We start from the raw sequence: 140,512 nt of genomic DNA on the forward strand, positions 1-140,512 counted from the left end.
CACAGGGCTCTGTGGTTAAAGAAACTCAAAGCTGTTTCCTGTGTCATCTACCACTATTCTGCAACTGCAGCCCTTCATTCATTTATTCATTCGTGGGCAGTATGAGGTAGCAGACAGAATATGAACCTGGAGCAAAGAGAAACCTGGGTTTGAATCCTTCCATAGATTTTTTTTTTGTCATTCAACTAAGATTTATTAAACACTATCTTTCAGGAACTTTATGCAACCACTGGAAATGATTGTAATGGAAATTACTGTGGAAATGCAAACCACTAAAAATAAAATAGTCCCTGACCTCAAAAAGTTTATACTCCAGGGGCAGCTAGGTGGCACAGTGGATAAAGCACCAGCCCTGGATTCAGGAGTACCTAAGTTCAAATTCAGCTTCAGACACTTGACACTTACTAGCTGTGTGACCCTGGGCAAGTCACTTAACCCTCATTGCCCCTGCCAAAAAAACCAAAAGTTTATACTGCACCAGAGGAAAAACAATACAATACAGACATAAAAAAATTAAAATGCATGCAAAAGTCATAAAATTAAAATGTGCAAGAGAACTATTAACAAAGTCCTTTAAACATTCCTTCATTCCCCTGTCACCAAAGACCCACATTTGATTGATACTATGGAGGAGAGAGGAAATGCAGCTCAAATCAAGGACCCTTCCCCACTAAATGCTGCTAGTGGATAGTCACCTATTTTGTACTCTATCACCAAGTGCTCCCTGACTTTATTATCAGTAGAGAACCTTGCCTACTCTTTTCCTAAGAAAACAGAGGCCATCTGTCATTAGTTCCCCTTATCTCAAAAAATCTTTTACATCATGCCTCATTCCCTCCTCCTTTGTTCCAGGCTATGATGAAAAGGTGGCCTTTTTTTTTTGCCAAGCCCAACCCCTCAACTTGTGCCCTTCTCCCATCTCCTCAAGGATCTTGCCCTTTTAGTCATATCCTCTCCCACTCCTTCATCAGGTTCCTCTCCATCTGTCTACAAACATACTGTAAAGATGGTCCCTTCTGGGGCAGCTAGGTGGTGCAGTGGATAGAGCACCCGCCCTGGAGTCAGGAGTACCTGAGTTCAAATCCAGCCTCAGACACTTAACACTTACTAGCTGTGTGACCCTGGGCAAGTCATGTGACCCCAATTGCCTCACTAATTAAAAAAAAAAATAAAATAAAAAGATGGTCCCTTCCATCCTTGAAAAGGTTTCATTTTACCATCTCCTCAAGCTACCATCCTATACTTTTTCTCCCATTTATGGCCAAACTTAAACAAAAGGTTGTCTATACTCCTTGTTTGCATTTGTAAAGGTTGGAATGACGCCACCTCTTGGAGACTTACTGTAGGAAAGCTCCAACGTGAGGAGAGGGCCTCTGAGGGCAAGACCATGAGTCTTTTCTTTTGGCATCAGGAAGTGACGGTTGCTTGTGGGAGGAAGAAGGGGGAGGCTGGCACTCTGACTCGGGCTCTTTCATGTGGACTCTGGAGGAGAGCGGAGCTAGGAATGCTCTCTCCCTTTAATAGATAGATGAATCTAAGCCTTTCTCTCTCTCTTTTCCGAATTCTTATTCTCCTTAATAAATGCTTAAAAGTCTAACTCTTGCTAAAGCTTATAATTTATTGGCGACCACTCATTAGATATTTTAGGTAGCATAGTTAGAATTTTAGTCCCTTACACATTTCATCAAATTCTTCTCACTTCTTAACCCAATGCATTATGGCTTCTAATTAGGCTCAAACTGTTCTTTCCAAAGTTAGTTATTGGGGATCTCTTTGTAGCTCAAAGGGTCATTTGTATGGGATTACCTTCTTTAGTGGAGACTGATTGCTCGATCAGATAGTTAAGGTTGTTGGCTCCTCTTATCAACAGCCAGCACCAGAAAGTTTCCCAGAATCTTTCTCTCCCTTCAGAAACCCAAAGAGAATTTGAACCATGTATCTTCTCTCTTGAAGATGAAAGCCAGAAGACCAGAATCTCTCTTCTCCTAAACTCTCACCAACTCCACGCCTCATGCCCTTCAAGCATGATGAGCTTCAAGAAATCAGGCTCGACTATTGGGAATAGTATCTTTGAACCAAGGCTTATATTATAATTGCTAAATCCCATGGTCGCATCTCAGTTTCCATCCTTCTTGATCTCTCAGCAGCTTTTGACCCTATTTACCATCCCTATTCTTGGATACTCTCTCCTCCTTTGATTTGTCTGTCTTCTGGTTATCTACATGCCCTCAAGGAAGCATGGAGTAGCTCCAATGCAGGTAATTTATCATGGATAGTCCCAGCCACTGAGAAGTAAACAGGGATTGTCTTTTGTCCTCTTTATAGTATGCCTAGGATCATTTCCATATCCCCACATTGCTATTGCTGTTGTTCAATGCATGTGAAATGGATGTGTGAGTTAGAGTTGCACAAAGTCATCAGCCTTACTCTTCCTTCCAGAGTCCAGTGGCAAAACAAAAGTCAAGACAATTGGCTATGTCCCAGGATAGAATGGGTAACCTTGGCTCTAAGCTCTTCGCCTGCTTCAGCCACTTTCATGGCCATTGGAACAATTTGTCCTCATCCATCCATTCCAATCTTCACATTCTTGGGGTGGACATCCCTTAACTCACCAAAAGGTTTGAGACCTGTCAGTCACCTTTAACCTAGTTTAGCCTGTTTGCCAGACAGTTTATTAGGGTGTGGCTGCTGTGCATTCTGTAGCTTCTTGGAGCCACAGGTGAGAGTTGAGTGAAAGCTAGCCACCAAAGTCGGATGAGAAGCCCTGCAAAGGGCTCAGCTAGCCGCCCCTTAAACAAAGGTTCTAAGTAAAATCCCATTGGCAAATCCACCACATTGATCAGAAACTTGGGACCTATAGAGGCAAAGAGACTTTATAGCATCATAAAACTAGAGCTGGAAGGGACCTCAGAGTTCATCTACTCAAACTCACTTTTTTTTTTGTTTGGTTTTTTTTGGGGGGAGGGGGGTTGGGGTTTTTTTGGTGAGGCAATTGGGGTTAAGTGACTTGCCCAGGGTCACACAGCTAGTAAGTGTTAAGTGTCTGAGGCCAGATTTGAACTCGGGTCCTTCTGAATCCAGGGCAGGTGCACCACCTAGCTGCCCCCAAACTCACTTTTTTTTTTTTTGGCAGGGCAATGAGGGTTAAGTGACTTGCCCAGGGTCACACAGCTAGTTAAGTGTCAAGTGTTTGAGGCCCGATTTGAACTCAGGGAGTCCTGAATCCAGGGCTGGTGCTTTATCCACTGCGCCACCTAGCTGCCCCACAAACTCACTTTTTTTTAAATGAGGGAATAGAGGCTTAGAGAGAAGTGAAGTGATTTTTCCAGATCAGCTAAGATGTAGTCTTAGTTCCAAGTAGGTACTTGGAAGTCTATGAGCACCTACTTCTGGGAGATAGAAGAACTGGTACCTTGGTGGACATTTTGCATTAACCTACACCACATGGTTGGGGCAGACTTGACCTTCAGAGTGGGGCCAGAGCAACAAACCCATGTTACATTAAGGTTCCTGAGAGGGTGACGTCTTGCCAAAAGAAGCATCCCTCTGGGCTGTTCTATAAGAGAGAAAAGACAGTTCTCAGCATTTTTGTTTTTAACTTTTCCCCTTTCAACTTATTTCCCGAGTGCAGGGAGAGGGAGAGGGGGAGAGGGAGCCTTCCCTTCCCCGCAAGGAGCCATTAATGGCTGCCTTGGAGCAGAAGCACATGGGAGTTGCATGCGTTTGTCCACAGTTTTATGAGTGGACTTTCTCAGATTTCTCATTGATTGAGGCAGAAGTGGAGTGTCCAGGGTTCCTACTGAAGCAAATGGTGGAGGCAAACATACACTTGTCCATGTGGTGCGAGACTGGAGCCCATGTAAAATGTTTCTAGACCTCCAACTTTCTGTGTAGAGGAAGAGGGATGGTCTTGTTCTTCCCCTGCCCCAAAATAATTTTCCTCCAGGATAAAGTCCAACCCTAGCAGAAGTGGGATCTCAACGTGTTTTGAAAGATCAGTAGGGTTTGGGCAGTATGGGGAGGAGGAAAGCATGGAGATTTTTTCCAAAAGCCAGTTATTGGATAGGGGCTAATATTGGTTTATTGGGGTTTTTTTGTTTATTTGTTTGTTTTAAATCATGAATGTATTTTATTATATTCCAATTACATGTAAAGATAGTTTTCAACATTTGTTTTTATAAGATTTCTAGTTCCAAATTTTTCTTCCTCCCCCCTCCCCAAGACAGCAAACAATCTGATATAGGTTATATATGTACAATCACATTAAACATTTCTGCATTAGTCATGTTGTGAAAGAAGAATCTGAACAAAAGGGAAAATCCTCAAAACGAACAAAGTAGAAACAGTATGGTTCAATCTGCCTCCAGATTCCACAGTTCTTTTTTCTGGATGTGGAGAGGATTTTCCATCATGAGTCCTTTGGAATTATCTTGGATCATTGTATTGCTACGAAGAGTTAAGACTATCACACTTGATCATCACACAATGTTGTTGATACTGTGTACAATGTTCTTCTGGTTCTGCTCATTTTACTCAGCATCAATCTGCCTGCTCATCATTTCTTACAGCACAATAATATTCCATTACATTCCTATACCACCACTTATTTAGCCATTCCCCAATCGATGCTCCATTTCCAATTCTTTGTGGGGGCTACTATTGTAATCCTGATGTTAGGTGAGGACCCAGGACTTGGAAAATGGATACAGGAATGCATACAGAGATATTGCCGAGAAAGTCTGACAGAACCCGGTGACAGACTGGATGTGTTCAGTGAAGGAGAAGGAAGGATCAAAGAAGAATCCCAGGCTTTCACCTTGAGGACTGGGAAAAGAAAGGTGCCATTAGCAGCAATGTGGAAATGGGGAAGATGACTTGGCAAGGCCTTGCTTCCCAGAATCTCCAAGCCAGGGGTAGGTCTAAAGGTCACTCTCAAATAGCAGGCCCTCAGAATGGATCCTCTTTCTCTGAATGGATAAGAGAGGCCACAGGATGGCTGACCTACAGCTGGAAGGGATCTAAGAGTCCATCGGGTCCAACCCCTTCATTTTACAGATGGGGAAACAGAGGCCAAGAGAAGCTAAATGACTTCATAGAATCATCAATCTAGAGCTGGAAGAAACCTCATCTACCCAAACCTACTTACTTGTCAGACGAAGAAACTGAAGTTTAAAGAACTGAAGTAATTTACCCAAAGTCAAACAAGTAGTAAATAGCAGAGCCAAGGATTTGAACCCAGGTTCTCTGACTCTCCGTGCAACACTCTTTAGATAGTATGGCATGGTGGAGAGAGAGCTCTACTTGGCATGCGGAGGACTGGGTTCTAAACCCACCTCAGAAACTTAGGAGCAACATGATGAAGGGGAAACCACTTAACCTTCTTCAGCCTCAGTTTTCTAATCTGTAAAATGAGCCAATCAGTCAACAAGCATTTATCAGGGAGTTATTATGTGCTAGGCGCCGGGGACACAAAGGAAGGCAAAACCAAGTCTTCTGCTTTCAAGGAAATACATTTTAATGGAGGAGTGAATATCTGCACAAACAAGATACATACTGTGTAAATGGAAGGTATAAAGAGGCTTATAAAAGCAGAGATGGCCCAGGCTTCCCAGATGTGCATCTCGGGGCCATCTGCTTACTTGGGTGCTTTTACCCAGGTGTTTATGTTTGAATTCTCTGCTCTGGTTCTCCATCACTCTTTCCTTCCAAAATGCTCAACTCAGTCACTGTAGAGAGCTGAGCCTAATGCCAGCAGCCCCCAAAGCCTGGGCTCTCCTACGTCTGCTTCTGTAAATCTTCGGGCAACTTGGCAAGGAGGGGAGAGGTTGGTTTCCTCTTTAGGCCTATGAACAAGAACTGCTTGCTGCCTTTCTGATCCGACAGTTTGGATGCCCTGCTTTGCTGATCATGCTGATTGCGAGAGATGAAAGTCTCCCAGAGGTCATCTCCCTGAAAGCCTTTATTCATTCATTCATTCGCCATATGCTTTATTAAACACCTGCTATATTTTAGGCCCCAGAGCTGGGGTGGGGGTGGGGCTGGGGGGAGGACAAAGAAGACTTAAGACATGCCTCTGTCCCCAAGGAAATCAAAAACTACTCGGGAAGATTAGAGAAGCACACAGATAAATATAATAAAAATGAAAATTTGATAAGTACAGAGCAGGAGTACAAAGTGCTAAGAGATTAGATGAGGGATCAGATGGAGACTCTTTTGATAGAAAATCGGGCACCTTTTCATGCAAGAGTCGGCACACAGAACCCTTTGAAGAGGTTGGAAAAAAAGAGGGGAGAGGAAATCCCCAACCTGGCTCGGGGAGGAGGAGCCCTGGCCAGTCAACAGGAGAACCACACCATTCCCCGATATTCTCTGGATAACCTTGTTTTTAATGTGGTTTCACAACTTGGCTTCCCTACTAGGAAAAGCTATTTCCTCACTATAAATGATTAAACAGCCTTTCTGACTCCCTTTGTGGGAGCTGGGGCCTTGTAAGCCAAAGCCTGATTATTCCTCTCCCATTTCCCTAGCTAAAATGACCACAAACAATCCAGACTTTCCAGGTCGGGGGAGACAAAGGCAGGAGTGGGCAATTTAACCCTGCAGTTACCTAAAAGTCATTCCAAATTATCAGCCAACTCTTACCACAATTATGTGTCATGGAACGAACAAATCCCATCATTTCAGTGTTCACTTGACAAATATTTATTAACTGCCTACTATGGGCCAGGCACTGTACTGGTTGCTGGGAATATAAGAACAAAAAACCCGAAGTCCTCAGGGAGGCTACATTCTCTTGAGAAGAGACAACATGTAGACAGATAAATACCAAATATATACAAAGGAAATACTAAGAAATAAGGAGGAAGCACTGACAACAGGAGGATCTAGAGAGGCCATGTGTAGGAGGAGGTGACTGTAAACAGAGCTTTATGGAAAACTGGGGCTTCTAAGAAGCAGAGGTGAGGAAGGAATGCATTTCAAGCATGGAAAAAATAGGAAATGGAATGTTCTGGACAGAAACCAACCAGAAGTCGAGTGAATGAAGGAGGGTGATATGCCCTAACCTTGGGCATGGTCAACTGGAGTCAGACCGTAAAAAGCTTCATATTTCAAAGAGAGGAGGGGGGTTTGTTTTTCATTCTACAGGCCATAGGGAGCCATTGGAGAGTTTTGAGAATGGCAGTGGCATGAAAACACCTATGCTTTAGGAATTTCAGTTTATCAGCTAAACAGAGAATGGTTTGGAAAGTTTATCCCTGTGCTGCCCAGTCACTGCAATTGCTTAATATGGGGATAATATGCATATGAATGACTCACTGCTTTGCAGTAGGGTAGTATCCCTGATAATAACAGCTAACATTTATATAGTGATTACTATGTTCCAGGCACTGCGACTAATCGCTTTACAGTTATTATTTCATTTGATCTTCACAACAACCCTGGGAGGCAGGTACTGTCTTTATCACCATTTTACAGATGATGAAACTGAGGCAAACAGAGGTTAATTGGCTTGCCCAGGGGCACACAACTCGTAAATGTCTAATACTGGATTTGAACTTGGATCTTCCTTACTCCAGGCCCAGTACCCGGTGGCACCATTAGCTGCTAAAAAGAAAGAGGCAGCCACGGATTCTATCCTGAATAAATTAATAGAAATGGGAAAATACAGAGATGTCAATATGTGATACTTCAGATTAATGAGGTTGGAGACTCCATCATCCAGGTTTTAGATGACAAGGAGGAAGTCTGGAAGCTTCTGAACTAGAATGGCCAGGAGAGTATCCCAGAAAAACCTAGAAAGACTTATATGAACTGATGTATAGTGAAGTGAGCAGAGCTGGGAGGACATTGTGCATAGTGAGAGCAGTATTGTTCAATGAGCAATTGTGAATGACTTAACTACTCTCAACCGTGCAATGATCCAAGACAATCCAAGACTAATGACGAAGCTTACTATCCACCCCCGGCAGAAAGAACTGATAAAAAGAACACTTGTGGATTGTACATATATAACCTGGTTGCTGTCTTGTAGAGGGAAGAGGAAAGGGAGGGAGGGAGAAAAATTTGGAACTCTAAATCTTATGAAAATGAATGTTGAAAACTACCCTTATGTGTAACTGGATATAATAAAATAAATGTTTGTTGCTAAAAAATAAAAAAGAGGAAAGAAAAGCCTTGAATGAGGGGCATTCTGAGTTCATGGCAAACAGTTTTAGGGGAGTTTTCATTTAAAAAAAAAATGGCTTTTTGAGCTTTTGGCTGTAGGAGCGTCCCACTTCCTGTCAAAATGGGCAAGTTCATTAAACCCAGGAAGGTGGTGCTGGTCCTGGCCGGGCAGTACTCCAGGTGCAAAGCCTTCATCTTCAAAAACATTGATGATGGGACATCCAACAGGCCCTACAGCCATGCCTTGGTGGCAGGCATTGACTGCTACCCTCGAAAGGTGACCATGGCAATGGGCAAAAAGAAGATTGCCAAGAGATCAAAAATCAAGTCCTTCGTGAAAGTTTATAACTACATCTACCTCATGCCCACCAGATACTCTGTGGATATCCCATTGGACAAAACAGTTGTCAACAAGGATGTGTTCCTGACCCTACACTAAAATGGAAGACGAGAAGGGAGGCCAAGGTCAAGTTTGAGGAGAGATACAAGACAGGCAAAAACAAGTGGTTCTTCCAGAAGCTACGGTTTTAGAACTACTCTGTTGGTCAGTAAATAAAATGTTTATTAAAAATGAAAAAAAATTTTTTGAATAGTTTTCATTTTCATTCTGAAAAGAGAGGAACCAACTAGATACCATATTTTAAACAGATCAGAAGCAGAGGGACCAATGAAGTGACACCAAGGATAGAACACCAGGATTGGAATCAAGAAGTGTTGAGTTCAAATCTGTCCTCAGACACTTGCCTGCTAAATGACCTTGGACAAGTTACTTCACTGCTATCTGCTTCAGTTTCCTTCTCTATAAAACAAGCATAATAATATCACCTTCCTCCCAGGGTTGTTATGAGGATCAAATGAGATAATATTTGTAAAGCACTTAGCACAGTGCCTGGGTACATAGTAAGTGCTATATAAATAGTAGTAGTAGTAGTAGTAGTAGTAGTAGTAGTGGTAGTAGTAGTGGTAGTAGTAGTGGTAGTAGTGGTAGTAGTAGTAGTGGTAGTGGTAGTGGTAGTGGTAGTGGTAGTGGTAGTGGTAGTGGTGTTGCTGCCTGGACACATTCATGCTGGAAGACATGTTTGCCTCAGATCAGGAGGGAAGAATCTGCCCAGAGAGACAGGCACTTCAACTGCTGGATGGGTGGAGATACACACAATGGGCAGTTACCCTTCCCCAAACCCAACTCTTAGGCCAACTCCAAGAAGTCCTGACTTGATTGTAGCAGCCACTCTTTGTGTGTAGGTATGTATACTCACTTCTGGCTCAGTAATTCCTGAGTCATTCATAGGCAATGAGAAGACTCACAGTATAAGGCAGCCATACTAAATTTACCTGCATGGAGACGAGGGGCTGGTCTGGATAAACTCGACCCTCCTTCTAGGTAGAAGATCTAGGTGTCTATGCAGCTTGCTTCCAGGATGTTTTGTATGATTTTGGCTGTTCATTTTGTCCTTTTTAACACGCTCATCTTCCTCCTCATGGATTGCCAAAGACAATTCCAAGTTTCTCCCATAGGCAGAACATCAGATGTCAAGAGGCAATTGGGCAGATCATAAAGATTCCTACCTCCTACTTTGTGTGACTCTTGCTACTACCTCTGGTTGGAATCTGCTATAAAATGTAGAGAGCGGGGCGGCTAGGTAGCACAGTGGATAAAGCACCGGCCCTGGATTCAGGAGTACCTGAGTTCAAATCTGGCCTCAGACACTTGACACTTACTAGCTGTGTGACCCTGGGCAAGTCACTTAATCCCCATTGCCCTGCAAAAAAAAAAAAATGTAGAGAGGGAGCTTGTCCAGATGCAGGCACTAGTTACTCAGTCAACAAGGTTGAGAGTCCAGGGATCTGAGTTCAAGCCTCAACCCTATCCCTTACTTTCTTTGAGAGCCTGAGAAAGGCACTTAACACGACCTGGGCCTCAGTTTCCTCAATGGTAAAATGAAGCGAGGCAGTGAGCTCTCGAACACATGATATGATCACTCCAAAAAACCTCCAAATAATGCCACAGGACAATTCCTAGAGCAGCAAAACCCACAGAAGAACGTGCTGAGATCATTTTCAAATGATCAAAGACGGCTTAGAAGGTCAGAAGGAGGGGGCTGTTGTGTTGAGACAGGAGTGGAGTCCAACCCCACAGTCATCCTGACACAGATCCAGTCCCAGGAAGGCCTCACCAGAGAAGGAGACCCCCAGAGCCTCTGAATCAGCTGCAGTGCCAATGTCATCTGGAACTAAGCTCATGGTCTGGTGAGAGAGCTGAGCCCTTGGCAGGGGGGGAGATTACAGGGGTCTCTGCTGGTACTGAGGTGGAACCTGGGTGTTTCACCCCTGCTGGGAACCAAGAAGTAGGCTTGAGTGGCGGTGGCCCAGGTGGGGGAAGGGTACAGGTTCCTCAGAGCTGACAACCACAATACACAAAGTTTTGCTGTCTGGTTGATTAGCAAGTCGGCCTGGGGTTATCTATGGACCAGGGAACAGGACAGGCGAATAAAGAACCTAATCCTCCTTAAATCATACCACCTGGGACCCCCTGAAGCTTGGGACAGTGCAGCCTGGAAACAGCGCCCCACTTTAAGGAGCTAAAAGTCAAGTAAAAGACAGGCAAGATGAGCAGAGAAAGATGCAGACCATAGAAAGTTTCTTTAGTGACAAGGAAAATTGAGGTGCACCCTCAGAGGAGGGCTCCTACATGCAAAGCTTCCAAGAAAAATATGAATTGGTCTCAGGCCATAGAGGTGCTCAAAAAAGACTTTGAAGATAAAGTCAGAGAGGTAGAGGGAAAAAATGGAAAGAGAAATAAGGGTGATTCAGGAAAGACATGAGAAAAAAAAAGCCAAATAGTAAAATGAAGCACTAGACTACATCAGGGTTCCAGGCTACCCCTTTAAAAAAATCTTATTTTGAGTTGAGGTCCATGCTATCCTCGACTCCCCCAGACTGCCAAAGGGGTCCATGACACTCTGATCTCCAAGGGCTTGCTTTGGTTCTCTAAGGCCCTTTCACCTCTGATATGCTATATTATCAAGTCTCTGATGTTTTATCTTTTTTTTTTTTTTTTAGTGAGGTAATCTGAGTTAAGTGACTTCCCCAGGGTCACACAGCTAGTAAGTGTTAAGTGTTTGAGGCCGGATTTGAACTCAGGTACTCCTGACTCCAGGGCGGGTGCTCTATCCACTGCGCCACCTAGCTGCCCCTGTTTTATCTTTTGTTTTGTTTTGTTTTATATTTGGCAGGGCAACGAGGGTTAAGTGACTTGCCCAGGGTCACACAGCTAATAAGTGTCAAGTGTCTGAGGCTGGATTTGAACTCAGGTCCTCCTGAATCCAAGACCAGTGCTCTATCTACTGCGCCACTTAGCTGCCCCCTGTTTTATCTTTTAATGTCTCTTCTGGCCCTGATATTCCATGTTTTAAATCTCATGCCTTCCCAGAGCTTATTCTAAGATAGACACCTTAATAAAGTCATAATAATAACTAGGATTTATATAGCACTTTATTTTGCAAAACACTTTAGAAATAATATTGCATTTAATCTTCACACCAACTCTGTAAGATAGAAGCTATTATTCCCATTTCACAAATGAAGAAATTGAAGCTAAGAGGTTGTTACTTGCCCAGGACCGTGCAGATAGAATGGGTCTGAGGCAGGATTTGAACCCAGGTCTTCCTGGTTCAATACTCTATAAGCAAAGTGCTTCATTGCTGCCCTATGAACAGAGCAGAACAGGAACAGGACACTGCATAATGGAACTGGCTCCAAGACAAGCTGGTGGTTGATTGAATGACCCAGGACAGAGAATATGGAGCACTTTTTTTTTCAGTGAGGCAATTGGGGTTAAGTGACTTGCCCAGGGTCACACAGATAGTAGTGTTAAGTGTCTAAGGCCAGATTTGAACTGTACTCCTGACTCCAGGGCCAGTGCTCTATCCACTACGCCACCTAGCTGCCCCACACTTACATTTTTTCTCTCTTTTTTTTGGGGGGGGGCAGGGCAATGAGGGTTAAGTGACTTGCCCAGGGTTACACAGCTAGTAAGTACCAAGTGTCTGAGGCTGGATTTGAACTCAGGTCCTCCTGAATCCAGGGCCAGTGTTCTATCCACTGCCTTACCTACCTGCCCCCCGCACTTACATTTTTTTAAAAAAGGTCCTCCCTCTGGCTGTGAGTGATTCTTTTTGAAGAGACAGAGGGCCGTGTTGGGCTGGGCTGCTCACTGCCCTCCCAACAAGCTAAAAGAGATGTATAGGCGACCCCTGTCAAGACAGAGCTTTTCCATTTTGAGAGGGAATATGACTAATGGATGGAGAGCTGCCTAGAGTTACATGGCTAATAACAAGAACTCAATGCCTAACTTCAGACAACAGGAGAACCCATTATCTGGGAGTCTCCTCTAGAATTTCCTGATGCCCCAGCTTCAGGCTATGGTAAGAAATGAGGCAATTCGGGGAATCATGCCAGTACCATTGGGGCCTCAGAACACAGAATTTCTGGTCTAGGAGGTCTCTTCAAACAGGGAATGTCAGAGCTAGGAGGGTCCTTAGAACCCAGAATGGCAGACCTGGGAGGAACTTTAGAACATACAATTTTAGAGTCAAAAGGGATCTTAGAACACAGAATGTCAGAGCTGGGAGGGCCCTTGAAACAGCACCTTTAGAACAGAAACTGTCAGACTTGGAAAGACCTTAGAAATCATATAGTTTAACCTCTTCATTTTATGTAGGTAGAAATGGAGACTTGATGAGCCAGGTGGCCTATTATTATCCCCATTTTTTTAATAAGGAAACTGAGGCGCAGGGGTCAAGATAAGCACCCTCTAGTTTCGCAGATCCTGTGTACCCAGAAGCCAGCAGCTCAGGAACCTCCAGTGCAGGGCCCCAAGGTTAAACAAACAGCAGCTGATAAGGTGACTTCCAGGTTGTGCGGTCCAAGGTTGGTCTGGCTGTGGGGCTGTTTTCTTCTCTGGGCGGCCCCTGGTGCAGACAAGGGCTGTGTGTGTGTGCATGCTGACACCTGCCATGTCCCCGATGCTGACTGTACACCTGGGGCCTTGGTGCCCTGGTACCGGCTGGGTTAATGGCCCTGTTTATCATGCCTGAGTCATCCCGATAAAACAGACTGCCCGGTGACCCCAGCTGGCCCTTTCATTGACTAAAAGCCCTATCAGGGCCACGTGGAGCCCTTGCCCGCCCTCCCCCTCCCCGCCTGCCACTTCCCCAGCCAACCGTGCCAGGGTCATCTTGTTTTTCAATGAATAGGACTTCCCTGGTGAAGTCAAGGTTGTGGGGGCTGGTTCCCCTCCCGCCCGAGGGATTATAAATAGAATCACAAGCTCAGGCCTGGGATGCTGTGTCGAGCCGACGGTAGCTGTGCAGGGCCCCAGAGAGAGTGAAAACGGTCTTAGGCTGGCAACAGCCGGAGTCATCTTTCCCTGCCCAACCTTCCAGCCCTTGATCGCTGCCTAACCATGAGCCTGGGGGGGCCAGCTACCCGCTCCGGAGCATGCGAATGCCAAGGTGGAGACAGCCAACATGCCATTCTGTATTCCTTGCTGAGCCGGTCCCGGGGCCCATCACCTCATGCCCACTGCCTTTGCACCCGGCACCGCTCGGTCCGCCTCCAGGCTCCTCAGCACACCTGCCTGGCGGCAGCAGGGGTACTAGCTAAAACTGTCGCTTTCCTGCAGAACCTGCCCTCCTTCAGCTTGCTGCCCCCAGGGGACCAAAGGCTGCTGCTGGCCAACTGCTGGGGCCCCCTCTTCCTCCTGGGGCTGGCCCAGGATGCGGTGACTGTCGAGGTGACAGAGATGCCAGCCCCCAGCATGCTCAAGAAGATTCTGCTGGAGGAGAGGAGCCCGGAGCCCCAGAGCCTCCAGCCCACACTGGCAGGGGTGCATCGGCTCCAGTGCTGCCTCCATGCCTTCTGGAGCCTGGACCTGAGCCCCGCCGAGTATGCCTACCTCAAGGGTGCTATCCTCTTTAATCCTGGTGAGTGTAAGCTCCCCATACCACCCGTCTCACCCCCACCTCCCTTCCCTAATCACCTCAGTACCTTACCCAGGGCCCCTCTGTCCCCTTCTCGCCTCACCTTCACCTAGCCAAAGCTCTTGTAGGGTGCCCAGGGGAAAGTGACCTGCAAGTCTAGGGAGACAAGAACTCCCAAACTGCCGGGCTCCCCCTCTCTCCTCCACACCCCTCCCTTAGGAAAGGAAGCAACACTGGGAAGAAGGAAGAAGGCAGAAGTTGTCCACATGATGATGAAGACATCTGGAGCCACTGGCAAAGGGTTAGACCAGATGATCAGCTCCCCAGCCTGAGAGCCCCGTCTTGGAAAAGCCCTGGGCTGGCTGTAAGAGTGAAAGACTTAATATAGTGTAGTGAGGAGAGAACTGGATCTGGAATCAGAGCACTTGGGTTCAAATGCTACCTCTATGACTTACTACTTTTATGGCATTGGGGATATCACTTGGACTCCCCAGGCCTCCTCATCTATAGAAGGCAAAGGTTTGACTTGTTCTTCAGCCTCATCTGATTTTTCCTGACCCTGTTTGGGGTTTTCTTGGCAAAGATGCTGGAGTGGTTTACCCTTTCCTTTACCAGCTCATTTTACAGATGAGGAAACTGAGGCAAACAGGGTGATGTGACTTGCCCAGGGTCACACAGCTAGAAAGTGTCTGAGGCCAGATTTGAACTCAGGTCCTCCTGACCAGAGCTCTGTTCAGTGCTCCATCCACTGTGCCATCTAGCCCTCAGGTTTGACTAGCTGTCCTCTAAGTTCCCTCCCAGAACTAAATCCTATGTCCCATGTGGGAGCCATAATGCAAACATTCATGGAGCCTTGGTCTTAATCATAGGAAGAGAGAAGGCAGATACACAGAAAAGTGTAAAACAACAGGCAAGTTCCAGTTATGATCATGAGACTTTGTACACAAAGTGCTGGGCAGAGCAGAATATGTTGATTACCCAGAAGTCTTCCTGGAAAGGGATCTCTAGAGCAATTTTAAGACAGTGAAGAGCCCTTAGAACCCAAAATGTCAGGGCTGGCAGGGGTCTTAGAGGGAGGTGAGGAGAGAAAACAGACATTTATTTGAAAAAAAAAATTACCTACCCTCCCAAATCCCCCCATCATACACAGAATTTCAGAGCTAGAGAGAAGACCTTGGAACAGAGAATGTCAGAGCTGGGGGAGCCTTTAGAACACAGAACATCACAACTGGGGGAATCCTTGGAACAAAGAATGTCAGAGCTGGGAGGGCCCTTAGAACACAGAACATCAGAGCTGAAAAGGCCCTTAGAACATAGAATGTCAGAGCTAGGGGGGACCTTGGAACCCAAAACATCAGAGCTGGGAGAGTCCTTAGAACACAGAACGTCAGAGCTGGGAGGGGCATAGGAGCTTGTCATTGAGTACAAGTCTCTTATTTCCCAGATGGAAAAGCAGAATCTCAGAGACTAGATAGAACTGACTTTGCCAAGGTCACCAGGATAGCAGACCTCCAAGACCCCTGATGCAGTGTTTCCCCCATCCCGCCTTGCTGTCTATCAGAAGGAAGTAGTGGTTTCACTGGCTCTCCTCTGTCCTCTTTCACTGCAGACACACCTGGCCTCCAGACTGCTTCCTACGTTGAGAGTTTGCATCGGGAAGCAGAGCAGGTCCTTCAGGAGGCTTTGGCGCTCCATCACCCTGTGGACCAGGGCTGCTTTGCCCGCATCCTCCTTGTGGTCTCCACCCTTAAGTCCATCCCTCCGGCCCTGCTCAGCTCCCTCTTTTTCCATCCAATGTTTGGGGATGCTGACATCACCAGCCTCATTGTGGACATGCTGTTCTTGACTTAACTTAGGAGATGGTTACCCTTCCCACTTCCAAATGCCTTCAAGACCCAGACGCATCTCATCCAGGTTCGGGACAATGTAGTGACTCCATTAGAGCTTGCTCTAAGTGCTGTGCCTCTCTGGATGGGATCTGGACTGCCTCAGGACAAGGACTCACCCATCATGCCCAGCTCTGAGCATTCTTCAGATCTAGGTCCTGGACCCCTCCTTGATAGGTGCCAAAGCCAATTGAGCTGCGGTGGGGTGGGGACGCTTACTAACTCAACTCTGATGCTGGGTTCTCACAGACTCACAGCTGAAAAGGGTCTCTGAGGACATCCAGTCTAGGATAGGAATAGGAATTCCCTCTGCATCATACTTGACTCATGATCTTAAAAACTTCTAGAGATGAAGGAATTCATAGCTTCCAGTCTACTGGTTTTGAGGGCTTGGAAGTCAGTCAATAGGAAAACAAGGGGGAAGGAGAGGTCTAGATTTTATTAAATGCAACAAACAAGTACCACTGTGTGCCAGCTACCACATTAGGTGCTGAAGATAGAAAGACAAGAAGGAAACACATCCTTTATCCACCATGTGGAATGCTCATATGCTGGGAAAATTCCACACCTCAGAAATTCCACTCTCCTTTTCTCTCTACGTCTTCTTCCTACACTCTATAATCTAGGGGATTTTAACCTTTTTGTGTGTCATGGACTATCTCAGCAACATAATGTAGCCAATGGACCCTTTCTCAGAATAAGGGCTTTTAAAAAAATTCACAATAAGAGGAAATGCTAAATTTCAGTTAGAGGTTAGTGAACATAAAGATGCATTTTTTTTTTCTCATCCAAGATCATGGGTCTCTTGAAGTCTATTCCCCTCACAAGGGATCCACGAACTTCAAGTTAAAGATCCCTGCTCTAAATCTCTCCTGGGATTGGCCAGTCATGGCCAGGTCTATGCAACACTCTCCCAAAATGGACAAAATTAGACCAAAATTTCCAGAAATGGACAACAATTCAGAACAAATCCCTTTTACCAAGAGTCCTCCCATCCCAAACGAGGAAATGTTGCTAGGCCAACATTGATGCTCAGACTTTTTGGGGTCCCTGACTCTCCACTGTCTGGAAGGAGGGAGTTTCAGTTTCTTTGAGCCATCCCCCCAGCTTCTTGCTATAGACAGCAAAGGGATAGGGAGTATCCTTCCATTCTGAGCCTGGAGAGTGTTCTCCCTTCCCAGCATGACTGTGAACCTGGGCTATTCATAAGCCAAGGCATCCTGAAACTTGTACAGAACTCATATAAGTTATTGTTTTTTTGTAATAAAAGATTTCATATCTTTGGAACTCAACTCTGGTGTCTCTATGGGGGGAGAGGAGAGATTATGCATTGTCCCTTGACCCTGCCCTGCCACCATTAGAGAAAATCTGAGAGGAGACCCCCAAAATTCCCAGGCATTGACCAACAAGGAGCTCGTGTTATTTGGTTTAGGAACTTGGAATCATATTAAGACAGGCCTACAGTATGGTTGGTATATGACTAGCCTCAGAGTTAGGAAGTCCTGGATTTAAATCCCACCTCTGACACAAACTGTCTGCAGTGACTATGGGCAAATCACTTAATCTCTTGGTGGCTCGGGCAATTCCCTAAATAATCCCCATCACTGGTATGAATTTAGGCAGGGAATTGCTGTATTGATTAAATTAATAGAGGCATCTAGGCGTCGCAGCAGATAAAACAGTGGCCCTAGATTCAGGAGGACCTGAGTTCAAATCTGGCTTCAGACATTTGACACTTACTAGCTGTGTGACCTTGGGCAAGTCACTTAATCCTCATTGCCCCACAAAAAAAATAATGAATTATGAAATAATGAATAATGAAAATTAATTAAATCAATACAAAAAAGTCATGGTCAGAATTTTAGTACAAAAGCTGTTAGAACACCAAATGTCTGCTCAAGAAGGGATTTTACCTCAAACACACAATGTCCAAGATGAGCAGGACGTTGGAACACAGATTATGGGAGTTGGGAGGGTCCTTAGAGATGATCTAACTTAGCCCTCTTATTAACAGAGAAGGAAAATGAGGCCCACTGAGGTCCTGTCTCATTCTCTTGACCCTCTGTCACCCTTTGGTATGATTAAACTTGGTATTTTGGGGAGTGGGCAGCAAGGAGAGTACACTGACCATAGCTGAAAGTCCATCCCATGAGTCTTCTAAATGAAGATGAGAAACATGTCTATGTCTGTTTCTTTGCACATGTGTTGTATTTATCTGTGTTTTGTGTGCTTGTATTGTACCTCCGTGTCTGGGTTATGTGTTTCCCTCAGTAATGTATGTATCTGTCTGTGCCTGGGAAACCAAGGATCCTTCGGGGAAGACTCTGCCAACTCAGCTGATAGGGTCACTTCATGGCCCAGGTTAAGATATGGAGCCTATGGTGGCCCCCAGGGGTGGGGGAAGGACAGTTTCCCAAGGGAAACAGCCCAGGGATTATGTGAATGACCTGTGCCAAGAGAATGATTAACAAAGCTCTGATTGAGAAGGCCCTAACTCTTCCTGGCAGTGTATGGGCCAGAGCATTGCCCTGCCCTGGGTATATGCGTGAAAGGAGAAAAGAGATGCCTAAGGAAGAAGAAGCAGACATCCCTGGAGAAGATCATGTGGCAGGTCATGTAGCAGCTAAGGGAGGATGACACTCACATACACAATCAGGAGAGAGAATGTTCGGAGGTCTAGGACTGGACAGCTCCTCCATCTCCCCTCTGAACCCCCTTCCTGGGAAAGGAATAACAGAGCAGATTATTCCTCAGGTCATCTGCCTGGTTTTTGTTTTTGTTTTTGTTTTTTGTTTTTTTTGCGGGGCAATGGGGGTTAAGTGACTTGCCCAGGGTCACACAGCTAGTAAGTGTCAAGTGCATGAGGCCGGATTTGAACTCAGGTACTCCTGAATCCAGGGCCGGTGCTTTATCCACTGCGCCACCTAGCCGCCCCCTCATCTGCCTGGTTTTTGATCCATTGTCCATTCTCCAAGACCAATGATGGGGGAGGGGGAACAGATAATGGAAAACTGTGGATAATTTTTAAATTGTTTGGACAATTTTTAAGATGTAGATAATCCCCAAACTACACCCCACATCTGCTTAGTTTACAAACCATGATGTGTATCTGTGTAGATATATATGGGAGGAGAGGAGCGGTGGCAAGGAAGGAGGGATAACTGATTCATCTTCCTGACTCTGCTGAAAGACCATGAATATGAATAAATTCCCAAAGCAGCTGCTTGGCAGGGAACAGGGATAGTAATAGGCAGGGTTGGAGTACTGTAACGATTGCAATAACGCCACCTGCTGGAGACTTACTGTAGAAGAGTTCTGCCCATGAAGCGAAGGTCTTTGAGGGCAAGACCAGGAGTCTTTTCTTTGGCGTCAGGAAGTGACGGTTGCTTGTGGGAGGAAGAAGGAAGAGACTGGCGCTTGCTCTTACTCTTTTTTCCTCTGGACTCTGGTGGAGAGTGGAGCTAGAAATGTGTTCTCCCTTTAATAGATAGGAATCTAGGCCTTTCTCTCCCTTTACCAAATTCTTATTCTCCTTAATAAATGCTTAAAAGTCTAACTCTTGCTAAAGCTTATAATTTATTGGCGACCACTCATTAGATATTTTAGACAGTTTAGCTAGAATTTTAGCCCTTAACAGTACAGAGGCTGGGGCTACATTACTTAGAGGTCCATAATGGCTATAAGAATTCCTCCCCCCTGCCCTCTCTCCCCTCCTAAGGAAAGTGGCCTGTGCAATGACAACAGTATCAACTGGAACTCCTCTCTGGAGCCAGGCCCAGGAGGGCTGTGGCGAGAGCCCACTCCAGCTGACTTCTCCTTCTCCTGGACTGTCCTGGACTTCACCTCCCACCCCCAGAGCCTTTTATCTGGGCCCAAACTTCTCATTCCCAATATGGGAATGGGTTAATAGAAGTGAATGATGAAATTCAGTGGAAAGATCAGGGCTGTGTATGAGGATCTAGGTGTCTTTTACAAAGAAATAATAGTTCAATCCATGGCAGCTGATGGTTACCAATCTTGGGCTACATTGAGAGAGGCATAAGGAAGGAGGAGGAAGAAGACAGCAAGCACCTATTAAGTGCCCACTATGTGAGAGGCCCTGTGCTAAGCACTTTACAAATATTATCTCACTTCATCTTCACAATAACTCTGTGAGGTAGTTTTTACAGTTTAGGAACCTGCATCAGATAGAGATCAGATGATTTGCCCAGGGTCAAAAAAGGACTAACAGGGAGTTGATACTTAAGACCCAAGATAAGTAAGGAGACAAGAAGAACACACTTAGCTGTACTTCAATTAGTAGTAGAATTCTAGAATGGATCATTCAAGATATTGTTGCTAAATGTTGAGAAAGGGAAATGGCTTCAAAGAGCCAGGGTTGCTTCACTGACAACAGGTCATAGCAAACTAACACCATTTCCTTTTTGACAGGATTATGGAGAAGTCGATGAAGGTATTATTGTGCATATGCTTTATTTATATTTTAGCAAAGCTTTTAATAAAGGATCTCATACTATCCTTGTGGAGAAGATGAAGAATTATGGATTAAATGATAATACAGTCGGAGGGATGGTTGGACTCAAAGAGTAGCTGTTAATGGTTCAATGTCAGCATCCCAAAGGTGAAATAGCTCAGGAATCTACTTAGCTTTCTAGGCCATTTAATTTTTTTTTTTATCAATGCAGATATGATGTGCTCATCAAATTTGCAGATGACACAAAATTAGCAGAGCTAACTAATCCAGAAGATGGATTCTGACAGGTTAGAATACTGGGACACATCTAATAAGATCCAAGTCAATAGAGAAAAATGTAAAGTCTTCACTTGGATATGGAACAGGACTTCAAACCAAACCCAGGGTGTTTTGTGTGTTACTGTTTGTGGAGGGAGATGTGACTCCTAATTACTAATGAGAATGTGGTGGCAACACTACATACCTGTTTAAGGGGTAGAGTTTGTGACCATGCTTCTTGTGGAGAGAGACAACATGTGGTTCCAGAAGCACTTTGAGAAAGCATTCTGGAGAAAGGCAGACTGTGAAACTGAGATATGGAGGGGAAGCTGGCTCCTCAATACATCCCTGATTTCCAGTTTGCCTCTCTAGAGACTTTGGAGACTTTGGGTTGAGTGAGATCTGGCCCTCACTCTTGGTTTGAGCTAAGATCTCACCTCTCTTTCACCTAAAGAGCTCATTCGCAAAAATAAATAAATCTAGAAAATAATTAAACAAAAGAGATCATTCGTGATTGTGTATTCTTTGACAAAATCTCATCTGTTTGACATCTCTGATTTGTTCACTGTTTGCTTGAATAAATTGGCTTATACACTATTTGTTATCTGTAATGTTTCTTCATGTAATCACCCTTTGTTGAGAAGGAGCCAAGCTGGTAGAGAGCTACTCCCCTACATGAGAGTGACCAAGAAAACCAGAAAGGGATATCGTTCTAATCTGACATCACTCTCCAAGACTGGAAAAAAGAGAATGCCCAGCTTCAGAATGCTCCTGGGGCCTGCTAGCCCCTCTCCACCCAACTAGATTGTTGACAATACAGGCACAACCTGTCCTGGGGCAAATTCCAGAAATATCCATCCATGCTGCCTGAGCTATGTCTGTACTACATTTAGACAACCCATGTGGTACATATCTCACAGGTACCAAAAAAGTCAACTTCTCAAGTATAAGATATGTGGGGCAATGGTAAGACAGAAGCTGATCTGAAAAAAAATCTTGAGAGGTTGAGTGGATTGTAAGCTCAGTAGAGTGTGGGAGGAAAAAAAGCCAGTGTAATCTTGGGCTAAATTAAGAAGGCAATAGCTTCCAGGAATAGGGAATTGGTCCAGTAGTCCCACCGCACCTGACTCTTCTCAAAACTCATCTGGAGCACTGTGTTCAGTTCTGAGAACCATAGTTTAAGAAGGACATTGACAGTGTCACTCTTCTGGAGAGTCCAGAGGAAGCAACCAGGATGGTGAAAGGATTGCGTCCATTTAGCTTGGATAAGAGAAGACTTAGCGGGAACATAAGAGCTATCTTCAGGTATTAGATATTAGAAAAGTCAAGGACTCTCACATGGAAGTGGGACTAGATTTCTTTTGGTTAGTCCCAAAGGACATAAGTAGGAACAATAGGCAGAAGTGGAAAGTGGCAAATTTAGGCTTGATGCTATTTTACTGAAAGTTTTGTCCCAATTAACTTTTTTGTTGATTCTGCGGTATTCTTTAAATAAACTAGATCATCTAGAAAGAGATAGTTTTGTCTCCTCTTGGCCTTTTCTTATTCCCAGAATTTCCTTTTTGCTTATCGCTATAGCTAGAATTTCAAACACTATGTCCAATAATAGTGAACATGTTAGGCAACCTTGTTTTACCCCTGATCTTATTGAGAAAGCTTACAGTGTTTCTCTATTACAAATAATTCTGGAGTTTTATATGGTTCTTTCAATGACAATAAGAAGAGATTTTTTTATTCCTGTACTTTTAAACTTTATTATATAAATGAATGTTGTATTTTAACAAATATTTCTGCATATATTAATATAACCAAGCAATTTTTAACTATTTTTGTTATTAATGTTATTATTTCATTACTCTGGGCCCCGATCTCCAGCCTCCCTCAGGAAGAGGAGAAATGCCATCCCATCAAGTGTTTAGCCTGGTCTCTTACCTTGGGAAAAGGAGAGTAACACTCCCAATATCCCAACACTCATTTCTTCACCTAAACCGGTTAAGGCCTTGAAAGAACTCCATCCCAAGGCCAGACTCCTATGGATAATGAAAACCTACCTCAACTTATTCCTCAATGAGGAACAAACTCTACCCTGGTCATTTGCCACCCCCAATCCTAGTGATTCTGAACCCTTAGCTGTCATTCAAACTCTATACTCTGTCCGACACTACCCATTGCCCTCCTCCTATGTCCCACTATACAACTACCCACTCCTTCCACAGTGGTCTTTGAAATGCCTACTCCTTAATCAACAAACATATTTTCATCTTAATTTTTTTTCCTTTCCCTTCCACCTTTTTTCCTTTCTACTCTTTCCATCTTCTGGCTCTCAATGAGACTTGGCTTCCTACTAATAACCCAGACTCCCTGACCTCCCTATCTAGTCCTCTCTGCACTTTTACTCATTCCCCACAACTCACTGGTCAAGATGGAGTTAGGATACTCCTTGCTCCCTATTGCCACTTCCGGATTTTCCCTCTACCACCACACTACTCTCTTTCTTTGAAGTTCACTCAGTACATATCTTCCACCCAATCAAAATTCCAGTAGTTGTTGTCTATTGCCTTCCATAGAACTCTCTTTTTCCCCCAGTGAGTCTGGTGGCAAGTTCATCATCTTTCTCTCCTCTTCAATTCCTGCCCTCCTATGAGGAGACTGCAACATACATGCTGATACTTCCTCAAACATCCTAACTTCATAGTTCTTCAGCTTAATCATTTCATATGACTTACTCTTCCTCACAAAGATAGTCATCCCCTTGAAGTTACCATCAACCACAAGTACACCACTTCCAAGTTCACAAACTCTGAAATTCCTTTATCACAGTCTATTGCCACTCCACTTTTCCCTCTGCCTTGTAACTCCAAACCCTGTTCTCCCATATTGTGCCCTTCAATCCCTCAACCCTTTAGTTCTTCCCCAGGCCATTACTCCTGCTCTAGCTCTTTTTCCCATTTCCTCCTCCTCTCCCCATCTTGACTGACCTTTTGGTGAACCAGTTCAACTCTCCGATGTTCTCTTCTAAGTTCCTTGACCTCTTATCATATCACCAATTTTGTCCTGTCAAGGCCTCAGCTTTGGATCACTCCCACCATCTATTGCCTGTGTTCCTACATTGGTTGGTTGTTGTCCTTTGTGCACAAAGAAGACCAAAATGACATCACTATGTTGGGGTCAAGGTACAGTGTGTCAGACTGTGGCTGATAACATAAGAGTTTGGAAGACTCTATCATAGGTCAGGCACAAATAGGCCATAAGAACATTTGGAGTGGAAATGTCTCTAAAGTTGTGCATTTCAAGTTTCTTTTGATCACTGGGGCAGCTAGGTGACGCAGTGGATAAAGCACTGGCCCTGGATTCAGGAGAACCTGAGTTCAAATCTGACCTCAAGACACTTGACACTTACTAGCTGTGTGACCCTGGGCAAGTCACTTAACCCTCATTGCCCTGCCAAAAAAAAGAAAGAAAGAAAGGAAGAAAGAAAGAAAGAAAGAAAGTTTCTTTCCATCTGCTGCAATTCCGCTTTGCTCAAAGAGCCCAGTGCCTTCTTTGATGCTGGCACATCATGCTGGACAGTCCTGTGCCAGTGTCTCCTATGTCTCACAATCAGTTCTGAAGTTCTTTAGGGAGACCTTGAGAGTGTCCTTGTACTGCTTCTGAGCACTTGCCTTGTGTCAGGTCTCCATAAAATAGTCTTTTAGCAAATATATGTATGGCATCAGAACAGCCCATTGAAGTTGAGTTTGAATGCTTGGCAGTTCAGCTCCAGAAAGAACACCAGTGTCTGGTACTTTATCTTGGCAAGTGATCTTTAGAACCTTCCTAAGACAATTCAAATGGAAGCAATTCAGTTTCCTGGCACGGTACTGGTTGTACTGTCCAGGTTTCATGGGCATGCAACAATGAGGTCAGCACAATGGCTCTGTAAACCTTCAGTTTGGTAGGGAACCTAATACCTCTTCTTTCCCACACTTTCCTTTGGAGCCTCCCAAATGCTGAGTTAGCTCTGGCTAACCTCATCATCTATGTTACATCCCTGGAAAGTATACTGCCAAAGGAAGTGGACTTATCTACAGCATTCAAAAGTTCTCCATTTTCTGTAACCAATGGTTCCACATATGGATGGTGTGGTGCTGGCTGGTTGAAAACCTCTGTTTTATAGGTGTTGATTATCAGGCCAAAATTAGCACAAGCAGCAGAGTTGATCCATGATCTGTTGTGTCTCAGTCTCAGAGGCTGCAGTGTGTGCATAATGATGTGCAAACAAAAAGTTGTACACCAGCTCTTCCTTCGCTTCAGTCTTGGCTTGTAGCGTTTTCAAGTAAAATAATTTACCATCAGTGTGGTAGTTGATCTTGATGCTATTTTCATCCTCACTGAGGGCATCTGACAATATCACTGAAAACATCCTGCTGAAAAGTATGGGAGCAAGCACAGAGTGATCCCATATGTGTGCTGCTGAATGAAGGTAGAGAAAATCATGAAACTGCAGACTGGGTCAGCTACAAATGTATGTTACATAACCTCAACTGGGCTCTCACTGCTGTAAAGCAATCCTTTTCTACCTACCTATTAACTATCCCATTCACCATAGCAGCTCTTCCAAACTTTTTTGTCTCTCCTCAAATTTCCCGAGGCCCCCCTTGCTCCAATACTTTCAGCTGAAAACCCTTCCTCATAGTTTACTGAAAAAAATCGATGCCATTCACCAGGAACTCCCTCTTTTCTCCTCATCTCCATTTCACATCACCCAGGAGCCTTCTGCCATTATTTCTGCCTTCACCCCATGTCATATAATGAAATGGTTTCTCCTTGCCAAGGCAAACCCCTTTACATGCACAAGTAATCCCATGATATCCCATCTCCTCCAGCAGACTGCCTCCTCTATCACCTCACTCTCTTATTTTCAATCTCTTCCTCTCTAATGGCTGCTTCCCTACTGCCCAAATATCCCCATATGCAAGAGAACCTCACTTGCTCTATTCATCCCCACTGCCCCTCCCTTGAGAAGAATGTCTACAAGAGTTGACTTTCCTAACTTTTCCCTCAGTTCTTAACTCTCTTGCGGTCTGGCTTCTGACTTCATCATTCAACTAAAACTGCTCTCTCCAAAGTTACCAATGATCTCTTAATTTCCAAATCTAATGGCTTCTTCTCAATCCCGACCCTTCTTGACTTCTCTGCAGCCTTTGATAATGTCAATAACCCTCTTCTCCTTAATAGTCCTTTGTCTATAGGTTTTCATGGTACTTTCCTGGCTTTCTTCCTACCTATCCTTTAGCTTCTTTGTCTCCTTCACTATATCTCCACGTGGGTCAAGCCTGCTAGCCTTGAGTGTCCCACAAGACACTGTCCTGGGCCTTCTTCTCTTCTCTGCTCCCAAGACAGTGTTTCTCTTAGTGATCTCAGCTCCCATGGATTCAATTATCATCTCTATGCTGATGATTCCCAACTTTACTTATTCAACTCTAACCTTTTTTGCTCTTCACTGGTTTCTCACCACCAACTGCCTATTGGACAGAACTGGATGTCACATAGACATCTTAAACTCAACATGTGTCCAGAACCAAACTCGTTATCTTTTCCCCAAAACCCTCTCCTCTTCCTACATTCCCTATTACTCTTGACTAATTATTGACTATTATTCCAGTGACCCAAGTTCTTAACCTAGCTATCATCCTCAACTTCTCTCTATCTCTCACCCCACCCCACCCCCATATCCAATCTGTTGCCAAAGCCTATTCATTTTTACCTTCATCTTACATAGGCCCCCTTCTGTCCTTCAACATTGCCACCACTAAGAATCTCATCATCTCCAGCCTAGAACTTTGCAATAACCTGATGGCTGGTCCCCCTGCCAAAAGTCTTCTTTCACTCCTGTCTATCCTTTCATCAGCCATCAAAATGATTTTCCTAAAGCACTGGTCTGACCATGTCACCCTCACCCCGACTCAATAAACTGCAGTGTTTCCTCATCACCTCCAAGACCAAATACAAATCCTCTATTTGGGTTTTAAAGCCCTTCATAACCTGGCCCCAGGGGCAGCTAGGTGGCACAGTAGATAGAGCACCAGCCCTGGATTCAGGAGGACCTGAGTTCAAATCCGGCCTCAGATGCTTAACACTTACTAGCTGTGTGACCCTGGGCAAGTGACTTAACCCCAATTGCCTCACCAAAATAAATAAATAACCTGGCCCTACCTGCACCTTACTCATGTTCTTACTCACCAGTACTCTATGCTCCAGTGACACTGGTCTCCTTGCTGGTCCTTGAATAAGACACTCTGCTTCCTACTTCCACAAATTTTTGGTAGCTGTCTTCCGTGCCTAAAATGCTCTCCCTCATATTCACCTCCTGGCTTCCCTAGCTTCCTCCAAGTCCCAGATAAAATCTCACCATTTATCACAAGCCTTTCCACATCCCCCTTAATTCTAATGCATTTACTCTGTTGATTATTTCCAATTTATCCTTTATATAACTTTATATAATTATATAATAATTGTGTGCAATTATTTGCCTATTAGCTCCTTGAGAGCAAGGACTATCTTTTGCCTTTCTTTGAATTCCTGGAACTCAGTACAGTCCTTGGCATATTTGTTGTTGTTCAGTCATGTCCAACTCATAGTGATACTATGGACCATATCACACCAATACCATCTATGAAGTCTTCTTGGCAAAAACACTGGAGTGATTTGCTATTTCCTTTCCCACTGGATTAAGGCAAACAGAGGCTGGGTTTGAACTTAGGTTTTCCTGACTCCAGGCTCAGATATCTTTCTTTTCTTTCTTTCTTTTTCAGGGCAATGAGGGTTAAGTGACTTGCCCAGGATCACACAGCTAGTAAGTGTTGTGTCTGAGGCCAGATTTGAACTCAGGTCCTCCTGAATCCAGGGCCGGTGCTCTATCCACTGCGCCACCTAGTTACCCCTCAGATATCTTTCCACTAAGCCACCTAGCTGCTTGGCATATAGTTGGGGCTTATTAAGTGTTTGTTGAAAGACTAATGAGCTATTGTTTCAATCTTGACATAAATATCACCCAGTAACTGAATAATTAAAAAAAATACATTACCGCAGCATATTTGCTAATATTTTGTTTAATATTTTAGTATCAATATTCATTAGATATAATGGTCTATAATTTCCATTCTCTGCTTTATCTCTTCCTGGTTTAGGTATCAAGTAAGGAGTTTGGTAGAGTGATTTTTCTAGTCTTATACTGCTGGAGTTCTCTTCTAGTTTATTCTCTCCACTGTACTGCCATCTTCTGGTCTGAGCTGAGTTATTCTGTCAGTTATCCACTGAAATTCAACTTTCCTCTTTTAGATGATAATGCCTGAACTGATCCAACCATTCTGGAGAGCAATTTGGAATTATGCCCAAAGGGCTATAAAGCTATACATACCCTTTGACCCAGCAATACCACTCTTGGGCCTTTTTCCCAAAGAGATCATAAAAAAGGGAAAAGGACCCACATGTACAAAAATATTTATAGCTGTTCTTTTTGTGATGGCAAGGAATTGGAAATTGAGGGGATGTCCATCAATTGGGGAATGGCTGAACAAGTTGTGGTATATGAATGTAATGGAATTCTATTGCGCTATAAGAAATGATGAGCAGGTGGAGTTCAGAGAAACCTGAAAGGACTTGCATGAACTGATGATGAGTGAGATGAGCCGAACCAGAAGAACATTATACATAGTATCATCAATATTATGTGTTGATCAACTGTGATAGACTAGATTCTTCTCACCAATCCAGCAGAACAAGAAAGTTCCAAAGGACTCATGATGGAAAAGCTCTCCAAATCCAGAAAAAAAAAAGAAACTGTGGAATATGGATGCTGATTTGGACCATACTATTTCTTTTGTTTTTGGTGCTGTTGGTTTTCTGATTTGAGGTTTTTCCTTTGTGCTCTGATTCTTCTTGTATAACATGACTAATGCAGAAATATGTTTAATGTTATTATGTATATATCACCTATATCAGATTGCCTGCTGTCTAGGGGAAGGGGGAGGGAGAAAAATTTGAAATTGGAAATCTTATATAAACAAATATTGAAAACGATTTCTACATGTAACTGGAAAATAATAAAATACTTTTATTTTTAAAAAATAATAAAAAAAGATGACAATGCCTGCATCTTTCTTATCTCTTATTATGATTGAGACACACAATAATGGCCATCCTCTCAAACAGAGAAGCCTTCAGAAACTGCCTTTCTTCTAAACTGCCTTTCTTCTCTGTCAGGTGCTACCCTCTGAATTCAATCTATTTTCTGAATTAGTGAAAGAAAATTCCTTTCAGTTCCCCTCAGGACCTCAGCTAATCCAAGAAAATCATCCATGGGGAATTTGCTCAGCAAGAATAGGAGAGAGAAGCTTGCAATTTTCGTCCTGCCCATCTGTAAGCCCCAAACTTGCTGCTCTTCCTAAAAATTGAATGATTCCCACTCAATTACAGACCATTTCTCTATACTGTCCTTCTTCCTTTCCAAACTCTACTTAACCTTGGGGAGTGGGGAGGGAGGGAGAAAAATTTGGAATTAAAAATCTTATGAGGGGGTAGTTAGGTGGTGCAGCAGATAAAGCACTGGCCCTAGACTCAGGAGGACCTGAGTTCAAATTTGACCTCAGACACTTGACACTTACTAGCTGTGTGACCCTGGGCAAGTCACTTAACCCTCATCACCCCCATAAAAAAATCTTATGAAAGCAAATGTTGAAAACTATCTTTACATGTAACTGGAAAATAATAGAATACTTTTATGATAAAAAAAGCAAACTCTACTTAGCACAACTTCTGTTCTTTAGGAGTCTTCCCTGACTAATCCCACAAAGTTTTCTTTGCTCTATTTCCCCCCTTCCCAACTCATATTCCATTACCCCAACATTGATGAATTTAGCTCTATTCAGCTAGAGAGTACACAATTGTGTTTACTTCCTGATTGTTTCACGTTGTTCCCCTCCCCTTCTAAACTAAGGTTGGGCTTTTGCCTCGTGTTGAATCCCCAAGGGTCCCAGGGCTTTTCCTACTAAGGATGCTGTGGATAAAAAGGTAATGTACCACCCATTTAGCTATATGGCTTCTAAGAATAAGCCAGAGATTGTGTCATTTTACATCAATCTCTTCTAGACTTATGGGAGGGAAAACAGACTTGAGTCATAGCCAGGGTCAATGATCTAGAGTCAGCTCATCTAGTGTTTATAGCCTGACTCTACTTCCTCAGTAGCTTCATTGCCCTCACCTTCAAGGCATCAGACTGACTCACCAGCAACTCCAGGCAGGGGAGGAGAAAGATTTAAGTTATTGCAGCTGAGTCAGGTTTGTCTAGGGTTTCTTGGGAAACAAACGTCCTCATCTTTCTATTCATCATCATCCTCCTCTTCATCACCACCATTAAAAGCATTCTGTAAAGCACAGAATATCACATGTAGAGGCTTGGTGAGACCCTAGAAGATAGACTGTCAGAAGTGGAAAGTTGGAGTAATGAAAAGTTAGAGTTAATTAGAGTTAATCTGGTCCACCACCACCCCTCACCAATTTGGCAGATGATGAAAATGAGGTCCAAACAGGGGCAGTAGCTCATCCATTTTCATATCAATTTCAGTCATACCTGGTTTGGGTTTTTTAGTAAGAACCAGACTGTCGTTGGGACACAAGTGTCACTGATTTTCCCATTCAGCCCCTTAGGGTCCTATTAGAGAAAAAGGCCAAGAGAAAATGGGTTAGAAAATATCAGTTTTTGAGGCTGAAGGAGGAGGCACAAGGGAGGAAGCCCTGACTGGGACAGAAGGGTCTACAAGATGGTATATATGTACACTATTGTAATGGGGGAAATGGGGTATGGGTTGGGTTAGGGGTTGGGGTTCTTAGGAATTCCTCTTTAAAGAATTACACCGCCGGGGCAGCTAGGTGGTGCAGTAGATAGAGCACCAGCCCTGAAGTCAGGAGTACCTGAGTTCAAATCCAGCCTCAGACACTTAACACTTACTAGCTGTGTGACCCTGGGCAAGTCACTTAACCCCAATTGCCTCACTAAAAATTTAAAAGTAATAATAAATTAAAAAAAAAAGAATTACACCCTCTTGCACATAAAAGCAGTTAGAATAAAATGGTAGTTTATTTAGGAGCAAGGGAAGGGAAGGGGGGAGGGAAGGGAAACCATGACAGAAATCCTTTTCTCATGGGGAGACAGGCACAAAGCACGTGGCTCAGAGGTACCAATATCCTCGAGCAGGAGACTGGCAGGTACTTTTATAGAGGACTGATGGGGGTGGACCATCTGCCTGTGGAAAATTTCTTTAGTGAGAGAGGACCATCCCCCACTGGCAGTGACTGGAGGAATTGGGTGAGGGGGTGATCTCTCTTCAGGACACAAAGGCTGCTGCCACACCCAAATTTATCTCCCCAGGGGTAAGGGAGACCAGAATGAAGGGTGGAGATCGGAAGCTAGCTCAGTCCAATTTGGTTCTGCTTATCTCTCTAGGCATATTTGTCCTCTGGTTTAGCCTCTCAAGAACAAGATTCCTTGGTGTGCCCCAGAGAACTTCTGGGGTGCTCTGCACCCCATGACACTGATGTAAAGAGTAAAATGGCTTTGGGTCCTGGGACTAGCTTCACCAACAGCACCTCTCTTCAGCCTCCATCCCTAGTTGATTTGCATGGCGATCACTGTCAGTATGAGGTTTGAAAAGAATTTCAGCCTTGATCTCCTCTGCTGACTCTTAAGTCCCTGGAATGATCTGAAAAGCACCCAATCTAGTGACCCAAGGGTTTGATAGGAGTTAAAAGAAATTAGAGTCCATAAGTGATATGAGTTAGGACTGAGAGCCCCTAGCTAGAAAAAAAAATTAAACTTTAGACTAAAATTTTAGACTAAAGTACCTAGTGATTGCTCTAACTCAATGGCTGGGTGCTGCCTACTGGGGTATGTGTCATAATATAAAGCTAAAGATGTAGCCTGATGCTATAGGAAAAAAATTTTTTTTCTCCTGTTATTTCAGATTTTAAGCTAATTAGCTTCAGATGAACTTTTGTCCTAGTTTAGTGTTTCCTATCCCTGTGCTCCTCCTTGATCATCAGCATCAATGATATATATAAAGTGCTTTTAGATTCTCAAAAGCATTTTATATACATTTTCTGATTTGATCTTCACAGCAACCTTGTGAAATAAGGGCTGCAAGTATTATCACCCTCATTTACCCAATGAGAAAACTGAGGGTGAAATCAATTTAGTGAGGATTATGATCACAGAACTACCTTTTGGGACAGGATTTGAATCTAGGTTTCTCTGACTCCAAGTCCATTAGCATATCTACTCCACTACCTATCTGGTTTCTTTGGTCTATTTGCTTCCCTGCTGATGGGGGGTGGTAAAAACTGGGAAAGTATAACTCCTGTACCCTAACCTAGAGAAGTCTCTAGAGAACCCTTCTTGTCACTTGTTCGGGCTCTGTGGTCGATTAATTATCTTTTGCTTAGAACTAATGTCTTCACTGGACAGCCTACCCAAAACAAACACACTGGTTGGGGCTCGATGAATTAGTTCAAGGTGTGCGTGGCTGCTGACCAACAAAGTGCTTCAAAACTGTTCCAGCTCCCGGGGAACCCATGTGTCAGGTGTTCCCCTGGTGCGGAAGTAACAATGACAGTAATAACAAAGTCAATGTACCCTGCCCCTGCCCGGCGACCCCAAGCGCCTGTCTAGTAGGTTACGGGTGGGCGCGTAAGTGTAAGGGTGGTTTGCGTAAGATCGTGAGCCCATTTGACAGAGGAGGAAACTTCCAGGAGTCTGTGGAGCCGCTTCCTCCGACAAGGTTTCGTGGCCTCCAGGCGGCGCTCCAACCAAGTCCTTGACCGCTTCCGCGACTACTAGATTATTGATGTCCGGATTCCGGGGTTAAGGAACTGACGTAACCACATCTCTAAACCGTCATCCTCTCACCTCCCATCACCTCCTCTCGCGAGAGCCCGAGCCAGCACGTCATGTGACCAACCAAGATGGCGGTGCCCACTTCGGCCGAGACGGCAGCCGAAACCTCGGCTCCCGTGTACCTGGTGGTTAGTGGGATCCCTGCGGGCCTGCGCTCGGCTCAGCTGAGGAACTACTTTAGTCAATTCCGAGAGCAGCGCGGTGGCCGTGATGCCGGCTTCCTCTGCTTCCACTATCGGCACCGACCTGAACGGGCCCTGGCCCCAGAACCGGCCCCGGCCGCCGCAGCCCTGTCCTCTGATCCAGCTGCGGTTCCCGCTCAGTCTCCGGCCCCAGCCCCTCCTTCCACCTGCTGCTGCGTGATCTCGGTGCGGGGGCCGGCCCAGGCCGAGCGGCTTCTCCGCATGTACTCGGGCCGCCCTTGGCTTGATTCGCAGGGGAACTGGCTTCCCGGACGCTGCCTCATCCGCAGGCTCCGGCTTCCTGTTCAGGAGGCAGGTAAGGACTGCCCCAAAAGTTGGGACTTCGGTACCCCAATCTATCAATCAATAAACACTTGTTAAGCGCCTACTAAGTGCCACGCCCTGTGCTAGGTTCCAGGGGTCCAAAAAGAGGCTAAAGACCTCCTGCCCTCCAGGAGCTTACAGTCTAATAAGGGAGGCAACATGTAAACAAATACAAGCAGGTAGATGGCTAGATGAATAGAGCTCTGGGCCTGTAGTCAGGAAGACCTGGGTTCCAATTCGCCCTTAGACATTTACCAACTGTGTGACCCTGGCCAAATCACTTAACCACTGTTTGCCTCAATACACTGGAAAAGGAAATAACAAATCACTCCAGTACCTTTGCCAAGAAAACCCCATGGACAGTATGGTCCACAGGTTTGAGAAGAGTTGGACACGACTCAACAACAACGAAGCTATACACAAAATGAATCAGGAATAACAGAGAGAAGACACTGGAATTGAGGGTTTGGGGAAGGTTTTCTGTAAAAGATGGAATTTTAGTCGGGACTTAAAGCCAGGGAGGTCGGTAGTCAGAGCAGAGGAAGGAAAGCTTTCTGGTCATGTGGGACAGCCTGGAGCAGGGCTTTTAGGGGAAGGGGAGAGAAAAATGAGGTTATAGCATCACGGTACTAGGAACTAGCAGGAGAAATTCTAGCTATCATCTAATCCAACCACTCACAAATGATAAGGGCACAGTGACTCGAAAAATAGGTGCTTAATAAATTCTTGTTGACTAGCTTATAACTAAGTGGTCAAGATGAGATTTAAACTTTGGTCCTCTAACTCCAAATCCAATTCAGTGTTCCCACTACCAAATACTCCCAAGAACTTTATGGGAAAGTGGTAGAGTGCCTCCAAAGAGCTGTCCAAATGCTGACCTTAAGGCGAGACTGAGATGTTCTATTTTCTTAAATAATTCAACCCTGTGCTCCTGGTGACTTGATATCTTGGAACACAAACAGGCAGGACTCCTTGCACATCAGGTTAGTATTCTAGGTCTAGACAGAAGAACTAAAGATAAGGAGACAAGCTAGACACTAACCAACACTGCAATATATCACTACCAAAATTTAAAGAACTTTTGGGTCAGGGTGAGCCTCCATTTTCCCAGGGGTCTTCTCCTGGGCTCTTTCCTCCTCTCCTCTCCCACTGATAAACACTAATCCAGTGTGTATCACTTCCCTAATAATTTCCATAACTAGGGGAAGTGGCAGAAAGAAATGGGGGCTTTATTCTCACCCCCTCCCCACATAGGAAAACAGAATTCTGAAGGACCATTGCAAAATGGACCTGGAATTCATGATGTGATCTCTTTTTTTTATTATAAAAGAATTTTATTATTTTTCAGTTACATGTAAAGATAGTTTTAAACGTTTGTTTTTATAAGATTTTAAGTTTCAAATTTTTCTCTCTCCCTCCTTTCCCTCTCCCCTCCCCAAGACAGAAAGCGATCTGATATAGGTTATATATGTACAATCACATTAAACATATTTCTACATTAGTCATGTTGTGAAAGAAGAATCAGAACAAAAGGAAAACTTTAAAAAAAAAGTAGAAACAGTATGGTTCAATCTGCATTCAGATTTCACAGTTCTTTTTTTTGGATATGGAAAGCATTTTCCGTCATGAGTCCTTTGGAATTGTCTTGGATCATTGCACTGCTGAGAAGAGCTAACTCTATCACAGTTGATCATCACACAATGTTGCTGTTACTGTGTACAATGTTCTCCTGATTAGCCGCTTACTCTCTCTTTTGGGGGGGGGGGGTGTGCAATGAGAGTTAAGTGACTTGCCCAGGGTCATGCAGCTAGAGGCCACTTACTCTCTAGCGCAGTTTCATCTTCAGTAAAATGAGGGGTTTAGACCAAATGATCTCATATAGTCAGAGGCCTCTTCCTGATTCTCCCTCCTTGTTCACATAATTTTATTCAACCAATGGGACTGTGCTAGGCACTGTCCTAGAGAGAAAACAGCAGTAGGACATAGGCTTTCTTGAAGAAATTACAATCTAGTGCGAAAGACATCATAACTGATACAGGACAGAGTGGGTAAGTGTAAAGGAGAGGTCCAGGGAAAATGGAATGAGAAATTTGCTGGGGAAGTCTTGGGAAGAGGTGGCATCTCATTTGGGCTTTGAAAGAACATCCAGTAGGCCACATAGTTAGAGCTGGCAGGGGCCTTATAGCTCATCTTATCCAACCTCTTCATTTTTCAGATGAAGAAACCAAGACCTGTCGAGGTTAAGTAGCTTGCCCTAAGTCTCACAGGTCATATGGTTGGTAGATCCAAGATGTAAATCCAGACACTCTTCCCACTGCAGGATGCTGGCTGGTAGGAATGCAGAGAATCAATTCCAGGCATGGGGAAAAGCTTAATCCAGTTTTGTTCCTGGCCATTACTTTATTTTGTGCCTCTCTGATATATTTATGTACTATTTGTATCATAGTTACCTGTATATGTATATTTCATATCCCCTTTAAAATGTGATCATATCTGTAAATTTCTTAGCACAGTGCCTAGCAGATTTTTTGTTGTTCAGTTTTGTTGTTGTTCAATCAGTTTTTGGTTGTGTCTCTTTGTGACCCCATTTGGGGTTTTCTTGGCAGAGATACTGGAGTGGTTTGCCAGTTCCTTCTCCGGCTCATTTGACAGATGAGGAGACTAAGGCAAACAGAGTGAAGCGCCTTGCCCAGGTCACACACCTAGGAAGTGTCTGAGGCTAGATCTGAACTCAGGAAGATAAGTCTTCCTTGCTCCAGGCCCAGTGCTCTATCCACTGCACCACCTAACACATAGTAAGCGGTTAATAAATGCTTGTTTCCTTTACCCCTTTTCCCCTTAATTAGGTCAAAACCCTTCATGAGAACAGGGACCACCTTATCTACCATGAGACTGTATAATACTCTGGGGTTTTTTTTTGGTTTATTTTTTGGTGAGGGAATTGGGGTTAAGTGACTTGCCCAGGGTCACACAGCTAATAAGTGAGTGTCAAGTGTCTGAGGCCGGATTTGAACTCAGGTCCTCCTGAATCCAGGGCCGGTAATACTCTGTTAATAAATATTTGTTGAATTGTACACACTAGTTCTGACAATTTGTGATTCTAGCTCAATTCTCCTTCATTTGATAGAGGATGAAACTGAGATCCATGGGAGGAAATGAAGCGCCAAAGACCACACAGTGAATTAGTGTCAGAATTGAGACTAGAACCCACATCTGCAAACTCCGTGTTCATATTTGCTACTTATGATGGTTGGTTGGTTGGTTGTTGTCCTTGTGCACAAAAAGGACCAAAATGACATCACTGTGTCAGGGTCAAGATACAGAGTGTCTGTGGTAGATCAGACCGATACAAGCTTGGAAGGCTCTCCCACAGGTCAGGCACAAATAGTCCACAGGAACATTTGGAGTGGAGATGGTGCTAAGTTTGTGCATCTCACGTTTCTTTTTTTAATTTATTTATTTATTTTTTGGTGAGGCAATTGGGGTTAAGTGACATGCCCAATGTCACACAGCTAGTAATTGTTAAGTGTCTGAGGTGGGATTTGAACCCAGGTCCTCCTGAATCCAGGGCCAGTGCTCTATCCACTGCTCCACCTAGCTGCCCCCCTCACGTTTCTTTTGATCCTGTAATTCTGCTTTGTTCATAGAACACAGTGTCATCTCTAATGAGGGTATGCCATTCTGGATGGTCCTTTGCCAGCATCTTTCATCTCTCACAATCGATTCCAGAGTTCTTCAGAGAGACCTTGAGAGTGTCTTACTATCACTTCTTCTCACCTCCCTATGAGCACTTTCCTTGTGTGAGTTCTCTTAAAATAGTATTTTAGGCAAGCATACATCTGGAATTTGAACATTGTGGCCAGCCCATTGGTGTTACGATCTCTGCAGTGGAGTTTGCATGCTTGGCAGTTCAGCTTGAGAGAGAACCTCAGTGTCCGGTACCTTTTCTTGCCAGGTGACTATCAGAATCTTCCTTAGACAATTCAAACATAAGTGATTACGTTTCTTGGCATGGTGCTGATACACTGTCCAAGTTTCACAGGCATACAGTGACCAACCAACCAACCAACTTGCCAGAGGTAGAGATAATTGGGCAGAGGTGTTTAAAAGCACCTGTGAGCTCAGAGCTCAGAGGTGGGGGCTATTTCTGTCCTCATGTCTACACATGATTACGGGCACACCTTCTGTTTCAAGGGTTTTTCTTATCTTTTTCTAAGGTGTCGATCCCTTTCCCTTCAAGACCCGGAAGGAGCTGCATAGGAGGAGGGCCGGGAGTGAAGCCTTCACCCTGACTGACCTCAGGCAGCTGCCAGAACTGAACCCTCCGGCCCTGATGCCCAATGGGAATGTGGGGACCCCAATGCGTATCTTCTTAGAGCTGATCCGGGCCTGTCGTCTGCCCCCCCGAATCATTACCCAGCTGCAGTTACACTTCCCCAAGACGGGCTCCTCCCGGCGATATGGCAACGTACCCTTTGAGTATGAAGACTCAGAGACTGTTGAGCAGGAAGAGCTTGTGTACACCGACCAGGGGGAGGAGATCCCAGAAACCCCTCAAGGAGCCTGTCCCACACCCATCACAGCCGGTTCCCATGGAGGGCCAAAAGAAGACAAAGAAGAAGAGGAAGAGTCTCATTCGGATGATGTGAGTTCAGTGACATGGTCATGTCCTGGCCCACCACACAAAGAGGCCCAGTCATTTATTGTTAGTTACTGCTGTTAACAGGAGTATTTTGATGTGTGTAGCACTTTATACTTTGCCAAGTGCTTTAATGTGTTCTCTGATTTGATCCTTACAGCTGTCCTAGAGTTCAGCAGTACAAGCATAAATATTCTCACTTTATAGTGGTGAAACCAGGCCTCTTAATTCTGAGGAGCTCTTTCCAATTGTACAATTTGTCATGGTTATGGATTTCTAGTAATGATAATAGCAATAATCATAGTCAAGTGCACATAGCACTTTTTTTTTTTAGTGGGGCAACAGGGGTTAAGTGACTTGCCCAGGGTCACACAGCTAGTAAGTGCCTAGTGTCTGAGGCTGGATTTGAACTCAGGTACTCCTGAATCCAGGGCTGGTGCTTTATCCACTGCGCCATCTAGCTGCCCCCACATAGCACTTTTAAGATTTGAGTCTTCCAAGAAATCCTCTGAAGCAGATAGTACAATATTATTGTTCAGTCGTGTCTGACTCCTTGTGACCCCATTTGGGGTTTTCTTGGCAAAGATACTTCACTGGTTTGTCATTTCTTTCTCCAGCTCATTTTACAGAAGATGAAACAGAGGCAAATAGGGTGAAGTGACTTGCTCAGGCTCACATAGCTAGGAAGTGTCTGGGGGCAGATTTGAATTCAGGAAGATGAGTCTTTCCTGACTCTAGGTCTAGTGCTCTATGTATTATGGTGCCCCCTAGTCCTATATTAATAATGAACAAACTTAGGCCCTAAGAGGTTGTAACTCTCTTCTGTCACCCAGTTTCTAATCATTAGAGGCAGTTAGAGATTTGAAACCAGTTCTCACTCCCAAGTCCACGATCAAGATTCCCATCTTCACCACCATACTTTGCTTTTCCATAAAGAAGGTAAAGGACACCAATCTTAATTGGGTGACTCAGGAAAAAAATAAAGAACCATTAACTTCTGGTCTGCCCGATGAGACAGAACCAGTACATGAGAAGCTAAGAGCAATTACTGTATTTTGTCTGAAAAAATAATGCCCATTATAGGCTGCCACCCACTTGTACAGAGATTATTCATATTCACATCATAGAGTTGGAAGGAAGGGAGCTGAGAGGTCACCAATATAATGGGTACTCAAATCAGTTACATTGGAATATTCCCAGTGAGGAGTCATCACCTTCTGCTGGAAGAATCCAGTGGTTGAGGGGCAGCTAGGTGGTGTAGTATATAAAGCACCAGCCCTGGATTCAGAAGGACCTGAGTTCAAATCCGACCTCAGACACTTAACACTAGCTGTGTGACCCTGGGCAAGTCACTTAACCCTCATTGCCCCACGCCAAACAAAACAAAAAAAAGTGTAGGGGCAGCTAGGTGGTGAAGTGGATAGAGCACCAGCCCTGGATTCAGAAGGACCTGAGTTCAAATCCGGCCTCAAACACTGAACACTTACTAGCTGTGTGACCTTGGGCAAGTCACTTAACCCCAATTGCCTCACCCAAAAAAAGAATCCAGTGGTTGGGCCGTTCATCACCCTTTGTGACAAGCTCTGATTGTTGGGAAGCTTTCCCTGACATCAAACCTAAATCTACCTCTTACAGCCTCCACCCATTGCTCCTAGATCTGAACCCACCCACCCCACCCCACCCCACCCTACCCTCCCCCACCCCCGTCAAGCAGCACAAGGCCAATTGATCTCTTTAAGTCCTTGAAGACAGCACTCACATATCCCCCAAGCCTATGACCTATGCTTGCACCAATATTAGTACCATTGGGGTAGGGAGTTTGTACAAGGAAATCAGGGAGAGTTGAGTATAGGCTGGGGTGATCGGTGAAGGAAGACTTGAGCTCTGAGAAGGTGGGGTTGGTGGTGTCTTAAAAAGGCTTCAAAGGAAAGAATGTGTAGGAAGCATATTGCAAACTTTAAGGTACTAAATAAATGTCAGATATGATAATGATCAAAAAGGATCAGGAAGAATTAGATAAGGGGAGAGAGAAAGGCAATAATAAATAGCCTGAGCAAAGACCTGGAGGTGAGAATGAGACTGGTATGCACATGGAACAGCACACAGCCAGCTGGCTGAAATGGGAGTTTATATTTCAAGGCAGTGGGAGATAAAGAAGAATCAATAATAATAACATTTCATCTGTCAATAGCACTATAAGGTTTACAATCACCCTGTAAGGTAGGTAGTGTAAATACTATCATCCCCATTTGACAGAGAAAGAAACTGACACTGAGTAGTTAAATGTCTTATCTAGGTTAACATAAAGGCAGCTAGGTAGTGCACTGGATAGAGCAATGGGCCTGGAGTCAGGAAGACCTGAGTTCCAATCCAGCTTCAGACACTTACCAGCTGTGTGACCCTGGGCAAGTCACTTCACTCAGTTTTTTCATCTGTAAAATAAGCTGGAGAAGGAAATGGCAAGATGCTCTTATTATCTTTGCCAGGAAAACCACAAATGGGGTCATAAAGAGTCGGACACAATAAACAACAACAAAGTAGCATTAATGTCAGGGTCAGAGTTTGGATTCTGAGGCCATCATTCCTTCTCCCTCAAGTAGCATGGCATCAGGAGGGATGTGAAGGCCAGGCAGTCCCTCGGAGAGAAGCCTGAGTGTGGAACCAACCTCTTGTGGCCTCAGCCCATTTTCCCTGTCCCCTTCATCTCTACTGCTGGGGGTGCCCTGTGGCCAGAAGAGTAGCTCTGTCCTCCCCCTTCCTCCCTTGCAGGACAATGACACGTGTGAGGAGTGGGAGCGGCACGAGGCTTTGCATGAAGATGTGACAAACCAGGAGCGCACAGCAGAAAGGCTCTTTGAGCAAGAGATTGAGCTCAAATGGGAGAAGGGTGGCTCCGGGCTTGTGTTTTACACAGATGCTCAATACTGGCAGGAAGAGGAAGGAGGTAATGAGACTCATATTTCTTCAGCACTTCATAGTTTGCACAGGGTCCCTATGTCCATTATCTCATCTGTCCCTCACACCACTACTCTTGTAGGAAAAGATAGTCCCTGTCACACAGGTGGGACATTGGGAGCCTGGAGAAGAGCAATCACTCTGCCCTCAGTCACACAGCTATTAAGTACACAGTTGGGTCTGAAACACACGTTTTCTGGCCACAAGGGCAGTATTCTCTCTGAGCTGTAGGATGTAATTACATCTGGGCCCTGGGCAGCAGGGGAATGGGTCTATCTCTAGGATACCCATGAACATCAGCTTTACTGCCTAAGTGCTCCCTGGGGATTCTGTTTGACACATTTACATCACACTTACAACCACCATGTAAGATTAATTATTTGCATTTTACTTTTTAAATAAATGTTATTTGGATGTAGGAGGCCAGCCTAAAAAAAAAAAGACACAAACATGCACCACTGTATAGTCTTAAATACCACTAAGCAAGAGCGTAAAATTCCTTTTTGGTCTAGACCTGTGATTTAATTTACTTCCTCCATCAGTGCAGATCAGGATCTCTTTAGTAACACATCCCTTTTCTCTTTCTTCTTTTAAGATTATCAAAATATGACCAGACCATTCCCAACTGTTTCTTTTCTTATGTAATTTCCTCTATCATCCCTGATAACATTAGAGTTCTGAGGAGACACTTGTATCATCTTTCCCACTAGAATGCAAATACTTGATCTATTTAGGTTCCTCTTGGTTCTCATGTTTTTATTTCAAAGTTTTGATGCAACTTTGGTCTTTTCAGGAATGCTTGGGAGTTTTCTATTTCATTAAGGGTCTACTTTTTCCCCTGTAGGATTATACCCAGTTTTGGTGGGTATGTTATTCTTGGTTGTAAGCCTTTTGGGGGGCAGCTAGGTGGTGCAGTGGATAAAGCACTGGCCCTGGATTCAGGAGGACCTGAGTTCAAATTTGGCCTTAGACACTTGACACTTACTAGCTGTGTGACCCTGGGCAAGTCACTTAACCTTCATTGCTCTGCCAAAAAAAAAAAAAAGATCAAATCAAGTTCTTGGGGCAGCTAGGTGGCACAGTGGATAGAGCACCAACTCTGGAGTCAGGAGGACCTAAGTTCAAATATGGCCTCAGACACTCAACACTAGCTGTGTGACTTGGGCAAGTTACTTGACCCCAATTGCCTCACCAAAAAGAAAAAAAAGAAAGAAAACTAAGCCTTTTGGAATAGTCTCTTGCAAGATATCTACTCCTTTAAAGAGGTAGCTGCTGAATCTTGTATGATCCTGATTGTAGGTCCTTGGTACTTGAAGCTGCTAGCAGTATTTTAGTTTGGTCTGGAAGCTCTGGATTTCGGCTATGGTGTTCCTGGGAGTTTTCACTATGAAGGGTTTCTTTCAGGAGATAATTGTTTTCATTTTGCTCTTTGGTTCTAATAGATTTGGGCAGTTTTCTTTCATAATTTCTTTATATCCAGGATGGTTTGGGGGTGGCATGGTTTTGTGGTAGTCCAGTGATTGCTAAACTATCTCTTGATCTGTTTTCCAAGTAGGTTATTATTCACATGAAATTCCTTACATTTTCTTCTATTTTTTTTTCAGTCTTTTGACTTTAATATTTCTTGTGTGTCTCAGGGAATGATTAACTTCTGTTTGGTTCATTCTAATTTTCAAGGAGTCTTTTACTTGGGTAAGATTTTGAACCTCTTGGACTAAGCAGTTAATTCTCCTTCCAAGTGTTTCTTCCAAAATCTCATTTCTTTTCTAGATCTTTCCTCTAGAACTCTCATTTCATTTATAAAAACTTCATTTCATCCAGGAATTCTAATTTATCCTGTGCCTAGACTTTTTTATTTGAGACTTTGCTTGTAGATGTTTTGAAGTCATTGTCTTCTTCTGGGTTTGTGTTTTCTGACTCCTAAGAGCTCTTTAATGTGGGAGTCTTTTTGTTTGTTTGTTTTACTCTTTGTTCCAGCATTATTTACTAAATTGAGGATTTTGTGTCAGGGCTTGGTTCTGTGTACTCCTGGAGGGAATGTCTGGGCAGAGTTTGGTCTAGTCTAGTATTCTTGGGTCCTACTGCTGCTTTCTCTGAATACTGAATGCTGTGTTTCTCAAGGATCTGAGGGGCAGCTCAGTACAAGGACTTCTGCATCCACTACACCACTGCAACCTTTTAACTTCATAATTTTTTGTTTGTCCTCTGGCATTAACAACTTAGTATCAACATTGTTCAGAGTTTTGTTGCTATTTAATGATGTTTTTAAATGTGCATAGTCAGGGGGCGGCTAGGTGGTGCAGTGGATAGAACACTGGCCTTGGGTTCAGGAGGACCTGAGTTCAAATCCAGCCTCAGACACTTGACACTTACTAGCTATGTGACCCTGGGCAAGTCACTTGACCCTCATTGCCCCTAAAAAAAAATGTGCATAGTTGAAGTAAGCATATATGTTCTTTTGGTCCCTGCTTTTGTTATACTGTATCACTTTATATAGGTCATTCTATTTGTCCTTGAATTTGTATTTGTCATTCCATATCATGCAGTAATTTCATAACATTCATATACTGCGATTTTTTTCAGCTATTCTCAAATTGTTGGGCATGTGATTTGTTTTCAAATGTTTGCAAAAAGAAAACAATGCAAACTTGTAACAACCATATTTAAAAATGCTTCAAGTCAGTAACAATATGAGGAATACAAATTAAAACAATTCTGTGGTTTTGACTTGTACCTATAAGATGGGCAACAGTGACAGAAAACAAAACTATAAAATGTTGGAGGGGCTATAGGAAGCCAGTACGTTGTTGGTGGAATTGGAAATTGTTTCAGTTGTTCCAGTCATTCTAGAAAACAATTGAGAGTTACCCCACAAAAGGGAAAGACAGAGGAAAAGGACCTATAGGTACCAAAATATTCATAGCAGTTCTTTTATGGTTACAAAGAAGTAGAAATAAAGTGCATGCCCTTCAGTTGGAGAACGTCCGAACAAATCATGGTGTATAACTATATAATACATTCCTATTGCCCTGTAAGAAACCAAAAGTGGAATAGATACAAAATGAAGCAAGCAGAACCAGAAGAACAATCTGCATAGTGACCACATGAGTGTGTAACTCACATCAGTGCAACCATCAGTCTTGACTCCAGAGGACCAAAGGTGAAACATGCCTCATTCCTCTTGGTAGTGAGCTATGGTGCTGTAGGTGTGGAATGAGGCATGTTAAGGGCTAAAATTCTAGCTAAACTGTCTAAAATATCTAATGAGTGGTCGCCAATAAATTATAAGCTTTAGCAAGAGTTAGACTTTTAAGCATTTATTAAGGAGAATAAGAATTTGGTAAAGAGAGAGAAAAAGGCCTAGATTCCTATCTATTAAAGGGAGAGCACATTTCTAGCTCCCTTCTCCGCCAGAGTCCAGAGGAAAAGAGAGCGAGACTGAGCGCCAGTCTCTTCCTTCCTCCTCCCACTAGCCCGCGTCACTTCCTGACTCCTGGTCTTGCCCTCAAAGACCTTCCCTTCATGGGCAGAACTCCTCTACAGTAAGTATCCAGCAGGTGGCGTTATTCCAATCGTTACAGTCCCCCCTGTTGTTCCTCAAGAAACAAAATGTTTCCTTGACGGAACAGTAAAAAGAATATAATAACTATTGCTAACTAATAATATGTGAACAACAATATAGAAAAGGAAGAGAGGAAAGTTTTGTCCAGAGGGGTGATTTTTTGTCCTCATGAACCGACGCTTTGACATTGGTCTTGCAAAGGGAGGGCCTCTGCAGAGAATACATATTACAGATGGTGTATATTATAACAGAAAAAGAAAAGAGAAAAACCAAACCAAAACAAAACAAAACTGTTCATTTAAAGTCTCTGAAACTCTTTTCTCAGATGTCCTCTAGGTGTAGTCGTGGAATGGAAGTCTTTTCAGGGGTTGATGTGTGGATACTGGTAATCAGCCAGGAAATTTCCTACAAAATTGAGCTTAATACAACTTTAAAATAGCTTTGTCAATAATCAAATCAAACAATGAAAGTTCTCAAAAACATGTCTAAGGGAATTCAGAATCTTAGTTGTTACACATGTGAAACATACAATAAAACAAAAATTGAACCATTCTTTAAAATTACATTATTATTATAGTCCCCCCTTATGGAGAGTAATTGAGAAGACAATTGCTGCGATATTAATTTTTAAAATAATTTTTATCTTTGTTTCATCATTTTTTGCATCATCTGCCTAATTATCCTCATGCCATTATGAGAAATTTAAAAATCTAATATAATTGGTAACAGGTGTCAAGGCCAAATTCAACACTGTATTTATCATGACACCTGAGATAATTATGGGGGTTACCATAAAAGAACAGAGAAATGATGGGATATGAGCATTCCCACACTTGAGCAATATGTACTGCCCATACAGTATGCCAGGCTTAAAATAGGTGGATGGAATATATGTCCATGCCACCGAACATATTGGAAGAAACTGAGTCAGACTTAATCAGATGCATGGGATTGAGATGTCCATGGCATCAGGCATATAGGAGGGAGCATAGAAGCCAGATGTAGGAGTGAGATGGGTGGGATCAATACTTCCAGCCATCCGTACAATATTGTGGGGAAAAATAAAATAAAATATTAAACCAAGAGAATCCAACCTCAACATTTGTCAAAAGCCGTTCCCTCGGCCATACCTTGACTTCATGCATGTCTCCCCTCATGTGACAGTTCAGTGTCTGCTCTTACATGTATTCCTCATTTTGTGATTGGATGGCATCTTGGCCAACTGGCATCTGATAACTCAGAATAAAGGCAATTAATGTCTTAAATGATAAGTTCCCATAATCCAAGTCTCATATGGATTTAAAAATTGAGGATAATAAATGATTGCAAAAAATGTGAATACATCTTGACTCAGAACACAATATATAATTATGCAACAATTTCAAATAATACCCCTTTTTTAAAACTTAGTATACAATTACTTTTTGAAAAATCTGAACATATTTAAATACAAGTTAAAGCACAACACAATCCTAAAGAAAACTTTTTTTGAAAAAAGAAAACTTTTACAAACATTCCCCTCTTTTTTTTTAAAAATATGCTTATCAAAAATAATACTTCTAGAATCAATTTACACTTGCCATGGCAACCAATTTGCCAAGGAAATGCTTTAAAGAGTTTGATCAAATAATCAGTTGAGAAAAAATAACAAACACAAACAACTCAGAATATGGGAGCACAATACTCCTAGAATTAACATTGTATTATGAAATCAAAACCATCTTGCAATGTTTCAAAATTAGAGATGAATAAATAGAAAAAAAATACACATGGAACAATAAAAGACAATGAAATTCAAACTAGGGAAATCTAAATGAATATGAACTTAATATTAATAAGAGTATTATAAAATATAAACTTGATCATATGACTATAAAAAGCTTTTACAAATATTCTCCTTGTTTTAAAAACTAAGTATAAGACACAATCTCAAAAGCATGAAAATCTCTATGAAAATAAACCCATACCATTAATTTCAAAATGTATATGTAATAGCATAGAAATCCTATGTAACCTCTGAACTGATATTAATACTCTGAGTGAATTCAGAACACTTTTGATTCCGATATCTAAAATCCCCAACACTCATATCAATACCTTGCTGCTTACTTCTACATTTCTCTAAAATATATATCCTTCCATGGCAAAAGAAGCAGAGTCTTGAACTATGTTGATGGTTGTCATTCTTATTCAGCTTAAGTTTTTCTTCTTTAACCCCTTTATATTGTCTGTCAGTCTTTTCACCATACAAATGCTTTATAAGATTACTAATTAAAGACAAAAGCAGGTTAGCAAAATTATGAACAAAACGAGCATATCTGGAATTTAAAGGGCTTTCTAAGGTTGTCTCAGAAGCACAGCCAGGCTGGGGAAGGGCTGAGCCTGAAGCTGCAAATGTAGTTAGAGAAAGTTGCGCATGAGCATTAGATCTCTGGACTTCCCAGGCCCGGGAAGCAATGGGCTTGGCCATGGGAGGAGTAGAGGGTGGGGTCTGGAGAGGAGGGGAGGGACCAGAGCAATTTGAATCAGACTTGATTTTGAACTCAGGCCTGGATTCCTCTTCCCCCACTTTGCCTCCAGGTGCTAGGGGATTAAAAGCTTCTAGAGGGTGGGTCATTGCCTCCAGGCATGCAAAATTAGAGCAACAATTACTGTTAGAACTGGGAAAAGCTGCAGGAATCTCTTCAGGTTTCTCTGAAAAAGCATGGTTGGGAGAGGGAGAGATATTTCCTTGTGTGAGTAAGTTGCTGGCTCTTTTAACAAAAAGAAAAAGAAAAATAGAAAATCCACAAAAACAAAGCATTAACATGATCTTATCTCCCATTTGTCTGGTTAAACAGACTAAAATAAAAAATAGGGTAATTAGGGAGTTTAAAAGGTCCATTCGAAAAAATTTAAAGGAAAACACAGCCAGTACGCCAGTACTTAGCAGTTAAAGGGAGAGGGAGGGGAAATTTCTTACCCAACCAGAAGATCAGAAGTGAGGTTCAGCTTTCCTCTTCGTGGTCAGCCATCTGTTAAGGGCTAAAATTCTAGCTAAACTGTCTAAAATATCTAATGAGTGGTCGCCAATAAATTATAAGCTTTAGCAAGAGTTAGACTTTTAAGCATTTATTAAGGAGAATAAGAATTTGGTAAAGAGAGAGAAAAAGGCCTAGATTCCTATCTATTAAAGGGAGAGCACATTTCTAGCTCCCTTCTCCGCCAGAGTCCAGAGGAAAAGAGAGCGAGACTGAGCGCCAGTCTCTTCCTTCCTCCTCCCACTAGCCCGCGTCACTTCCTGACTCCTGGTCTTGCCCTCAAAGACCTTCCCTTCATGGGCAGAACTCCTCTACAGTAAGTATCCAGCAGGTGGCGTTATTCCAATCGTTACAGGCATATGTTCCCAGACACAGTCAATGCATCTGTTTGTTTTGCTTAGCTTAATTCCAAGGGAGGCTTCTATTTGGGGCTGGGGGTGATTACTGGGAAGTCATAGCAGTTTTTGTTTCAAAGCATCAGTAAACTTTTTCTTAAATAGCAGACATATACCCAAAAAAACCCCAAACCCAAGCCATGTCAAGCATTCTGAGAGGCAGAGGGCATTCATTCCAGGTATAAAGAGCAACCTATGGAAAGTCATGGAAATTGAAAATGTATTAATCTGTGTCTTGTCCCTACAGATTTTGATGAGCAAACAGCTGATGACTGGGATGTGGATATGAGTATATACTATGATCAAGGTAATTGGCCGGACAGGGCTCTGGGGTGACGATGGGCTGTTCTTGGGTCACCTTAAGTCCTCCTTGCCCTCCCCTCCCTCCCCCAATCCCTGCCTTATGTAGTGTGGGTTGGGATCAGGGAGGGAGCAAGGGGATGAATCTGGAGCTGGATGTTCTCCCTTTCTCCTCATGGTTTGGTGAATAACCCCACTAGGGTTCCCTTTTTATGATTATCTTGGTTTTTAATCCTTCTATTTCAAAAGTAAATGCCTTTTGAGGACTGAGGAAGTAGAGTCAGGAGGGGAGAGAAACAATTCCCAACTTCAGTCAATAAGGTCGCAACAGTCCCATCCTTGGGAATCATCCCCAGTCTGAAGAATAGACACAGTCCTTCCCCTGAAAAGCCCTTAGTTTGAGAGAACTGTTCTGGGAGTTTTCTGTCTGCCAACAGACACCACTATTCCCTTGAGGGAGCCCGAGTCTAATAGGAAAATACAGTTTCAACTCTCAGGATGCCTGGATAGGCCAAGGAGGATACCCAGTCCCTGCTCTTTAGTATAGCCTGCAACCACTCTAGTCTGAATAGCCTGGTCTGAAGGGGAAAGAAGTGAGACACTCCCTGCACTCAGGAACCCTGTGGTCTGATCAGGAAAACAGGTCACAGACACATGCAACAGAAACCCAAATGAGAAATCTAGCCCCAGCTGGTTGCCATGGCATCCCTCAGTCCCCTGCTTCTCCTGTACCAAATGTACCCTTGGCTAAGACTTTAGCCTCTCTCTAAACTGGGCTCTGGCTTTTCAGATGGTGGAGACAAGGATGCTCGTGACTCAGTCCAGATGCGCCTGGAACAGAGACTACGAGATGGACTGGAGGATGGCTCTGTGGTCGGCCAAGTTGGCACCTTTGAGCGTCATACAAAGGTGAACCAAATGTTTAACCCACAACTCAGTCCCTCTTTTCCCCTTTCCACTTCCCCCCATCTATGGCTGGGAAGCCCTTACTTAACTCCTATTCTTCCCTCTCTAGGGTATTGGAAGAAAAGTGATGGAGCGACAAGGCTGGGCCGAGGGCCAGGGCCTAGGCAGTAGTTGCTCGGGAGTGGCTGAGGCCCTGGACAACGATGGGCAGAATCCCAAGTGTAAACGTGGATTAGGGTAAGTGTGATTAAGGATCGTTCTTTGCAGCAAAGCCAGCTTGTCCGGCTCCCAGCCTTTCTAACTGTTGCAAATTCCCCACCTCCCTCCATCAGCTTGGGTTGGAAATCATGGCCCTGGTTTGGGCTTAGGAAGCTAGATAGCTAGTGGGCTTCCTTGTCTTGGAGGGTTCCTGTGGGTAGAGTTTCTGGACAGATTTGAAAAGATAAGTGGTTTTTAAGAGTGAATGAAGGGGGGGCAGCTAGATGGTGCAGTGGATAGAGCACTGGCCCTGAAGTCAGGAGGACCTGAGTTCAAATCCAGCCTCAGACACTTAACACTTACTAGCAGTGTGACCCTGGGCAAGTCACTTAACCCCAATTGCCTCACTAAAAAAAAAAGTGAATGAAAACAGACTCTTGACACTTACTAGCTGTGTGACCCTGGGCAAGTCACTTAACCCTCATTGCCCTGGAAAAAAAAAAGTGAATGAAAAAAAAAGAATGGACCGATGTTCTGTTGGCTATAGGTCTGGCACAAAAGGTGGCCCTGCTGCCTCCATCCTGGCCCAGTCAGATGCCCTGGGCTTAAGAGACTTTAGGGAAGAAAGGGCCAGAGGAGGATGGATATACACACAGCCCTTCAGTCCCTCACTAACAAGCTGCTCATGGTGGCAGCAGGTCCTCATTTAATAGGGGGATGGGAGGCAGTATAGTGAGAACAAACACAGTGTGAACAGCACCAAACTTGGAGTCACGTGATCTGAAGTTGAATGCTGGCATTGACAGTTACCTGGTTCTGTGACCTCCTGGAAGTCAGCTTCTCAAGGTCCATTTTCTCATCTGTAAAATGATGCCTGCTCCACCTGCCTCACAGGACTATTGTGTACTGTTCTTTTTATTATTCATTCATCTCATCTTTTTCAAGGCACTTCAGATTGGGCAGAAACAGTCCTGGGAATAGTTATGTTGCTGCTTTTCTCTTATATTTCATGGGCTACTAGTGCACATGGGGATAAAAGCAGTATTGCCTTTTGTAATGGAATACAAATGTTGGGATGTCAGCTGTTCTTGTGTGGCCTCATTGACAGCATCTTAGGGACGGCTCCAGGAGCACAGATGTCAGGGATTCATCCACAGGATTCTGATTTATTCTGTTATGCCTTTGGCTTGAGACAAATGGGGTTTCTTCCCATGTCCCTCTACATAGGACTGGGGAGCAGGAGATTCCCTAGCTTCATTATAACATTAACTGAGGGTCTCCCTCTCTCAGGTACCATGGAGAGAAACTGCAGTCTTTTGGACAGCCAAAGAGGCCACGTGGGACCAACCTGGGGCTCATCTCCACCATCTATGATGAACCCCTTGCTCAGGACCAGGGTGACCTGCTGCTTCGACGCCAGCCACCTACCAGCCTCAAGTTCCGGGCAGATATGGCCTTTGTGAGAGGCTCAGGCACAGACAGCTTTTTTCACAACTCATCAGAGCCCAAGTGACTGGGACAGGAGCTCCACACATGGTGGTGAGAATCACAGCATCTCTCTGACCTTTCTGTTCTTGGAGCCAAAGTGGGTGGCTGCTAGAGAAGAGAGTGGCATAGAGAGACCTGAGGCCAGCCAGCTTTCTCACTTCTCTTCCTTTCCACATGCTACCTCGGGGCCAGCGACTTTTCTTTTACAAAGCACTATTTCTGTTACACTATTTGGGCCTGGTGGTCTCTCCTTATGGACTTTATCTCAAGACCACACCATTTTGGCCTCCGCTCTAGAGTCCCTAGGACACCAGTGTCCAGTTTGGCATCGTCTCCTCCTCAGCCCCCTGAAGCCAAGCCTCATTACTAAGACCAGGCCATCTCTTCCCTTGAGATTTCCTGTACCACAATAATTGTGCTGACCAGAGGGGAGAGGGCCTTGCAGCCTGGATCCACTCCACTTGTTCCCTTCTGTGAAGGGCAGCCAGACCCAGAGCAGAATAAAGTTTATTTGTATAACCAAGTTGTTTTCCATTCTTGAGGAGGGAACCTACCTGCCGTTCCCCATAGTTTCTAATTAACAAGTCTTCACCCTATTTTACCCCTTCTTGGGTCTTAAACTGATGGGATCAATGAGATTCCAGGGTTGCAGAAAGAAAAATTCATTGAGGGTATGGGTAAACGCAAATTAATTTCTTGAAAAGATTATCTTGAGAGAGTAACATTCCCAAATAAGGTGTCAAATTTTTGTCTCACATTAAGTCACACAAAGTTAATTCTGTGCTTACATTCTAGTTGAGCCATACTGGTATGATGACTAGCAGTGGTCAGGCACCAAATAGATGTTAGGTGCTACTGGTTCTTGTGTGTGTCTTTATTAGAATGATGGGCCAAATCTAAAGTGAAATTTAATAGGGATAGATGTTGACTCCCACACTTAGGTTCAATCAACTACACAAATACAGGGTGGTGGAAGCATAGGAAGAGAGCAGCTCATGTGAAAAAGATCTGAGGGGCTGAGTAAATTCAGTGTTACGAATGGGCTTCATTAGAAGGATCCTGTCTGGGGCAGCTAGGTGGCGCAGTGGATAGAGCACCGGCCCTGGAGTCAGGAGGACCTGAGTTCAAATCCGGCCTCAGACACTTAACACTTACTAGCTGTGTGACCCTGGGCAAGTCACTTAACCCCAATTGCCTCACTAAAAAAAAAAAAAAAAAAAAAGAAGGATCCTGCCAGGACAAGCAAGGTCCATGGTGCCCTTACACTTTTCCTGGGGTACTGTGTTCCATCCTGGACAACAAGGGGGACTGGACGCCACTCTGTATGAGGACTGGCTGGAGGAACAGGGAAGGGTTAGGCTGGAAAAAGCAGGGAGGGTGGTACATGGGAACTGTTTTCATGCATCTTCACATCTGTCCTGCTCCGGCCCAGATGCGCCACTATGAGCACTGGGTAGAAGTGACAAAGTAGAATTCAGGCTTCATGTAGGAAAAGCTTCCAGACCATTAGCCTTGTCCAGAAATGGCATAGGCTGTTTCTCCCTGAAAGTCTTCAAGCATAAGATGTATGACCACCGGTCAGGGATATTTTGGGGGAGAACAGGCAATTATGGTAGGGGTAGGCGTCGACTGATTCTGTAACCAGCAAAATGAATTTCAAGCAGGCTGCATTTGGCCTACAGTATGGCTACTTGAATGCTTAGAATGTGCCCTCTTTATTTTTATTGATAATTCATGTTGACAATCTCCTTCCAAGAAACAGGCTCCTCCACAATAGCTTTTGACATTAAAAAATGTTTAAACAAAACCATCTACCATTGTTTAGGACTAACCATTCCTATTTGTTATATTGAAAACATGCCAATCCCTCTCCCTTTGGTCCCCGCTCTCGAGTCTCACTTAGGAAAACCTCCCAAAACAATCTCCAAGTGGGTCCTCTAAGGTGTTTGGCTCTGCCTTAATCAAGTATCCTTATCTGTATAACTCTTTACTTAATTGCTTACTAAACGTTTTGTTAAAGCTTGGCAGAAATACATAACTGGCCAAGTAAGAGAGGTCAGACATTTCTAGAAATGAGTGATGGAAGAACAAAAGGGGCAGGGATAGGGGACCGGCCCTAGGTTTTCAAAGGAGCCTAGAAAGGAACTTCCTCTTACCAATCAGGCAATCAAGCTCGCTGCAAGACTGAGGTGTCTGGAGCACTGAGAGGTTAAGCACCCAGGATCACACAATCACTGCGTCAAAAGTTGGACTTGAACACAGATATTCCTGGCTTTAAGACCAGCTCTCCAATGGCCTCTGCAGGCCATCTACAATAGGTGCCCTTTACAATCTGGCTTCCAACCTTATCATTTCCACCAAAACTGTTCTCTCCAGTTACCAATGATCTCTCATTTACTAAACTGAATGGCCTTTTCTCAATCCTCATTCTCCTTGACCTCGGTAGCCTTTGAAATTATTGATCACTATCTCCTTGATACTCTTCCCTTTAGGTTTTCAGGACACCACTCTCTCCTGGTTCTTTCCATCTGACTAATCTTTCTTGGTCTCCTTTGCTGGATCCTCAACCAGACTGTAGCCTCTAATGGTAGGTAAACCACAGGGATGGTCTCCGGGCTCTTCCACAAACTACACGCTCCATCTCTGGGTTCTGGGCATTTTCTCTAGCTGTCCTCCATGCCTGGAATGCTCTCTCCTCATTTCTACTTACTGGCTTCAAGTCCAATTTAAAATTCCAACTTCCACAGGAAGCCCTTCCCAATCCCTCTGAATTCTAATGCCTCCCCCCCTTTTAATTTTATTACCTATTTATCCTGTATTTAGCTAGGTTTTTTTTACATATTTGTTTGCTCATTGTTTCCATTAGACTGTGAGCTCCTTGAGGGAAGAAACTATCTTTTGCCTCTTTGTATTCTCAGTGCTTAACACACAGGGCCAGGCACATAGCAGCAGCTTAATAAATGTTCACTCTGATATCAAGACTTACTATTTTTAAAGAGGGCCAAAAATGCTGCCACTAAGACCAGAGATTTTCATGTAAAATAGTGGGAGTAGGAACCCCACAGCTTACCCTTATCTTAAGGGAAGTGTCTGATACCATTCCACTCCTACGAGTCCTGGGAAACATCCAGGATTCTTGAAGACAGCTACTGGTAACTCCCAGCTCACCATGGCAGAGTATGGGCCCAATGCTAGACTGTTCTCCCCAAGACTTAGGCAGTCTAGCTACATGTAAGGAGACACTCATATGTCAGATTGTTGGGGAGCCACAGCAATTTAGGATAACATGAAGGCAATTAGGTTGTGACACATGAATGGAAGGAAAACTCAAATAAATGAGCTGCATGTGGAGGAGGCAGCCAGGTGGTGAAGTGGCTGGAGTGACTGCAGAGCCTCATCATCCGGAATTCAAATCTGGCCTCAGATACTTCCTAGCTGGGTGACCCTGACGGGTCCTTTAACCTTGTCTGCCCATTTCCTCATCAGTAAAATAAGCTGGAGAAGGAAACAGCTAATCCCTCCAGGATCTTTGCCCAGAGTCGGACACGACAGAAAAAAAGGACTTAATACAGAGGATAAGACACCAAAAGCCAGTCCCTGCCCTCGAGTAACTTCACCATCATAGTCCCTGGAGTTAGTAAACAAACTCATGATTCTTAAGGAAGCTGCCCTAAGTACCTTAGCATGGAGTAACCCTAAGGAGCACTGGGTTTATGAGTGCTGGATGGGAATGCCCCACCCCCACCCCTAAGCTACCACCCGTGCACCCTCAGAGCCGGTCACTTGACCTCTGGGTCTCAGGTAGTTTCCTACACGTCCTACCTCGGGGCTGATGTGAAGAAGACGCTTTAAAAAGTACTATTCACGGGGCAGCTAGGTGGCAGAGTGGATAAAGCACTGGCCCTGGATTCAGGAAGACCTGAGTTCAAATCTGGCCGAAGACACTTGACACTTACTAGCTGTGTGACCCTGGGCGAGTCACTTAACCCTCATTGCCCCGCCAAAAAACAAAAACAAAAGAACAAAACCCAAAAAGCAAAAATACTATTCACCCCCAAAAACCTAGCTCTGGAAACACGCAACGTTCCCCCACCCCAACCCAAGGCAGGCGACTCGATAAGACTCCCCCAAAGTTCAGGGGTCTCCGAGGTGAGATTAGACCCGGCCTTCCGGGGTCCAGACCGAGGAAAACCCGTAGCTGGTCTGAGCTGTCACGAAGGCTCGGCCGAAGCTTTATTGAGGAACGGAAGTCAAAGAACTCAGGCCGTCTCCCCGCCCCCTTCTCCAACTGCGGCGGCCGCCCGCGCATGCTTTTTTTTTTTTTTTTTTTTTTGCAGGGCAATAGGGGTTAAGTGACTTGCCCAGGGTCACACAGCTAGTAAGTGTCAAGTGTCTGAGGCCACATTTGAACTCATGAACTCCTGAATCCAGGGCCGGTGCTTTATCCACTGCGCCACCTAGCTGCCCCCCTGCACGCTTCTTTTAAAATGTGACGTGCACGAGCGCGCCGCAAAAACGGCTTCCGCGGAGAAGGCGGGACTTCCGGGAGGCGAAGGACTCATGTGGCCTGCGCGCGACCAGTTTGGATCAGACGTCGCGGCCTCACGGGGGAGATCTCGAGCTATTCTGAGGGGACCGGAACCTTAATCGCGGCTATGGCCACGGCTACGGCCCCGGCCGTCCCCACGACTTTTGGACAAGCGGTGATCGGGCCTCCCGGCTCAGGGAAGACCACGTACTGCCTGGGCATGAGCGCTTTCCTAGCCGGGCTGGGCCGGCGAGTAGCAGTGGTCAACCTAGACCCGGCCAACGAGGGTACGCCGTACGCATGCGCCGTGGACATCGGCGAGCTGGTGACGCTCCCCGACGTGATGGAGGCGCTCAAGCTGGGGCCCAACGGCGGCCTCGTGTACTGCATGGAGTACCTGGAGGCCAACCTGGACTGGCTGCACGACCGCCTGGCGCCCTTCCGCGACCACTACCTGCTCTTCGACTGCCCGGGTCAGGTGGAGCTGTGTACGCACCACGGCGCCCTGCGCAGCGTCTTCGCGCAGCTGGCCCAGTGGGACTTCCGGGTGAGCCGAGCCCCGCCCCGGAAGTGTGGCTCTGTTTCCCCCCCTCCCCCAGGAGCACGTGCTTCGTGGTGCGGGGTGGGAGCTGCGGGGTGGGAGCTGCGGGGTGGGAGCTGCGGGGTGGGAGCTGCGGGGTGGGAGCTGCGGGGTGGGAGCTGCGGGGTGGGAGCTGCGGGGTGCACCCTGGGGGGCCGGTCCCCGCCCTGACGCGGGTGAGCCGCCTAGTCCCCCCCGTGAACCTGCCCTAGCGGCAGGTTCAGCCGAATCCGTAAAATGAATTGTTTGGACCGTATGACCTCCTAAGAGCCCTAATGGACTTTTCATCTTTATTAGTGTTGTTGTTATCATCATCATCGTTATTATCATGATTATTTTCGCACAGGGCCTTCCTGGCTCCTGAGGTCAGCATTTTGAGGCATCTTAAGACGCTTAAGGACCAAGGTTTCTTTTGGTTCTAATAAGCAACAAGTTTATGAAATCAGATTCAGGAGGCTGAGTATTCTCTTTGGAAACTGCATCACTGAGCCTTCCTTGGCCCTACCCCTCAAATCCTATGTATGCCACCCTGGACACAAGGATTTCATTCCCCTAGATAGAATATAAACTTCTTGTGAATGCAGGAACTATTTCATGTTGTCTTGTATCCCTAGTGCCTAGTTCAGTGCGGGGCAAAATATAATTTAATAAGTCCTTACTTGTTAGTTAAGATTACTGTGGAGGGGAAGAGGAGGCCTAAATTGGAGTAAGATTAGGGGGAAGGAGATTCAGCAGATTCAATTCATACTTGAACAGGCAACTACCTCAGAGATCATATAGGTAAAGTAGTTTGTTTTACTAAGGTAGTGACAAAGATTAACAGAAAGTGACTTCTCATGATTTTGTGGTTAGGTATGAAGTGAGGACTCAAATCCTCATCTCTTTAAGACAGCAAGGTGACACAGTAAATAGGGTGCTGTATCTTGAGTCGGCTAGAACTGAATTCAAATCTGCCCTACACTTATTAGCTATGTGACCCTTGGCAGTCCTTAAACCTCTGTTTGCCTGTTTCCTTATCTGTAAAATGGGGATGAGAATAGTACCTACCTCCCAAGGTGGTTGTGAGGATCTAAGGAGTTATTTGTAAAGTCCTTTGCAAACCTTAAAGTGCTATGGAGGGGCAGCTAGGTGGCGCAGTGGATAAAACACCAGCCCTGGATTCAGGAGGACCTGAATTCAAATCCAGTCTCAGACACTTGACACCTACTAGTTGTGTGACCCTGGGCAAGTCACTTAACCCTCATTGCCCCTCCCCAAAAAACCAAAACAGTGCTATGGAAATGCTAGTTTATTATTACTATAAAATTCAGAGCATTTTTTAATTTGGCCCAGCCCCCACTCTAGGCAGCCTCGATCTGATGGATGTGACAAAATCCTAGCCTTTAGGACTCCCCCATTCAATCATTGAGACAAGCCTCAGGGCTTTTCTGCTTAATCTGAGAAGGGTAAAGTCACAAAGCATTTTAAAATCTTGGTAATTCTTATTTCTGAAAATCAATAGGAGATCCAATCTGATAATAAATGACCTTGGCACAGGAGAGGCCCTGAATTGTGATCTTTCTGCCTTCCCTTGTTCTCTCAGCTGACTGCTGCCCACCTAGTGGATTCTCACTACTGTACAGATCCGGCCAAATTCATCTCTGTGCTGTGTACCTCCTTGTCCACCATGCTGCATGTAGAGCTGCCCCATGTCAACATCCTCTCCAAGATGGACCTCATTGAGCAGTTTGGGAAGCTAGGTAAGGGTTCATGGAGGTTTAAGTATGAGAAACAGGAATAGAGCTTAGTGCTCAGAAAATGATAGCCAGCTCCAGCTAGTTTTCAGGTAGACTTGGGGAATAGGGAACCAAATGGATGATGAATCAAGGGGGATGTCATGAGGAGGTTCCTGGAGAGCCCAAGAAACAATTAGATTAAGCTGGAAGGGATCTCAGAGGTCATTTAGTCCAACCTCCTCATTTTACAGGGAAGGAAACAGGCCCAGAGAGACAGAGGGCCCTGGCCAAAGTCTCACCAGCAGAAAGTAGAACCAGGATTCACTCTGACTCCAAATACAGTGCTCTTTCTAGTGTACTATTCCATCCCATCCCAGAGGGCTTGTTAGACAGTATTTCTGACTATGATAGCAAATTCCTGAATTGCCAGGGCCCTGGATGTAGTCCTAATTGTTTAAAGGAAAGATGGTTTAGGGGTAAAGAGCACAGAGCCAATCTAGGTTCTAGTTGGCACTGCCATCAACACACTGTGACCTTGGACAAGTCACTTCCATTCTCTGGCCTTAAGTTTCCTCACTCTAAAATGAAACTACTAGTCTAGATTCTCTCTAAGGTCTCTCCCCTTTCTCAATTCTAGAGCTCCTTGGGCTTGGAAATGCTTGGATATTGGTGCTACCTTGGCCACAACCTATAAGATAAGGCTATTCTAAAGAACCTGGTGCAGATGTGACTCCTGCTTTTAAGTCTCACTTGTACCAAACCTGGAATTGTCAATACTTTGAATCCTGCTCTCAGCACTTTGAATCTGTCCCTCAAGATATAAACAAATTTGAGAAGGTCCAGAAAAAGGCAGGTTAAGTGATCAAAAGGAAGGGGGGGAGGCACTGGAGAATTGGCCGCTGTGTGAGGACAGGCTCAAAAACTCAGAGAAATTGTACTCAGAACAACTGAAAGCCGATAGAAGATGATTGAAATGTCTGAAAGCAATAGAGAGGCTGACTCAGGGCTTAGTCCCCAAATCCCGACACCCTTGAACCAGAGACCTTTTGAAGCTTAGGGGGTGCACTTGGAAGAGTAGGATGGAATTAGTAACTGTGTTACCTCCTGCTTAGATTATTTTTTTATTTTTTTTGCAGGGCAGTGAGGGTTAAGTGACTTGCCCAGGGTCACACAGCTAGTAAGTGTCAAGTGTCTGAGGCCAGATTTGAACTCAGGTCCTCCTGAATCCAGGGCCAGTGCTTTATCCACTGTTCCTCCTGCTAGATTAGAGAGAAGTCTCTAATCATAGCATGGAATAGGAATGCGCCATCTGGGAGGGACCACAGAACACAGTGTCAGAGCTGGCAGTGACCTTAGAGGTCATTTAGTGCAAGCCCTTATTTTTCAGAAGAGGAAACTGGCGCACAGTGGGAGAATTTGCCCAAGTTCTCACAGGGACACTGATATTAAGGCACGACCTGCGTACCAGTAAAATTGTCACAGATTATCATAAGGATAATGATGAACAATCAGAATTCTGAAGGATCTTCTGCCAAAACAAGAAAGTAAGAGCTAATAGGTGTAAGAAGAGTCATGGGTGTCTTTTCAGTTTTCCGTGGTATACCTGCTTCTTCAGTTAAAATGTAAGCTTGAGGGCAGGGACTGGGTCAGCATTTTCTTCATCTCTCCAGTGCTTGGCCCCCTGATCAATCAGTACTTGTTGGGCTTCCTGTTTTCCACACAGGACTCTGGTCTCCAGAACTTTTACCTGGGGCTCTCCGTCCTGCTGCTTCTAAGCCTTGTCTTTTCTCCCCAGCCTTCAACCTGGACTACTACACCGAAGTCCTGGACCTCTCTTACCTGCTTGACCACCTGGCCTCAGACCCCTTCTTCCGTCATTACCGGCAGCTCAATGAGAAGCTGGTGCAGCTGATCGAAGACTACAGCCTGGTCTCTTTCATCCCTCTCAATATCCAGGTACCAGGGTTCTTCCGTAGCCTCTCACCCCAGAGCCCCTGGTGGTTCGGAGGAGTCCCTGTCACACTGTGGAGTAGGAAAGCAGCATGAGCAATGAAAGCTTCTGTCCCAGCCAGGCTGGTCCCCGTGTCCATCCTCTAGCAGGAGATCTCTCTGGGCCATCAGAATCTAGGCACGGGTTGAGTGGAGGCGAGGACTAGAGCCAGCCCAGGATCCTCCCCTGTTAGAGCTGGAAGAGACCGTCCAGAAATGATCAAGTCCGGCCCTCTCATTTTGCAGAAGAGGAAACTGAGGCACAGAGAGAGGAAATGTTTTGCCCAGGGTCATACAGCCAAGAAGTGGTGGGGCTGGGGCTCAGACCTAGGTCCTCCTAACGAGGCCAGGGAGAAAACAAGTGTCAGACACAGGAAGAGGAACAGGAGGAAAATGGTTTAGATTCTCTCCTGAGCTGCTTCTAGGCTGTCTGAGCAGAGGAGACGAGGAAAGAAAAGGAGGTGCTTGGGAGTGGGTGAGCAAGAATGGCATGAGAGGAGATGAGACAGAGTGGGGAGAAGAGGCAACTCCAGCAGAGTTTCTTCTGTCAAGGGGAGGTCATGTCATGACACCCACCTCTCTTCTATCTCCTTCCCCGACTCCAGGACAAAGAGAGTGTCCAGCGGGTGCTACAGGCAGTAGACAAAGCCAATGGCTACTGCTTTGGGGTGGCCGAGCAGCGGAGTCTGGAGGCCATGATGTCCGCCGCAGTGGGAGCTGACTTCCATTTCACCTCGTATCCTTGCTTATCCCTGCCCAGGCTCTGGGTGGGACTCAGAGAGAGCATCGAACTGAATGCCTCTGTGGTGAGGGGAGAATGTTTCCTGGTGATTACCTTTCTGGCCTCAGAGGTAGAAGGCTTCATGAGGCGTGTAGAATGGGTCTTGTGGGTGGGGATGAACGGGGAGGAGGTTGGTGGGCACAGCCCTGGTGGCTGAACGAGGAGGCCAGGACCTCCAGGGGATTGGCACAGCAGTCTCTGGCTTTCGGTGCTGTTCACCAGAACACAACAATATGCATTTGTTCTGCTGTGCAGAGCTCTGGGCCAAATCCTAGGGGACCTATAGTGCAGCTAAGGAATGGCTCTGATCCTCACAGAGCTCAGGCCCAAGGAGGGGACCCAAGCACCCACCAAGGCATGTCGGAAACTGGGTTCAAGAAACCTTGAACCCAGGCTTTCCTGGCATTGAGGCCAATTCTTCATGGCTCCACACTGTCTCTTGCCAACATAGAAATCACACGAATAAATAAGCTATATCAGAGTAGATCAGAGAGGTACCAGGCAAAGGGCCATGTGAGTTTTAAGGGGACGGTTGTTCCAGTGCTGTGTGTTACACAGGTAGCTAGCCCAGGAAGATGTGGGGTGAGTGCAGAGGAGTGGGAGCAACATGAAGCCCAAGGGGGGAAGGAGGCAGCCATTGGAAGGGATGCCTTCAGCGGCTTCAGGAAACAGGTGGTGTTTGAACTGGGGGGCAGGGACTGAAGTAGGGAAGGCTGGGAGGGGAGAGTCCAAGGGGGCCTGTCAGGGTGCAAGAGGCAGAGGGGCTCGAGGTGGGGAGGATGGCCCCAGATCATAGGGAAAATGAAATCTCCCCCAGGCCAGCATGTGTGATTAGCAGTGATTATTATCCCTTGGGGGAGCATTAGGAGCCAAGCGGCAGCTGTCCAGGAAAGACTGATGCCCCCGTGTCTCTGTACAGGCTGAAACTTGGCCTTGGAGGCTGTTGGGAATGACGGGATAGTGGAAGCAGTACCCAGGCAATGCCATTACTTGAAAGCCTTATTCCACTGGTGCAAGTTGTTTGGCATATCGTTTGTCCATTGTGTCTCATGCCCCCTAAAGTTCCAAGCCCCTGTGTCCCAGACCCAGCAGGCCCTCCTCATCGTCCTCCTCCTCCAAGAAGAGGTTGCTCAGCTGGGTAATGAGCATTGCCGATGGCCCACTCAGAAGCGCATGTTTTCTGAAGGAGTCTAATTCTGCAGCCCCAGAAGGGATTAGAACAGCAAAGGTGATGGCAGGGTTTCTCTGCTCATGGGGGGTTTGTGTGTAAGTGACAGGAGCCACATCCTGCAGGTTCCTACTTGGTGGGGTCTGGAGGGAGAGAGGGGGAAACTCCATTAGGTTTGTTTCCCACTCCTTTGCCTGGCTTGCTTCCCTTGACCCTGGCCTCTTAGCACGCTGGGGATCCAGGAGAAGTACCTTCCATCCCCAGAAGAAGAGGCAGTGCAGCAAGAGGACATGCACTTGTAGGGGTAAGACCAAGTGGCACCCTGGACCCAGAAAATGATGGCTCGTGTCAGGCAGGCAGGCCGGCCCTGGAGCAGGGCCAGAACAAGACATCTGAGATCTCAAGCCCAGAGGTGCTGCAGCCCGAGGAAGCCTTGGGAGCCCAAGAAGGGGTGCTCCGAGGTACACTGTAGGGCATAACCAAGAGGGCAGAGGTGGACATCTGGACTTCTGCAGGGGACTGCTCTGGCGGCACTCCCTTAGGATTCCGTGCACTGTGGGGAGCAGAGAGCCCTGGCCCTGCCTGTGGGGTGGGCTCACTTACCATGAAAGTTCCTTCAATACACACGATTTGGTAACCTTCTGTCTCCCAAGCTGCTTTGGCCCAGTTCTAGTCATAGTAGTTCCCTAGAATCACACAGTGATTCCTTCAAAGTATGCCTCGGAGGACAGTAAGGCAAGTCTTTTATTTTATGTTTAAATCAGACTTGTTTTCCTCCCAGGGAAAGAATCCCTCTACCCGAGCAGAACTGAGCCCGCTCTGCCAGGTATGGTCTGGGACACCCAGAGGTCCTCCACCACAGATGGAACCTGAGCCCAGATTGTCCTGCCTCTGAGACCACCTCTCTAACAATTCCGCATTCCCCTTCTACATTTGGGGGAGTTGAACCTCAGAGAGGAGAAGTGGTAGCTCTTGTCACTCAGGAGCAAGGGGGGATGTGTATGACCTTGGGCAAGTCACTTTCCTTCTGGACTTCACTGTCCTCTTCTAACCCTGTCACTCCTCTGAAGACTTAATACTCTGTGAGTCAGTCAGTCTCTGTCTCTGTTCAGGATCTCTAGTGGGAGGTCACATGATTGAGGTTCATAGTCAGAGGACCTGTCTTAGAACACAGACTTTTTGCCATTGACTCTGCGCAAGTCACTTCCCTGTTTTGTCATCTGTAAAATTAAGCAGTTGGGGGGCGGCTAGGTGGCGCAGTGGATAAAGCACCGGCCCTGGATTCAGGAGTACCTGAGTTCAAATCCGGCCTCAGACACTTAACACTTACTAGCTGTGTGGCCCTGGGCAAGTCACTTAACCCCAATTGCCTCACTTAAAAAAAAAAATTTAAGCAGTTGGACTGAATGACCTCCAAGGGCCCTTCCAGATGGAACCCAGTTACTCTCAGTCAGTTCCATCCCTGAATGCTTCAATCAGAGCTGAGAAAGCCCCTTTGGGCTTCCCCCTCTTATTCACTTCCAAGGTCATTGGGTGGCTCGGCCAGGGCCATCTGGACAAGGAAAGAGATGCTGTTTGTGGTAGTGGCCAGTAGGGGGCAGCCCATAACCACCTGATGGACAACAGCCGGTGACTTGGGATGACAGAGGGAGGAGAGAATCCTTGAGTGCTAGGGAAGGGGTTGAGTTGAGTAATGGGAGTCAGAAAAGCTGCATGCAAGCTCCGGCTCAGGCGTTGTCTTGCCATGCGAAGCTCAGTCCCCTTCTGCGACCTCTTCATTTGTAAAATGTGTGAGTTCCTTGAAGGCCGGAGCTGCCCTTTGCCTTTCTCTGTATCCTCAGAACCTGACACGGTAACTGGCACACAGTAGGTGCTTCATAAATGCTCATTGACTGACCTAAGCCTTTATTTCACTTGCTGAAGTCTCTGAACTCTCTCCTAACATTGAAGGAACTTGGGGTCTTCTGGTGGGGAAGCTAGAGAGTAATATCTGAACTGTTAAAAGTGGGAGGGGGGGACAGCTAGGTGGTGCAGTGGATAAAGTACCAGCCCTGAATTCAGGAGGACCTGAGTTCAAATCCAGCCTCAGACACTTGACACTTACTAGCTGTGTGACCCTGGGCCAGTCACTTAACTCTCATTGCCCTGCCCCCCCCCCAAAAAAAGTGGGGGGGACGGGTCCTCTTGGTGTTCTCTGAAAGGCACCCTTGAAGAGGAAGTAGCCCCCAGGGGGATCTTTCAAGAGGATTTGTAGTAGATGGGAGTGGAAGTGGGAGGTTCTTCCAGGGGTCTGGGACGGCCAGGGCAGAAGAAGATGCTTGGGGGTTGGGATTTCAGGGGCCAAGAGGTGACCACTGGAGTTGGAGTGACCTGCGTTCCCCCAGAGCATCCCCACACCCCTACTCTGCGGGGGATAATAACTGGGTACCTCCTTCCCTGCCTCCTTTCATCTGGGGAGTTCAAAGTATCTCACCTCTATTAACTTGTTAGCACAATAGATGGTGAGTATCATTTCTGCAGCCCAAGAACCCAAGGCCTAGGGGCCACGGCCTGAGTTGCAGGCTGTGAGTCACCCTCGGGCCTGGATATTCAGGCTCTCTGACGCCTCAGATGTTGGCCAATCCCGTTCTCAGCCCTGGTCCAAGTGATGGGAAGGTAGGGCTGTGAGAAAGGGTAATGTTGGCTCAGCCCCTAGGAGTTAACTCCCACCACATGACGCCTCTTCCAGGGTGGTAGGAGCTACTCAGCTTAGGGAGATCTCTCTCTCCTGCTTCTCTGTATTTACAGAGGGGAATACAGGCATCAATAATTCAAGTCCCATATCTCAGGCCTTTGAGATTCATAGATTGGTAGATTTAGAGCTGCAAAGAACCTTGAAGGTCAACTCATCTAAAATCCTTCATGTTACAGATGAGGAAACCAAGGCTCAGGTTAAATGATTTGCCTGGGGTCACTCAGCGGGTGTCAGGTGGGATTTGAACTCAGTCCTTACTGACTCTTAAACTCGGTTGTCTATCCAATATGCCATAATTATAGAATCACTGTATGCTAAGAGTTGGAAAGAGCCTTCCATAGGGAGGCAGGAAGACCAATCAAAAGGGAAGTGTAATAGACCAGGTGAAAAGTAATGAGGGCCTGAGCTAGGATGATAGATACTTGAGTGGAGAAAAGGGAATAAATGGGAGAGATTTTGTGGACATAGAAATGACGAGATTTGGCAACTGATAGAATATGTCATATGAGTGAGTCAAGAAGGACAATGAGATGGTGCACCCAGGAGACTGGGAGGATAGTAGTAGCCTCAGCGGAAGCAGGGAGGTTGTCACATGTATAATCAATGTCATCGTGCTTGCCCTCTTAAGGGATGGGGGAGTGGCAGGAGGAAGAAAATGTGTAGCTTTAAATATTTTAAAATGAATGTTTAAAAAAATTACATGGAATTGGGAAATATTTATTTGGAGGGGGCGGGACAGTGAGGGAGCTGCCCCCCAGAAATATTTCACAAAAGAAAAACATTTTTAAAAAGAAACAGAAGGGCGGCTAGGTTGCACAGTGGATAGAGCACCAACCATGGAGTCAGGAGGACCTGAGTTCAAATCCAGCCTCAGATACTTACTAGCTGTGTGATCCTGGGCAAGTGACTTATCCCTGATTGCCTTAAAAAAAAAAAAAAAGGAAAGAAAAGTTACAAAGAGAGATGCATTATGGGAGGGGAGAAAAGATAAATTTTGTTTTGGACATGTTGAATTTGTGAAGCCTAGCATATATCCAGTTCAAAATGTCTAGTAGCCAGTTGGTGATACAAGGAGTCTTCCAAATAGAGAAAAAAGAATAGAGGGTCTAGTGTAGGGCCTAGAGTTATACTCACCATTAGTGGACTTGATGTGAATGAAGCTCCAGTCAAAAAGCCTGAGGAGAGGTCAGACAGGAGAAGGTCTGAGGGAGAGCAGTGTCATGAAAACCTAGAGAAGAGAAAGTAGGAGAGGGTTTCAACCATGTCCAAGACTGAACAGAGGCCAGGAAGGCCAAGGATTGAGAACAGGCCCCATTGAATGGACTTGGCAATGAAGAGATCATTGATAACTTGGCAGAAAGGAGTTTCAGGTGAATCAAGGCCCATTGCAGAGGTTTGAGAAGAGAAAGTGGAGACACCAAGTACAGACTTTTCCAAGGAGGTTTAGCTAAAGGGAGAAAAATGATGTGAAAGTCAGTGAAGATGATCGATTCTAGTGAAGGTTTTTTAGAGGTTGGGGAAATTTGTTCATGTTTGCAGGTTAACAGGAAAGGAACCAGTAGAAAAGGAGATATTGAAGATTGGGAATGGGAGGGAAATCTGGAGAAGGGAAGGGATAGGATCAGGGGTTGACCTTGGCAAGAAGATGGCCCACCCTTAATGTGAGACTGGAATAAAGGAGGACAGCGGAGAATGATGTCAGGGAGAGATGAGAAGGGAAGAAGAGAAAGCTCAGAGGAAATGGCCTCAATTTTGTAGTGAAGATTGAAGCAAAACCTTGAGCTGAGGGGATGGGGGATGGGGTGTCACAGAAGATTGAAGAGAATAGAAAGTTTCCATCAGCCCTATGGAGCTTGGGAGAAAGAATCCATTAGGAAGAAGTGGAAGGTTTGCCTGATGCAATGAGGGCCTAGTTGAACTGAGATGTGATATAAATTCGTAGTGGACCCAGTGAGCAGTCTGGTGATTTCCTTCAGCTCCTCTCAGCATCACATGAGGAGAACTGAAAGAAGTGGATTGTAGGAATAATCCAGGGTTAGGGTTTAGCAATTTTTTTTCTTTTTTTTTTCCCCCAGGGCATTGAGGGTTAAGTGACTTGCCCAGGGTCACACAGCTAGTTAAGTGTCCGAGGCTGGATTTGAACTCAGGTCCTCCTGAATCCAAGGCCAGTGCTTTATCCACTGCTCCACCTAGCTGCTCCAGGGCTTGGCAATTTGTAAATGGCAACAGGCCACGGGGCAAGGAATTCAAGAGTAGGGGATGGTATAGTTAAACTGATCTAAGAGGGCTCAGGATTGGGAAGGGAGGTGAGCTCAGCCAGAGCTGGGATAGTAGTCTGGGAAAGGACTGAGGGTGGAGGCTGAATGAAGGCAAGTAGGTTTAAGAGGAGAAAGGAGGGATGGAAAATATGAAGGCTGAAGATTGGATAGAGTTCTTAAACATGGAAGCGTATTGTTTCATGTTTTATGGCAAGATCAAGGGAAAGAGCAGCCTTGAGTGTAGCTGAGGTAGCATAAAGAAGAGCAGTGGATCATGGGGATTGAGTAGATTGAGAAGGAAGGGTGCTTGAGGGAACACCAGCATGGAGTTTGAAGTTCCCTAGCATGAAGGCACGAGTTGGGGTGGCTCTAAGCTCACTGAGAAAGAAGGAAGAAGAGCCTGAGGGGTGGTAGCTACCAGTCACCAGGATCTGGATGGGGAAATAATTTGGGGCTAAGTGAATCCCAATGGAGACCAGGCTGTTGAAGGATGGAGTTGGGAGATGCTGCAAGCAGAGTTGAGGGGTATGACCAGTCCTGGACAGGACAGCCATGGAGACTCTGTTGACCCAGAGGTAGGCAAGGCTAGTGAGTGCCCCAGGGAGAAGCCAGAGAACAAAGTACCTAAAGAGAAAGCTTGTTCATGCCAGCGTGAACGTTCCCAAGGGCACGATGGCAGCAGATCTGGAAGGGAACAGTCAGAGGTAGGATGGAGGTGGTTGATAGTCAAGGGAGTGGACATCTGAGGTGGAGGAGGAAGGGTTCTTTGCCAAGTGTCCTTCAGTATCCCTGGGAAGGGGAAAGGAAAGGGGAATGGATGGATGCTAACCCTGGGGAAGCGTCCAAGCAGAGTATCAGCGGCTGTGAGGGGCTGCCCTAGAGGCAGTGTTGGCCTTAGAATCTGGAAGACTTGAGTTTAGAGCCTTCCTCAGATCCTGCCTAGCTGTGTGACCCTGGGCAAGTCACAACCACTGTCTGTCTCAGTTTCCCCAACTGTATAATGGGATAGTAATAGCTCCTACCTCCCAGGGTGGTTGTGAGGATCAAATGAAATGTTTGTAAGTGTTTAGCACAGTGTATGGCCTATAATCAGCGCCTACTAGATGCTTGTTTCCTTCCTTTGGCCTCAGTTTCTTTATCTGTAAAATGGGAATAATAATGACAGCTCCTCCTCCCCACCCACCCCCATGGTGGTTGTGAGACATGTTGTGAGAGAATGGCTGTAAAGTGCTTTGCAGACCATAATGCACTAGGTAAGTGCTGGCTATTCCTACTAAAAGCTTGATTGTCTCCATGGAAACATAGGCCATGGATGACACAGGTGGGTCAGATCTTCTGAATCTGATCAATCAGCAAACATCTAGAAAGTGCCTACTGTGTGCTGTGTGCTGTGTGCTGTGCACTGGTGAGAGTGAGGCAGTCCCTGCTCTCAAGGGACTTCCATTCTGCTGGAGGGACAAAATGCACTGAGATAAGCGATGCCCAAAAAAGTACATGTGAGACATGTACACAATAAATTCATGGTTACTGGTGAGCCTTGAAGAGAGCCAGGCAGGGACTCCAGAGGTAAGAACAAGGAGACGGAATGTGTTGAGAACACAAGGTCAGCCAGGTGGACTGAAGAGTAAAGCACAGAGGGGAACTTAAGTATTATCAGCCGGAAAAGAAAGGCTGGAACCAGACTTCAAAGGACTTAAATGCCAGAGGATTTTGTACTTTATCTACAAGGCAATGGGGAGCCACTTACGCTTCTTGAGCAGGGGTGTGACTCAGTCAGAGCTGAGCTTTGAGAATGTCCATTTGGCAGCTGCAAAGTCAAGCCTGCCTTCTTTTGCACCCTCTTTATCTTACCGTGCTCCATCTTATCCTGTCCAACCCCCTTATTTCACAGATGAAGAAACCACCGCCCAGGTTTTATGGTCCCAGCCCTGCCCCCAACAAGTTTGTCTTCAGTCTGGCTCTGGCTAATAAAAGGTTTACAACAGGTTGAGTTTATAGCCCACCAACTGGTGGGGTAGGGAAGGGAAGGCCAGGCTGGGAAGGAGAGAGGGTAGAGATAGCAAGACCTTGGAGTTACTGAATCTGTGTAACATGCTTTGCAATTATAACTGCTCATAACAGTCTACATGAGACAAAGGGTCTTGTACAGTGAGAAAAGCAATGGCATTGGACTCAGAGGAGCTAGGTTCAAATCCCATCCCTGTCATTTACTATCTGTGTGACCTTAGATAAGTAATTTTATTCCCAAAGTGAATTCCCTGAAAGTATGTCTGATCGTGTCACCCTCTGCTCAGTAAACTCTAGTTGTTCCCTTATACATTTAAGATCAAATATAAGCTTCTCTGACATTTAAATATCTGTATAACCTGGCCTCTTCCTCTCTCTAGTCTTATTAGACATTTTTGTTGTTCAGTCATTTTTCAGTCTTTTTCAATTCTCTATGACCCCATTTGGGGTTTTCTTGGCAGAGGTCCTGGAGTGGTATGGCATTTCCTTCTCCAGCTCATTTTAAAGATGAGGAACCTGAGGCTAATAGGGTTATAAGTGACTTACCCAGGGTCACACAGCGGGTAAGGACTGAGGTCAGATTTGAACTCGGGTCTTCCTTACTCCAGCCCTCACATTCTCTCCACTGTACCACAAAGCTGGCCCTTCATATTACTCCTCTCTAGAAAAATCCTTATTGATATTTAAATCTCTTCCCAAGCTGTCCAGCCTTCTTATATGTTCTCTGTCTCCTCAGTCCAATCCTATTGTTCGGTATACAGCTCCCCACCTCCCATCTCTCACCATGCCTTCCCTATGGAGGATAGCTTCTCCTCAACTGCTGCTTTGCCTGGTGTACCCTCTGTACGTGTCCATGTCTCCCGGGGGCGGGGCTAGCTAGTCCCCCTTCATGCAATCCTTGTCTCCCTCCTCAAAGTGGAAGCTTCCTGAGAACCTGGTATGTCCCACGCTTAGCAGTGTTGGCACACAGGAGGCACTTGTTGATTGGTTGGTTGGTGAGGGAATCATTCCTCTGTCAAATGGAGAGCTCACCACCCCCGCCCCCGCCCCTACATCTATGAGCTGTGATCCTCTGAGGGACAGCTGACTGCACCCATTGATTAAAAGGCTACTCTTTGTCTGGAATGGGAGCAGGAGGGGAGTTGGGGGGCCCTCCTATGTACAATTTAGTCCTTGTGTGGGGAGGGCCAAGAAAGAGTTCCACAACACTATCTGGATTGGAACCCAGATCCTTGACTCCAGAGCCAGCATGCTTTGAATAGTACCATACTTCCTCGTGGGAGAACTAGCCCAGAAAGGCAGTGGGCCCACCCAGCTTGTGAAAGTTCTGGGGAGGTCCAGTTTCCCCTGGGCCCTGGGGGAAGAATCCTGGGAGCTGCAAAGTGTAGCTGGCTGACTTGCGTCTCCACCCCCACCCACTGCTCACCGCTCACCCCCCTTTTCCTGCCTGAAACAGCTGCTATGTATGCCCCTGGCTGCCGGGCCTTCAGCCAGGCTCTGTCCGGGCATGAGGAACCTCAGGCAGCTCATTCCCAGGTCCCATTGCCTAAGAATGGGGCCTGAAAGAGGGAGGGGACTCAAGCAGCCATTTCTTGGGCTCTGCTTTTAACAGGGGGGAGCAAGCCCCCTGTCTGCCCAGGAACCCAGACTGACTGATGCTGAAATTTCTGGGTGAGAAGGATGTCTTCAGTGGCAGGAGACCTATTGGGCAGAGGGCAGAGCTGTGGTCATTCAGTCACGCTCAACTCTTTGTGACTCCATTTGGGGTTTTCTTGGCAGAGACACTGGACTGGTTTGCTGTTCCTTCTCTAGCTCGTTTTACAGGTGAGGAAACTGAGACAAACAGGGTGAAGTGACTTGCCTAGGATCACATAGCTAGTATGTGTCTGAGGTTGGATTTGAATTCAGGTCCTCCTGACTCCAAGGTCGGCACTCTATCCACTGCGCCGCCTAGTGGGCTCTACAAAGGGTCATTCTGGACCAAAATCTTCCAAGGGGACTTGGGGCAATTCCAGGCCAGTTTTCTTCTAGGAGAGGAAAACTAATGTTGAATGCCTTTTCGTCTGATAAGTACGTTAAATACTGGACTGGCCTGCCCCCATTCCCAGCCTCTCCAGACCCTGAGGCTTTGACTTTGATGTCCCATGGCAGGTAAATTGTTAAATTTCCCAGGGAGAAGTAGGGAAAGGTGAAGGCAGAGGGGCGGGGAAGGGAGATGAATCAGCCTCTGAAGTCCCTGTGACATACCTGTCTGCTGCCCCCACACACATTCCTGCCTTCTGACTCAGAAGGTAGGTGGGGCTGGAGGGGAGAGGAGACCAGAGGGGTCCATGGGACCTCCACCTGGCCCAACCTGCCCTCCACAGTTACCGCAGGAGGTAGTGGGGCAGTAGATCATTTGGAGAGAGCATTTGTAGAAGGGCAAGGGATAAAAAGGTCCCAGGCAGTGTGAGTCAGGTGAGAGTGAGTGGGGAGATGGGGAGATTAGCAAGAGACCTGTCTGTCTGCCTGGCCCAGGGAATTCCTCCTCTCCTGGGCCCTAGGGTGGGGTGAAAGAGTGGGGCTTCTCCCAGAGGAAACTGTCTTGGTTTCTTAGAGGAGGGGTCTGGTGCCCTGATCACTGGAAAGGAGGGACCTGGGAGACCTTCCCCCAACCCTTATCTTACAGATGAGAAAACAGCTTGAGGGAGGTGAAGTCAATTGGCCAACTTCCCAGGAGGAGTAAGCATCAGGGATGGGATTTGACTCAAGGGCCTCAGATTCCATTCAGCGCTTGTTCTAGTACAATCGAGGAGGAATCCACGATTCCCTTCCGCCTTCCCTCTGCCCTGTGGTCGATGAGACTTCTCAGCTCTTGTTCACTGACATGGACCTAACACGTCACATGTTATCTATTGTGCTGGGTTTACATAACCCAGTTCAATTTAGCTCATTTTGCCTGGAAATCCCAGAATGTAGCTCGTGGGTAGGTCTCCCCCCCCCCCCCCGACAGGCTAAAAGATCTCTAGCTCCCATGCGAGAAATTAAGGTAAGAAAGCACACCAGATATATACCAGACAGCCTTTATTTCACCCAATAAAAAGAATGCAGAAGAGGGGCAGCTAGGTGGTGTAGTGGATAGAGTACCAGCCCTGGATTTAGGAGGACCTGAGTTCAAATCCAGCCTCAGACACTTAACAGTTACTAGCTGTGTGACCCTGGGCAAGTCACTTAACCCCAATTGCCTCACCAAAAATAAAAAATTTTTTAAAAAAAGAATGCAAAAGAACTCAAAGAAAGCCATAATGATGAAAGATCCTCTCCTTTCGACTCTCCATTGCAGAGGCCTCCAATACAGTACCCCCTTTAAGTGATTGAATCCCTTGCATCAACACCTCTTACTAAGTGCAAGGACTCTCCTCCTCCTTCAGCTCCAGGGACCATGTGCTTCATCCAGCCTTGGATGCTCCTCCAGAATGCTGGGACACCCCATCATGGCCACATGTCTCACACCAAGAAGTTTGGCCACTGCCTCTCTGTGGCTCTCACACTCCTCTGAGCCTGACCCGGGCGGGCCTGTGCTCTTTAGATCTTGGCTGTGTTTGTCTTTATTGGCCCAATAGATCCCAGTTCAGAGGGTTCAGCTTAGTTTATAGAGGCATAGATCATATATTTGGAGTTAGGACCTTAAATGCCATTGAGCCCAGCTCCCTCATTTTACAGATGAGGAGACTGAGGCACAAAGAGATTAGGTGCTTTGATTGGGTACATGAAGCTAGTGTCTGAGGTGAGATGTCAACCCAGATTTTCCTGACTCCAAGGTGATTACCTTACCTACCATGCCATACTGCCTCCTAATGAGACCATCTCCAGTGCTAAGTCACAACCACATAGTGGGGATGTTCTGACCCATCAAGGACACAAGACCAGAATCCTTCATCCCTAATCAGAATCACAGACAATGACCTCATCCTTTTCACCTCCTCAGGTTGAGTAACCCTCCATATTGGCACTGCCTCTTTGGATCCCAATAGCCCTCAAAGGCAGGCAGTATAGGTGCCATTTTCATTTTACAGATAAGGAAACTGAGGCTCAGAGAAAGTTGAGAGACTTTCTACTTGGTTACATAACGTATCAGTGCCAGAATTAACCCCCTCCTCTTCCAATTCTCCTTAATGTTAGACCCTTCACTATGAAACCACCTCCAAATTATCTTGCCTATATCTTTGTACATAGTGCTTTGTGTGTTGTCTTCCTCATTAGACTGTCAACCCTTTAAGAGTAGAGACCATTTTTTTTACCTTTCTTTGTATTCCCAGCCCTTAGCACATAGTAGGTGCTTAATAAATGCTTAATGATTTGTCTTCACTCCAGGTCTCCACTCTTTCCAACTGGCAATACTGCTTCTTTAGATATATGTGTGTTTATCCCTGTAAGATGTCCCCTCCTTCCTCCCAAGCACTTTGGGTAGATGCTCTTTGGAAGAGAGAGGATGTGAGCAAGAATGCACAAAACGAGGTGTGGGCAGGCTATGATCTGAATCACTGAATGAATGATGGAATGAATAGGAGAAAGCATTTATTAAACGGATACTTTGAGCCAAGCATCATGTGAAGCACTGGGGATCCAAATACAAAGTCAAGATGATGCCTCTCCTCAAGGAGCTTGGGGGTTTGGTTTGGGAAAACAGATTCATTGAAGCATTGACATCTACCCCCTTACAGAACTGTAAGCTCTTTGTGATCCTGACTTGTCTTTGTTGAACCAAATTGAACTGAACTAAGCAATTCCCTCCAGAGGCAGACTTCTGAGACCAGAGGCTGTCTTTTAGAGTTAAAAAGACCTGAGTTCAGATTCTGCCTCAGACACTTGGTAGTTGTGTTTGTGATTTGGGCAAGGCACTCTCAGAACCTCAGTGTCCTTACCTATAAAATAAGAGAATCAGACTAGATTAACTCGAAAGTCCTTTGCAATTTATGATCCCCTGATGATGACCCTTAGCGGACAGGGACTGTTTCATTTTTGTCTTTATATTCTCAATGCCTAGCACAGTGCCTGACACACAGTAAGCACTTAACAAATGATTGTTGATTGATTTAAATAAATAAAATAAAGGGCCCAGTTACTCCTATGTGCTGAATAACAAAAATGATTCTTCGTAAGCCGATATAAGACCTGCAAAGTACTCTTCTCTATATGAGGCAGGTAGCTGCAAAGAGACACTCTCACCTCATCAGACTACATCTGGAAGTTTGGGTTTTCATTGTTCTGGGTGCTGCATTTGAGGAAAAACATGGATGGGTTGTAGTGTGTCCAGATAGAAGCAAATCTCTGAGGGAAGGTGCTGGCGAGGGGGTCTGGGTAAGGGGAATCAGAAAAAGCCTTTCCATTAAAAGGTGTCATTTGAGCTGTCTTCAAGGGAACCAGTCAGTAGCTGGAGATGAAATGGAAGAGCTTCCCAGCCTGGGGAGGACATCGCAGTGCAAAGGCACAGGAGAGGGAATGTTGAATGTAGGGACTAGTGCAAATGACCAGATCCTAAAATCAGTGAAGATGAGTCAAGTGTAAGATGTGGAAAGGTCAGGAAGGGATGAGGCATCGAAGGACTTTACATGCCACTGAGCACATCCAGTTCTGAGATGAAGATGTCTTAGCTGCCCCAACGCTCCATATCTAACTAAGCACCAGGGACCTACTCCAATAAATAGGGTAACCAGGGATGGGATGGGGGTTGGAGGAGACACAAGGTATTGGCCACAAGAGTGGGCAAGGGCTGTAGAATTTGTCAGCTTCAGTTTCCTGAAGAGGGTTTTCCAGGTTTGAAGAAAGGAATGAACATGTTCAAGTGGAGCAGAGTGGGAGCAGAGAAGGCTGTGACCATGCAGTTTCTCAGGGGTGTGAGCATTTCTTGCCTGTTTTGCCCTCTGGACTTGGCATCCACTGAATGCGAACCTTATGCCAGAAGAAATAGAGTGACATCACCCTGGGCAACAGAAGAAAAGCCCTGGATCTTCCAGACCCAGATATTTCAGAATCATACAGGGTTAGAGCTTTAAGGAGACCATAGAGCTTGCTTGGTCCAAATTCCTCATTCTCCAGGAATAGCAAACTCAGAGAGGTGGTGACTTGCCCAAGGTCATACAGCTGCTTAGTAGCAGAACCAAAACTTTCTTCTGGCTTCAAGTCTAGGACTTTGCATTCCACTCTAGCCTTCATTTGGCTGCACCAAACAACCTCCCTCTGAAAAAGACCATAGTGATCCTCTAACCTAGCCTCTGTCCAAGTAATCAACTAATTCCCAACTCCTGTCCTTGAGTCTTCTCGAGGGAGATTGTCCCCAGGGAGTCTCTTCTACAACCCTAGTTTCTCAATTCTGCCCTTGTCCTCATTGTTCTCCAACTATGGAGGGAAAAATATACACCCATTAACCTAAGGGGGAGAAATAAGTTAACTTGAGGATGATACACCCATCAAGATTTTTCCATAATATTTTTAAAGCAAAATAATTTTTTATATTAACCCCTGACATACCTGTGTGTTCTGTCTTTCCTTTCATTTTTTTTTGGGGGGGGGGGGAGGGAATCAGATAATATTTAGTTCTCTGATTGCAAACACAACAAAGCATAAATAAATAATGCTTTAGTTACAATTCAGTATTTACTTGTACTAATGCACTTGACCACAGAGATAATGTGGCAGAGTGGGGGGAAAACACATGAAACTAGGAGTTGGCAGACTCCTGATACTGTGAACTTACTGTGGAACTTTGGGCAAGTTATTTACCTTCTCTGAGCCTCAGTTTCTACATCTGCAAAATGAAGACGGTTGAATCAGGACTTCTCTGAAGTCCCTTCCAGCTCAAAGTTAGTGTGATGGGAAGGGAGGAGGCAGCAACCTCTTTGTTCCCAGGATCTGCCCCACTAACAAAAAGCTGCTGGACAGGTTGGGTGAGAGGAACCAGGTCACCCCCTAGAAAGAGGAGCTGAACAAGAATCATTTCCTCCAAGCCTAGTCCAGAGACTCTGCCCAGTTACAAGGGCTTTAAAATGGAAGAGGTTGTGTGGTAGAGTAGGAAGGATGCTAGATTTGGAGTCAGGGGAGCTGGGACTGATTCCTGGCTTTGATACTACTTATCCAGACAAACCACTCGGACTCCCATGGGATTCAGTTTCCTCTGCATTTCTTTCTGAATCTATAATCTAAATCTATGATTCTTTGGTCCTTTGACCTTAGAGCCACCTTTTCTCTTTGGGTATCAGCTTCTCCTTCTGTAAAATGAAAGGGTGATACTATCATTAGGGTTCTTAACCTGGGGTCCATGAACTTTTTTTTAAAGCCTTTGATGGGGGCAGCTAGGTGGCACAGTGGATAAAGCACTGGCCCTGGATTCAAGAGGACCTGAGTTCAAATCTGACCTCAGACACTTGACACTTACTAGTTGTTCGACCTTGGGCAAGTCACTTAACCCTCACTGTCCCCCCCCCAAAAGCCTTTGATAAAAAACCTGTAATTTGATAATATTGATTTTCTTTGAAATCTAGTGTAAAGGTCAGTTTCTTTAGTCAGTCAACAAGCATTTATTAAGTGCCTCCAATGGGCCAAGCAAAGAGGAAGAGAGGAAGGAAGATGGGAGGAAGGGAAGGAAGGAAGAAGGCAGGAAGAAAGACAGAGAGGGAGGGAGGAAGGGAAAGAAAGAAAAGTTCCTGATCTCAAGGAGCTCACAAGTCTAATGGGAGAGACAACAAACAACCATGTGCAAACAAGATATAGACAGGATAAATTGGAGTTAATCAACAGAGGGAAGTCACTAGCCTTAAAGGGGGGGGGGCAGGGAAAGCCTTCTCGTAGAAAGTGGGACATTGGCAGAGACTTGAAGGAAGTCTGGGAGACCAGGACACAGAGATGAATGAGGAGGAAGAGCATTCCTGGCATGAGAGACAGCCAGTGAAAATGCCCAGCGTCAGGAGTATCTTGTGCAAGGATCAGAAAGGAGGCCAGAAGGGCAGCTAGGTGGCACAGTGGGTAGAGCACCGGCCCTGGAGTCAGGAGGACCTGAGTTCAAATCCGGCCTCAGGCACTTAACACTTACTAGCTGTGTGACCCTGGGCAAGTCACTTAACCCCAATTGCCTCACTAAAAAAAAAAAAAAGAAAGAAAGGAGGCCAGAATCATTGGGTGGAAGGGGAAGTTGAGGGAAGTGAAGTGTAAAAAGCCCGGAAAGAGGTGGAAGGAGTGCAGGTTATGCAGAATCTTAAAAGCCAAATGGAGGATTTTATACTTGATCTTGGAGGTGATTGGGAGCATTTACTGAATAGGGGGATGACCTGGTCAGACCTTTGATTTCAGAAGATCAACTTGGTAGCTTCATGAAGGATAGAGTGGAGTAGGGAGAGACCTGAGGCAGAGAGACCAGCCAGTAAGCTATTGGAGCAGCCCAGGCATGAGGTGATGAGGACTGGAGCAGAATGGTGGCAATGTCAGAGGAGAGAAGAGGGAGTAGAAGCAGAAGTGTTAAGAAGGTAGAGCCTGCAGTATCTGGCAGCAGCTAGTATATGGGGAGTGAGAATGAGGAGTTGAGATTGACACCTAGCCTGGAAGCCTGGGGAGGATGGTGATACTCTCCATGGTATAAGGGAAATTAACTCTGATCAATAAACACAATGGTCCATCATAATTCCAAATGACTCATGATGGAAAATGCCGTTAACCTCAGGAGAAACTGTTGGACCCTGAACGAAGATTGAAGCATTTTTTTTTCACTTTCTTTTTCTTTTTTAATGTTTTAAATGTTGAATATGGAAATTTTTTCTATTATTTCACACACACACAAACACACACACATATATATGGTTATCATTGTTTGCCTTCTCGGTTGACAGGGTGGGTGGGGAGAGGGAGAACATTTAGAACTCAATTTTTTTTTTTTTTTTGGTGAGGCAATTGGGGTTAAGTGACTTGCCCAGGGTCACACAGCCAGTAAGTGTTAAGTGTCTGAGGCCGGATTTGAACTCAGGTCCTCCTGACTCCAGGGCCGGTGCTCTATCCACTGCGCCACCTAGCTGCCCCTAGAACTCAAAATTTTTAAAAAATGAATGTTTAAAAATAAACTGTTGGGGCAGCTAGGTGGCGCAGTGGATAGAGCACCGGCCCTGGAGTCAGGAGGACCTGAGTTCAAATTCGGCCTCAGACACTTAACACTTACTGGCTGTGTGACCCTGGGCAAGTCACTTAACCCCAATTGCCTCACCAAAAAAAATAAATAAATAAAATTTAAAAATAAACTGTTATGGGGTGTGTGTGTGTGTTAAGAGACATTAGGAAGAGGGGAGAACTTGGGGAAAAGAATAAGTTCTGTTTTGGATATGTAAAGTTTAAAATGCCTATGGGCTATCCAGTTGGAGGTGTCCAATAGACAACTGAAAATGGGAAACTGGAGGTTAGGGCTGGATAACTGTTTATACTTTGGTTTCCCTACAGTTACTCCTGGGGGCTTCTTCCTGCTAATGCTCTTGGGCCTGTGGGTGGGCGTTAACTCGACCCCACTATTAAGCTGGGAACTGACTCAAACGGCTGGGGCTGGGGCTTGGGCTTCGTTCTCTTCCCCTTCGGGGGGAGCTGAGGAGAGAAGCTGAGCTGAACTCCCTGGCTACAGGACGGGTGAAGACTTGTCTGAGTGAAACCGGGACAGCGCCTCCAGCCTCTCACCTTCCCCTGCCTGCCCCCCCTCCTACTCCCCCCTCCAGCCTCCTTCCCTCCCCTCCCCTCCCCCCTGCCTCTCGGCCCCAGGGCTCTGCTGAGCCATCTGCTTCGAAGACAGCTTTTCTCCCCATTGGTTGGCCAAGCTCTGGAGGGGTTTCCAGGGGCAGCCCAGGGCCCAGAGTTGGACTAGCTTTAACCAGGACCATGGCCCAGAGCTGCCCATGACAGCAGGGAGGGAAGGAGAGGTGGAAATACCAGCTGGAGAAAGCCATCTTAGCAGGGGATGGAAACAGGAGGGAAGGGGGACCCAGGTGTCAGGATAGTTTAAGAAGGCAAGTGGCTCGTGAGTTAGGAGAGGTGGAAAAGGAGAGGGGGTGGTGAGCAGCTATCCTGGGATGGAGGATAATAAGGGATTCCAGGGATGGGGGACGTGCCTGGGATGGGCAGGTGGGTGAGGATAGGGACGGGAAGGGTGCCTGTGCACTGTTGGGGAGCAAGGGAGGAAAGGGGTGGTTAGGATTGAGCTGGAGGTACGTGAGAGAAAAGGTGTGCCCAGCGGGGTAAGATGGGAAAGGGTAGGGTATTGTGGATGGGGGGATGGAGTAAAGGAGGGGCGCCTAGGGTAAGAAGAGGAGGTGGAAGTGCAGGCCCTGGCCTGTGGCAGGAGATTAGGGCGGAGCGCAGAGCTGGGAGTCGTGGCTGGATGTGATCGATGTTCTTGACTCTTGCCTCTTTCTGTGACCCACTCTGCAGAGCGAACAGCCCCACTCCAGGCTGAGCTTTCTCTCCTCTTATGGTTACCACCCGACCCCCTCCCAGTTCCCCTTCTGCTCCAGACCTAGGATATCTCACCCTGGCTCCTTCAGACCTGGGCTGTCTAACCCCCTCATATAGGCTCTCACTCATCATCTCCCCAGCCCCCTCCATTCAAATTTGGGGTGTCCAATCCATCGAAGATCGGAGCTCTCTCATATCTCCTCTCCCCTCCCACACCCCTGTGGTTATTATCCTATTTTCTCCCATCAGGCCTGGCGTGTCCAACCCCATACCCAGATCTGAGCTGGTCCAGAATTAACTTTCCCCCAACACCTCCTAACCTAATCCTATGATTGGTGCCCTAATCATACTTGGAGCAGTTCACTGACACCTTAGGTGTTCATCTCAGGTTGATGGCCGCCTCACCTCCTCTCAAATCTTAGCTTTCTCACACCTCTCAGAACCTGGAGGTCTCATCTCCACCTTATCTTTAGACCTAAGGCACTTCCTTCCCATCTCCTTAGGTCCTGAGGGTCCAGCTCCTCTGGTATGGGTATCTCAGTTCAGCCCTCACACCTGAGGTGCCTCACTTCTTTCCTCTCCTCCTCCCTTAAGATCTGTGGCTTCTCACCTCACCCCTCCTTCAGATCCCACTTGACTCCCATTTCTTCTGATCACTGCCCCAGCCTCCCCTGTCCTCCACCCCCAGATCTGGCTTTTACAGGCCAAGTTTCTTCCCACTCCAGCACCAGGGCTGTCTCTTCTGGGTCCTCCCGACAGGCCCTTGGGCAGAGGAAGGAGTTCTCTGAAATCCTCAGCTCCCCTGTGAACTCTCCTGGGGATTCAGTCAGTCCCTGACCTTGGAATCTGCCCTACTCCACCCTTCAACCCCACCTAACTCTGAGGTAATCTGCCCCAAATCCCGGCTGCTCCCCGAGATGGGCCAGCTCCACTGGGGGGTGAGGGCCAGGTAATGCTTGCCCCTAGAACCAGAAGGAAGCCAGGTTTGAAAACCAACACCCTCCCTCATCCCTCCCCCGCCCACCTTGTGAGCGTAGAACCCTCCCGAGCCTCCCCACTCCTCCCTCCGGCATAGATGGCAAAAAGACAAAAGGAGTGTCAGGGAAGTTTTCTTTATTGAGAGGGAACTTTGTCACACACTCAGACAGACACGCTCTCTGACAGTCGCAGACACACACACACACACACACTCACCAGCGCGCGAGTGCTCGCTGTCACCCAAACACATCCATACACTCCCCCTTCCTCCACACTCACACAGCCTCTGTGCTCCCCAGGCCAATCCCTCTCAAGCCCCTAAGGGCCTGGCACTTCCCAATCCTTAAGAACCACTGGGGAACAGGGGCAAGAGAGGGAGAGCGCGGGGGGGGGGGGGGCAGTCCACCGGGGCCAGGGGAGGGGGTGCAGCTCAGAGAGCCAGGGATCGTGGGACGATCGTGAGGGCTCCTGACAGCCTGGCCCTAGAAGGACAGCCTCCCAGAGCTTCCTGGCCGGCTGCCCCGGATTTCGCGTCTCCGAGTCGCTCCCGAGATGGGCGCGCGGTGGGGTGGGGGTCGGGAGCTAAGGGGCTGAGGAGAAGGGGAGAAGAAGGGAAGGTGCAGGGAGGGAGAGGGGTCCGGGGGCCCGCCCCACACACAAGTCCTCTCCCCCGAGCGGGGGCCAGGCCGGGGCGGGGGACGGGAATGGAAGGGGCCGTCGGGGCGCCGGGGGGAGCGAGGCTCAGCTCTGGGCCTGCTCCTCGGGGGGCGGCGCCTCGCCGCCCTCCTCCCCAGCGCTGTCGGCGGTCCAGAGGGTCAGGTTGTCGCGCAGCAGCTGCATGATGAGGGTGCTGTCCTTGTAGGAGTCCTCGCTCAGCGTGTGCAGGTCGGCCATGGCCTCGTCGAAGGTGGTCTTGGCCAGGGAGATGGCCTCGTCGGGGCTGTTGGCGATCTCGTAGTGGAAGACGGAAAAGTTCAGCGCCAAGCCCAGGCGGATGGGGTTGGTGGGCAGCATCTCCTTCTTGCTGATGTCCATGGCCTCCTGGTAGGCGGCGCGGGCCGAGTCGATGGTGCGCTTCTTGTCGTCGCCCGTGGCCACCTCGGCCAGGTAGCGGAAGTAGTCGCCCTTCATCTTCAGGTAGAAGACGCGGCTCTCGGCGTCGCCCGCGTCGCGGATGAGGTGCGAGTCGAGCAGGCTCAGCACGGTGCCGCAGACGGCGCGCAACTCGCCCTCCACCTTCTCCCGGTACTCGCGCACGTCGGGGCCCCGCTCCTTGTCCTCTGCGCCCTCCTCTTCGGCGCCCTTCTGCTCGATGCTGGACAGCACCCGCCAGGCCGCGCGCTGGCCGCCCACCACGTTCTTGTAGGCCACCGAGAGCAGGTTGCGCTCCTCGCACGAAAGCTCGGCGCCCTTCTCCACGGCGCCCTTCATGAAGTCGGCCATGTCCTCGTAGCGCTCGGCCTGCTCGGCCAGCTTGGCCTTCTGGATCAGGCTGGCTCTCTCCATGGCTCGGCTCCGGTGGGGCTGGGGCTGCGCTCGATCCCGGGGCACCTGGGCTCTGCCTCTGCTCGGCCTCCCCCTCTCGGGCCGGCTTTTTGGCTGGGGTGGGGAGGGGCAGGGCTGGGCAGGAGGCGGGGCGGGGCCTCGGGCGGCTGCCTCCCCCAGCCCGGCTCCCTTTTTTTTTTTCCCCTTTTTCCTGGCTGCTCCTTAAAGGTAAAGGGACCAGGGCAGAGGTGCATTAGTCATCCCGGGGATACTCAGCGAGGAGAAAAGCGGGCGTGGGCCCCACCTACGGCAGCCGCCCCCTGGGGCTCCCCTGGCCTCTCTCCCAGAGGGTCGGCCGTGCTCAGGGGCCTCCTCCGAATTCCCATGGTTATCTCCCAGTGAAAGTTGACAATAATGGGCTTCTTCGCTAGGACCCAGCTGGGGAGGTAGGGAGGCTGAGGTTTAGCCAGTAGCCTGAGGTTTAACTGCTAATTGTCCCAGCTGTTACTCTAAACCCCACTCGTTTTTAGGAAATAGGAACCGTCGGTCCCTTGGAGGCTTGAGAGAGACTGGACTGTCCAGTCCCTGTGGATGTAGGGGGTGGAGGAGTGTGTAGTGCTTCGGTGATGGGGTGTACTCGGGCTGGTGACTGTGTGTCTAACACAGAATGTGTCTTTGTGTTTCAAAGTCCCCTCTAAAGGTGGCATATCAGGATGCTGTCCAATAAACTCTCTCCTTAGCACCTATCCTGGATCTGGGAGACCTTGGATTCCTCCAGCTCCAGCTGCTGCATGGGCACCGTGTGGGCATGGCATGGCAGCACCCTCAGTGTACCACGAGTTCTCGTTGATAAACATGGAGAATGGGCAGTGCTGGAGCTCCCAGAAGCCCCCTCTGAGCTAATCAAGGTCCCTACAGCCCTGCTCCCTAAATCTCCTTCCCCTCAATGACTGCCTCCCCCCACTCCCAGATTGTTGAGGTGGCACCTCCTTGTGCCACTTAAAGATGAGTTTAACAAGCGAGGACGCTATAGGCCCATCCTTTGTAATTAGTCACCCCAGTTGGGCCCAATACCACCCCCATTACACTGCAATTTCCCCTTTCAACTCAGCAGCTGGTTCCCACTGATTGAAGAACTTTCCCCAGGGACACTGTTCTGGCTGGGCTCCATGCTTAGGTGTCTGGAAGCACCCTCCCAAGCCATAGAGTATCAGGGAGGCTCATGTGGGCGCCCTGGAGAGGGTGGGGTCACTGGCTTCATCAGCTGCCCCACTTTCCTCTCTGACTCACCTCTGACCTAGTGCCAGGCTCTGCTGATTTGTCTGAGGCTGGCAAACAAGGTACCTGGACTCAGGGCCCAGTTTGGTTCCTCTGGAGGGGGGTGACTGACTCCCAGGGGAGACAGGGGTGAGACAATGGCTGGCCACAGTCTTGTTTTATGAGGATACTTTGGGGGGTTTTATTCAGTCACTTCCAGTTTATTTCACACATCTTTTTCTGCCCCTGTCCTCTGCTCCCACCCCCCACCCACCCCCAGCCCCCAGGGTACAAGCAGCAGCACCCCTCTCTATGCCCTCTGACCCCACTGGATCACACTTTTCTTCCAGTTGGGGCTCTGGCTCTGCCTCCACAGAGTTCCACACCTAAGGGAGTTGGCACAATGCCAATGGGGTGGGGGTGGCCATTGAATAGCAAGGGGCTCCACAAAGAGGATGTTCAGGGGTGAGGCTTCTCTAAGAATGTCTGGCTTTCTCTCACAAAGCCCCCCTAATGGCCCCTGTGCAAGGGCTACTGAGAAGAACCTGACTCCCACCCACCTGGGCACAAAGGGCCCTGCTCTTGGGGCAGCCACTGCCCTGGTCTGTTTGATGTCCCAGTGACACATCCCTCCCAGGTCAGCCTAGCAGCCTCTGCTACTGAGGAAAGACAGAGTCATGCCTAGCCAGAGGGAGCAGACTCCTGGTGAATCATGAGGGATTTCGGTTCGATGTGAGAAAGACCTTGCTCACGGGGAGGAATACGCGTGGGTGTAGACCAAGTCTCTCAGACGGCTACCTTCCATGTGGTGTCCTCTCTAATGGGACAAGCCCGGAACCAGGACCTCTCTCCTTCCCCTGGTGGGGGGTGAGATTCCAAGCCAAGCCAGCCCCACCATGAAGGGACAGGGGGCAGGGTTTGTGCCCAGTTTTTCTTGAGATTTTGGGGTAGGTGAGAGACAGAGGACTTGGGCTTGAATCTCAGCACTGCTGCTGGCCTTGCTATGCTGAGCAAGACAATGCCCTCTCCAGGCCTCACATTCTGTGTTCTAAGGCCTCTCCCTGCTCTGATATTTGGTATTCTAAGGGGCCTCCCAGCTCTGACATTGTGTTCTAAGGGTCCTCCCAGCTCTTGAGCCTTTGGTCTTGGGATCAGTTCTGTTTCAGTCCCACCCCATTCCAGTTCTGGACCTCTCAGGTGCCTTCCTGGAGTGCTAGTCTCTCAGTCTCAGGACACAGCAGTGCTTCGGGAGGGCAGGGCTGGCCCTAGGGATTCAGGAAGCAAGGCTCTGACTGCACCTGCCCCGGTCAGTTATCCTGATACCAGCCAGCCCATGAAGGGGAGTGCCTGTTGAACAGAGAGGCCTTCTCCAGGGCTCTTCCCTCTCATGCCTTCCCTCTGAGATTCTCCCCAGCTTACCCGGGACTTAGAGATCCTCTTTGTACATAGCTCTCTGCCCATCATCATTTCATCTGCCTGTGAGCTCCTCCAGAGCAGGGACTAGTGTGTTTGCTTTCTTTGAATCTTCAGTACAGTGAGTGAATGAGTGCTCAGCACACAGTAGGTGCTTAACAAATGTTTGTGGCCTGCCAGCCATATGAGATTCAGTTTCTAGCCCTAGCCATCACTGCCCACCTGGGCACCTAAATCATTTCCCTTCTCTGGGGGTAATTTCCCTCCATTACAATATGAAAGAATCAGATTTGATGTCATCCTTAACATTTTGCCCTAATCTTGTTTTTTTTTTTCCTGGCAGGGCAATGAGGGTTAAGTGACTTGCCCAAGGTCACACAGCTATTGTCAAGTGTCTGAGGCTGGACTTGAACTCAGATCCTCCTGAATCCAAGGCCAGTGCTTTATCCACTGAGCCACCTAGCTGCCCCACCATCCTTAACACTTTTTGTTTGTTTGTTTGTTTGTTTTTAGTGAGGCAATTGGGGTTAAGTGACTTGCCCAGGATCACACAGCTAGTAAGTGTTAAGTGTCTGAGGCTGGATTTGAACTCAGGTACTCCTGACTCCAGGGCCGGTGCTCTATCCACTGCGCCACCTAGCTGCCCCCTCATCCTTAACATTTTGACGACATGCCTGGAATGAACTGTTTGCTGACCCCACCCTCCCTGAAGCTTTCCTTGACCTCTCCAACCCTCCAACCCCCAGTGAGCATGACCTTCTCTCATTCCACAGAGACAGGTTGGAACAGTGGATGGTTGGGAAGATCTGAGTTCAAAGCCTGCCTCTCAGATAATTGTTAGCCGGTATGACCTTCGACAAGTCACTACCTCTGAATCTCAGTTTCCTTATGTGTAAAATAAAGGGGCTGGACCAGACCGACTTTCCATACACTGGCCCACGCTGGCTCTCCTGGTTTGGAATCCGAGCCCTTGTTGGCCGACAGCCAGGCTAACATGGGAGGTGGCGGTGAGGCTGGGGCAGCACACTGGGCCTGGCTTCCCTCCCTTCCCTTTCCAAGGGTTCATGATGCTCTTCTTAGTGCCCTAAATGTCTGACCTAGGCATGGGTCTGGATGCCCATGGGGCTGCTGAGCATTGCCAGCCAGGGGGACAGGGAGCTGGACCTGGGTCACTTCAGCTCTCTGAGACTCAGTGTCCCCATCTGTAAATGCAGGGGTTGGATTAGAGTGTCTTTGAGATAGCTTCTTGACCTTGTTCTTGAAGTACTATCCTCAGGGGCTGAAGTGAGAGGCCCAGAGGAGAAAGTGTGTGTGTGGAAAACATCTTGCATATGTTAAAAGGCACCAGAAAGGACAGTTATTAATAGGACTTCTGGGCAAGGTAAGACATAGCGCATTCCCAGGAAGTCGGGGGGCCCGGGTGGCCCCTTCACTTTCCTCTGGCTCTCCATTTGCCTGGGAGTCAGAATGCTTGGATGCTACACCTCCCCGATTTCTGACTCAGTTCCTGTCTTGGGTACCTCCCTGTGCCTCCAGGCGTCCATTTACCATCGAGGAGGCAGCAGGCCCAGGCCTGGCTGCAAGGGGAGGTCCCCACCAGCCTCTCCCAGCACAGCTCCAGGAGAGCAGCCTGTTCACAGTGCCCTGAGTCAGCAGAAAGAACTGATTTCCCCATCCCTCTGCCTCCCCTCCCCTGCTCAGAGCATCCCCCTCAGGAGGGCAAGGCCCAAGCCTCCAGCGCCACACGGCTCCCGGGTAATTATTAGCCGATAATAACAAGCTTTGCTTTGGCACTAGTGGGGCAGGGGAGATTGGTCTGCAGAAGGCAGGTGGCCATCAGCTGTTCAGGCCTCTCTGAAAATCAGCCCTGGGTGGGAAAGACGGGATTTAGGTCAGGAACTGGAAGAGAGTTCTTGTCTGGAAAGGCTGAACGAAATCCCTTTCTCTACTTGAATCCTACTCTGATGCCTCTTTATGTCATGGAGGTGACTCTGGGCTGAGGAAGGGTCTGCTTGTGGCAAGTTCTGGCAGGGCCCCTCCCCCATCCCCCCAATCTGGAAAGGCTTTACCAGCAGGAGCCTGTGGAAAGACTTCGTCTGTTTTCTGAGAAAGATGGAGAGCCTCGGCACCATGGGACGTGGCTTAGCACCAGGATATGACTTCTTTTTGGCCAAAGCAACTCATGACAGTCTATGTATGCAGTCTACTAATGTGCAGAGGGGCTGTGGTCTATGGTAGTGAAACCTTGAAATAGAAATATACAGGGGTGGCTAGGTGGCGCAGTGGATAAAGCACTGGCCCAGGATTCAGGAGTACCCGAGTTCAAATCTGGCCTCAGACACTTGACACTTACTAGCTGTATGACCCTGGGCAAGTCACTTAACCCCCATTGCCCCGCAAAAAAAAAATAATAATAATAAAAAGAAATATATAGAAATACATATATACACACCTTTATGTACATAAGGGATACAAAGGGCTTTCCCCAAAGCCTGGTGTGGTGCACAGAGGACCTGGGTTCAAATCCTGCCTCTGGCAGCTTAGTAGGATCCAGGGCAGATCATTTAAATGGGGCTAATAATAGAGCTTAGCCCACGGGGTTCTCCTGAGGCTGTTTGAGCTTAGTGGTACAGGCTGGGCCTGGAGTGAGGACGAGCTGAGCCAGAGGTGTTCTTCAGGGTCCCCATGGCTCACCTGCCCCCGGGGTTGAGGGCCCTGGCCAGCTCCCTGTCCCCCTGGCTGGCAATGCTCAGCAGCCCCATGGGCATCCAGACCCACACCTAGGTCAGACATTTAGGGCACTAAGAGGAGCATCATGAACCCTTGGAAAGGGAAGGGAGGGAAGCCAGGCCCAGTGTGCTGCCCCAGCCTCACCGCCACCTCCCATGTTAGCCTGGCTGTCGGCTACACTGCCAGTGTATGTAAAGTCGGTCTGGGCTCAAACCCTGCCCCAATCTGGACAAGTCACCTTCAGCTCCGGACATCAGCTTCCTCACCTGAAAAGGAAGCATTCAGACCCTCCAAGGTCGAGCATCTAGAAAATGCTCCACTGGCCGACGGCTTGTGGTTGAGGCACAGCGCGATCCCGGACAAGGTGACCTCACTTTACCTTTGTTTTCCCCTCTGCAAAATGGGGACAACGGCATTTGGCCCACCGACCTCCCAGGGAGATGAGCCCTGTGAGCGGTCACACCGGGTGTCACTGAAGCCACCCCCCAGGCCTTCTCTCCCTCGGCCCAAGAGTAAAAGTGGCAGAAATCAGGAAGTATACAGCAAGGAGACTCTTTATTTGGTTCAAAAAAAGGTCAAAGGTAGAGAGAGACAAGTACCCACTTTCCCTCCACCCCTTTCTGGTCCCAGGCATCTGGCTGGATCCGCAGCTCCCTCTAATCTCATTCCTGTAGGCCAAGTCCTACTTCTTCCAACCGGGGCCCAGAGAGCTAGGGACAAAGGGCCTCGTATCACCTTGAATCTCAAAGGGGAGGGGGGCCAGTGGCCTCATGGGAACAGAGTTAGGCCACTGCTGCTCAGAACAGTCGCCTAACCTGTTCAACAGCGTCATCAGCACGAAAGACTCCTAAGAAAACTTGTTCAGCTAGACAACGGTTGTGCCTAGGCTTGGGGGAGGGGGTGGGGAGTAAGGCAAGATTTCCGAAGGGCCCTGGCTCCTTAACAAGTTTGGGAAACAGGACAGGAGAGGGGATTGCTTACTGGTTTAGCAGCTGTTTTATGGCTTCTAACAGTTTGGGATAGGACGGGTCTCAGCTCGGGGTGGGGAAGTGCCAAACAGGCTTCTTCTGGGACTGGGTCTTTGTCCCCTTGAGGAGGGGGTGGAGACGGAAGGGACCCTTGCTGAGCAGACCCTGGAGGCACAGAGGCGGCAGACGGCAGAGGCTTCAGGCAGGGGGGGGTCCTGGATGCCCTGCCTTCTCGGGGCTTCTCCCAGAGAGGCAGAAGGCTGCAGTCCTCAAAAACTCCTTAAGGCCCCTCACACACTGGAGGTACCCCATCATTTGGACAGCAAGGAAGGAGAAGAGAGAGGTTAGAAGTAAACCAGCTCAGGAAGGAGAGGCAACAGGAGGAGGTGGCCTGGGGAAAGTGAGCACAGACCACAGGGATGTGGCCCCCTCCCCGAACAGCAACCAAGGATCGTGGAGGGCACAGAGAGCAAGGAATGGACCAAATCAAGCCAGAAGTGGTGCAGGGCAGAAAGCGCAGATGGATGACGGAGACCTAGGGCCTGGGCACTCCCTGGGCCAGCACAGCACTACCTCCAGGCTGGGAAGCTCTCTTCTGCTCCAGCCAGAGCCCAGGAAAGCTTGGGGGAGGGGGGCCTGCTGACTAGTCACTTCTTCCCACCTCCAGCCTGTGGCTACCAGCACGATGAGGCCCCGAGTCCAGGGAAGAGCAGGGCCCTCCACCCTGCTCCCCCATGAAGCGCCATCCTGGCTGGGAGAGGGTGCTAACTTCCTCAGCCTAAGCCCTCTGCCCCTCCATCCTCCTTCCTAGGGGTTGGGGGGAGCTTGAGGTGAGCTTCCCCCACCCAGTCCTCCAAGAGAGCACCTACTCACACGCACCACACCACACCAGACAGATGGGCAGTTTCGGTGAGGCATGCAATGAAGGTGAAATGAGGGGTGGGCACCAACAGGAGGGAGGGAGGCAGGGTCTTACCAGCTAACCCTCAGCAAGGAGGCCTGTTAGCTCCCCTCAGGCTGTGCAGGAGATGGCAAAGTCCTGACAGGTGTCCTCCTGGGAGGGGAGATACCGGAGAGTGCCAGCGTTATGAGGTGTCTGCATGGCACGTCTCCCCTGGGCACAAAGTGGGGCAGCCCCCACTCCAAAACTGGCATCCACGGTCTTCCAAGTCACTCAGAGCTTACTGGGATGGAGGAACCAGATGAAGATGGTGAGGGGAAGGAGGACAAGGGGGATCTGACCTCAGAGAGAAAGTGGGTGAGATGAGGGAGATGAAGATAGACAGCTAAGGTACTTCCTGCCAAGGCTCAGTTCCATCCCTACCCTGGGGCGGGGGGGGGGGGGCGCGGGCGGCTATCTGTCACCCTCTCTAGCCTGGTCTAGCTGGTCTAGGGGGTCTGCAACCTCGGCTGAATTGGGTGAAATGACAGGCCCGAACCAGCTATGCCTCTGCTAGAGGGGACCCAGAGTCACCACCAGCTCCCCCCGCCACCTTCAAAGGAAAAATAAAACCAACCAAAGCAAATCAACTCTTAAAAATAAAAATTTTATTACAGGCAGGAACAAAGAACACTGGCTTCAATGAGAGGCAGATGGGCTCCCCCCACCCCAAGCCAGTTCCCCCCTGCTTTCCTCCGCAGGGCCAAGGATACTGACGCTCAGGCGGCTTTGAGCTTTCTATGAGGTCCCTGGGCAATTGCTACTTCTAGACAAACGGGCTCTCCAGCCCTCTGCCCCTGGGCCTGGGGGGAACATTCATGGCAGTGTCCCAATGTCTTAGCTCCTCTCAGTAGTGTCTTGGAATGTCCAGAGTGGATGGGCAAAGGACCCAGGACGGTCCTAAGAGGTGCCTAAGAGGGAAGGGACTGGGCCTAACTGGAACCCAGGAACTCAATCTCCCCACAACTAAAGCTCCACTCATTCCTTCCCTCCAGCAGCCCTTGTCCCCCAAGTCACAGGCTGAGGGGCATTAGTCAGTGGGCTTGCCACCCTCAACTGGGTCCAGCCTCTCTGATGCTCTTTCTTGGGGGGAGGGGACATAGGTTGCAGGGATTGTTCAAATCTCTCGAAACTCCCATAACCCCACCCAAATGCGCTTGGCCTGTTGGGGCAGATTTCAGGCCGGAAGCCCAGCTTGGGGAAGGGAGGGGGGGCCCTGGCGTCACCCAGCCACCAGCTTTCTGACATCAAAGTCTGTGGGACTCCGATTGGGAGGGGGTGAGGGGTGGGAAGAGAGGGTGGGAGGACACCTAGAATGGGACTGCCCCACCCCTTCCCGGGGAACTCCACACTGCCATTCACAACCAGTCTCTCTCTCTCTCTCTCTCTCTCTCTCTCTCTCTCATTCAGTCTCCCAGTGCCCATGCCTCATCTGGTTCCCTGCCTGTGGCTGCTAGGTTCAGATCTCCACAGGTGGGGTGGGAATCAAAAAAGCTAAACCGCAGGGCATTTGGGGAGTGGGAGCCATCCAACCAATCAGCCAGGCATGCATGAACGAACACACACACACACACACACACACACACACACACACACACACACACACACACACTTTTACAACAAGTCAGAAAGTCTCTTAACAAAATCACAAAACCAACCTGCCTCTTGCCAACACCATCCAGCACTAGAGAAACAACAACAGGGCTGAGGATTTTTTTTTTCTTTTAAAAATTCTATGTAGAAAAGAGTTCTATAAAATTGTGCAAAATACCCAGCAGCTTCAATAAAACCAGTTTCAAGTATTGCCAGTGTGTGTGTTTGTGTGCATGCGTGTGAGTGTGTGGGTGATTCACCCACACTGGGGAGGTAGGGCGGCCTGGTGGAGGGTCCCTGGACCAAGACTGGGGGAATGACAGAAGGGCTCTCACTGCTTAGTCTAATGAGCTTGGGTCACTCTGTTCCCAGAGATCCCCCCGCCCCCAATCAAGCTCCTGCTGGCACCGGACACCCTGCTTCCCCTCACCATAAGGTAACCCTGGCTTCTTCCTTACAAGACAGGCCCCAAGCCCTGGGCAGTGTCCCAGCCTCTAAGATCTGCTCTTCTCCCAGCTCTGAGCCTTCCTGGCCCCAAACTGTCACCGTGACAGCTGTCCATGGTCTCCACAAGGCCCAGGGCCCCCTCACACCCACATCTATCCATACTCGGCTAGACATGGGGATAAAAGGCAAAGAAACTGGTTCTCTCTGGCCAAGTGGGCACTTGTTTCCCCAGCCCACCCCAACCCAGCCCAGCTCCATTATGCCCAGCTGGAGGTTCTGCTGCCTCACGGCTGTGAGCCAGCAGGAAGTCTCTGGTCATTTCCACGTGGCTCCTGAACTTAGGCGGAGGATGGGCAAGGGGCAGCAACAGAAGAGCTCAGCCATGAAGGGGGGGGCCAGTGCCGAAATAAAGAGGAGGCTTGACTTGGGTGTTGGGTAGCTCTACCCAGTGGGGCAGGGGCGGCTCCAGCAGGCACAGGGAGGCAGTGGGCGCAGGGAAGAGGGACTGGCAGGCTGGCAAGCACTCAGTTTCCTTTAGGGGAGGCTTCCTACCATGCTGCCATCCGGCTTGGCTCCACAGGGGGGCTCCTCATTCTTGATGGGAGTGGGCAACTGGGTATCAGGCTGCACAAACCCCCTCCGGTCAATCAAGCTTCAAAAACACAAAAGAGAGACACCCACTGGGTCAAGAGTTGTCTGCCACCAAGCAGCCTGTGCCTGCCCTCTGCACGCATGCACAGGGAGGGGAAGAGGAAGGCCAAGGCCCAGGGAGAAAAGCCCAGGAAGAAGGGCAACCACCGCTCCAGCCCCCTGCCTTTCAGAGCAGGGAGACTTGGAATTTCCACCCTTGCAGAATGTGGGTTGGAAGAGATTTCAGAGAACATTTAGTTCAAGCCCTACTTGAAGCAAGAATCTCCAATATCCCCAAGGGGTCCTCTAGGCTCTGTCTGAATATCGCCAGTGATTACTTTTCTAGATTGGAGGTTGATGGGGAAACAGGAAGCATATACATTTAGGGGGTGGTGAAGAGAGAAGGGCTGTCCATCCATCACTACCAGCCCTTGCTCTCAGTGGGAGTAGCCACAGGCTAATACTTCCTTTTGGGGGAATGCTACTAAACTGGTCTGAATGCCTGCTACTAGGTCTGTGCCCCAAAGCAATCAAAGGAAGAGGAAAAGGGCCTGGAGGTGCAGAAATATTTCTGGTAGCTCTTTCTATGGTACCAAAGAGCTGGTGCAGGCCAGAGGGGAGGATGCCCATGAACAAGTTGTGGAATATGAATGTGATGGAATATAATTGTGCTGAAAGAAATGATGAAAGGGATGGCTTCTGAAAACCTGCAAAGATTTCTGTGAACGGATGCAAAGTGAAATGAGCAGAACTAGAACATCGTAAACAGTAACAGCAACATTGCAATGATGCTCAATTGTGAAAAATTTACGAACGCTGATCAATGTAATGCCCAACTATAACTCCAAAGGACTCACAATGAAACATGCTGTCTGTCTACCCTCCTGACAGAGGGCTCGTGGAGTCAGAGGGCAAACTGAGACACGGCCAACGAGGGAACTTGTTTTGCTCAACTATACATATCTGTAACAGGATTCTCCCTCCCTCCCTCCCTTCTTTCCTTCCTTCCTTTCTCCCTCCTTCCCTCCCTCCCTCTTTCTTTCTCAATGGAGAAGAGAGGAAGGTGAATTTTCATCCACTGAAGGAAGGCCTGCTTTTGCTTCATCTTGGTATCCCTAGAGCCTAGCCCAGTTCCTGGTACACAGTAGGCACTTAATAAATGCTTGATGACTGATGGGGCATGAAGAACCTACATGAGATCGTCTAGGCCTCTTGCAGATTCTCTCCCTCCTGTGTTCACTAGGCTTTCTAATTCTTGTTCCTATAACCAAGGGAGGAAGGGAAGGGGGATGAGGCTGAGAGACAGCAGGGTACAGTAGCAAGAGCATTGGATTTGAAGTCAAAGCTCCCTTAACAGCCAATGTGGCACAGGGTTAAAGGACACTGGCTCTAGGGGGAGGGGGCCTGGGTTCAAATCCCCCCTCTGCCACTTAATATGTGGGGTCACACCTTGGCAAGTCACCTAATGTCTCTGGCCTCAGTTTCTCTCTGGAAAATGAAAAGGATGCACTGGATGAGCTTTAAGGTTTCTCTCACTTTAAGTTCTACTGCCCTAAAGCAATGGGTAAAGTGGAGCTGGGCCTAGGCATGGCTTCAGCTTTCTGTGCCTTCTCTCTTCCAGGAAGGGCTGGACCTCATCTAGGTCACACTACAGAGAGGAGGATCAGGGAAGGGGATGAGGCGGCTGACCTGTGGTCACCCAGGCAGCTGGGGGTGGGGGTAAGAACTCTATGCCAGCAGAGAGATCAGTTATCACCCAGCCAAGCCAGCTCGACCACTCATACCCAGTGCTACCCAGCAGCTCCCTCTGGTGATGAGACAGGCCCTGGGACTGGGGTTCTAGTTAAGGCTGAGGCAGGGAGGACCCCGCCCCAACACCCACCCCCACCATCAGTAGGGAGATCGGAGGCACCAGCCAGGGAAGCCACCCTGACTTCAGCATCCCAGGCAGGCAGCACCTGGCAGCCCTCAGCAACTTCAGCTGGACACCCAGATACACCACTACAGCCAACTTTAACAGGTCCACTATGGGTGGTCCTTCACTTCATAAAAGCAAGTACCCTATACAGGTATAAGACTTACACAAAACCTTCTGGAAAGGACTTCTATCCCACAGAGGACCACCAGGCCCTGCGCAAGGAAGACTTCCTGCCTCTGACCCACCCTCCACCTCTGGGAGCACTGGATGAGTAGGGCCCAGCTCTGCTACTCACTCCTTGTATGGTCTTGGGCAAGTCATTTCCCCCTCCCTGAGCTGAAAACGGAGACGTTGGAGCAGGTGGCCTCCATAGCCCCTTCTGGTTCTCCACTTTAGGATGACCCTCTGGCTCCCCCCCTTCCCCCCCTAGGGACAGGGCCCCCACCTTGCCTGGCTGAGAGATGAAGGCTTGGGAAGGCTTCAGAGGCCCCAGAGTTGTAAGTGTGAGGCCCAGGGTACCCGGGAAGGGTGGGGGGCAGGATTCAGGCAGGGCTGCTCACCTGGGGGGGAGAGGCCCACAGAGCACAGCACAGCAGTTGGCAACGACACTTTTATGGCTGTAGGGGTTGGTGGAAGCCTCCATGTTTTTCTTACTGGACCACGAACCTTTGATCTGAAAGGAGAAGGGGCCAAGTTAAAGGCAGAGCTGGGGGAAGGTGCAGAACAAGTCCTCACCAAACACCACTAGGGGAGGTGGGCTCTGGGCTCCCACTCACACCCATATGTGGCTGGATGCAGACAGGAGTGGGTGGGGCCCAAGGACGTCACAAGCAGGAAGGAGGCAGAGCCCAAGCCAGTGGCCACCACACTCTGATAGCCAGAGGCCTGGCTCCTTCCTTCCCTGTGTCCTCCCCTCCGGACTGCTTCTCAGGTGCTCAGTGCAGTCCAGCTGCCCTGACAGCTTCCCATCTGGGTGTGTGCACTCGGGAATAGGGGGAGGCAGCTGGACCTCATCTCCCCAGGCTGAGGGGAAGACTCAGGAGGGCCAGCACAGGGCCTGTTCTGCTTCTACAACCTCAAACCTCAGGGGCTCCTCTTTCTGCTGTTCCTGTGCAGCAGGGTCCTCTCCCCCTCAGAGGCAGGGATGACAGGGTCGGGGTGGGGGGATTCCTGCATGACCTCTCATTGGCTTGTATCACTCATGATACTCTGTGTGTCTGGGTCTCCATCAGTGGGCAGTTCTGCTGCCACAAACTGCTCCTGCGACTCCTGGGGTGTCTCTCTCTCTCTTTGACCTCCTGGAGGCACACAGCTAGCAGAGGGCCCTCAGGAGGATTCAGGAGCTCCCCTCATCTGTAAAATGGGATTTATGGCGTTGATGGCGGAGGACCGTATGAGTAACATAGGCACACTTGTTCCCTCTCCACCAAAGCGGAGGCAGAGCACCGAATGGCAGCATACAGCCTTCGGCATGAGGATGAGCCTCTCCAAATCTGGCTGTGGGGGGACTTAGACCAGAGAGATCCAGGTCCACGGCCAGGCCATTCTCAAAGTTCTTCTGGGTTGGTGGGCTTGGCCAAAGCTGATGCTCCTACTACGAAAGCCTGAGAGCGCCCAGGATTAACTCCAGTTCTCGTTGGCTGCAAAAATCAGTCCTGCTCCACACAACCCAAACTAGCCCGCAAACACCATGTGCAGCCAGCCAGAGCGATTTCCTGTGTGACAAAATCATTTCTACCTCTGCGTGCTTCAGTTTCCACGCTTGTAAAAGGTAGTTGTTTGCACTTCCTATCGTGAAGGAAAGCCTTAAGCCTCCATGGAAATATTTACTGTCTTCATGTTGGAATCAGAATGATTTTCCTCTTGCTCAGGCTCCTTCACCAGCCTAGTTGCCCTTGTCTGGACACAGTTCAATTCTTCAATATCCTTCCTAAGAGGCGGCCCACAGTGCTGCACCCAGGACTCCAGCCATGGCCCAGCCTGGGCCGGGGGCTGTGGGACCATCATCCTTTTAGTCCTGGACAAGAAACCTCTTTCAATGGAGTCTAAGATGCTCCCACGCTGACTCATTAGCCTTGTCGTTTCCTAAACTCTGGCTTTTTCCTGCCCTCCATCTTGTACTTGTGAAACTGCTTCACTGGGCCCAAGGATGACACTTCATATTTACGTCTATCAAACTTCAGCTAATCTGATTCTGCCTGGCATTCCAGACCATCAAGAGAGTCTGGGACACTGTCATCCAGTGTTCTGTCTACTTCTTCCTGGTTTAGGGACAGGTGAAGATTTGCTAAGCCTGCCCTCTGTCCACTACCCAAGTAAATGATAAAAGTATTAAAGAGTATGGGGGCCAAGCCCAGAGAGCTCCTTCCAGGCTGCTGTCCAACACTCAGGACGTTTCTTGGGTTCTAGTCATTAAACTAATTGTAAAATCTCACCATCTTCCATTTACAAACTCCCACTTCCTTCCTTTTTGAAAACTGGGCCATTTGCCCTTCTCCGGGTGCGTGATGCTTCTGCTGTTAGCCACCACCTTTCTTTTCTTTTCTTTTTTTTGGTGAGGCAATTGGGGTTAAGTGACTTGCCCAGGGTCACACAGCTAGTAAGTGTTAAGTGTCTGAGGCTGGATTTGAACTCAGGTACTCCTGACTCCAGGGCTGGTACTCTATCCACTGTGCCACCTAGCTGCCCCTAGCCACCACCTTTCAAAGCTCTCTTACAGTAGTTCAGCCATCCCAATGGCCTGTTCTTTCAGAAGCCCAGGATGAAGCAGTTCACTGGAGCCTGGTAACCTGAACTCACCCAAGACAGTTAGACCCTTGATGAGCCTGTTTCTTTACCTGCAAAAGAAATGCTGTATTGCACACCTCACAGGGCTTTTGTTGGAGAAAGCACTTTGGAAAGTTTCAAGCACTATAGAAATCTGAGTGAACCAAATAAGTCTGTGCTCTCAGGGATTCAGAATTTCTCTCATGATGCAGACTGTAACCCTTCCAAGCTTGCCTCTCCTGGGCAAGCACCTCTCGTCCATGTCCTTCCAAAAGTTCACCACAGGGCCCTAACTGAGGTGCTGGGGGCTTTCCTCCCCAGTTACTGCTATCGGAGCAAAGGCCAGATGGCACCTGACAGAGACTCCTCAATGAGCCTGGAAAACAGGACCCAAGATTTACAGTTGGAAGAAACTGAGGCCCAGGGAGAGTGACACTGTGCTGGGCTCTCTACCTTAATGCCATGCTCTTTCCCCTGTACTACTTCTCTGGGAAAGGCTGAGGCCTAGGTGGGGCCATGGCCTTGTTATGCAGGCACAGGGTTAGGAGAAGCCCAAAAGCTCAAAGTACACTTGAGGTTGCCTTCCAGGGGTGGCAGATGCTCATCCTTTGGGAGCTGGTATAGGAAACACAGACGCAGGGTGTTCTCTCTCTGTCTCTGTCTCTCTCACACACACACAGATGGCACCAATGGAGAGCAGAGACAGAAGAGTGCTGCTGGCCTCGGCCCAGGTCAGACCACACCTGGCATGAGGCAGTCAGAGGAGAGGACTGGAGGGTATTCCATAGGAGGGTCAGCTAACAATGGCAGGAAGCCCGGGCCAGGATGGAGAATGTGACCAAGTTAGGCTGTCACTGGGGAAGGGGCCTGCTTGGCCCAAGAGCCCGGGACTAGCAGCAATGGGTATAAGCAGGGGCAGAGATGACTCAGGCTTGAAAGAGCTAATGTTGAAAAGAGATTCCTGCTCAGGTCAGGAGGTCTGGCCAGCATCCTGGATGCCCTTTGGCTCCAAGGCCCTAGCAGCTTTCCTGTAGCACAGCTCAGGGCTCTGCTAACAATGACCATCACCCCAGCCTTTCCCACGCAACCCGGTAAACAGGACAGGGCTGGGCTGTACTCACGTCTTCGTTGGTTGTCAGGTTGGAGGCGACGAGGTAAGTGTGAAACCCTGAGAGGCCCAAGATGGACCAGATGGAGAAGAAGCAAATCACCAGCTCCAGCACAGTGAGAGGAAGGTCAAGGAAACCAGTTTTCAGGGAAAGTGGAGAGGAAGAGGCCAGGCAGGCAGAGCCATCCATCTCTGAGAAATGGTATAAGTGGCATGAGGGTAAAGAGTATGGGACCTGGCGTCAGGGGACCCAGGTCACTTGGGAGCTGGGGCGGCCCCTCTCTGGATCAGTTTGCTTATCTGTTAAGATAAGGGTAAACAGCACTTTATGACTTAGCTCCCCAGGCAGACAGTAAAGCTCAGCCTGCAGTCACTCTCAAGGCACCAGGGTCTGATGCTGTAAGAAGGAGCTAGGCCAGGACAGCCATTTCTGAGACCCTAAGCAGAACCATAACTCACCAGGGGGGATCAGGGCCTTAGCCCAGGGTGCCTAGAGCGTACACTTCTTCCCCTGGGTCCTGACGGTGTGCTTCCTTTCTGGACAACTGAGTCATGTGGCATAGGGCTGAGGACCTTGGGACACAGAGAACTTGCCGTGGGAAGGAAGTCTGCCATCTTGCTTCAGACTGCTTCCCCCAACCAACCAACTGAGGCCTGCCCTTCCCCACTCCTGAACACCTCCTGGTCTGGGGAACTTAGCTACAAAGGATGCCCAGAGGAAGGGCAACTGTGAACCCACTGGTCTTCATTCCTTCCTTTTAGCAATAGTTGTTGATACATCCCTGGATTTCTGCCTCTACTTCATTTCCCCAAATAGAATCTATCTCAGTTGCTAAAATCCTCGTTTAAAGCCCTGCAACTCTGACCCTTTCACCCTACAACCTTCTCCACCTACCACCCACCCCCTTTTTATTGGTTTCTTTAGCAGGCAAAGCAATGTAATCACCCAAATCCTCCCTGCCACCTCCCTTTTCTGTAGCAACTGGCACCAGACTGAGGCCAGGAAGGGGGGGCACCTGAAGGATTCTGGGCTCCCAGGAGTTAAATTGTGGAGAACTTTGGGTATAGAATGTTCTAGGGCACTGGATAGTCTAAGAGGCCCATTTATTTATGAGTCCTGGTTCACAGTGCCTGAGCACCCAGGGCAAGGCCTGACACTTCATGGGGACTCGGGAAATACAACCTAGAGTAGCAGTTGTAGTTATCATAGTCACCGGAGTTGTAGTTACAGCAGTAACAGTAAAAATAATACCAATAGTTAGCACTTACATAGTACTCAAAGGTTTGATAAGTGTTTTACAAAAATTATCTTATTTGACCCTCATAAAACCCTGGGAAGTAGGTGCTATTACTAGTCCCATTTTACAGAAAAGGAAACTGAGGCAAATAGAGGGGTTTTGTTTTTTGGTTTTTTGGTGACTTGTTAGTCTGAGGTAGGATTTGAACTCAGGTCTGCCTGACTCCAGGTCCAGCACTCTACCCACTGAGCCATCCCCCAGATCCTATAGCAAAGCTGTGGACAAACACCAGACAGATGGCATGCAGTGGGACGAGTCCCTCCCACTCAGCACAGGGAGGGAAAAAGAATGAGGGACCAGGCGTGGGGAAAGAATAGGTTCTAGCAGGTTTTCCCCCAAAGGATATCTCACTGGTGTCTCCTTCAGAGTGTCAAGGAAGGTGCCTCCCTGAGAACCTACGAGCAGAAAAAGGCAGAGAGCAATGAATGCAGAGAGGCACAGCCAGAGGGCCTGGTTCCAGCTCAGCCCCTTCCCCACCTCCCCCTTCTACTTACGCAGAGTCAGGTGGGTAATGACGCAGGCAAAGATGAAGGAGGTCAGGAAGGAGAGGGAGAGGATGAAGGCATAGAAGAATCGGTAATTCCGTTTTCCTACGCAGTTGCCCACCCACGGGCAGTGGTGGTCAAACCGCTCTGCAGAGAGGAGGTGAGAAGGGAAGGGGTTAGTGCCGGACTCCCCTCCAGGCCAACAGAGAAGGCTGGACCCTGTTGGGCTGATGGCGTCTCCTTCTTCTAGCTTATTCCAGTAGTCCCTAGGCTGGGAACCCCTTTAGGGACAATCACAGAACTTCAGAGCTAGAAGGGATACAGAACAGGCATCTCAGTGTTCCCTTGAAGGCCTCCACCACGGCCTAAAGCAGCCCATGCCATTTCTGGACAGCCTTCCTCCCTAGTTTTTCCTTACTTTGGACCAACGTTTGCCTTTCTGCCCCTCCCACCCAAAGCTCCTGATTCTGTCCTCTGGATCTAGACAGAACAAGAGGAATCCCTTTCTTATCTGGCAGCTCTCCAGATAGTTAAGACTAATTACATATGGTGTCTGGTACACAGTAAGTGCTTAATACATACTCATTGATTCCTGACAGACTGCCATCCACCCAAGTCTTGTCCAGTTAAACATACCCTGTTCCCCCAGAACCGCCCACTGGAGCCCAGAGCCGTTAGAGTAACAGTTGCCAAACAATAGCCCAAGAAGGGAGCCGGGGCTGGGTTGGGGAAAGAGCTGAGCTCATCCCTTGAATGTCACACCCAATCTGGTGTGGAAAGTTCCCAGTGGGACGGGAGGTCAAGGCCCAGAGCGGCCTCGCCCCAGAGACTGCAGCCTGTGGGGAAGGGCGGGGCAGGCCTGATTCACAGAAATGAAGGGCACCCACTGATTCGCCCGACAGGCTCCCCGTGTGAACCCCAAACTAGGCTGATAATGCTTAGCCAGCACAATGAGCTCATGCTTCAGGTTCCCTGCACAGTCATCGGGGATCAGCTCACCTAGATCTCCTCCCCCAGCCTTCCCTCATCCCCTTGTGCCATCCACACTGGGGTGACCCCCCCCCAGCTCCAGACACTGGGCCCTGCACAGGGAGCTGCCGAGGCTGACAAGCAGCTGTCATAGCCATAAGAAAGCAGCTTAGGCCCTGCCCCAACAACCCCAATCACACTCTCCTCAACATCAATCCTCTCTTCCTAGATTCTGTAAAATGAACCACCCCCCAGCTTCGTCCAGCCCGAGGAGGACATCCCATAACCAGATGAGGGCCTTCGCTGCCGTGCTGCAAGGTCCAGACCAGGCAAAGTGTGTCTCTCTGGTCTACCCGCTCCCTCAGTCTGGGGGTCAGGGACTAGCCCTTCCAGACTCCGGGCCTGAGGCAACAGGACAACCCTTTGCTTTTCCCTCTCACAGCCATCTTCATCTTCCTCAAACCCATCTGGCCCCCAAGCCAGAGTGCAAAGCAAACCTACCTTAGGATAACACAAAGAGGACTGGATTCTGTATTGGCACACCAGCTTTGCTACTTTCTATGGAGTGGCCTTGTGGGCCTCAGTTTCCCTATCTGTATAGGGTGTCTCCACAGTCTAAAAATTTCACTAAGACTTTTGGGACACCTTGTATAATGCGGGAAATGAAATGAGTGGCATTTACGGCCCCTTCTAGTTCTGAATTCTATGATGCCTGTAGAATGTGACCATCTCTCCACTTCCACTTTCCAAATGGAAATCCAGAGTCAGAATCTGGAGGGGAACTTAGAGACTGTAATTTCACTTCTAGATTCTGCGGCAGAGAACATGAGAGAAAAGGAGGAAGAAGGATCTGAACTGATTCAGGTGGAGTTGTGAAGGTTGATGTGGGGGGCTCTGTAACAGGGAAGAAGGCCAAGAAATCAAATAGGGGGAGAAGAGATTTTGGCTGACTTGAAAAGAAATGGAGGGAGGAAAAGGGCCTACTCTGAAGGACTCCGGAAGGAGGACTGGAATGGAAGGAGCTGGGGAAGTCAAGGGCCCAAAGGAGCACTGAAGAGGAGGAGAAAGAAAAGAGACAAGTCAAAGGAAGACAAGCAGTGGAGAGCTTGGTAAGAGAAGGGAAGGAAATTGGGTGTGGCTGCCAAAGTGACAATCTCAGTGGTTGGTGACAGGAGTCATCCAGGGGAGCTACTAAAGGGAAGTACCAGGGCTAGGGATCTCGCCCCACCAAGGATGGGGGCGGGCAGAGAAAAGCTTGCAGTGACCTACACAAAGTATGGGATGTTTGTGTTCCTGTTCAGACTAAGTGACTGTTACTCATGGACAAAGTACTGATTGTTCTCTCTCCTAGCAGAGAAGGTAAGAGGTTTAAGAATGCCCAGACTCTACTGAGCTTACTAAAGAAAATAAAGCATTCCTTTAAAAAAAACCCCAGCAGAAAGACTTCAATGTGATAACGGACAAGAAAGCGGACCTGGGAAGTGGAGGGGACTCCTGACCTGTGCCAAGGAGTCTGGGGAGGGAGGTGGAAAAGGACAGGAGGAAGGCCCTGAACAGAAACAATGTGAAGCTCTTCCTGACCAGGAAGCTCATGTGGGGCCCTTGGAGCTGTGGGCAGAGGGCTGCTCCCTGGAAGACTGACTGCCCAGAGGAGGCAGAGGTTACCCACTGCTCACTTGGTCTGGTTCCTGGGGGCACCAGAGATGCTGCCAGGAACACAGGGCCTTAAGTGAGAGGTGACATTCTCCTCACTGAGGCTGATCTGAGGCAAGAGCTTCAGCAGAGGGTGGCAGACATGGGACAGGAATGGCCATTCAAGAAGAGGATTTGGATTTGAACCATGGCTTAAAATTAAGCAATGACAGGCCCTTGGCCATGGATGGAGAGCACCTCCCAGAGGCTGGGCAGAAGGGAATTGTAGGTGGTTTTCCAAACATAGACAGAGAATTTGAAACCGAAGAGGAGGAAGGGGTCAGGGTGGAGAGAAACATGACCACCAAGCTAGACACACAGAGTGTAGCTATGGGGGAAGAAAAACAGCAGGAGACATACCCACAAGTTCACAGGAGACAAGATCCAAGAAAGGAAGCTGCAAGAAAACCTCTTGCTTCAGAGAGCTGAGTAACAAAATGAACTGGAGATCCAGACTCCTGCCTAGACTCAGTGGAGCCTGAAGCTGGGATCTGGCTCTGGAAGGACACACCTGATTCCAGATAAACAGGGGATACAAAAAGAATGGGGAAGAAGTAACCCTGTATCTTAAGATATACGCATGTGAGGCAATCCAGGAACCTGGCCAGGGTGGGTGGGGTGGGGGGCGCTTTGGGTGAAGATCAAAGGAGGCAGAGAGAAGCAATACTGCTATGCAGGTACACGCTGCCAGACTGCCCAGACAGGAGAAAGGGAGAAAACACCGGCCTGGCCCAGAGGTGGGACACATGAGCGACACATCTGCAAGCACTTCCTGCGGAAAGCAGAGTGCCAATCATTTCTTGGCTTGCCTTAATGATAATTTCATGCTTCAAAGGGCTGAGAAAACCACCAGGGAAAATTCTACTCTGGATCTGATTCCTAACAACATGAAGAACTCAATCGCTTCCTCTGGCCCCACTGACAACACTCTACAACAAGGCTGAGATGATAAGCATGATAATAGTAATAGTAGGGTTCCTCAATGACTATCAGCTAGTAGTGAGGATCAAATGAGACTGTAAAGTGCCTAGTACAGTGCCTAACACATAGTAGGCACTACATAAATGCTAGCTAGCTAGCTAGCAGTGGTACAGTGGTCACAGTAGCCAGCGTCTATTTATCACTTTACAGTCTTTGGAGCACCTGACATGTTAACCTATTTGATACTCACAGCAATCCTGGGAGGTAGGTATGGCTTACTTTCCATTTTACAGTTGGGAAAACCGAGGCAGACATTGGTGAAGCAAGTTGCCCAGGGTCACCCAGGCCTTCCTGACTCAGTCCTGTAGTCCCTGTACTCCACCACCAAGAGAGACAGTGCTTTGCCCCACACCCATCATTTCTCCCTTTCCCCTTTAGCTAGCCTATCATTGCTGACCATCCCCTTCTTTTTGAGGCCAGAGTATAAGGGAGAGTTTTTGTGGTTTTCTTTACTCCACACTCACCTCAGCATCAAGTCCACTCACACCCAGGTTGTATTCTATTCCCTTTCTGATAGGACTCAGGTGAGTCTCGAGAGGCAGCTGGGTGGGGCAGTAAATAGAGACCTGAGTTCAAACCTGGCCTTGGACACTTGCTGTAACCCTGAGCAAGTCAACACACCTGCCTGCCTCAGTTTCCTCAACTGTAAAATGGAGATATTAGCAGCACCTACCTCATAGGGCTGCTGTGAGGATCAGATGAGAAAATCTTTGTAAAAAGCACTTCTAACACAGTGTCTGGCACATAGTAGGTGCTATATCATTGCTTACTCCCTTCCTTCCCCACATGGTCAGAGAGTGGCAGCAATCCTGGAGTTTTTATGGAATTTAGGCAAGAAATGAGATGGGCAGTTCTCTTGGCCTGGGTGGGTTTTCAGTGTCTGATGCACACTGGCGCTGTCTAACCTGAACACCAAGAGGGGGCATGGCAGTGGTGACCCACATCTGCTGTGGCTGAATCGTGGTTAGTCAGAATAACCAATGATAAGAATGAAGGGAGGAGGTTCTCAAAGAATCATCCATCGATAGGTAAAGCTAAGTTAGTTGTGAGCCCATGGCTTCCACTTATTAGATAACTGCAGGTACACTTTAAAAGGGTGAGTGGAAGACTGAGTGAGTTAGGAAAGCCAGATTACAGTCTTGCCCATGCCAGCGGCTAGCCATGTGATCTCAGTATCTCCATATGCAAACCAAAGGAGTCAGAGGCATGGATTTAGGGTCAGAGGTTCTGGGTTCAAATCTTAGCTCTTCCATCTGCTACCTGTGAGAGCCTGGGCAAGTCAGGTACCCCCTGGGCCCAAGTTTCCTTATTTATAAAACAGGGGAGGGTGTGAGTTGGATGAGATGACCTGAGGTCCCTCTCAGCTTCACATCTAAGAAGTAGCATCTAGAGTGGAGATGATGGGAACATTGGGAAGAGGGGACCTCTCTGGGATTTTTGGAGGCATGGATATGCAGTCACCATTTTGGAACAACAGATTTCAAAGAAAAGACAGGTGGTCTCCTATGTTTTGTAGCTCTGCAGGGAGAATAAGGAATCCAGCAGCAATGGGAAGCTCTCAAGATTCTCGGGTGGCTAGGTGGCACAGTGAATAAAGCACTGGCCCTGGATTCAGGAGGACCTGAGTTCATATCCAGCCTCAGACACTTGACACTTACTAGCTGTGTGACCCTGGATGTCACTTCACCCTCACTGCCCCCCCCCCACAAAAAAAAAAGAAAAAAAAAAGAATGAGATTCTGAAGACCCAAAGAGAAACGATTCTAACAAGGAGGAAAGAGGGGGACTATCGAAGGAGACTGCCATAGGTGCACAGAGATGCACATGCTGATAGATGCACACAAATGCACACTGACCTGGATGTCAATAAGGCAGGTGTAGAAGGGAGAAGGAAGGGCCTTGAATGGAGAATGGAGGGCTCTATAAAACAGTGCCCCAGTTCTAAAGTGTGAGATGACCTGAGGCTGAGAGCCAAGGTGAACAAAAAGGGTGTTTTTAGGCCTGATGGAGAAAAAGGGGGACTTCAGAAATGATAAGCTGAGGGTCTGGGACACATGAGATGATGATGACTTTGAACTCTGTTTTGCTTCTCTTTCCTCTGCCAAGGAGAACGACATTTCGCCTGAAAATAACCAAAGATGGATAACAGGAAATTGATAAGAGTAGGTAATGGCACGGGACCTGCTTCATCCATGTGTGGATCTCCTGGAAGAGGAAATGCCCTTTACCGATGCAGGTTGGCATCTTCTCTGTGGCTCAGGCTTAGAGTGTTGCCCAGGGCAATGAGAGGTTGGGTGATCTGCCCAGGGGTCACCTGGCCAGTGAAGAAAAGAAAGCAGTAGCCTGACCCCAGGTCTTCCTAGTTTTGAGGCTCTCTCTCTACTATGCTCACTAGGCTGCCTCTCCTAAGGAGCTGGTACTGAAGGTAAAGAAGGAGGGAGTAGTGAGAGAACAACAGTCGCCCTTGAGGCATTATAGTGAACTGGCCGACATGACTAATGAGACAGCATCAGTGACCTCTGAAAGGCCATGGGAGGAAAATGGGAGAGGTAGCACAGGACTGGAGAAGGCCAAACGTTGTCCTGGTTGCCCCCAAAAGGGAAAGAAAATGGACTTGGCAAACCAGAAGCCAGTGAGCTTAAAACTCAGATTCCTGGGCAGTTAGGTGGCGAAGTGGATAGAGCACCGGCCCTGGAGTCAGGAGGACCTGAGTTCAAATCCGGCCTCAGACACTTAACACTCACTAGCTGTGTGACCCTGGGCAAGTCACTTAACCCCAATTGCCTCACTAAAAAAAACCAACCAACCAAACAAAAAACTCAGATTCCTGATGACATCCTAGATGCTATTAAAGGGATGCTTAGAAGACATCTAGAAAAGGAAGCAGTGATCACAAAATGCCTGCATAACTTCGACAGGTCACGTCAGACTCACACTTTTCCATTTTTGACAGGGTTACTAAATTGTAACAGTGCATAAATTATAAATGTGTAACAGAAGCAGTAGGGCCCAATGCCTATCAGCCTGGACTGGTCAGGAAGACATGGGTGGGTTCAAACCCTGACTGACATTAGCTAAGGGACCAAGAACAAGGCACTTAATCTTTCTGAGCCTCAGACACCTCTCTAGGGTTATAAATTCCAGAAAAGTTACAATCTGCTCTGCTAAAGGACATTCCCAAAATGGGAGCTTGCATACCCAGCAAATAGCAGATCCATGACCCGCTGATCAGTGCAGCACAATGCCGTAGGTACCATTTGCCTAGGCTTTAATGAAGTATTTGGCAGCCTCTCCCACACTTTGCTTGGGGAAAAGATGAGTGAGGTGGGCTCCATGATAACATCACTGAGTGAAGGAAGGACTGGTTAAGTGACTGGTCCACAGAGGAGTCATCAATGGAATAATGTTTATCTGGAAGGTCTCCGGTGGAGTGCCCCAGGGATCTGTGCTTGGCCCTGATGCATCTAACATTTTTATCAATGATTTAGACAAAAGGACTGATGGCACTGTTATCAAATATACAGTTGGTACAAAGGTAGGAGGACAGCTACCACTGGATAGCAGAAGGAAGGGGTTTTTTTTGTTTTTTGTTTTTTGGTGAGGCAATTGGGGTTAAGTGATTTGCCCAAGGTCACACAGGTAGTAAGTGTTAAGTGTCTGAGTCCGGATTTGAACTCAGTTACTCCTGAATCCAGGGCAGGTGCTGAATCCACTGCGCCACCTAGCTGCCCCTAGAAGGAAGGTTTTTTGTTTTTGTTTTTTTGGAGGGGCAATGAGGGTTAAGTGACTTGCCCAGGGTCACGCAGCTAGTGAGTGTCAAGTGTCTGAGACTGGATTTGAACTCAGGTTCTTCTGAATCCAGGGCCAGTGCTCTATCCACTGCGTCACCTAGCTGCCCCCCTAGAAGGAAGGTTTTAAAACATCTGGACAGCCCTGAAATGGGGCCAGAGCTCAACAGATGAAATTTAATAGGAATATGTGCAAACTCTTATATTCGGGTACAAAATGTTAAGCTCCAAGGTGCAGGAAGAAGAGTTGGTTGACAGCTGATCCAAAAAAATATCTAGGGATTTTAGTGCATTGAAAGACTCAGTGTGAGTCATCAGAAAGGGGTGATATGATAGCTAATGCTCACGAAGCTCTTACTGTAGGGCTGGCAGAGTGCTTCAGACATATTGTATTTCAATTAAGTGACCAAAGAAGTTAATGGGATTAAGGGACGGGAAGGAGGGAGAGGAAGGGAAGGGGAGAAAGAGAGAGAGGAGGAGGGAGAGAGAGAAGAGAGGGAGGGAAAGAGAAGGAGAGGGGAGAGAGAGAAGAGAGGGAGGGAAAGAGAAGGAAAGGGGAGAGAGGAGGGGGAAGGGAAGGGAAGAAGGAGGGAGGCGGAGAAGGAGAAGGGAGGGAGGGGTGGAGAGAGAGAGAGAGGAGAGGAAGGAAGGGAGAGAGAAGGGGGGATGTGGGTTCGGGTCCAGAGCACCATCCCTGCTCTGCTCATCTTCTGGACGCCATGTTTTGAGGAGGTCATTGCTATGCTGGAGAGCGGCAAGGCAGCATCTCAGATGGGAAAGCCCTATAAGCCCATGTCGTGTGAACATCAGCTGGAGAAGAGAAGACTTAAGGCTGGGGCTCTGAGCTTTGTTGGTGTCATGGAGCCCTCCTTGGGCAGTCTGGAGTTGAAACCAATGGCTTTCTTCTCGGAATAAATGCATCAAATGCATCGAATAAAACATGTAAGATTATAATAGAAGCTAATTATCTCAGAACACAGTGATCAGAATGTCTACAAAGAGTTTAAGGAGCCCCCGTTAAGAACCCCTGACTTAGTGGGATGTGACAGCCAGCTGCTGGGATCTGAAGGGTGGCCACATAGAAAAGGGATTAGATTTATTCTACTTGGCCCCAGGAATGATGGGAGAAGTTGCAAAGAGGCAAATCTAGGCCTGTCAGTGACAGCTGCCTCACAGCAGCAGGCAGCATGCCCCTCTCCCTGGGCTTTCAAGCAAAGGTGTGCTGGCTGTTTGGCAGGTAGGGTGTAGAAAGGATTGTTGTTCAGGGAGGGGCTGGCAGCAAAGGGTCCTCCTGACTGGAGAGTCAGCCATGATTTAGTCCAGTCCCTGAGTCTTACAATCTCTGTCTCTGTCTGTCTCTCCCCCTAGCTCCCTGTCTCAGATCTCTGACTTTGGGCAGCCTGGTGGCCCCGTGTCCCAGGACTCACTGTACTGATACCAAACTTAGCACAGTTGCTAAGTGCAGCTCAGGTCTGCCAGCCTCAGCCTTCACCCAAAGCTATCATTGTTGGCCTATGCCACAAGGCCCAGCTCGATCCCTTACAGACAGAGGAGTCATCCAGTTAACTTACAACCTAGGAGAGCCCACTGCTCCTCTGTAGCCCCTTCTCGGTGTGGTACAGTGGAAAAAGGCTCTGAATCCTGGCTCTGTCCCTGTTTCCTCCTCAGCCAAAGGAAGGAGCTGTCCTGGGTGACTTCTATGGTCCTTTCCAGCTCCCTGATTCTGCTCTCTGGCCCTGTGGTATCTACCTGGGTCACCTGGAGAATAGGGGTGCTGGTAACAATGAGGGCAGGAAGGCGCTGTGTCCGATGGCGACCACAGCGAATCTGACCCACTCACAGAGGACATCCCTGGCTGAGCTTGCAGCCCCCACCCCCCACTCCCCACCCCCTGCCCTGGAAGAGACAGGACTCAAACTGAAGCCTTGAGATTCAGGCCTATACCTCTGCCATGTGGGGCCTGCCTATCACCAGGGACACCAGGCTGGGGGGTGAAGGTGCAAAACCCTGCTCAGTGGGGCTGGAGGGGCTTTGGTCAGTTTCCTTGACCTCTCTGGGCCTCCAAGTTAACTTATGCAAAATGGGAATGACAATTCTTGTGTTGCCATCCACCTCACACTAGTGTTGGGGGGGAAGTGCTTTGTGTACCTGAAGGCCGAATGTTAACAGAGAATAAGAGTGGCACTCACCCTGTTTAGAGACCCACCTCCTCCCTCCCAGGCTCCCAGCCATTTGCCCCCTCTCAGCGCCTGCTCACCCACGCAGTTGTCACACACGCTACAGTGCGAGGTCCGGGGGGGCCGAAACATCTTGCAGGTGAAGCAGTATTTTAATTTCACCATCTGCCCATTGATCATCACCTCCTTGGTCCTTGGGGGAGGCCTGTAGGTAGAATTGCCAGTGCTGTCTGTGGGGGGGAAAGAGAAAGAGGGGGAGACCAAGGTCAAACCAAGTCAAGAGCAGGATCCCACGGCCTATCGGAAAGCTGAGGAGCCCAGGGAACCCGGGTCCCACTGAGTAACAGCCAGGGCAAAATGCTACAACCTGGTCAACACAAAGGTCACGCAGGAGATTGATGGTGTATCTATTAGGCAGCTGCTGTGTGCAGAGCACAGTAAACGCTGGAGAAAGAGGGAGAATTGGTTAAGACCTGGTCCCTGCTCTCCTGGCACTCAGTCTAGTGGAGGGAAAAGACACAGACAAAGACCATAGTGCATGATGCCACATAAACTCACGAGCAAAGTTCAAAGCACGGGAAGGTCCTTACTGATGGTACGATTCAGGACCAGCAGCATTTGAGGGAGCCTTTAAAGACTGAGGAAGAATTCAACAGGTGAAAGGCATGGAAGGGCATTGCAGGCAAAGGGGACGATATGAACAAAAGCGCAAAGGCAGGAAAGTGCTGGGCATGCCTGAGTGATGGTCGTCCAGTGCGGCTGGGGCACGGACCACACTGAGGAAAGTGACTAAGACAAGCCCGGAAAGGCTGGATGGTCCCAGACTGGAGGGACTGAAGGCCAGGCCAAGGAGCTTGGGGTCTCCTTCACAGGCCCCAGACGCATTCTGAGGAAAGGAGGGCCATCACCAGATCTGCACATAAGGAAGATCAGTGTGGCAGCAATATAGAGAGAACACAGAAGTGGGAAGAGCAATTAGGGGGCTACTGCAATAGGTCAGGCAGTAGGAATAAAAACCTCAGCTCCAGAGGGGACAGTGGGCAGTGGGAGAAGGGAAGGACATGAGATGATTTTCAGAGATGCAATCAGGGGGAAGGAGGGAAAGGGGAAAGATGACAGCAAAGGCTGGGAGCCTCAGAGACAGAGACACAAAGAGAGACAGAGAAAGAGAAACAGAGAGAGAGAGAGACAGAAAGAAAGAGAGAGAGAACACCCTTGCTCAGGGAAGTTGTCAGGGACAACTTCCTATCCAACTCTGAGACTGTATGATCCTATTACTCCCAAATCCAGATGGAGGAAGTTAGGAGGTAGAGTAAGCAGAGTTTTAGGGTTGAGTTCAAAGCCAGCCTCAGACACCTCCTGTGTGATGCTGGGCAAATCACTTCACTTCTGTGTGTCTCAGTTTCCTTCTCTGTAAAATGGGGCTAATAGTAGCACTGACATCACAAGGTTACTGTAAGTCTTCAATAACATAGGTAAAGTATGTTGCAAACTTTCAAGCACCACATAAATGTGAACTATTATTATTCGCATTATAATCACCATCAGTATTCCCATCATCACTACCTACATTTCTAGGCCTGACTGCTGCCCCACAGAGGCAGCTGCTTCATGGGCATGTTTCAGATTCACCCTTTGTTCAGACCACCTCTCACTCATCCTTCTCCCATCACCAGCATCACCATCCCCTGAGTCCCTTGGGCCCAAGACCATAGGGTTTTAGATTCAAATCCCAATAACAAAAGCTCAGAATTGGAAGCGGCTTCAGAGGCTTTCAACCAGCACGAGGTTTGAGCAGCCCGGCCTCTGACGAGGGGGGAAGCCACTAGGCCCAAGGCGGCCCATTCCGCCCAGCCACAGTTCTACGTATTAACAAGTTTTTCTTCCACATCTTCTGACTTTCTGTTTTTCATCTCTGGGGCCAAGGAGAACAAAGATAATTACTCTTCCCCATGATGGTCCCTCAACCACTATGCCTCCCTGAGCCATTCCCAGTGTGAACATCAACCAGCATAGAGCAGGAGCCTGAGGCCCCGCTCTCTTCCTCCTGATGTGCTTCAACTTTATCGGTCACCTTAGAACAAAGACAAGAATTCAGATTCTGCAGCAGGTAGAGGGACTATGCCCTGCCTCATCCTGCCTTCCTGGACTGCGTCTCTTTCCATGCCATCTGAGATTGCAGGAGTGATATAGCGGCCATATCACCACCAAGTCCTACTGGGAACCCCACATCTTTTTCAGACAAGCTGTTGCCTAGACATTTTTTTTTTTGTGAGGCAATTGGGCTTAAGTGACTTGCCCAGGGTCACACAGCTAGTAAGTGCCTGAGGCTGAATTTGAACTCAGGTCCTCCTGACTCCAGGGTCAGTGTTCTATCCACTGCGCCACTTAAGCTGCCCTGACAATGTCTAATCTGCAGGTATGAAGTTAACTTTTTGGATTTCTATTAAAATTTCTATTAAATTCCATCTTAGCCTTGGCCAAATGTTCTAGCCTGTCTAGATCTTTGTGGCTAAGATACTAGCTATCCCACTCAACTTTGGGTCACCTCAAATCTGACTGTAATGACAGCTAAGCTTATTTAAGTGCTTTAATGTTTACGGAGGTATTATCCTGCTTGAGTCTCCTATCAACCTTGAGAAGTGGGTTCAGATTTCACAGATGAGGAAACCAAGGCTGGGAAGTTAAGTTACTTGTCTAGGGTCACAAAGCTATTAAGTACCTAATGTGGGTTTTGAACACTTAGCCAATTGGTGCAACAGACAGAGCACTGGACTTGTAGGCAGGAAGACCTGAGTTCAAATCCTGCCTCGGACGCCTTCCGGACACCCACTTGGCTCTATGATACTGGATCAGTGGTAAAACCTCTCCCAGCACACTTGTCAGGTTTGTGAGGGTCAAATGAGCCAGAGTCCTAGTGATGGAGAGACACTCAGAAGTCCCTTCACCCAGTTTTATCATTTTATAGAGGAGCAAACTAAAGCCCAAAGAAGTGAGGGACCTCACCTGAGATAAGACTCTGGTTCTAGCCAGTGTCCTTCCCATTTGCCAAGCGAGATCTCCTTCTCCTTGAACTCTTGCCTTGTTTGTACTTATCTGGCAGGTACCAATACATGTATATGCCACTTCCACCGACTGGCTACATAAGCTTCAGGAGGGCACACAGGCTGTTGCTTCTGCCTTGTATGCCCAAGTGCCTAGCACAGGGCCTGGCCAACAGTAGGAGTAGGTACCAAGTTTTGATTCCTCAAGTTCATGTTGGTAGCACAGTGGACAGAGTGCTGGGCCAGGAGGCAGGAAGACCTGAGTTCAAATCTAGCCTCACATACTTAATTAGCCTTGTGACCCTGGGCAAGTCACTCAACACCTGCCTCAGTTTCTTTAAGTGTAAAATGGGGATAATGCTGTGGTGAGGATCAAATGAGATAATATTTTTTTAAGTGCTTATCACAGTGCCTGACACATCCATAGTTGGCACTATATAAATGCTTATTCCCTTCCCTCCTCCCATCCCAGCTCCTCATTATAGCCACTATAACAAAGGCCTGGCCTATCATAGCCCTAGGCTAATACTCTTTACGCAGAGATCTGGCCTGGTCACATTCCTTCTCTGCTTAAAACCCTTCATCGGCTGCCTACTGAATCTAAAGTTCTCCCCACTCAGGAGGTAGCTCTCCAGCCATGTCCCATCAGCCTCCCCTCCACATACCAAGGCCAACCAGACTGGGCTGGCTACACCAGCCCCAGGATGCCACTGCTCCTGGATCCAGGGACACTGGCCTCCTGGCCCTTCCTCCCAGGAGCCTCCATCTCTTAGCTCTGGGCATCTTCTGGCAGTTCCCCATGCCTGGATCACTCTCCCTCCTCTGCCCCTTCCCACATGCCTCCTAATCCCAGGGCCTTCCTTGGTTAGTGACCTCTATGTATCCTGTCTCGAGCTGTTTACACGTTGTCTCCCCCATCAGACCCCATGCTCCTTGAGAGAGGGATTGGTTTTTGCTTTTCTTTGTAGCCCCGGTACCTAGTACCAGTACATAGTAAGTGCTTAATAAGTGCTCGATCTGAAGAGTGTGTTAAGAACAGGTAATAGGGGTGGCTAGGTGGTGCAGTGGATAAAGCACCAGGCCCTGGAGTCAGGAGTACCTGAGTTCAAATCCGGCCTCAGACACTTAACACTTACTAGCTGTGTGACCCTGGGCAAGTCACTTAACCCCAATTGCCTCACTAAAAAAAAAAAAAGAACAGGTAATAAGTCAAGAGCCTGTGCCCTGAGGCAGACTGATCAGGTGGCAGTGAGCCTGTAGTCAGGAAGAGTTCAAATGTGGCCTCCATACCTAGGTCACTTCTCAAGTCACTTCCCCTCCATCTCAAGGCCCTTGTCTGTAAAACGAGGGAGCAGGATTCTAAGGCCTTTAAGGTGCCTCCCACCTCGCAATCTAGGGTCCTTGGAGCTGGCTTCAGGCAGGAAGTGAGACCTAGATTGAGGTCTGGTCTCTGTGGTCCTGGGCAGTCAGCCCTGATAAAGGACACACTTTCCTCGGAGCTCCCTCTACCCTGTCTCTCCCAGACTGACCTCCATTCACTGTGATAAAGGATCAAGCTCACTGGTTCTGGCGTCAGAGGCCCCAGGTTCAAATCCCACCCTGAGCAGGTCACCACTCTGCTGGGCCCCAATTTCTACCTCTGTTGAAGGAGGGCATTCAACTCACTGACCTCTAAAGTACCTAAAGGTATGATGCTATGACACTGCTAGTGAAATCTGGGGAGGTCCAGGCTCATTGCTGGAGCCTGGGGAGTGAGCAAACATTCTGCCCCCTGCCCTGTCCCCCAGGCCACTCAGGCCACCTTGGGCATCTTCTTCCAGAGACAGCAATCTAAAAGATGGTCGGGTTCTGCTGCCCTAGAGCTTACCCAGATTATGGGTTAAAATAAGCTATTGTGGGCTGGCCCTAGGAACTTCTCCTCTGAGAACAGAGAAAATGCCTTCTGGGTGCCAAGCACCCATATGCAAGCTGGGCAGGGCCATTCTTCTTTGTGTTTCTCACAGTGCCCAGCACAGAGCTTGGAACATGAGTGGGCAATGCACAGTGCAGAATGAATGAACTTTTGCTGGCCAAGGAGCCAGCTTGGGCCTTCCTCCCCTAGGCACTGGCTAGGTGGGTGGGGAGAGGGAGGAGGAAGACATTCAACAAGCCCTAATCCAACAGAAACCTGACTGCAGAACTTTCTGATAGCCAGATTTCCTACTTCATCAAATTTACCCCTCCAAAAAAGGAAGTGAATCTCTTCACACCCAACTGCCCCAGGCTCCTAAGGCCTGGGGGAGGATGAAAGAGGAGTATCATAGAAGAACTGTGGGTGTTACTGAGGTCAAAGAGTGAGAAAAATCAGAAGTCACATGGATCCTGTAGTAACGAGGTACCCAGGCAGTGGGGGAGGATGGGAGGCGGCCCTGTTCTGTGCACAAGGTCTAAGAGAAAGAGCAGCAGCCTTGAAAGCATGAGACCAGCCCTCAAGTCTTGAAGAGCTGCTTCTAGCCACATGACCTGGGGCACTCAAGGATCTCAGAATCAGACAGGACTTTGATTGTTATTTAGTTCAGCCTGTGTGTCAACTCACACACCTCTAATGAAAGGGAGCTCACAACCTCCTAAAACAACCCCATTCCACTTTGGATCATAGATTTGAAACTAGAAAGACTTTCTTAGAGACCATGAAACCATTTTACAGATGAGGAAAGCAAGGCACAGAGAGGCTGGGTGACTTAGCCAAGATCACCCAGCTAATAAGTCTCTGAGCTGGTATCTGAGCCCACGTCTTCCTGAGTCCCAGTTCTATGCACTACGCCATTGCTGCCTCTCCATTTCTGGACTGCTCGGATCACTGGGAAGGTGTTTCCTTTTATAGAGCCAAATTCAGCCTCTCCACTCATTGCTCTTGGCTCTGCCTTCTGAGGCCAGTCCTCCTACATGCTGTTGTCCCTATATGTCTCTCCATTCCCTCTGAACCTCAGCTTCTTCATCTGTAAAATGGGGTGCTGGGAAGAAAATGTTATAGGGGCCATGCTTGTGTGGTGATACCCCTGGGAGGCCTTCCCTGTTACATACAGCTTCCCAGCTTCCATTCAGAGAGCCACAAGCCTGTAAGAATCCGAAGCAGAAAGGAAAACAAACTTCTTCCTATTCATTCTGAAAATAATTTCACTGAATTCACTGATTGCCAATCACAGCCACACTAGGACTTTGAGCCTCGATCCCGTTTCTTAGGGACAGACAGGGCAGCTGCCACAGCCAGATGCTCAGGGCTGACACTCAAAGCCGGACCTGAACGAGCCCAAGGATCAGCAGCCTAGAGCCGAGTCATTTCCACCAGGCTCCCTGTGTTCTCTGGCCTCTTTGCTGCTCTTCATACTCAAGGGGGGATATGGCTTCACTTCCACAGGCACTGGCTCAAATGCCACCAAATGGGAAGCTGGAATCCAAAGGTCACAAACACTTGGGGGTCTGCACCAAGTTCATCTCCTGCTGCATAAACCAGGGAAGCCACACCTGGATCCAATCACAGACTCCCAGAAACTCATGTAACTCTAAGTGCTGGGAGGGCATTGGAACAGGGAGGGGCAGAGAGGGGATGGAGCTCAGAACATCAGCATGTGAAGAGATCTTGGAACACAGGACATCAGATGGTAAAGGAACCTCAGAACATAGAACATCAGAATGGGGAGGGATCAGAGAAACCACTCATTCACCATGAATTTATACTCGCCTACCGTGAATCCCACAGGCATGGGGGAAGGTGCTATGGATACATAGAAAAAGTGAGTCCAGGCCATTAGGGACTTGGGAATCCTTAGGTTAGACTCCCTGAGGTCCCTGAGCCTCTGGACATCTGAAGGAAGCTGGGAGAATTCTGAGTGGGTGAGGAAGAAGAGCATTCCAGGCATGGAGGACAGCAGAAAAATAAGAGGTATGATGCTGTGTACAGGTAAGAGAGAGTAGATGAGCTAGTCTGGCTAGGTAGCACAGTAGCTAGAGTGCTGAGCCTGGAGTAAGGAAGACATCTTTCTGAGTTCAAATCCTTCCTCAGACACTTGCTAGCTGTGTGACCCTGGGCAAGTCACTTCACCCTGTTTGCCTTAATCCACTGGAGAAGGGAATGGCAAACCACTTCCTATCTATGCCAAAAAAACCCTCCATGGGCAGCGTTGGCATGCTATGGTCCACGAGGAAGAGTCAGACACAACTGAACAACACGGGCTAGTCCAATCCCTTCACTTTGGAGGGGACCCAGCTGTGATCTGGTATAACGGATGTCATATGCTCAACTTGGAGTTATAAGAGCTGAATTCCAAACCCACCTCAGACATTTAACAGCTGTATGTTCCATGACAAATCATTTACATTTCTCTGACTCGGTTTTCTCATCAGTAAAGTGAGAATAACAACATTTGAAGCACTTACTTTCCCAGGCTGCTATGAAGGAAGTGCTTTGCAAACCTCAAATGGCTACCTAAAGGTTAGCTCTTATGATGGGGAAACCGAGGCTGAGAGGAAGTGACTGGCCTAACACCACACAGCTGATCACTAGCAAGCTCAGGCCCAAAGACTTTCCCTCTCATCCCTCAGGCTCACCAGTGCTTTCCCCTCTAACCGCCCAGTTACTCTGCAACCATGCACAGCCCTCAGTTGTCTCCCCCACCAGAACACATGAGCTCTGAGGTAGAGGACTGTTGTTGCCTTTCTCTTTATCTTCAAGCTTGGTATGGTGGCTGGCAAACAGTGAGCACTTAATAAATGCTTCTTGGTTGACCAATCCACCCTGGGTTCAGTGTTCTATTATTTCAATAACTTCCCCATCCCAAGACTCTGGCTTTCAGCTTTCCGTCCTATGAAAGTTTCCTGATATACATGTCGAATTCTACACAGTAAACTTTGCCACAGCTCCATTTCTGTTTGTTATACAGAGGGATTGACTGCCGTCATCAGACTGGAATGGTGATGTCTCAGCACAGGAAGGCACCTCAGCCCATCTAGCTCCCCTGCTACAGAGGCAGCAATCTCACAGGGCCGGGTGCCCAGGCCGCTGGGAATGGGGTGCTCACTGCCTGTGAACAGCTTGCTGTACTTCCCGACAGCTCTCTCTCATGAGAAGGCTGGTCTGATATCACAATGAACCCAAACTGACCTCTCAGGAAGCTCTCTCCACTGCTGCTAGTTGTGCCCCCTGCCCCACGCCAGCTCCCCAGGTATCCGGAGCCAGCTTCCATGTCCTTCTCCCCCTAAGCCTTTTCTTCTGGAATTTAAACCTCCCCAGTTGCTTCAACTTAAAGTCAATGACAAGGGCCCCGTCCCTCCCCAGCCTGGTCACCCTCTGCTCTAGACCCTGCAGCTTGTCAGGGGTCCTTCTAAAACGCAGTGCCCAGAACTGACATCTAGACTCACGTATGCCTAGAGTTATGCAGAAGAGGGCAGAATGATGGCCTCCCTCAGCATAGATGCTGGGCTTCTATTCTTTCCTGTGGTAGCCCAAAGGTCTGGACCTCAGGCTGCTGCCTCTTAGACTGCAATAGTGCCAGGTCCTCCTCCTAAGCATACCAAGGCTGGGGGGAAGGGGGCGGAGTTTGCCTCAGGTTGGTCTCCAGCCAGGATGTGTCGGCCAAGATTGCCAGATCCACCATCAGACAAAGCATGAGCCCATGGATCCTGTCACACACTGCATCAAAAGGTGAGGCCTTTTCTCAACCCTCCATCTGGAACCCCCTTTCCAAACATCACCTTGTACCACTCTCATATAATGCCCTCTAGAATGCAAGCTCCCAGGCAGGACCATTTATTCCCTTGGCCTAAGTTTCTTAGGCTGTCACATACATCAAAGTTCCTTATGGGCAAGGACCCCTGACTCTCCTAGCCCATCGTGTCACTGCCCACACTGCCTTGGAGAAGACCCTTCCCCCATCAGGTGCTCTGGCAGTGGCACCCACCACCCTCATGGCTAGAAGAGCAGCCTGTCTATGGAAACTGGGCTCCTGGCTCACATCTTCCTCTCACTGGCCTCAGGAGCCACAAATTCTTCTTTCTCAACAGCCCACAGAGAACACTTCCCCTGACCTCTCCAAAAAAGTTTTGGACCCTTTTAAAGGGAGGATGCTTCACACAGGGTCAAACCTTATGGCCACATTCTGCACCTCTGTCCACTCTTTAGTCTGAATGACCTAGAAGCCGCCTAAGACCTCAGTTGCTATAAGACATCTTGACTTCCAGGAGGAGTTACCTCTCCATCCCTCACATGAAGGCAGCTCAGAGACACTGGGAAAGCAATCCAAAGGAGGGCTGAGGGCCCCTTCCCCACCTGCTCAAACAGCCGGGGGCTTATCTCAGGGCTCACAGGAAGCTAAAGGATTCTGGGCCACTGGCCTTCAGTCTCCCCCTCAAACAGATCACTGACCATCCTCTTGGTGACTATCCTGGTTGAGGGTGGGGCAAGCTGCACAGACTACATTCCCTCAGCAGGCCCTGAGAGAGAACAAAGCCCAGCGTGGGTCTGAGGGGTAGGGCCTGCTGGAGAGATGGTATACCACAGTACATTATGGGAGGAAGGAAGCTGAGGGCAGGGGAGCAGACAATGACAACAAAAGGGAGGGGCTGGGATGGGCCTGGGCAGCCAGGGGGAAGGAAGAGCATGTTACGTTAGTTGTCCCCCTTCCTCCACCTAAGTCTGCAGTCCCTGCTGATGAACCAAATGGTTTCCTGTGTCGAGAAGCAGCAGGGTGCGCTAACCTTCACAGGCCACCAGGGCTCCTCAGAGGCAGCTGGCAGCTCACAAGTCCACTTCAAAGCCACTGTGATGGAGGAAGGAACCAAGCCCCTCCAGGAAGCCCCAGAGGTGACACTCAGCAGGAATGAGCCAGAGGAGGTCGAGACAGAGCCTGGGGAGTTTCAATGCCAGCAATGCCTTCTGACAGCCCAGGGAAATGGCACAACGGCTTAGGTGGAAAGGAGACATCCACAGTACAAAGTATATGCAGGGAGGGCCAGGCAGAGACTGGCCCTCTGGGTTTCCCGATCCCCACTGGTATCATTAACATTAATTGTCTCCATCCACAGAACACTTTAGGGTTCCCATGTCTTCTTCTAGAGTGATGCCCACCTGCTGCCTTGGATCAGGCACTAAGTCAGCCCCCATCCCCCCATCCCCCAGCCAAGGACATCTGGCCTGGCATGGGGCGGCTCAGACTGGGACTCAGAGGAAGGCAGGCCTCACCAATCTGTTTCTCCAGGGCGGCTGCCTCGTTGGGAGTAGCTCGGGGAAGAATCCCAGGATCAGTGAAGCTCGTCTGCAGCAGGCAGCTCATGACGAAGAAGAAGAGCATGCTCCCAATGATGGGGATGGCCAGGGTCAGGTGGCGGGCCAGAAAAGGACAGCTACGAGAGACAGAGAGATTGGTCAGATGGCCCCCCTCAGCAGCTAGATGGCCAGAGACGTCATCCTGACCTCTGAAGAGGCTGGGCTACTAAAGGACTTCACAGCCCAAACTGAGAGGCGCTTAACGGCCTGTCCAAGAGACTCGGGGATCTCAGATTTCAGAGGTCATCGAATCTCCATCTCGCAGGTGCTCAGATGAAGAGGCCCAGAAATGGGCTCAGAACCCTGAGGGTTCTTCATCCTTTTTAGCACTGCCAGTTCAGCCACTGTCGAGTTGGGCCCAGGGCCTGTCCTTCAGCCAAGGACATCCCAGAAGAAGTACCTGGGATTTAAAGCTAATCATACTGGCATAGAGAGCTTGGACTACTTAACAACCTTCTGCTCCCAATTCCTCTCCCCTCCATCCTTCATCCTGCTGCTAGAATAATCTTCCTGACACATAGATCTTGACACATGATTCTTATGCTACAAATTCTTCAATGGCTCCCTACTGCCTATGATGGAATTGCCTATGCTGGATGGACTGCTGGGCCTGGAATCAGGAGGACCCGAATTCAAATCCTACTTGGCTGTATGACCCTGAACAAGTCGAATAATCTCTCAGCCTCAGTTTCCTCATCTGTAAAATGGGGATAGTAATAGCCTTTCTCTGCCCTGGTTGTTGTGAGGTTCAAAGAAGAGAATGTGTAAAGCACTTTACAAACCTAAAGTGCTACTAAAATCTGAGCCATGAATATAATTCAAACGGCAAGGTATGGCATGCAAGGCTCTCTATGATCTAACTGTGCCCTAACTTTCCAGCTTTGTCTAGATGGATTCCTCCCATGCCCTTCCTCCATGTCTCTCACTTAGCTGTCTTTGGGGCTTTGCTCACCTTCTGGCCTCTGCCTGAAACATCTTCATTCCTTCTCTTCAACTGTTCCCTTGCTACCCACCTCAAAGGCTGCCTGCTCCAAGAAGCTTTCTCAGATCTAAGTCAGTGATGGTCTTTCACCTCTGGCTTCATACTGCACTCTTAAAACCTCTAGCGCACTGCTGTCAAAGAGCCACTTCATGAGGGACCACCCCTCTGGACAAAACTTTTTCCTATTTCCTTATCTTTGATTTTATTAGTTTCACCTTTGTTGTTTAATTAATTCCCAAGTAATAAAATCTGGTCCTTTTGTGAATTAAAGTTTAAAGGCTCCTTTCTTATTGGCCTGGGAGAAGTATCTAAAAAGGGCACTTCAGAGGGAAGGATGAACCTAAAAGGTCCCTCGTATTTCCAGACCCCAATATTCTGGTGAGTCACCCAATTAATGCTCCGTATATAAAATTTCGGCCCTCACACTGCAGAGATGTAAAGTTGTGTAAAGCGGTCTATATTTGTGTCCTGATCCTGCACAAGACTCTTAGTTCCATGAAGACAGGGTCTTTATCAAAGCTAAACTTTGCCTTTCTTCCACAGCTGAGAACATAGGAAGGCTTTGCCCAGAAAAGAACACATGTACATGTTGTGTCTCTCAGTAAACTCTATTGAAAGGGTCCAGTCATTTCTGCAGAGCACCCAAAGTCTCAAAACTGTGCACAGACCATTTGAGCCAGCAATATTACTAGGTTATACCCCCAGGAAAGCACAGAAAAAGTAAAAGGACCCACACATACCAACATATTTACAGCAGTTCTTTTTCTGGTGGGAGATATTTGGACATTGAGGGGATTCCCATCAAATGGGGAATAGCTGAACAAGTTGTGTGTATCTGATTGTGATGGAATACTGTGGTACTATAAGAAATGACTAGCAGGATGGTTGCTGAAAAACCTGGGAAGACTTACATAAACTGATGCAAAGTAAAGTGAGCAGAACCGGAAGAACACTGTAAATAGTTAATAGCTATATTGTAACAATAATCAACTGTAAAAGACTTAGCTATTCTGATCAATATCATAATCTGCAACAATTCCAAAGGACTCATGATATAAAATGTTATCCACCTCAGAGGGAGAACTGATGAACTCTGAGTACAGAGTGAAGTACATTATTTTTTACTTTGGAAATATGATTTGCACAACTTCCTATGTATTATGGGCATCATATTTCTTGTCTCCTCAATGGGTAAAGGAGAAGGTAAGGGGAGGGAGAGAATTTGGGACTGAAAATAAAAACCTAAAACAAACTAAATAAATATGCCCTAAAGGGTATGAGAGCGCCAAATAAATAAAGAGATGTATGAATCCAGTGGCAGGAAGCACTGCAGCTCACTCTCTGGGCATATCCCCTAAGGTACTCAGAACGATGATGGCATTGCTTGCCCTGAGGGCCCGGTTTCCAGGGACAAGTCACCTGAGCATGTCAGAATCTATTCTATGAGCTCACTGGGGCCTGTTTTCGATGGGAGAAGTACAATCCCTTCCATCCGGCAGCCTTCAGGCATTGGTGTCACTTGCAAGAAGCAGGTATTACTGGACCTTCTCCTTCTCCAGAGGATCAATTTACACACAACCAGCTATCTTGGGGGACCAAAGAAGCTTCAAAGCTGGGAACAATCATCTATTTATGGAACCACAGGCGGAGAGCTAGAGGCGACCTCAGAGGTCATCAAATCCAAATAGCTCGTTTTTACAAATGAGGAAACAGAGGCCTAGAGAACAGAAATGGCTTGGCTAAGATCATACAGGTAGTAAAGGGCAGAATTAGGATTTGAACCCAGGTCCTCCAGTTCCCAAATTCAGCTGTCCAACCACCTCTTTTTACAGTGGAAGTATCCTGCCTAAGATCACACAAGGTGTTCATGGCACAGGCGAGACTGAAAGCCAGGTCCCCCAAGTCTGAGTTATATTCTCTTTCCCTGTGACAATGGTGTTACAGGGAAGATCATCCACCAGTGGGGTGTCACAGGCTGTTGACAATAACGATATGCTCACAACTACCTTCAAGGATCACAGGAGATGACAATTCTTTGAGTGTGCCCTTGTTCTCACCACTGGTACTAATTACCCACATCTTTCTACAATACCAACCACCTCTGCTGCCCCACCAAGTCTTGGTCCAGTCTCACCAGTCCTCAAACTCCCAAAGCAAACTTTCACCTCTCAGGAAGCAAAGAAAACCAAACCCCACCAGTTTAGCCATAAGCTTTTTATATCCAAAGTTCTCGGTCTTATTCTGTTTCAGACAAATTAGGCATCAAATAATGATGCTCACCAGCCCAAGGGAATTCCCTGTCTAAACTGCCTGACCTAAATTCTATATTCCAGAGCCATGGGACTCAGCCACACCCAGGACCACCGTCGAGAGCCTATGCTCCAGAGCCGTCTCAAAGAGATCTGAGAGAGCACTTGGTCTCCTTTCTCCTCCTCACTTGGGTACGAATGGGGTGGGTGGTCCTACCTGAAGGCACCTTTAAATTCAGTTCCCAACCTGCTTCAAAGAGAGCTGAAAAAGAAACAGCCTGGTCTCCCACCTTCCTTCTGCAGCCACTGAAAGTGGGCATGTTGCGGGGGAAAAACCGAAATTGTTATGAAATAGATCTGTGGATCCCACGGAGAGCAGGCACACAGCTCTCTTCACATTCTCTTCTCACAACACAACCCGTGTACCCTTTATCTTGCCCTGGCCTAGGAGGGAACAGGAACAGGGGGAACAGGGAAGGCAAACTAGTTCATGTTAAGGGATAAAGAAAAAGGTAACTTCTCTCTCACCTTTGCCCCAAATGGTATTTGGAGCTGGCTAACAAATGGTGCTGTAGGACATAAAGGGAGAGTAAACTGGGGAATGTTGTGCCACAGGTAGAAACAAGGATGGAGTGACTGATGAGCTCTTCCTAGATCTTGGAAATTATCTCAAAGGGAGGGGAGGAAGAAGGGAGAGGAAAAAAAAGGGCAGAAAAAGGTAGGGCTGCTCCAGGTAGGAGGCTATACAGAAAAATGTTCCCTGTGTCATGTACTCTGACACTTTGGAATGATTTTACCCTTAGTTTCCCTATCTGCAAAATGGAAAGACTGGATTAATACCTAGATCACCCCTATTCCCGCAAGGACATGGGGAGGTAAAAAAAAAATTCCTGGGGACCAACAAGAGCAGCCACATGAAAGTACTGTGGGTTCTTTCCCAAGAAGATAAAAAGAAATTATCATTATTACTAAATCAGGGTGATCTATAGATGTTTCATGAGATAGGAGAATTCGGCCTGGGGAAATCAGAAAGGAGGTAAAAGAACAGAGATGGGAGACTGGGGAAGACTGGGAACCAGGGGAAAGGGTGATCATGGCTTAGGAAATTCCAGAAGACAAGAGAGAGGGCCAAGGAAGCCCAAGAGGACTGAAGTAAGACCAGGAGGAATATGGGGTGTCTGAGAGGGATCAGAGGAGGGACCCAGGGATGACAATGGTGTGCTGGTGAATAGGAATAGAAAGAGAATGAATCCCCAGGGAAGAAAAGGATGGAGGATAATGGGGGTAGAAATGACTGAAGGGGAGCTAAGTTTAATCAGAGGTTAGAGGTAATTGAGGGGGCCAGAGGGATTAGAAAGTGCATGACTAAAGTAGAAGAGGGAAATGAGATGAATGGAGATGACAGGAGTAGGAGGCACCTGGGCTGGAAATGACCAAGAGAGTTGAAGGAGATGGGGTTAAAAACCACAGATACTGAGAGCTGGATGTCATTTCAGAGGGCATCTATATAGGTATCCCATTTACAGCCTCCCCAAGAAGTGCTCATGGAGACTTTTCTAGAGGCCAGCCTCCAATGAGGGGCAGGAACCCACTGTCTCCTGAGGTGGCTCACTACTTTACTGGAAAGCATTGATCATTGAGAGGCCCAAGAGGAGGCCAGCAGGAAGAGAATGGGAACTGAGATGGCCAAAGGAACCGGAGGAGACTGGGGGAGGAGTAGGAGAGATGATTCAAAGGGGCCTGTTGGGACAGGGTCGGGCAGAAATGACCCAACTGGGTACAAAGGAGATTGGACCAAGGAGAGATGATCCTGGAGATGGACAGAAGGAGAAGGGATAGGAGAAAATGACTCAAACTGGACAGGAGACACAGAGATGGGAAGAGATTGTCCAAGGGGGCCAGATAGGGCAGAAATGGAAGATGACCCAAGGGAGTCAGAGGATGTTGAGATAAAGAGATAAATCGAAGGAGCCAGAAGGAAAAGGGATGGGTGGAGATGACCTGAGCAGTCCAAAGAAGACAGAAATGAAGGATGACTCTAGGGAGTACAAATGCGAGATGGCCCAAAGGGGCCACAGGGGCAGAGAAGGAAGTAAATGACCCAAAGGGCAGAGTGAGCACGAGGATGGGTAGAGATGATGGGGGTTGGGGAACGGCAGATGGGGTAGGGATGGAAGAAGATGACCCACGGGGGGCAGAGCCGTGGAGATGGGCAGAGATGACCCAAGGAGACAGAGGGAGCAGGGATGGGTGGAGTTGACCAAGGGGAACAGAGGACGTGCAGGATGACGGCGCCCCAGGGGGCTGAGGAGGGAAGCGATGGAGATGACGGCATTGGCCACAGGAGACAAGGGGATGGGGGTGGCCCGGCGCGCGGGGGCTGGGGCTGCGCCCCCTACTCACTCACTCGAAGATGAAGAAGAGCGTCGTGGTGGTGACGATGAGCACGACGGTGAGCGCGAAGACGCTGCCGTGCCCGGCCAACATGAGGCGGCCGCCGCAGTAGAAGCGGTTGCGGCCCGGGAACACCTCCCATTTGCGACAGGGCCGGACGGCGGTGGCAGATAAGGAGGAGGCGGCGGTGGGGCCCGGGTCCGAGCTCAGCCTGCGGGGCGACGGGGGCGGCCCGGAGCCGGAGTGGGGGGCGCTGGGCGGCGGCGGCGGCGGGGCGGCCCCGGGGCGGATCTGCTGGTACTCGCACTCCTTCATGCGGCCGCGGCCTGGGCTTCGCCTCCGTCCCCCCGACGCCCTGCGGGTCGAGCCGGGCGGACGAGCGGACGGACACGGCGGCCGGGCCGGGACCAGCGGCGGCGGCGGCGCACACAGCGCTCGCTCGGAGGCTCGGCAGCTTCTCTGGGTCCGCTCCGCCCCCTCGGCGGCCGCAGCTGCCGCTGCCACTGCCGCCGCCGCCGCCCGGCCGGCCTCCCGCCGCAGCGCCCCCTCAGTCCGGGCCCGGCATGGCGCCCTGCGCCTGCGACGCCGAGGCCCCGCCCCGCCCTACTGAGGCCCGCTCCTCCGGGGCCGACCACGCCCCCAGCCTCCGCCCCCGCTCTGCCCCTAACCCAGAACCAGCGGTCCGGCCACCCGCCCCCGCCTCAGCGCTAGCCCCGCCCCCAACCCTATCCTAGCTTCGGCCTCCATGCTCTCCAGGCGCGGGACCCGCCCCCAACCCAGACCCTGCTCAGCCTGGTTTCTAACCCAGACTCAGCTCTAGCCTCCTCCCACCCCACGCCGGCCATGCTCCAAACCAGCTCCAACACTAGACCCCTTCTCCAATGCAGCTCCAGCTTCAGATCCCACCCCCAACCCGGTCACCCTCTGCCTTTTCGTGGTGCTGCCCCCGTCCCCAACCCAGACCCAGCTTTAGCCTCCATTTCCCCGCTTTCCTCCAGCCCCCCCAGCCCTAACATCAGACCCCGCCTCCAAGCCAGCCTCCGCGCAGGTCCCACCCCCACTCCTCCAACCCAGTCCCAACTTCAGACCCCACTCTCTCCCGACACTTAGCCTAACCCCCAGCACCGGACACCACCCCTAACCCAGACCCCGGGCACCAGACGACTCCCTCAGCCTTCGCTAGGTTCTATCCCGCCTCTAACCTAGACCTAATTCAGTCTCCACCCCTTCCCAACACGGGCCACGCCCCCCAACCCAGATCCAGCTTTTGCCCGGGCCGGAGCTTTGCCCGTACCCAACTCTAGACTCCGCCCCCTCCCGGATTTGGCCCCGCCTCCAAAGCGGCTCGGGCCACCGCCCGGACCTGGCCCCGCCCCAGCATTAGCTCCAGCTCCCTTCTACTTCCATCCGTGTACCTCCTACCCCACCCCCCACGTTGGTGCGCTCCTGTCCCCAGCCTCACCCCAGTCCAGCGCCAGCCGGGCCCCAACTCCGCCCTCAAACCCGCCCCTAGATCCAGCCCTTGCTCAGCGAACCTGGTCCCAAGCTAACCTGTAGCCCTCATCCTGCTGCCCATCCTCGTCTCTGCCCCGGGCTTCCACCCCCTCCACCACCCCCCCAATCCCGAAGTTGAGGCCCACTGCTCAGCCACACTTCGGGGTGTCCCCTCAAGTTCCCAGCCCTCATATCCCACCTCCCTGAACCAAGCAAAAGCTCAGACCCCCAAAGGACAGTTTCTAGCCCAAGGCCCCCCAGTGCCTAATTAATACCGTCCCCGGTGTCGTCACATCCCCCCTGGGCTCCCCTGCAATGCTCTGTAACCGTCCTGTAGATTCGGACTCCTTCGGTTCTCCCGCTGAGGCCCCCCCACCCATCCCACCCCCAGCCAGGCCTCTTCCACCTCCCTACCCCACCCCCGCACCCCCCTCCGCCTTCCACCTCTGATTCCTCCTCCATGCTGCTCTCTGGAGCCCACATTTCCCTCTCCTCCGCCCTTGCAAGCTCGAGGTGGCCCCTTTCGACTTTTCCCCTCCTTCACACAGAGGGTGGAAATATGCTGACCCTTTGGCTTTATCCCGGATCGTCTTTATCTAGTTCAAGTACCACCGTCATTAAGGCTCCCCTAGTTTCAACCGTAGTTAATAGCCTCTCCCTACTGAATTTACCTTGTATTACGCATATATCTGTACGGTTCCCCCCCCACACACACACACACACGCACACATACACACACAACCCCATACCTGTAGAATGAGGGCTTTTTGTTTTTGCAGACCCAGTAGGTGGCATGGTGCCCTGCATTAGGTGCCTGATAAATGTCCTTGATCTGAGGTTTCATCTCATACACATAGATTGGCAAAGTTTACAGAAGATTAAAATGGTAAACGTTGGAGAAGCTCTGTGAAAACAGGCACACATCCATGCACTTTTGTGGGGGCTGCAAATTGCTCCAACAGTTCTGGAAAACATTTGGAAATATAACAGAAAAGTGGCCAAGCTGCATATATCCTTTGACCCAGCGATACCACTACTTGGCAGGTATCCCTAAGAAGAGAGAAAAAAAAAAGGGAAAGGTCACATACGGAGCAACATTTATAACTGTAGCTTTTGTAATGGCAAAGAATCAGAAGGAAAGTGCGTATGTAACTAATTGCAGAATGGTTCAACAAAATAAAGTTCATTCAGAGAATATTAATAATAATCATAATAGTTAATTACATAGCACTTGAAAGTCTACAAATCACTTTCCATATTTATCTCATTTGATCCTCGGACAACCCAAAGACGCAGGTGCTAATATTATCCTCATTTTACAGATGAGGAAACTGAGGCAAACAGAGGTTAAGTGACTTGCCCGGGGTCACATAGCTAGTGTCTGAAATGACCAAGCATGCATTGGGAGGACATATGAATTGATACAAATTGAAATTAAGTGAAACCAGTAGAACAATGTACCTCAACACCATAAAACTACAAAGAAAAACATCATTGAAAAACTCTGGGATGCTAATCAATGCAGTGTCTGACCTTTTTAGAGGATTGCCTCTTTTAGAGAGTTGGCAGACCTCAGGTGTGAAAAGTTATATGTTGTCAGATATAACCAGCATGTTGATTTATTTTGCTTAATTGTACTTTGTTATAAAGGAGTGTATGTGTGTGTATACGTACGTGTGCACAGACATGTGTGTGCATACATGGAAATCACTAGGGAAGTGACAGTGATATAAAAAATATCAATAGAACAAATGTTTGTTTGAATTGTGTCTACCTACAAAGGGAGGCCAGATGACTCTTTGTTGAGTAGATCCCTCTCAGGGAGCATGCTCCGTGAGATCCCTTCCAACTCTGAGAATCTCAGAAATAGAACAAGGCCACCAGCTCGATAGTTTTTCCTGTGCCCTCCCCGGGAAGCATGGGATGGCCTTTTATGAGAGCACAGCTCACAGGAGACCCGGTGGAATTCAGTGTGCTAGATCCTGTGGGGCACGTCTGTTCCAGGAGGGCAGTGTTCTGGAATTCCAATCTGTCTTCCCCACTGTCCTCTCCAGCAGTAAAAAGAGTGCTGGCTTCCAAGTCAGAGGACCTGAGTTCAAACACAGGCTCTCACCGCGTGACTTTTTGCAAGTCACTTCCTTCTCTGTATCTGAGTTTGCTCCTTTGTAAAATAGCAGGTGGGTGGATCAGATGATCTCTAAAACATCCTTCATTTATTAATCCTGCCGGCCTCCTTCACCCTTACTTAGTGTCCAGGTCACAGTTGGGGATACTGATCAGAGCAGGTCTAAGAGACAGATAAGGAAGAGGGGTGTGTGTGTGTGTGTGTGTGTGTGTGTGTGTGTGTGTGTGTGTGTGTGTGTATGTGTGACAGAGAGAGAATTAATGAAGAAGGATGTACATCTCGAAAGAAACACTAAGAAACACTAAACATCTCTTCCCATAATCCACCCCCTCCCCATAAGGAAACAAACAAACAAAAAACGTCTCCCTCTCCGGGTATAAGGAGAGTGGATCCTGCTCCAGCAGAGGCCCAGAAGGAAATGACTGGTCTCTGCAACAGCTGAAGCCCAACCCAGCTGGGGCATTGTTAGGCTTTAGGGTAAACAGGCTGCTTCCTGTCTTGGGGCCCTTCGAGAAACTTTCCAAACCTATTAAAGATGGCTGTGGGATGGTAAAAAAGGACAGCTGCCGGCCATAAACCCAGCTCATCCCAGGGCCCCTCCAAGGTCAGAGACAATCAAGTGCCCCTTCCCAGCCCACCCGAGGGAAGGGGGCTGTGCTTAGCCAGGGTTATCAGTTATCTGCACTGCCTTTTTCTGTCCCAAACAGAAGACCTAGAGTAGACCCAGCCTCGGAGCTGCTGTTTGAGAAGGGAGGATTTCTCAGGCAATGAGGCAGAGACTAAGGGGAGGAGGGTGCGGAGGGAGGAATGAAAATCCTTCTGCGTTAGCTAGGACAACGGGAGAGGCCTCTCTCCTGGGAAGGCACTCCTCTCATCCTGTGTGGTCCCAGTGAGGGCTCAGTGAGTGAGGGCCCCTGCCACAGTGGGAGGTAAAGTGTGTGTGGGGGGGAGGGGTTAAAAGGCTTCCTGAGCAAAGATTTCTTCACTCTTATGAGAGCTGGAGTCAGGGAGAACCAGCTGTTGGGGAGGAGAGTGAAGGGTCCCTGCCAACTGGAGAGACACTAGGGCAAGGGTGATCGTGCTGTGCCAAGGAGGGCACTCAGGCATCTTGGCAGGAGGCAAAGGGCTGCCCCCATCTGTGTGTACATTTTTCTCAAGCATTTGACTCCAAACCAAATTCTCTCGGTAGGGCTAATGTTAGGGAGATGGATGGGAAGTGCTCCCTGGCCACGCTGACCAGGAGCTCTGGGAGAAAGGGCGCTGGGGCTCAGCCAGGAGCTTCCCTGGGCTCATGGGCTCTTCTGGAGCAGGTCAGAATTTTCATTCTTAGGGGAACGCTTGGCTGGCTCCCAAATGGGGCAAAGCAACTCGTTAAAAAAAAGAAAAATCAATGTCCATCCTCACGGTTCAATGATGATAGCTCACATTCATGCAGTGCCTGAGAGCTTACAAAGGGTTTAGGAGACACTGAGAGGTGGGTGCTGGGAAAATGTGCATCCTCCTTTTACAGATGAGGAAACTATGACAGAGAGAAGTGAGCTACCCAGGGTCACATGGCTGGGAAATGGGGAGGGGAGAGTATTAGAGCCTCATCTTCTGGGCTCCCGTCCACCACTGCCTCTCATTGCTTTGGGGAAAAGGACTGCTGGAGGAAGAGGGAACAATTTAATTCAGCTTCATAGATAAATACAAAAGATTTGCCCAACATCTGGTTTTGCCCTCTATGCTCCCCTCACACAGGTGCTAGGAAGAACCACCAACTGGGGATATTATTATTATTATTTTTTTTTTAGTGAGGCAATTGGGGTTAAGTGACTTGCCCAGGGTCACACAGCTAGTAAGTGTTAAGTGTCTGAGGCTGGATTTGAACTCAGGTCCTCCTGACTCCAGGGCCGGTGCTCTATCCTGGGGATATTATTTTTGCCAGCTCCAGGCTCCAATATTTATTTAGAGGAAAATAAAAAACCCACAACTACTCATTAGAGCTGGGAGAAGGCAGGCAGGCTGTGGGAAGGGTCTTACAATTTCAAAGGTGTGGGAATGGCACTTTTTTTCTCCTTAAAGCCACAGGGCCCTTCCCTTAAATCATACTTCTTTACCTTGACTATGTCATGGGGCCCCTTCTTAGAATAATGTTATTAATTGCATAGGATTCCAATTATGTTGAAATAAAGATGTGATTTTGTTCCTATCCAAGTTCACAGACCGCTTCCTAAAAACCTATCCACAGACCCCCTGCCTAAAATGAACAGAATGGGGAGGATACCACAGGTCAAGGCAGGAAAGGAAGCCCTAGAACAACAGACCACAGAGAGGCCTAGGCACTGGAAAGGACCTCAGAAGTCCATCAGTCCAACCCTATCACTTTTCAGATGAGTTCACAGAGGGTCGGAAAGGTTGAAGTGATTCAGAGATTTAAGTGACTTGTCCAAGGCCGCAGAGACATTATGTCAGTAGCGGGGCTGAAATTTTAGCCCAGGTCCCTGGGCCCCTAAGCTGAAAGGCACTTCTGGCCATTGACAAGAGGCAGCAGCCTGGTGTAATGGGTAAAACACTGGATTGGGTATTAGGAGGCAGGTTCAAATCCCTCTTCAGAGGCTTTCTCTGTTCTGGAACCATGGCTAAGTCACAATTTCTTTCCTCATTTGCAAAATATGGGTAATCATACTTCCCCCTACCTACCTCTGCTAGGTGGCGCAGTGGATAGAGTACTGGGCCTGGGGATGGGAAGGCTCATCTTCCTGAGTTCAAATTCAGCCTCAGACACTTAGCTGTATGACCCTGGCCAAATCACTTAACCCTGTCTGCCTCAGTTTCCTCATCTGTAAAATAAGTTGGAGAGGGAAATGGCCAACTGCTCCAGTATCTTTGTCAAGAAAACCCCAAAAAGTGTCACAAAGAGTGAGACACAACTGAAAAAACAACTAAACCACCACTTACCTCATAGGGCTTCAGAGAAGTTAATCTGAGTCATAACTAATGATAATAATTAGCGTTTGTATGGCTCTAGAAGGTTTGCATTCTCATTTGATTCTCAGGACCACTAGATTAAGTAACTTGCTTAGGGTCACAGAGGCAAAATCTGAACTCAGGTTTTCCTGACTGTTAAGACTGGCACTCTACCCACTGTTGAGACTAGTTGTTTTAGGGATGAGGTGGGTAGAGCCTGGGAGGTAGAATGATTTACCCAGGGTCAGAGAAACGAAAAGCCATAGAAGTGGGGCTGATTTCCAGGTTTTCTCGCTGCTGCTGTCTGGGGAGCACTTTTCCCATGAGGCTATGATGCCTCTTCTAAAGTAGAGAACCAATGAATTACAACGTCAATCGATTTATTTTTATTTCGTAACTTTTATTGATGCCCTTCCCTATCCAGCAAGCAGTTCCTTATACCAAAGAATACAAAAAAGAATGAGGAAAAAAACAACAGTTCCGCAATACTCTATCAACTGAGTCGGATGCTAAGGGTGGTCTTCCACACCTCTATTCCCCCACCTTAGTGAAGAAGAGGAAGACGTATATTTTAGCAACTCTTTTCTGGGACTAAGCTTCAACAAGAATTTATTACTGTAAGGATAGAAAGACAAAATGGAAAAAAAAAAAAGAGGCCCCTGCCCTTAAGGAGATTGTGGAGTCTATTGGGGGTGGTACTTGAGTGCACTTTGAATACAGCTAGGGATGCCCAGAAGTAGGCAGATGCCTGCAGAGGAGAGATGGTGTTTATGGAGGGGAGACAAGTCTCTACAAAGGTGCCAAGGCAGGACCAGTAAACAGTCCATCTGGAAAGTTGAGGGTGTCATGGGGAGTGATATGAAATCAGTCCAGACAGATAAGTCTGGAGCCAAACTGTGGCATCCTTTAGATTCCAGAGGAGCATGTGTGTCTGTTGCCTGATACCATAGTCATGGAAGCTCAGGGCAGCTAGATGGTACAGTGGATAAAGCACAAGCCCTGGATTCAGGAGGACCTGAGTTCAAATCTGACCTCAGACACTTGACACTTACTAGCTGTGTGACCCTGGGCAAGTCACTTAACCCTCATTGGCCCACCAAAACAAAAGAAACAAAAAAACCCCAACAGTCATGGAAGCTCTTTGGGCAAAGGAGTGTATATCTAAAAGCTTTGTGGAGGACAGGATAGAGAGGGAATCCTGGGAGGCAGGGAGACCACTATGGAAGATACAGGAGTGGTCCAGAGGAGAGGAGGTGAGGACCTGCCCTGAACATGGGCAGAGGCAGTGCACACGGGGAGAAGGGAAGCAAAACAAGAGATGTTGAGGAAGCAGGAAAAAACTTGGCCACTGACAAGATGAGACAATGATGGGGAAGGAATGACAGCTCCATGGCTGGCTAGGAAGATAATGATGCTCTGAGCAGAAATGAAGGTGTTCTGAAAAAGAGGAGGATTCTAGGGGATGCTGATGAGTTCTATTTTGGACAGCTGTTGTTGCTTGTCATCTGTTCTTGAAGAGGACCATGACATTGGGGTGATAAATCATTATTTGCCCTGAATTGGATTTAAGTGAGGGAGGGCTGTGCAAGGTCACTGACTTCACTCTCTCCTCCAGAGCATCTGGGCCCAGTGGCAAGATATACATCAGGATGACTGGAGATGGCCCCGGATGTTTAAAGCAATTGGTGTTGTCACTTGCCCATGGTCACACAGCTAATGAGTGTCTGAGATTTGAACTCAGGTCCTCTTGACACCAGGGGCCAGTGCCCTATTCACTGCAACACCTAGCCACCCGATTTGAACACTGTAAGCTACCCATGGGGCACCCAGGAGGTGATGGCAGTAGATGTGGTGATATGGGAGTCACCTGCAGCGGCTCTGTAACCATTTTCCTTAAGTCTCTTCTCTGTGAGGTCCCTCTGACCTTCCTCTCTCTTATTTGATGGTAATCTCCATTTCTTCCTGGGCTTTACTTTGCTTCAGCTGCTGGGACATCTAATTTTCCACCTGGTCCAGTTCTCTAGATTGTGGTGTTGGGCTTCTACAGCCCCACAGCTGTGTGAACCTGGGCCAATCACTTAACCCACACTGCCCCGCAAAAACAACAACAACAACAACAACAACAACAACAACAAGAATCAGCACACTTCCTGAAATTTTTTCTGAAACACTTCTCTTTACATGTGGTCTGTCCACTTCTGCCCATTCCAGAGGTTCTCTCCTCCTCCTCCTCAGACAGATGTTCCTGAACTCCTTCTAAATTTCCATTTGGTTTCCAGATCCTACTAGAGCAGCAAGAGGATATCTTAGTCATAAAATAATCCGATGTTAAGGCAGTAGGGCCTTGAGATGGTATTCAGTTCAAGTCCTTTATTTTACAGAAAAGAAAACTGAGTCTTGGCAAAGGGAAGTGATTTCGCCAAGGGTTAAGCAGCAGGATGATGACAAACCAGCCGACTTGGTACTCCTGGGAGAATGGGGACTCCATTTTTAATCTGGCTCTCTTCTTTGAGAGTCCTGGGGTGCTCTTATACTTATATTTCCAGCTTCAGTAGGTCAAGGTTATCAGAGAAGGTGACACTTTCTGGACAGTGCTGCTCCCTGCTATAGCATGGGTGAATCCCTAGTGTTCCTCAGCCAGGTAGCCCTCTGGCCTTGCCCCTCCACTGGGAAAACCTCCATTGGTCTTCATCCTCCTGGGGAGGTCACACTGCCCTCTCAGCCCAGAACAGAGATGCCAGGAGAAGACAGATGCTACAAAGATTGGAGACAGGTTTATTCCATGAGTCCTGGATAGGAAAGGACATAGGGGCTCAAATGGCTGGGAAGGGGTACTGGTAACCAAGTCACCGGTGCTCTTAAAGTGGAGAAGAGACAGTGTTGAGGAGGTGGTGACTCAGGCACAGGAAGGCCTGGCTGCAGCCCTGGAGTCCTTTCCGATTGTGAGATTCTATTAAGTAGCATAAAGTAGGCAGGTGGGAGGCTTAATGAGCTTTCTGAGGGTGGGCTGATCAGACAGACCCAGCTTCACATAAGACCTGGCAGAAAACCTTGGCCAAAGGGCCTGTCATTCGTGTCCTTGGAAATCTCAAGCAACTTGCTCGAAAGCACTGTGGTTGAGGACTTCTATTTCAAGTACGCCCAGGACTCGATTTGCTAGTTTCAGGCCCCTTGGGAAAGTCTGTAGCCTGGCCTGGCTGTCCTCTGGGGCTCTGGGTCATGTCCAAGGCAGGAAATTACAGTGCAGGAGCAGTCCCAGGAGCCAGTAAGAGAGGAAATAGCCCAGAATGGCCCATGTGACTCTAGAGCAAGCACTCCATTTGCAGAGAAGGCCCCAAATCGGATTCTTTGAGGCCCCTGGTCCCACCACAGAGCCCACAGCAGGGGTCTTCCCAGGAACAGTCTCTTGAGTCCACAAAAGGGGCTCCCAGTCCTGAAGCAGGTGAGCTGGAAACCAGTACACAATGGGAGTGGAGGAGCCCAAGAACCTGGTGAGAACCTGGAAACCACAGGAAGGAAGGGGAACCGCACATTTATATAAGCTGTAACCATCTCCAACTGGCTCTGTTTCCGCCCAACGTGCCCCATTGCCTCTCAGGGCTGTTGCAGCCCCATGTCATGTACTACAAATTGATTACCCTGGAAGACAAACTGTGGAGCTTGGGGTCTTACTTTATAAAGGTGTGTGACATCAGCCAGGCAACCTCTGTGATAGAAATAAACAGCTACAACCTAATCACCACAATAATGGGTCAATCAATACTAAAAATCCTATGGAGTCCAATTCCAGCTGAGGTCTAGAACATGCAAGCTGGGCTGGGTGGGGAGGCAGGGGAGGGGGGAGGGAGAGCTAAGAAGAGGGGGAAGGAGGAGGGAGGAGGAAGAAGGAGAAGGAGAAAAGGATGGAGGAGTAGGGGAAGAAGAAGAGGGAGGTAGAAGGGGAGGAGGTCAGGGAGGACAGGGGGAAGGGGAAAAGGACAGAGGAGGAGGGGGAAGGGGAGGGAGTGGGGGAAGCGGGCGGAAGAAATGCCTGCAGTTCACCCTTCTCCCTCTTGGGGGTGAGGAGCCAAGCCTCCAGCTGGCCGCCATCCTCCAGGCTCTCCCCTGGCACTGGCTCTCCTGACTAATCCACCAGCAAACAGAGAAAGCTACTCTGTACTTCCCCAGCCTCCCAGGCACAGATCGCAAAGACCTTTACAAACAGCCTTTGTGAGCCTGGCTCAGAGCAGGCCCAGGAGGGTCAGCTGGAGGGCAGTGGGACTTTCCCAAGATTGCCCTGAGGGCCCAGGCCTCCCTCCACTGTTCTGGCCTTGGGGTCAGGAAAGACTTGGGCTCAACCTAGGTAACCAGAGTTAGGTCCTAACCACTCTGAGACTCGGCCTTCTCTGTAAATTAAGGGGGGCGGCCTGGATGGTTTCTGAGGTCTGTCTCTAAGTTCTTATGAACTGCTCCGAGACTCCATTGTCTCATCTCTAAAGTGGGGGTGACAATAGCTGTAGTATCGACTTTACAGGGCTGTGGTAAGGCTCAAATGAGATCATATTTGTAAAGTGAATACACCCGCCCCACCCTGCACGCAGGCACACACACCCACACCCACACCCACACCCACAATACACACAATACACCCCCACACACACAATACACACACCCACACACACACAATACACCCCCCCACACACACAATACACCCCCACACACACACAATACACACAATACACACACCCCCACACACAATACACACCCACACACACAATACACACCCACACACACACAATACACAAAATACACCCCCACACCCACACGATACACACCCACACCCACACAATACACCCCCCCACACACGATACACACCCACACACACAATACACACAATACACACCCACACACACGATACACACCCCCACACACACAATACACACCCACACACACGATACACACCCACACACACAATACACACCCACACACACAATACACACAATACACACCCACACACACAATACACCCCCCCACACACAATACACACACACACACAATACACACAATACACACACGATACACACACACAATACACCCACACACACACAATACACACACCCACACACAATACACACCCACACACAATACACACCCACACACCCCATAGAACACACACGCATCACACATACATAGTACACATAACACAGCATACACCACACACAGCACACAGAATACACCCCCCATACACACACATACACACACACACACACACACACACACATAGCCCTGAGAGTGGCACATATGCAGTCTGTTCCCTCCTGGAGCTCAAGCAATCCACCTAAAAGCCGGAAGGCTCTTCGAGAGCACCTGGGCCATCCCTTCTTTTTGGGGGCTTGCCCAGGAAAGCAGAAGTGGAAGCCAGCTCCTCGTCGTCTCAGGCCCACCCCTGCCCCTTACCTGCACATGCATGCACAGGGCTCCAAACAGCAGAAGAGCGGAAGAATGGGCCACGTACACAAACACCTGTGGGCTGTGGAATCCGGGGGGAGGCTTCCCCGACTTCTTGTCACCTCTGCCCTCATTCCTCAGAAGCCCAAGCGTAAGGCAGTTCCAGAGGTTGGCAGTCACATAGATCCAGGCTGCCCAGGCCCCCAGCACTACCACCGGTGCTGCCAGCAGGAAGTTGGGCACCTGCCGGAGCTCAAAGTACCTTAAGAAGCCTACATTCCAGTAGACATCCTGGACATAGCTGTAGATGAGGGGCAGGCGCCAGGTGCACCAGCTGGGCTGGTCGCCTGCTGGGACCCGGTACCCCTTGTCCTTGGCCAGCTGTAAAAAGGGCGCTGGGATGAGGCGGGGTGAATGGGGCCAGCAGAACTGGCTGTAGGCATAGAGCTGGAACAGAGCAAAGGGAAGGCCAATCCCAAGGGCCATCAGCAGCAGAAAGGCCACCAGCCTCAGCAGCCTCCACAGGGTCCCAGGAAGGGGTCCCGAGGAAGGAGAAGACAAAAAGTGCCGGCACTGGGTGTGGAGAAGGAAGCCGACATTGATGAGCCCATTGGAACGCACGCCAGTGGCGAAGGCAAAGAGGAGAGTGCTCCAGCCCCTTCGGCCCCTCTCCAGCTGGCTCATGGCACTGAAGACCAGGAGGGCAAAGAGGCTCTCGGAGTAGCCCGACGCCAGGAAGACATTGGCGGGACTGAGGCAGAAGAGCAGGGCCGAGAGGAGGGCCAGGCGGTGGCAGCGCAACACCTGGCAGCCCAGCTCATAGAGTGCCAAGGCCGCTAGCACCGAGCACAGGCTGTTAAGCAGGGCAGCAGTGAGCAAGAGGCGACTGCGGAGGGTGAGCAGCCCCTGAAGCGGCCACCCCAGCAGCTCAGCCCCTGTGCGCAGGGCCAGGGGGAAGCCCGGGAAAAAGGCAAAGCTGTGCTCGTAGATGTAGCCGTGCTCTGCGATGAAGAGGAAGTGCTCCGCATCCCAGCGGGACAAGCCCCCCAGGAGCCACTCCACGAGCTGGTCCTCAAAACCGGTGGGCTCCAGGCGGGGTGGCAAGAAGGCGTCTGCGGCATGATCAGGGATGAGCACATTGAACAGAGCCTGGGGAGAGAAGCCAAGGGGGCCTAGGTGAGGAGCCTCCACCTGGCTCAGAGGCCCCCTGCCCACCTCCTCCCCTGCCAAGGCATCCTTGCAGCTTTTCTTTTTCTTAATAATTCATCATCTGCATTTCCCACTGTGCTCCTCTCTCCATCTTCCCAGAGAGCTACCCAAAGGAAAATGAATAGTAATAAAGCTAGCACTTATCCCAAGCACTTCACACACATTATCTCACGGTGTCCTCCCAACAACCCTGGGAGGGAGGTGCTCTTATTATCCCCATTTTACAGATGAGGAAACCCAAGGCAAAGGAAGACTTGTAAGTGACTTGCTCCGTTACACAACTAAACAAGTGTCTGAGGCAGGATTTTAATTCATCTTCTTATGCTCTCCCTACTATACCTCTGAGCTGCCTCAATGTTCCAAACTCACCTTAGACAACTGTGAGCTAGGCAGGACATCCTCGCCCAACCTCTGTCTACTCCCTGGCCCACATCCCTGGAAAATGACCCTATCTAGTGTGTATGGGGCAATGGAACACACCTCGGAAATGGGGTCATCAGAGACCAGGGAATCAGTCCTGCCTTTGCTCTTTACTGGCTGGGTGACCTTGGGGAAGTCACTTCATTTGTTTCCTCACCTATAAAGTAAAGATGTTTTAAGACTTGCCCCATGTCTCTCCAGGGACTGTGAGTCATCATCACCCCAAAAATGGCTGTGGTCAAGACAGGCCTTCATTAGCTCCAGACCTCATGGTGAGGGCCGGCCCAGATGTGGAGGGACCAGAGCACACACTGACCTGGAGGACCAACGTCAAGGAGCGGCAGACTACTGCGAACCTCAGCACATCTTTCTGGGATGGCTCCCCAAGCTGCATCCTCTCACAGTAGGTTATTTAGGGCATCTGAAACCAAGCAGAATACAAGAGCTGTGAGACATGTGCAGGAAACCAGAGCTACCCCAGAGTCCAGAATGAGAAATGCAGCATCACCAGCCAGGGTCGGCCTTCTTCTCAGCCATGCTGTAACTCTGAGCAAGTAATTTTACTTGGATGAGCCTCAATTTCTTCATCTGTAAAAAGGGAGATAATAAAACTTTCACTACTCAGGGTCTCCACAGTTCACAGAAGAGGTGCTAGGAAGAATGTCAGAAGTAATCTAGCCAAACCCCCTCATTTTACAGATGAAGAACTGAGGTCCAGAGAGGCTAAAATAACTTGCTATAAGTCACCCAAGTTATAAGTATCCTAGGTGGAATTTGAACTCAGGGCCTTGGACTCCAGAAACAATCCTTTTTCCACTATACAATGCTGATTGTGGAAAAAGTTTTCTGCTTCAAAAAGGTGAATTATTAGTTATATAAATCATCATTACTAAGACTTCCCTGGTAGCTAGAACGATACAGCAGAAGCTGGCAAGCTGTTATGGAGGAGAGACAAATGCCTGTACTACAAACATGGGCTCAAAAGACACTATTTACCTGATTATCTGAATGGGGACTAGAGCATTATCACAGACTGAACTATTACCCACAATTGCAGGCAGCTGATAAGTATTTACTAGGCCCTGTCCAAACCTAAGAATAACATTTATAAAAGCTGTAACCATCCCAAATAGTCTGCCTCTAAACTATATGAAACCAAAAGCTTCCAAAACATAGAGACCTAGCCAAGGAGAGAACGGGATGAGGCGTGTTCTCCTTGTCGTCCTGCCATTGCACCTGGACAGAAGATGTTTTATGAAAAACCCACAGAGTTTCCATCCTAATTCTGATTCTATGACCAAAAGTAATTCTTTTATCTACCTATGCAAGAATATGTGGAATATTGGGGCGGCTAGGTGGCGCAGTGGATAAAGCACCGGCCCTGGATTCAGGAGTACCTGAGTTCAAATCCGGCCTCAGACACTTAACACTTACTAGCTGTGTGACCCTGGGCAAGTCACTTAACCCCAATTGCCTCACTAAAAAAAAAAAAAAGAATATGTGGAACATTAAATACAAAATAATAGGGAGCGACTCGTCCCAGAACCCCACTGGAAAAGATGAAAATGAGTTGAAGATGATAGTCATGACCCAACCCACCAACTCCCCAAACAAAGGGAAAGCTTATTCCCAGCCCCACAAATGCTATACAGAAGGCAGCACTTGGAACATGGGGCTGAGCACATACACAGAGACTGCTCCCCCACCCCACCTACCCACAAAGGTAGTGAGCTAGGAAGCCAGGCTTGCTGACCTTCTGGCCAGTATTGGGATCCCAGAACACATGTGCTACAGACCTGACCTACTATCATCAACCTTTTCACTATCCCCAGCTGGACTGGAACCATGCACTATCATAGACTCTGAGAGACGAAAGGGACTTCAATTCAACAAAGGTTTCTGAAGTCATTGCTAGATGCCAAGCCTGATGCAGGAAGCAATGGGGAGTCAGGGACAAAGACAATCTCACATTTTATTAAGCATTTTAAGGTTTGCAAAGGGCTTGACCTAAATTAGCTCATTTGATCTTCATAAGGGAGGGAAGTGTTATCCCCATTTTACTGATAAGGAAACTGAGGGTGGTAAAGGTTAAACAACTGCCCAGAGTCACGTAGTGCACTCATGTATGTGTGTATGCAAAGTGGGATTTGAGCCTCAAGTCCTCCCTGACTCCAAGTCCAACACTCTCCTCACTGTGCCACGCTCACTCTCTCTAGTTATAATGTAGATCATGCTGAAAGGATCGAGGAATTTTCAAGCTGGAAGGAACTTCAGAGCTCATCTGGTCCAGTTCAAGTGGGAGGTAAACTGCCCACAGTCAGAAAGCTAGTAAGAGGCAGCACTATAATTCAAAATCTAGTCTCCTGACCCAAATCCAATGTTTTTTCCACAACATCACTCTCTCTCCCAAAGAGAGAAA

At 48.3% G+C, this 140,512-nt stretch overlaps 6 protein-coding genes and 1 pseudogene across 17 annotated transcripts in view; 4 read left to right on the forward strand and 3 right to left on the reverse strand.

Moving 5' to 3' along the window:
* Positions 1-8,287: 8,287 nt before the first annotated feature.
* LOC122746377 lies at positions 8,288-8,747 on the forward strand (annotated as a pseudogene).
* Positions 8,748-13,522: 4,775 nt separating this feature from the next.
* NR0B2 (nuclear receptor subfamily 0 group B member 2) lies at positions 13,523-17,320 on the forward strand. 3 transcript variants are annotated; one of them, XM_043991051.1, is made up of 3 exons: positions 13,523-14,150; positions 14,367-14,448; positions 15,757-15,930. In XM_043991051.1, the coding sequence occupies exons 1-3, from the start codon at positions 13,631-13,633 to the stop codon at positions 15,788-15,790; spliced, it is 636 nt and encodes a 211-aa protein (XP_043846986.1). In that variant the 5' UTR covers positions 13,523-13,630; the 3' UTR covers positions 15,791-15,930. The 3 variants fall into 3 exon arrangements, with proteins under 3 accessions (XP_043846986.1, XP_043846988.1, XP_043846985.1); XM_043991053.1 differs by having other exon boundaries at positions 14,367-14,511; positions 15,757-15,892; XM_043991050.1 differs by lacking the exon at positions 14,367-14,448 and having other exon boundaries at positions 15,757-17,320.
* A 15,429-nt stretch (positions 17,321-32,749) lies between these two features.
* Positions 32,750-53,288, forward strand: GPATCH3 (G-patch domain containing 3). Of its 2 annotated transcripts, XM_043992164.1 has the most exons (8): positions 32,750-33,192; positions 37,418-37,845; positions 40,609-40,783; positions 48,019-48,078; positions 48,862-48,980; positions 49,087-49,214; positions 50,466-50,714; positions 53,156-53,288. In XM_043992164.1, exons 1-7 carry the CDS (start codon positions 32,763-32,765, stop codon positions 50,686-50,688), a joined length of 1,563 nt encoding a protein of 520 aa, XP_043848099.1. In that variant the 5' UTR covers positions 32,750-32,762; the 3' UTR covers positions 50,689-50,714; positions 53,156-53,288. The 2 variants fall into 2 exon arrangements, with proteins under 2 accessions (XP_043848099.1, XP_043848098.1); XM_043992163.1 differs by lacking the exon at positions 53,156-53,288 and having other exon boundaries at positions 50,466-51,178.
* A 1,765-nt stretch (positions 53,289-55,053) lies between these two features.
* GPN2 (GPN-loop GTPase 2) lies at positions 55,054-75,744 on the forward strand. 3 transcript variants are annotated; one of them, XM_043992166.1, is made up of 6 exons: positions 55,054-55,738; positions 57,354-57,510; positions 59,282-59,442; positions 60,081-60,211; positions 61,651-61,728; positions 71,746-72,770. In XM_043992166.1, the coding sequence occupies exons 1-5, from the start codon at positions 55,319-55,321 to the stop codon at positions 61,724-61,726; spliced, it is 945 nt and encodes a 314-aa protein (XP_043848101.1). In that variant the 5' UTR covers positions 55,054-55,318; the 3' UTR covers positions 61,727-61,728; positions 71,746-72,770. The 3 variants fall into 3 exon arrangements, 2 of the variants coding, with proteins under 2 accessions (XP_043848101.1, XP_043848100.1); XM_043992165.1 differs by lacking the exon at positions 71,746-72,770 and adding an exon at positions 72,777-75,744 and having other exon boundaries at positions 55,055-55,738; XR_006355548.1 differs by lacking the exon at positions 71,746-72,770 and adding an exon at positions 72,777-75,744 and having other exon boundaries at positions 55,056-55,738; positions 61,651-61,885.
* Positions 75,745-80,450: 4,706 nt separating this feature from the next.
* Positions 80,451-81,412, reverse strand: SFN (stratifin). Its single transcript, XM_043996549.1, has one exon. It carries the CDS (start codon positions 81,360-81,362, stop codon positions 80,598-80,600), a length of 765 nt encoding a protein of 254 aa, XP_043852484.1. The 5' UTR covers positions 81,363-81,412; the 3' UTR covers positions 80,451-80,597.
* A 5,865-nt stretch (positions 81,413-87,277) lies between these two features.
* ZDHHC18 (zinc finger DHHC-type palmitoyltransferase 18) lies at positions 87,278-124,963 on the reverse strand. Of its 3 annotated transcripts, XM_043994963.1 has the most exons (10): positions 124,483-124,963; positions 118,761-118,921; positions 108,581-108,730; positions 98,904-99,041; positions 98,756-98,804; positions 97,125-97,227; positions 93,798-93,910; positions 91,242-91,341; positions 88,686-88,763; positions 87,278-88,006 (listed from the first exon to the last, which is right to left on the reverse strand). In XM_043994963.1, exons 1-9 carry the CDS (start codon positions 124,782-124,784, stop codon positions 88,722-88,724), a joined length of 1,158 nt encoding a protein of 385 aa, XP_043850898.1. In that variant the 5' UTR covers positions 124,785-124,963; the 3' UTR covers positions 87,278-88,006; positions 88,686-88,721. The 3 variants fall into 3 exon arrangements, with proteins under 3 accessions (XP_043850898.1, XP_043850897.1, XP_043850899.1); XM_043994962.1 differs by lacking the exon at positions 88,686-88,763; XM_043994964.1 differs by lacking the exons at positions 87,278-88,006; positions 88,686-88,763 and having other exon boundaries at positions 89,238-91,341; positions 124,483-124,962.
* Positions 124,964-132,707: 7,744 nt separating this feature from the next.
* The window catches only part of PIGV (phosphatidylinositol glycan anchor biosynthesis class V), a 16,043-nt gene continuing 8,238 nt past the window's right edge, over positions 132,708-140,512 (reverse strand). For 4 of the 5 annotated variants that reach the window (XM_043990428.1, XM_043990427.1, XM_043990429.1 and 1 more), the window contains exons 2-4: positions 138,410-138,514; positions 136,474-137,613; positions 132,708-134,536 (exon numbers count right to left, since the gene is read on the reverse strand). In XM_043990428.1, coding sequence (XP_043846363.1) covers positions 134,255-134,536; positions 136,474-137,613; positions 138,410-138,487 — 1,500 coding nt within the window. In that variant the 5' untranslated portion in view covers positions 138,488-138,514 and the 3' untranslated portion in view covers positions 132,708-134,254. Of the gene's footprint in view, positions 134,537-136,473; positions 137,614-138,409; positions 138,515-138,601; positions 138,682-140,512 lie in introns of all 5 variants that reach the window. The other variant, XM_043990430.1, reaches the window with a different exon arrangement.

The sequence above is a fragment of the Dromiciops gliroides genome, chromosome 3, assembly GCF_019393635.1.
Source record: "Dromiciops gliroides isolate mDroGli1 chromosome 3, mDroGli1.pri, whole genome shotgun sequence".
NCBI lineage: Eukaryota > Metazoa > Chordata > Mammalia > Microbiotheria > Microbiotheriidae > Dromiciops > Dromiciops gliroides.

Coding starts and splice junctions, on each gene's coding strand:
- NR0B2 (XM_043991050.1), top strand. CDS start 13,631: ATGAGCCTGGGGGGGCCAGCTACCCGCTCCGGAGCATGCGAATGCCAA. Junction 14,151..15,756: donor TGCTATCCTCTTTAATCCTG/GTGAGTGTAAGC, acceptor CTTTCACTGCAG/ACACACCTGGCCTCCAGACT.
- GPATCH3 (XM_043992164.1), top strand. CDS start 32,763: ATGGCGGTGCCCACTTCGGCCGAGACGGCAGCCGAAACCTCGGCTCCC. Junction 48,079..48,861: donor GAGTATATACTATGATCAAG/GTAATTGGCCGG, acceptor CTGGCTTTTCAG/ATGGTGGAGACAAGGATGCT. Junction 49,215..50,465: donor AAGTGTAAACGTGGATTAGG/GTAAGTGTGATT, acceptor TCCCTCTCTCAG/GTACCATGGAGAGAAACTGC.
- GPN2 (XM_043992166.1), top strand. CDS start 55,319: ATGGCCACGGCTACGGCCCCGGCCGTCCCCACGACTTTTGGACAAGCG. Junction 57,511..59,281: donor TGAGCAGTTTGGGAAGCTAG/GTAAGGGTTCAT, acceptor TTTTCTCCCCAG/CCTTCAACCTGGACTACTAC. Junction 60,212..61,650: donor GCTGACTTCCATTTCACCTC/GTATCCTTGCTT, acceptor CTGGCCTCTTAG/CACGCTGGGGATCCAGGAGA.
- SFN (XM_043996549.1), bottom strand. CDS start 81,362: ATGGAGAGAGCCAGCCTGATCCAGAAGGCCAAGCTGGCCGAGCAGGCC.
- ZDHHC18 (XM_043994962.1), bottom strand. CDS start 124,784: ATGAAGGAGTGCGAGTACCAGCAGATCCGCCCCGGGGCCGCCCCGCCG. Junction 118,922..124,482: donor ACGCTCTTCTTCATCTTCGA/GTGAGTGAGTAG, acceptor TGTCTCTCGTAG/CTGTCCTTTTCTGGCCCGCC. Junction 108,731..118,760: donor CGCCCTGGAGAAACAGATTG/GTGAGGCCTGCC, acceptor TCCCCCCCACAG/ACAGCACTGGCAATTCTACC.